General features: G+C 41.3%; 3 protein-coding genes across 11 annotated transcripts; 1 reads left to right on the forward strand and 2 right to left on the reverse strand.

The window, feature by feature from the left end:
* Positions 1–9,010: 9,010 nt before the first annotated feature.
* Positions 9,011–24,809, forward strand: si:dkey-74k8.3 (uncharacterized). Its single transcript, XM_060927356.1, has 3 exons — positions 9,011–9,389; positions 16,394–16,496; positions 23,545–24,809. The coding sequence occupies exons 1-3, from the start codon at positions 9,276–9,278 to the stop codon at positions 23,907–23,909; spliced, it is 582 nt and encodes a 193-aa protein (XP_060783339.1). The 5' UTR covers positions 9,011–9,275; the 3' UTR covers positions 23,910–24,809.
* Positions 24,810–27,290: 2,481 nt separating this feature from the next.
* zgc:66433 (uncharacterized protein LOC321250 homolog) lies at positions 27,291–118,094 on the reverse strand. Of its 8 annotated transcripts, none has more exons than XM_060927360.1 (14): positions 111,598–111,961; positions 99,725–99,781; positions 88,903–88,982; positions 77,113–77,287; positions 70,112–70,244; positions 64,746–64,904; positions 52,226–52,291; positions 43,533–43,688; positions 43,159–43,270; positions 42,652–43,037; positions 41,204–42,530; positions 38,770–38,897; positions 33,439–33,526; positions 27,291–27,621 (listed from the first exon to the last, which is right to left on the reverse strand). In XM_060927360.1, exons 2-14 carry the CDS (start codon positions 99,772–99,774, stop codon positions 27,458–27,460), a joined length of 3,024 nt encoding a protein of 1,007 aa, XP_060783343.1. In that variant the 5' UTR covers positions 99,775–99,781; positions 111,598–111,961; the 3' UTR covers positions 27,291–27,457. The 8 variants fall into 8 exon arrangements, with proteins under 8 accessions (XP_060783343.1, XP_060783341.1, XP_060783347.1 ...); XM_060927358.1 differs by having other exon boundaries at positions 88,903–88,985; XM_060927364.1 differs by lacking the exons at positions 99,725–99,781; positions 111,598–111,961 and adding an exon at positions 118,056–118,094 and having other exon boundaries at positions 88,903–88,985.
* Positions 118,095–129,035: 10,941 nt separating this feature from the next.
* LOC132890484 (lysozyme g-like) lies at positions 129,036–142,769 on the reverse strand. 2 transcript variants are annotated; one of them, XM_060927367.1, is made up of 6 exons: positions 142,723–142,769; positions 141,457–141,554; positions 141,181–141,264; positions 140,501–140,700; positions 132,253–132,391; positions 129,036–129,463 (listed from the first exon to the last, which is right to left on the reverse strand). In XM_060927367.1, the coding sequence occupies exons 2-6, from the start codon at positions 141,458–141,460 to the stop codon at positions 129,330–129,332; spliced, it is 561 nt and encodes a 186-aa protein (XP_060783350.1). In that variant the 5' UTR covers positions 141,461–141,554; positions 142,723–142,769; the 3' UTR covers positions 129,036–129,329. The 2 variants fall into 2 exon arrangements, with proteins under 2 accessions (XP_060783350.1, XP_060783349.1); XM_060927366.1 differs by lacking the exon at positions 142,723–142,769 and having other exon boundaries at positions 141,457–141,742.
* Between the last annotated feature and the right edge of the window lie 1,410 nt (positions 142,770–144,179).

The following is a 144,179-nucleotide window of genomic DNA, read 5'->3' on the forward strand; positions in this document are numbered from 1 at the left end:
CATGAATACTAAATGAACAGTTTGCTCTGATGGCGCAGTTCACGTTGTGCGCAGCTTTCCGATTTAAACTGTTTTTTTTTCTCATCCTTATACTACTTCCTGTTTCATGGACTGTAACGGATTTGCTTATTTAGTAATTTTAATACAGAATTTACTTTGAAATTATAATCACACTCCAACGCCCCCCCTAAAAAAAAAAATCGGCCGTGAAAAAGGCGGCATCCGCCAAAGGCGCGCTGTTTGCATCCCTGCATAGAACGCAAAGATATTGTTATTATCTACAATGTATCGATTTGCTGGGGACGTTCGTGAACATCAAAGCTGCCACTTCGGGTCATTTTGAAAGCGAGTGCAATGTAGACCATAGAAAACTGTGTCACAACATGCCTGTCATGTCAACTTTTTTTTTTGGTTTGTTTGTTTTATTGACGGGGTTGTCCCCGAGGATTTTTTTTCAGCAGAGATAAAAACCAGAAGGGGGGATGATCCCCACCATCCCCCCCAGCAAATCGCACCCAGCGAATAGGGCTTTAGTCATGTGTGTCTGTGAAGATTCTCAATCATCCAGGTCATAGTAAACTGTGGGTGGTAGAAAAGGGCAACTGGACTTGCTTGAAGATTCTTGAAAACGTTTCACCTCTCATCCGAAAGGCTTCCTCAGTTCTGTCTGACTGATAAGGAGTATCAGATATTTATCCTCTCATAGATCAGAATTCTGATGACAAGCTCATCTAAGGTGTCGTTGAGGCATCATGTTGGTGTGGGTCACTGGAGGCTGGGTGTGACCGGCGAGTCATTAGGGTGATCAAAGGATTGCCCGTTATGGTGATGATACACGGGGCAACTTTTTGGGCAATGTTGCCGAGCAATGTTGCTGGGCAATTGCGTTTTGACTCTTTTCTATTGAGATTGGGCAACATTGTTTCTTTCTGAATGGTTTTGATAATCTCTGGTAACTTTTAGAGATAAGCCAATCAGAACGTGAGTATCGAGTCATGTGACCTCCGGTGAAGTTCAGATCAGAAATTTCAAACAAATATGGCGGCCGCTCAGTGGAGTGAAGAGATGGAGAGACTCCTCATCTGTTTTTATGCCGGTAAGTTATTTTAATATTCTATATGGAGGAATTTACCTCACCAAAGCTCTAAAAAACAACAGACAGCTTGATTAAATGGTCACAGCAAAAATTAAGACATCGATATTTTTTTTTTTTTTTTTTTAGCTAACTGTAAACTGCCGTTGCTAACTGTTGTTGCCCATTGTTAGTTGCCCTGAAAAGTTGCCCTGTGTCTCACCTAGTTGCCCGTTGCCAGCAACATTGCCCAAAAAGTTGCCCCGTGTATCATCACCATTAGGGTGATCAATGCAGAGATGCCTACTAGTATGGATTGGCCGTATTTTGTACGGAAAAGTTGCGTAAATACAATGTTACGGCAAACAGTGTTATTCTGTACGGAATTATTCTAAAGTCTTAAATTCCAGTGAGTTGTTTTTAAATGTCCAAGCGACTTTTTCAATCCATGCGCGATTCACGGCTAGGCTATTTATTTTTACGACAACCGCACATGCTGTGTGTGTGACATGCGCAGATTCCGCACATTTGTTCGCGCTATTTTCGATACGGTAGAATGGCCGTGCATTACACCCAGTCAAAAGGGCAATGGATACACGCACTGCAAACTGTGTAGAACTGACATTAACATCACTCATGGTGGTCGCGATGACTGCACGTGGCATGTCAACTCCAAAAAAAAAAACCATACGGAGTATGCTGAAATGGCGAGTCAGGCGGAAAGTAAATCTGGGGGTATCCAGCAGTTTTTTACGAAATCTGTGGATGAAAAGACACGGAACGTGACACGTGCTGAAGCGGTGATGGTTGACCTGTGCTTGGAGTTGAACTTGCCAGTTAGTGCCATGAAATGTGAGTTAAACTTATTCAGTTTCTTTTTACATGTCTGATTTTTATTCACTGAAATATCAAACACTGGCTGGACTTCGTTAATTCAAAGTCTTTTCAGTGTTGCAAGTGCAAATGTACATGTAGTATGATCAAAAACAGAATTTTATGATTAGTGTTGTCGGGATTGTAGCAAAAAATTGATCATTCCACTGTTTTAAATACAATTATAAATGTCATTTTATTCAATGTCTCTTCTGAAGCATTATGCTGAAGTATTTATAGATTGGGACATTAAGATAACAATGTCGGACTCTCTTTGGCATGAAATAAGACATATTTTTTTTTTATTTTTATTTTATTAGAATCCGTTAACAGGTAGAACATTTTGCCAGGCAATATAATATAATACTTTTGAGGAGTTACATTCAATACCAGTGATTGGTAGTCAACCGTAATCAGGGGTTAAATTGGGATTGGTTATGTGGGGGGGCTCTGCCTCGTACCTGCCCCCGCCGCCCTGCCCCAATATACTTTTTGGAAAATAACCCTCTAATTTGATAACCATATCATATTGCACAGAGATATACACCTTATCTGTATATTGTAGGCCTATGTGTGTCTTGTAGTGCCCCCCTACACATTATGGCAGTTTGAATGTAGATTGGTTGGCCAATGTAACAGATTGTACAGGTTGTTGTACATTGGTTTGAAGGAAATGATTAGTGGGGGGTCTGGGGGTCCTCCCCCAGAAGTTTTTTATCATCATACATGTTATTTGCTGAATTCTGGTGCATTTTAATAAGTTGTTAGCTGACTTTACAGAGGTAGGTTGAGCAATATCATGTTAAATCTTGTCACATGCCTACAGGTGAAAAATGTGAAGGAGAAATGTTCAGTGAGAAAATTTGAAGGCTTGCACAATCTTAAACCAAAACAGTTGATTTATTTTGGAGGATAAATGTTAAATATGCCAAAACACTGTCAGTCAAATTGTCAATCAGATATATTCATGCAGTGAATGCAACCAAATGCAAACAACACTATAACATTGGAAGCATTTATTATTATTGTTGTTATTATTATGTATTCAATTATTTATTTGGCATGTGGTGCTTTTTGTATTGTCTAGAACATACATAAGATGAGCATATTATAGCAGCAAAATAGAAGCACAATCATTTGAATGCAGCAAAAGTTTTGCTGCATTCAAATGATTGTGCTTCTATTTTGCTGCTATAATATGCTCATCTTATGTATGTTCTAGACAATACAAAAAGCACCACATGCCAAATAAATAATTGAATACATAACAATAATTACACATACACTAATATTAACAATAAATAATAATAAATTAACATTAAATTAAATATTAACAATACAGTGAACATAATCATTATCATATTTTTTATTATTAAAAACAAAATATCAAATAATACTGAAGAGGGGAAAAAATAATACTGATCTAAATATGTTGTGTTTTTATTTTTAGACAGTATGTGTGTTGCTAAACACATACTGTCTAAAAATAAAAACATATTTAGATCAGTATTATTTTTTCCCCTCTTCAGTATTATTTGATATTTTGTTTTTAATAATAAAAAATATGATAATGACTAAAGCACAAGACGAGTGTTTTGTTTATGTTTGCCAAAGGTAGCTAACTTGAGGCAACGTTAGGCTCAACTTTTGGTCAATCTCAGTAGCTAACTTTAACTGACATCTCCCCCTTCCCCCTGGCTAATTTCTGTCGATAACTGGGGACTATGGAAATTGAACTCGCCAAATGCACAGACAGTTCGTTCAAGCACCTCTGATGGATTAGGATCGTATGCAGGTAAAAGGGGAGACGGTGTACGGAGAAAATTATAAACAAGTCACAACGCTGAAACACAAGCCCAAAAACCCGCAAACCACGACTTCTGATTTTTTTTTAAAGCGAGCTCACAAAAAAAGAAACCCTAAAGTCGCTTATAAAAAGCGGAATTGGCAACCCACGCAGTGTTCCAGAAACCAGAATCTCTGATTGCAAGTTCTGTTCTAAATAGCTTTGACAGGTCGTCTTGTTATCAGGAAAACTATGATCTATCTCATAAAAGTCATGGGTTTATTGATTAATAAAACGATATTTAATTATTCAGAACTGAAAATCGTGAAAAGGGTTTGTTGCTTTTGATGTGTGCGTGATCATATGCCATCCGCTCCGAGCTTATGTGCCGGGGCTCAGCCCCGGACAGCCCCGGCCCAATTTAACCCCTGACCGTAATGTCTGCAAACAGGGAACACTATTGTATTTATAAAAATGTGATATATTGTATGCTCGAGAAATTTGTTGAGTGGAAATTCAGTTGAGATGGCTGCTCGCGTTTTGTTTATTCAATTCACACAAAACAGTTCTTTTTAATAATTTAAATGTTAAACATATTGGTATATACACCTCTTATAATGGAAATGTGCATAAATTAATGTTACTGAAAGTCATTCCAAAATACTGAAAAATGTTTTCAAGAATACTGAAATTCAAAATTTGGGGTAGGCATCTCTGATCAATGGAAAGCTGACTCTCTCTGTCCTCCTGTGAGTCCCTGAAAACAGCTGGGTCCTGGCGTGCACCCAGCCGTCTGGGAAGAGTGTCCAAGACCCGCATTGTAGATGGTTGATAAATGATGTCTTAGACCCCCCACCTCTGTTCAGTGATGGCCGTTCCAGGTTGACAAAAATGGCTTCTTTAACTCCTCGCTCATACCAACGATCCTCTCTGGCTAAAATGTGTACGTTGCAATCCTGAAATGAGTGTCCTTCGTTGTTAAGATGAATGTAGACAGCCGAGTCCTGGCCTGAGGAGCTGGCTCTCCTGTCCCGAAACTGGAAGTAAACAGACCCTGCGCCATTTTGGAAGACCAACAAACTCGTGATTAGGGGGAAATAACGGCAGCGGTATGTGAACCCACGAGAATAAAGTGGAGTGGCAAACGACTTAAACAAATCTGAGCTGTTTTATTTATGATTTATTGGCCCAACAGTAGACTTGAAAGAAACCTGTGTGAGACTTGGCAAAAAACTGTGGATATAATGGATAAGTCTGTGCATGATCTGCGGACACTTTGAGGTAAGCAAACGCAAGAAATTCAGATTTAAAACATGCTAAATTGGCCCCAAGTTGATAACTGGATGAGGAGCAAGCCTCCCAGACTTCTACAATTTAATAATAATAATTTAGGATGGTTTGGGGCTTGCTCTCCCTCCTATTATATAAATAAAGCATAGTTGTTGTGTAGGCATAGATCATAAATACATATGTATAATTTGGATAAATTAACCTAAATTATGGATACCTTAATAGTAACAAAGTATTAATTTTTCAACTGAAAAGATATATTATTAAAAGATAAATATCAACAAGATTACCTTGGCCATAACTATGTGTAGGTTATTCTTAACAACAGCTGTAATATCACGAACCAAGCCACTAACAACATAATTGTAAGCCTGTAGCCCTTTGTAGGCTTTCAAGTCATCAGCAGTGTAGGCACTGGGTGTAAACAACAAATAGTTTACAATGTCTGGGTAGCAAACAGATGGCAGAATTGGTGTCCGGTCCTCCTTATGTTTCCATTCTCCCTTGCCCCGAGTCTTATCATATGGGTCAAACCCATCAATCACAGCCAGTTTCTCCACATACCGTGCCCTTTCTGCAGCTGGTAATGTACTCACATAACCCGAATTATCATCCATCGTGTCACTTTACTCTCGCTCGTACTTTGTTTTATATTGTGAGTGCATGTACTTGGTCTTCCAATATGGCGCCTAACAAAATCTCGCAGCGCGGTGACGTCATGCGGTAGCCCTCTATAGCACGTGTGTGCTGAAGTGGTTGCTGGGTGTCCCGGGTATTTTGTCTTTCAGTTGTGGACTGTGGTACTGCTGTCACAGAGGCTTCTCCACTGGTGTGTCTCTCTGGAACCACATCCACTGACGCACCTTATATGGCCATCACATCCATTTGTGCTTTTCGAACAACGCATTCCAGATTTACTGGAAGACGTTCTACTAGATTTTGAGGCATAGCTGCATGGCCAACGCCCTACAGCTGCAAGAGCATTAGTGAAGGCAGGCACATGGCTCCTGACTTAATTATAGCATGACAACACTTCTTAAACATGAGCAGTTGGTTTGATTGTCTGTGTCTATGTGTCAGCCCTGTGATGACCTGGCGACTTGTCCAGGGTGTACCCCGCCTTTCGCCCGTAGTTAGCTGGGATGGGTGATTCTCATGAAGACTTTCACATTAACAAAGTTTTTCACCTCATTTCAGTATTTTTTTCAAGTTGAGAGCCTAAAATAGAGTGTGAACTTTACTATGTTGATCTTTTTTTAATGGAAAAATATTTTAATAGAATTTTATTCTTATTTGAGGCTTACATGATCCAGAATAATTCTCATCACCGTTACAGTAAATGATGAAGCTAGATCATGAGTTAAAAACATTTTTTGACAATTTATTTCATATTTCCACAAAACATCCCATTAAATGAACAGCACAGTCCATGACAATTACTTTATATTTTCTGACATTTATTTATTGCCCTCACAGTGTATGGTAATGAGAATATTGAGTAACGGTAATGAGATACTATTGGCTAATTTCGCAGATAACCTGAAATGCTAGCAACTATAAATTTGCCACATGTTAAAGCCTTATATTGTGGTAATAATCATAAAATAATATATTTTTTTTATTTTTAAAAGTAATGAGTATTAAACCATAACGGTAATGATAATAGACAGTGTAACTGAGGACAGATTTAGCAACATTAACATAAATATCACAAAGTAAGAGAAGAGTGAGCAACTGACCTTGTCTTCATTTTGAATCTTGTATCTGAAGTGATGCATCATGGGATAGCTGATCAATTTAAAGGCACGGTGTACTTTTTATAGGGGGGGTGAGATCATGAAACGGTAATGAGAAACATTTGGTGCGGACACAGTTATTTTGTTTAAAATCAAGTACCTTTTTTTGTTCAACACAAAAAATATTAATATTATGCATAAATATAGATGTTTTAAAATAACTTTACACTATTATTTTTTTATATAATTAGGAATTTTTATATGATTTAAAGTAAACATTAAAAAAAGGGATGCGGACACATAACAGTAATGAGAATTTCCATAGATTTTTTGTTTAATTGATATAAAAATTAGTTTATATGATGATGAAAACCATTTGTCCATACAGTGCTCCCTATTTTCTTTACACAAAATATCAGCGTTTATGTGAATCAAGTATTGATTTTGGAAAATGCGTCCTGGACATGTTCACTGCAGCTTCATGAGAATCACCCGGATAGACTCCAGCTTGCCTGCGACCCTGTAGGACAGGATAAAGCGGCTAGAGATAATGAGATGAGACAATTGTCTTTTGTATGTTGGAACCAAGAGGTCCAAACCTGTTCCAGTATTACGATGATGACGATGCCCCTGTGCACAAAGTGAGATGCATGGTTTGCTATGTTTAGAGTAGAGAAACTTGAGTGTCCTGCACAGAACAATGACTTCAATCCTACTGAGCACCTTTGGGATGAACTAGAACTCTGCACCCCAGGCCTCCTCACCCAACATCACTGCCTGACCGCACTAATACTCTCGTGGTTGAACGAGCCATGCTCCAAAATCTAGTGAAAAGCCTTCTCGGAAGAGTGGAGGTTATTCTAACGGCTAAAGAAGACCAACTTTGGAATGGGATGTTCAACAAGTACATATGAGCGTCAGGGCCGTGCAAAGACCTTTGGAGGGGCAGGGGCTCAACGTTCAAAAAAGGGCACTTGGAACAAATTTTTCATACAAGTTAACTTTATTCAAAACTATTCAGCCTTAAGTTTTCGAAGCTGCTAGAATATGTTATTAACGCCGTCGTTCAAACTAAATTTCCGAATCTGCGACGTTAATGAAATGGATGGAGCAAACGGTTTAAATATAGCCTAGGCAGCTTCATTAAATGATAAACAACCCTACGCATTTACTGTTGTGTTCTAAGCTGCACAATATTGCATGTTCAGATAAGAAATGAAAGGAGACTTTCAGTGTGACCTTACCATGCCGTTCCTCGCACTGTCTCCCACTGTCAACCGCCTGCATGCGCTTTCTGCACGGAGGTTCACTGAATGCATGACGTCACGGATTGATGCCCGCATTTACATAGAAAAACGTTATTTTATAAATCTATAATTTCATATATTATTGTCAAATTGTAGAGAATATTAATGTTGGAGCTAACTTATCTTTTACAAATATTAAAAAAAAAAAAAAAAAAAAAAAAACAGTCCCTATGAAAAGGGCACTTTGGACAGCAAACAGAAAAGGGGCAGGGGCTAGAGCACCTGTAGCACCGGTTCATTGCACGTGGGTGATGAGCGTGATGGACCGGTGTCCAGTAGTTCTTGATCAGTAGTTGTTATTTTACCCTTTATTAAACTCATCCAGCATAATCCAAGATCCCATTCGCATCTCGGATGGCATCCCAAGGTTGTTTTGTGAACCTTGTGGGTGCCTGTAAATGAGGACCTCAAGATCCATCTGAGATAGGGCGATGTAAATTATTCTCACAGGCTGTGACAAGCAGCAGTTCAGTACGTTTTCCTCCCTGCACTCTCGTCCTCCTCTCTCCCTCCCACTGGTAGTTAAACGAGTTTTAACTGTATCACATGTTTACTTGCCAAAAGGGGACAACAGGAAGCGCAGCTAGGAATCAGGTATAAAGACGTTTTTTTTTTTTTTTTTTTTCCTTTTGACAGGACAATCGAGCTGATAACAAAAAGCCTTGATGACTTCTGTGAATTGTTGGCTAGAATTTGCTGTGAAGTTTTCTTTTTCTCATCCCTAGGGATCTTTGATATTAATGCTCATTTCTTCAGTACCTAATATAGCCATTGAAAGGATTATGCTGAAGTTTTTTTTTTCCAATGCCAAGCACTTTGAGATGCATCTAGTCTATAAAAAATTAATGCAAACCAAACTGGCCCATGTGGACGAATTGACTATGACGTGATTTCCTGCTTGGTTGGTTTTTTTAAAAGTGAAACTTGAACATGCTCAAACACGAACCCTGCATCACTGAAATAGACTGTCACACTTGTCATCGGGATTTATTTTGGAAGTGCTGATCTGTGACTCACGAAGGCTGACGGTCGGGTTTGTGGTTAGATGAAGTTACCTGGCTGTGCTAGTGTGGAAATCAAGTTTTAGTCGCTTTTATTTCTTGGTTACATTTGCAAAACGCACTTTGTTTAAAGGTGATTTGGTGTGGCAGTCATACTGAGTATTCTTGTAGACGTTGCTTGTGCTGACAGTGAGGTGTGAAGAGGGGAAGATGCTACTCGAGAGCGCATTCAGACTTGGCTACAGACTGACGGACGTGGTGGAGAGTCTACGCCTCCATGTGGACTCGGTAGTTGGAGCTCACACAACAAAGAATTGTTTGACAGTAAGTAAATACACTTTGGGAGTTTTTGAGACGGGTAAGTTTTTCATGAGTACACTTTGGCTGGAAGAGAAGAACAACTTGTAAAAGCCAAGTTCCCTCCAGCTGGTATCTTGCCAACTCCCACCCATGAGTTACAGTGGTGCTTGAAAGTTTGTGAACCTTGTAGGATTTTCGAGACATTTCTGCATAAATATGACCAAAAACAACATCAGATTTTCACACAAGTCCTAAAAGTAGATAAAGAGAACCCAGTTAAACAAATGAGACAAAAATATTATACTTGGTCATTTATTTATTGAGGGAAATGAGCCAATGTTACATATCTGCGAGTGGCAAAAGTATGTGAACCTTTGCCTTCGGTATCTGGTGTGACCGGCTTGTGCAGCAATAACTGCAACTAAACGTTTGCGGTAACTGTTGATCAGTCCTGCACACCGGCTTGGAGGAATTTTAGCCCGTTCCTCCGTACAGAACAGCTTCAACTCTGGGATGTTGGTGGGTTTCCTCACATGAACTGCTCGCTTCAGGTCCTTCCACAACATTTCGATTGGATTAAGGTCAGGACTTTGACTTGGCCATTCCAGAACATTAACTTTATTCTTCTTTAACCATTCTTTGGTAGAACGGCTTGTGTGCTTTGGGTTGTTGTCTTGCTGCATGATCCACCTTCTCTTGAGATTCAGTTCATGGACAGATGTCCTGTATTTTCCCATAGAATTCTCTGGTATAATTCAGAATTCGTTGTTCCATCAATGATGGCAAGCCGTCCTGGCCCAGATGCAGCAAAACAGGCCCAAACCATGATACTACCACCACCATGTTTCACAGATGGGATAAAGTTCTTATGCTGGAATGCAGTGTTTTCCTTTCTCCAAACATTTAAACCAAAAAGTTCTATTTTGGTTTCATCCGTCCACAAAACATTTTTCCAATAGCCTTCTGGCTTGTCCATGTGATCTTCAGCAAACTGCAGACGAGCAGCGATGTTCTTTTTGGAGAGCAGTGGCTTTCTCCTTGCAATCCTGCCATGCACACCATTGCTGTTCAGTGTTCTCCTGATGGTGGACTCATGAACATTAACATTAGCCAATGTGAGAGAGGCCTTCAGTTGCTTCGAAGTTACCCTGGGGTCCTTTGTGACCTCGCTGACTATTACACGCCTTGCTCTTGGAGTGATTTTTGTTGGTCGACCACTCCTGGGGAGGGGAACAATGGTCTTGAATTTCCTCCATTTGTACACAATCTGTCTGTCTGTGGATTGATGGAGTCCAAACTCTTTAGAGATGGTTTTGTAACCTTTTCCAGCCTGATGAGCATCAACAACACTTTTTCTGAGGTCCTCAGAAATCTCCTTTATTCGTGCCATGATACACTTCCACAAACGTGTTGTGAAGATCAGACTTTGGCCAAGTTTACATTAGACCGTATCTGTCTCGTTTTCTTCGCGGATGCACTGTCCGTTTACATTAAAACGCCGGGAAACGGGAATCCGCCAGCATCCACGTATTCACTCCAGGTTGTGTCTGGTCCGGTGCTGTGTAAACATTGAGAATACGCGGATACGCTGTGCTGAGCTCTAGCTGGCGTCGTCATTGGACAACGTCACTGTGACATCCACCTTCCTGATTCGCTGGCGTTGGTCATGTGACGCGACTGCTGAAAAACGGCGCGGACTTCCGCCTTGTATCACCTTTCATTAAAGAGTATAAAAGTATGAAAATACTGCAAATACTGATGCAAATACTGCCCATTGTGTAGTTATGATTGTCTTTAGGCTTGCCATCCTTCCACTTGCAAGTGGTAAGTGACGCGCATACCCGATATGCACTGAGAGCACACACGCACAGCGGCTCAGTCCCGAATTACTGCTCGTGCACTTCACTCGCGCGCTCTGTGAGCTGCGCAGGGCCGGAGTGCGCACCCTCCAGAGGGCACTCGCTGTTCAGGGCGGAGTGATTTGGAGCGCAGGATGCCTGAGCCGAGCGTATCCGTGTATTGGCGTTGCTGTGTGCAGGCGAATCGTGTATTGGCGTTGCTGTGTGCATGTTAATCGTTTTAAAAACGTTAATCTGATGATCCGCTGATACGGTCTAATGTAAACCCCACCTTTGATAGATCCCTGTTCTTTAAATAAAACAGGGTGCCCACTCACACCTGATTGTCACCCAATTGATTGAAAACACCTGACTCTAATTTCACCTTCAAATTAACTGCTAAACCTAGAGGTTCACATACTTTTGCCACTCACAGATATGTAATATTGGATCATTTTCCTCAATGACCAAGTATAATATTTTTGTCTCGTTTGTTTAACTGGGTTCTCTTTATCTACTTTTAGGACTCGTGTGAAAATCTGATGTTGTTTTGGGTCATATTTATACAGAAATATAGAAAATTCTAAAGGGTTCACAAACTTTCAAGCACCACTGTATATTTTCCAGACAGTTTACCATGTTGTCGCTGACTTGAAGTAAATTTGAATGCAGTGACTGTGTGCTGCCAGTTTATCAGGTTGACCTTCATTGTATCTATAGGTACAGCAGCATTACTGGAGTTTTTAAATACTGTGTCTTGCCCTTGGCCTTTTTATGAGACACTTCTTTTCTGTAAGTGTACGGTTACAAGGTGTAGCTCATTTACGTCCCTATACAGAAAGTGTCCATCACTGTCACATTCCAGCTGTATATCCAGTTGTGTAGTGACAACGGGGTGTCTATAACTCTTTTACACTCATACATACCAGAACATATGATACGCCCTATCATACTGTCTGTGTCAACATCAGTGCACTGCTGTGATTCATCCATCGTTGATAAATGGGTTAGAGCAAGCCTGGTATATATTTTTTGAAGCAACAGATAAAATGCATGATAAAATAGCAAACAGGGGCGGCACAGTGGTGTAGTGGTTAGCACTGTCGCCTCACAACAAGAAGGTCCGGGTTCGAGCCCCGTGGCCGGCGAGGGCCTTTCTGTGCGGAGTTTGCATGTTCTCCCCGTGTCCGCGTGGGTTTCCTCCGGGTGCTCCGGTTTCCCCCACAGTCCAAAGACATGCAGGTTAGGTTAACTGGTGACTCTAAATTGACTGTAGGTGTGAATGTGAGTGTGAATGGTTGTCTGTGTCTATGTGTCAGCCCTGTGATGACCTGGCGACTTGTCCAGGGTGTACCCCGCCTTTCGCCCGTAGTCAGCTGGGATAGGCTCCAGCTTGCCTGCGACCCTGTAGAACAGGATAAAGCGGCTAGAGATAATGAGATGAGATGAGAAAATAGCAAACAAATATAAGCATGTATGGTTGGGTTTGTTTGGAACTTGGGTTAAATGACATTGCTAAGCTATGTAATCTCTTCATTTATTCACTTATTTGTCTTCAGTAAGCACTTTATCCTGGTTATAGTGGTTGATCTGGAGCATATCACAGGAAAACTAGGAGAATACACTCTGAATGGGAGGCTAAGGCATAGTCCATGAACGCAGAGAATGTCCATACAGGAGACAAGGAGAACTTGAGTTCATGATTGAACCAGGCACTGTGACATGGCAATGCTACCTGCTATCACCTTGATGGCCTGTCATCCATCCATCCATCCATCCATCCACCCACCCACCCACCCACCCACCACTTATCTGTCAGGATCATGGAAAAAGCTGGAGACGATCCCAGCTGACTTCAGATGAGAGGAGGGGTACACCCTAGGCAGGTTGCCAATCTATCGCAGGGCTTGTGGCTTTGCTGGTAGCTCATCATTGGTGCGTTGCTGCTGCCCAGACGTATGACGCGGGTTGGTAGTGTTTTGCTTTTCAGGGTTAGTAGCGGGTATAAAAGATCCACAATCAAGGGATACTAATCCCCGACTGCAGGTAAATAGGCTGTCCTCTTCCGTACTTGCGTCCCCCAATGGCAATGGCGCATAGTGGACTCTTGAGAGATGCATATCTGCTACGTCGTATGCCAGTGGGGTGGTCAAAATTGTCAGTGGGCTGACCCAAGCTGGGACTTTTTTTTTTTAAAACAGGGATGGGTCATTAGCCCATCACCCAACCTGGAGGGCCAGGTACTGCAATTTGTCTGGCTTTTCACCTGGAACCTGCCCAGCAAGGTTGAACCTACCAGGGACCGAGGTCCCAACTGATATAGCTACCAGGATCGTAAAGCGCACAAACCTCCCCACCACTTTAAGGTGCAGCACTCAGGGCTACTCCCCCCCAATGAAATGTTTTGTAAAAAAGCAGTTCTACTTCTAAATAAGTACTATGACTATGTTTTGATCCAGCTTTACAGTACAATTCTACTGTAAAAATTTGGGAAGCAGGGCCTAAGGGCTGGAATGAATTTGTCCTGCACTCAAGACGAGAAGTGATTCTGGTTGTACAAGATGGTTGTTCCAATAACACTGCAGTATTCAGCTACACAATGCAGTTTTGTTCATTACCTCCATTAATTTTGTTGGAGGTTGTTTTTGCCTCTGTTTGTTTTTCTGTTCCCAACGTAACTCAAAAAGTAGTGGACAGATTTTGATGAAATTTTGAGGAAAGGTGGACCATGGGCCAAGGAACATATCTCATTATCTCTAGCCGCTTTATCCTTCTACAGGGTCGCAGGCAAGCTGGAGCCTATCCCAGCTGACTATGGGCGAAAGGCGGGGTACACCCTGGACAAGTCGCCAGGTCATCACAGGGCTGACACATAGACACAGACAACCATTCACACTCACATTCACACCTACGGTCAATTTAGAGTCACCAGTTAACCTAACCTGCATGTCTTTGGACTGTGGGGGAAACCGGAGCACCCGGAGGAAACCCACGTGGACATGGGGAGAACATGCAAACTCCACACAGAAAGGCCCTCGCCAGCCCCGGGGCTCGAACCCAGGACCTTCTTGCTGTGAGGCGACAGCGCGAACCACTACACCACCGTGCCGCCGGCCAAGGAACAATTGAATAGATTTTGATGCGACTCTAGTTTGGATGTGGATCCAGGATATTCTAATATGTGGCTTGGCAGAGGTACCTTTCTAGTTACTTAGTTAGCTCGGCCACAGGCCAGGCTAGATGAGCTTATGTGATCACGCATCATCTGTCCACAATTTACAAAAATCACTTCTCCTCCTCCAGGATTGATCGGATTTCGATCAAACTCGCATACAATGTTCTTCAGGTAGGTGTGGATAAAAGTTGTCAAGATGGTGGTGCCACCTGTCATATTTAAGATTTTATGGGCGTCTTGGCTGATATGAGCTGCATCCTCATTGAGGCTTTTTTAAATTTCTTGCTGTGTCCAAAACCTCATCAGCATGTCTGCGTAAAATTACTCAGGAATAACTTTGGTCTTGGTTAAGATGGTCTTGGCTACAACACTAAATACAAGACAAAATTGCCCAAAGTGTATCAAGACCAAGATTTTGAGGGGTTGAGATCAAGTCAAGACCAAGGCAGGGCAACACTGAGTCATGACCAGATCAGTGTGTGTAAAGGGGCGGATTTTACATCCAATCACAGCAACGATGTCAACAAATAAATCATAGTGCCCGGGCAATTTAGTGAAATCCCCACAGTTGTGGTCTTGACCGGTCTTGAAATTAAAATCCTGAATCCACTGTGACTGAGGCCCTGTCCACACGGCAACGGATTCAGGTGAATCCGATACAATTGTTTATCGTTTCGGCCTGGCGTCCACACGGCACCGGCGTTTTGGGTTCCCCAAAACGCAATCTTTTGAGAACGGGTTCCAGAGTGGAAAGATCTGGCAACGTTGCCGTTGCGAAGTCGTCTGGATGAGTAGAACAGATTTGTTTACGATGACGTCACAACCACATGACTGTGAGTGCTTCACGCCGGGTAGAAGTGTAACGAACTCGATGCGAGTTGTCAACAAATCCTATAACTTGGTTCATGAAACGCGCTTACAAAATATTTTCACTGTGAATATTTATTGTGTAATGGTGCAAAGTGTGAGAGAGAGAGAATAGCCCTTAGGGCAGAGTCAATCCCACCAGCAAAAATAGGGAAAAAAAGGAGCGATCTCACCTCTTCAGATGTTGGTTTAAGTCCTACAATACATTCCTCAAAAAGGGCGTAGAAGAACAAATTAATCCATCAACGTGTAGCATTCAATTTATTCCGGACCATTAAAGACGCCGCCTTCCGCGTAGAATCATACGTCATCCTCGCCGCCATATTGGATAGGTCAAAGCGGAGAATAAAGATGCCTCATTCATGTGCTGCGTTTAACTGTACCAACAGGTTTACCGTCCAAACGAGATCACATGGGATTACCTTTCACAAGTGAGACTGGAAAAATACTTTTCATTGTATTTGGTCATTATAATGTAATTTTACGAACAGATTTTCCTGACTTTGTGGCTAATATGAAGTCTCGCGCATAATAGTTTATGCGCATGCGTCCTTACTTCTTCTATTGTTCTGGTGTCTCCGAAGGGACCGTCTTACAGCGCCCCTAGAGGTGTGGCATGTGTATTGCATCGTTTTCAGCAAGCGTTGCGTTGCCATATGGACCTGATATTTTACTGATCGTTGCCCATTTGGACGCGATGTTTTTTTAAATAACATCTCGTTGCCGTTGTCGTGTGGATGTAGCCTGAGAAGACCAAGTAGAAATGCAGTCGATTCCAAGACCTTCAGAAAGTGGTCTTGAAAGCTTTCTCAAGTACCACGACGCTGCTTGTATTACTTGGTTAATGGAGCTAACGTGTAGTTTCAGTCCAAACCTAAAGAATCAAACGTCCAGATTGATTGTGGTGGATTTTGATGATCTACACAACACATTCAAACCCTAATGCTTTCATCATATCCTCTGAATGCTCATTAAATGGAAAGCAGTTTGTCTGGTTAATGATCACTGAAGTGTTGCAGCTCTGCTTCTGTTATCTGTGTGTGGATAAAGACCATCACATTCACACTAGTCCATTCCTCTATGCTGTTAAATCTGATCTGAAGCCTCTCATACACACACACTTCCTCTTTCTTTCCTGTTCCTGGTAGTTCTTGGACATGGCGCTGCAGTTTGTAGCAGAAGGTGCTGCCGGCGGCCTCAACGTCATCGCCGTTTACATAGCTGAGATTCTGCACGCCACCGGAGTAGGCGGTGAGTGGCTTCACTTGTTTAACAAGATAAGAACACATGGTTGAAGATAAGGACTCAAAGGTTTATTGGTTCATGCATATATGTGTGTGTGTATATACTGTATATATATAATACATTTGGATGCCTGGATGGATATTGCTCGTTTCCAGACTGAATGTGCATAGCATGTAGTCCACACACTCAGGAAGGTTCAGAGTTCAGGCTTGTGTAAGAGTAAAAGTATGTTTGAGAAGTGACTGATGTAATCTCTGAGTGTGTTTGACAGGAATGCTGTGCAAGTACAGCTATTCTGAAATATTCTTTTACTGCAGGAATACACAATAACACGTTTTATCATTTCCTATTGGCAAGTACTGTTTTAAATGTAATTTTGTATAGAATTAATTGATTCTAAGAATTTTTAAAAAGGGTTAACTGGATGAATAGCAAGTTGTCTTACTTCACACATTCTTCCAATGCCTTTCCTTTACTCATCTTCATAGAGTACCTGAGCACTGCTTTATTGAAATACATGAACACAACAATCAACACGGTGGTAGGTACAGTGGTGCTTGAAAGTTTGTGAGCCCTTTAGAATTTTCTATATTTCTGCATATATGACCTAAAACATCATCAGATTTTCACACAAGTCCTAAAAGTAGATGAAGAGAACCCAGTTAAACAACCGAGACAAAAATATTATACTTGGTCATTTATTTATTGAGGAAAATGATCCACTATTACATATCTGTGAGCGACAAAAGTATGTGAACCTTTTGCTTTCAGTATCTGGTGTGACCCCATTGTGCAGCAAAAACTGCACTGCACTGCCCTGCACACCGGCTTGGAGGAATTTTAGCCCGTTCCTCCGTACAGAACAGCTTCAACTCTGGGATGTTGGTGGGTTTCCTCACATGAACTGCTCGCTTAAGGTCCTTCCACAGCATTTCCATTGGATTAAGGTCAGGACTTTGACTTGGCCATTCCAAAACATTAACTTGTATTCTTCTTTAACCATTCTTTGGTAGAATGACTTGTGTGCCTAGGGTCGTTGTCTTGCTGCATGACCCACCTTCTCTTGAGATTCAATTCATGGACAGATGTCCTGACATTTTCCTTTAGAGTTCACTGGTCTAATTCAGAATTCGTTGTTCCATCAATGATGGCAAGCCATCCTGGCCCAGATGCAGCAAAACGGGCCCAAACCATGATACTACCACCACCATGTTTCACAGATGGCATAAGGTTCTTTTGCTGGAATGCAGCGTTTTCCTTTCTCCAAACATAACGCTTCTCATTTAAACCAAAAAGTTCTATTTTGGTTTCATCTGTCCACAAAACATTTTTCCAATAGCCTTCTGGCTTGTCCACGTGATCTTCAGAAAACTGCACACGAGCAGCAATGTTCTTTTTGGAGAGCAGTGGCTTTCTCCTTGCAACCCTGCCATGCACACCATTGTTGTTCAGTGTTCTCCTGATGGTGGACTTATGAACATTAACATTAGCCAATGTGAGAGAGGCCTTCAGTTTCTTAGGTGGGGTTTACATTAGACCGTATCAGCGGATCATCAGATTAACGTTTTTAAAACTATTAGTGTGCACACAGCAACACCAATACACGATTCGCATGCACACAGCAACACCAATACACGGATACGCTCGGCTCCACAGGCATCCTGCGCTCCAAATCACTCCGCCCTGAACAGCGAGTGCCCTCTGGAGGGTGCGCACTCCAGCCCTGCGCAGCTCACAGAGCGCGCGAGTGAAGTGCACAAGCAGTGATTCGGGACTGAGCCGCTGTGTGTGAGATCCCAGCGCATATCACTTACCACTTGCAAGTGGAAGGATGGCAAGCCTAAAGACAATCATAACTACACAGTGGGCAGTATTTGCATCAGTATTTGCAGTATTTTCATACTTTTATACTCTTTAATGAAAGGTGATACAAGGCGGAAGTCCGTGTCGTTTTTCAGCAGTCGCGTCATATGACCAACGCCAGCGAATCAGGAAGGTGGATGTCACAGTGACGTTGTCCAGTGACGACGCCAGCTAGAGCTCAGCACAGCGCATCCGCGTATCCTCAATGTTTACACAGCACCGGACCTGACACGATCTGGATTGAAGACGTGGACCCTGGCAGATTCCCGTTTCCCGGCGTTTTAATGTAAACGGACAGTGCATCCGCGAAGAAAACGAGACAGATACGGGCTAATGTAAACTTGGCCTTAGAAGTTACCCTGGGGTCCTTTGTGACCTCGCCGACTATTACACGCCTTGCTCTTGGAGTGATCTTCGTTGGTTGACCACTCCTGTGGAGGGTAACAATGGTCTTGAATTTCCTCCATTTGTACACAATCTGTCTGACTGTGGATTGGTAGAGTCCAAACTCTTTAGAGATGGTTTTATAACCTTTTCCAGCCTGATGAGCATCAACAACGCTTTTTCTGAGGTCCTCAGAAATCTCCTTTATTTGTGCCATGATACACTTCCACAAATGTGTTGTGAAGATCAGACTTTGATAGATCCATGTTCTTGAAATAATACAGGGTGCCCACTCACACCTGACTCAAATTTCACCTTCAAATTAACTGCTAGTCCTAGAGGTTCACATACTTTTGCCACTAAGAGATATGTAATATTGGATCATTTTCCTCAATAAATAAATGACCAAGTATAATATTTTTGTCTCATTTGTTTAACTGGGTTCTCTTTATCTACTTTTAGGACTCGTGTGAAAATCTGATTGCGTTAGGTCATATTTACGCAGAAACGTACAGAAAATTCTAAAGGGTTCACAAACTTTCAAGCACCACTGTGTTCCATTCAGCTAGCAGGATACTGAATGAGTCGAAGACGAGTAGCTGAATGGAATGCATCTGGTAGACCAGGAAAAAAACAAGCCAATATTATTATTCATACACATTCCTTTCAAGTGTTCAATGTGTGTTTCTCTTTCAAAATTCTCTCAAAATCGTCCGTATTTAACGACGCAAACCTGGCGGCCATGGTTGTTTACAAATTGTCCCAGTCGCTTGCTAGCGCGGAAGTTCTACGTCTCTGATGTGTGACATCATGTTGCCTTGACAACCATGCAATATTGCAAACCATATTCAACACTAATTCTCCATTGGGTAGAGTGATCTAGGATAAGCGATATGCTATCAAGCCAAATGAATGAAACCTGCTAGAAGGGAATAGAACACACGTTTTTATTCCGTGGGAAAAGTGTCCTGTATGTATAATCACCGATATTTCTCTCTGATGAAGTCACTCGCGGTGTTTTCCCGCTGATTAGGTGTGTGTTGTCAAAAATGGTGAACCGGTTCAAAATTAAAATTCTTTTAACTTTTTTTTTTTTTTTATGTGGATGTCCCTATAATAATATAAAGAACATTACATGGTGGTGCGAAGACATGAAGTTTATCTTCTTGTGTTGGGAAAATGTTCACTCCTTCGCTTCCCTTACTTGTGAATATGTTCACCGCCCAGTGATAAACTTCATATGTTCGTGCAACCGTGTAATATCCTCTACGTTATTGATTATATCAGTGTTTCCCAACCACTGTGCCGTGAGAGATCAGGTGTACCGTGGGACATTATCCAATTTCACTTAATTGTTCCGAAAATTATTTATTTACTGCAAATAATTTGTCTTCGTTCGTCTATGCCAGCGATGTATAGTGACCGGCGGAACAATTAAATACTCTTCCAATAGATGGCAGCAGGTAGCTAATTAACCTGTGTATCTACCTGTTGCCATTCAAACAATAGAATTAGTAATGCTTCGGGGGTGATAGCAGGGATGAGAGTTTTCCACTTTTCGGCGGATTTCCGCTTTTTCTGAGTAAAAATCGACCTTTTTATATTATGCCAAATCCATTGAGGGTTTTTTTTTTTTATTTATTGAGGGGGGTTGGGGTATGTTCCTTCATGATACTCAAGCAGGCCTCTGCATGCTCTTGCGACAAGGCTTTCGCAGACAGCTTTTCGCAGACAGTTGTAATTTATCGTTGAGCGGGGAGTAATAGGCGTGCGCGATGTTATTCACCGCCACAACGCAAGGGGGCGCGAAGTTGCGAAATCGCTAGGAGTAGTTGGTGGGTGTGGTTAGTGGAGTGTTTATCCTCCGGTTACTTATAATGACTAGAACTGGAGTCGTATAGATGTACGTACTTCCTCGATCAACCGCTCTTCGTGCTGCTCCATCTTCGCTCGTGTTTTTAAAAATGGTGGTCGTGAAAACAAACCAAACCGGGAAAGTAGGGAAGCGGAAGTGCGTGTACAGCGGATGTAGAGTGGCCCAATCAGAGCCCTCTTGTCTGCGACGCTGTCTGCAAGGCTTCCGCGGTGGTCACAATTTTTGGGAGGTGCTATGCAGACGCCATCTGCGACGCCATCTGCGAGGACTGGGTTGTCAGCATTAAATTGGCCTTAATTCATTCCTACGATGATGTTACATGTTTACATTTTCGCCATCTTTAGTCTCGCGGTAGAATACGTGTTATCTACAATGTAATTGGCCAAAACATCAATAGCGAGAGCATGATAGCCAATCATAACAGTTCTTACAAAAGAGAGGACTGACAAGCTCTTGTCTTTGGCCAAAAGGCTGAAGAAGTCGTCAAAATGATTAAATGAAAATGAGAAGTGACTGTGAACTACTGTATAAATAATTGTATAAAGTGTACATAGACATGCTTAAATAATCATATGCCAACACTGTTCTCTGAGTTGGCCATTAGGTGCCAGAGTTACGAGAGCTGTCACTAGTGGTGATTGTTTAGTTCCAAGATGCAGGACTTCTTTCTGTCAGTCTGCCCTCTCTGTAAAGGGGGCAAAACTCTGGAATTCTCTACCCACAGAGTTGAAGCTGGAAACAAATAGAAATGTTTTTTACAAAGGACTAAAACAATGGCTAAAATGTACACAACAGTGTACACATTAAGTCTTGTAGTTGGCTGACTGGTTTGTTCAAAATGTCTTTGCTTCGAAATTTGTCTCTCTTTTTCTCTTTTATCTTTTTCCTGGTTGTTTTTTTTTTTTTATTTTCATATTTGAATGTTTTTATTTTTATAAAAGCCTCCTGTGGACTGGTGTTGTAAATTAGCACTTGTGCTAAAACACTCAAACAATGCATCTGGTTTGTCCAATGTTATTGCTATGTCCATATCAAATAAACATTTAATAATAATTATCCCATAAACTTAGCATTCGTTTGATTTAATACATTGAACATGTATATGATAGTCAGTAAATCTGAATTAATGCTGACAGTTTTGAAAACTTAAATATTTCAAAAGACTTCTTGAAGAAATCATATGCAACTAATGAGGACATAGGGAGAAAAGGTCAGTCACCCTAAGAAATTTTATTTAATATATGAACATTTTGATAATTAATAGAACTTGCGTTTAATGTGAATTTAGTTTGTCGTTTTTGTTGATCATGAATTATAACCATATCCCTTGAATGTAGAATGTGATTTTATTTTGAATTCAAACAATACTCCTATTGATTTGAAACATATTTTCATGTAAACGTATAAAAAAGACAACAGATTTTTTTTTATGTACTACAGCTCAGATTGCAGGAAAAGTGGTTTGTAAAGCCTTATTTTTCAAAATTTTCCTGGGGGGGGGTATCCCCCCTGTTGACTTTGGCTTTTATACACATTTTTGTGATATTTTTGTTTGGTGGTGGGCTGTGGGATTTTTCAAATGTAAAATATGTGCCGTGGCTCAAGAAAGGTTGGGAAACACTGGATTATATGAACGTATGATGATATCAAACGTTACCATTTCTCCTTTGGTTATTTTCTTTTCAGTGCTATTTAGTGTAGAGGGAAATGTTGAGCCACGTTTGTCAATATTATAGTAAAGTTGCGTGTAAAGATCTGCGTCAGCCAAACTGACTTAAAATTTTTCGTTGGATTTACAAACGTTTCAGGAATGTCGATTTTCATCACCGGTAAAATGTGAAGTGTGTTTCTGACATGGCTCGCTCACCCACACAACTCCCGTATAAGGAAAAGTGCACAGACAGCTGGGAGCACGAAATGAATGAACAGGGTGAATTTCAGAAGTGGAAGTTATTTTGACTCACTTCTATGGGTTTGTGTTGGCTCACTTACTCAACTTTTCATATTCTTTCATGAATTACAATCATATAAAATTACTAGTTTTCTTTTTCCTCCTCTCTCAATGCTACTCCTGGTCCTTGACCTTGTGACCTAACGTGAGTTTTTGATTCGGTAAATGTTGAAAACGTAACAAGAGTAAGCATTTTATCCTAGGCAGTATATAAAAGTACAATAATCCACGGAAATTGAGATGTAAATCAAGTTGAGGTTTACATTACACAAATTTGTACGGTATACACACTCAGGAGCACGAGTAGGACACGGACGTCTTTCCAAATTTATCAGCTACTTATGAATACCAAAATGTATTTAATCATTTAATTCTTAAAGCACATTACATAAAATCTCAATGTTCTTACAGTAATGTGCTTTAAGGATAAATTAGGTATTTATGAGCATCTCGTAAATTCTACTCGTCCTCCGGAGTGTGTGCAAATTTACGTGCAATATAAACCTCAACTTGATTGACCTCGTCTTCTTGCACGATCTTAGATAATGTCTTGTGTAAGTACTCATACAAATGATTTACAGTTAAATCCCTTCATATCCAGTTTGAAAAATGAGGCCTAGTATAAAGTGTAAGCATTTTATCAGTGATGACTTAATGGTGAAGACTCTGGGTTACTGAGCAGAAGGTTCAGGGTTCAAACCCCAGCACTGCCAAGCTGCCCGTGTGGCCCTTGAGCATGGCTCTTAACCCTTTCTGCTTCCTAACAAGCTGAGAGATGTGAAGAAAAGAATTTCTTGGGATGAACATTTCCTACTTGAGGCTTTCAGTCGGCCATCCTTCTTGGTATCCATCAAATGCTGTATATTGTTAAATTTAATATGTAGCAGTTATCCTTGTTTTACCAACCCCCCAGCTTCATATTTGGATCCCCATAGTAATACCTTTCTGGTGCTAGAGTTGTTTTTTCTCTGATTTTCCAGATCCTGTGTCTATCCCTCGCTTCACCCCTGAGGGCATGGCCTCTGCAGCGAAGTGGATGCTACTGGCGGTGATCAGTTACTTTCTGCTGTGCGCCGTGTTGCATTTAGCTGTAGCATTGTTACGGAGGGGATTCTGGATGCTGAAGATCATCATGGTCATGTGGCTCTTCATTTGGATCATCAGTGATCCAAAAGCCTCCTCCGACATCACGATTGCACGTTTGTTCCTGCTGGTGGTGTTCTCCGCTGTGTGGAGCGTAGCTGCTCGAGAGAAGAACAGGATGGACCTGAGCAGCCTGGAGAATCGACTGAAGAGTTTGGAGGGTAGAGTGGCCATGATGGAGAAGAGTAAAATGAAGGGATGAGATGGAGAGAGATCAAAAGAAAGATTTTTTTTTTTTTTAAACTTGATGTTAAATCAAATTCTTCACAGGTTTGCATGTATGTTATGTAAAATGAGCTACTCCTGAATGTGGTGTGTAATCACTGAACGCTAAATTACTGAACGCTAAATTACTCAACTCAATGGAAAGACACGATTTCTACACGGATCCAAGAGATGCCATCATGAAGTACATTGTGATTATAGTGGAATGGAAAAACCATACTTGTATTACAGGCATTTAGCAGATGCTCTTATCCGGAGTGATATACAACATCCCCCAGAGCAGTCTGGGAAGTAGGGCACTTCAGCCATTCCTGCTAGTCCAGGGAATCGAACCAGCAACCGTTTGGTCCCAAAACTGCTTTTCTAACCAGAAACCATGGCTTCCCCTCTAATAAACCACTTTAGTACATGCTGTTATAGCAATCAATCAACGACAGGGTGCTGTGATACAAAGTGGAGGCCAGTTACATTTGATATTGAGAAACAACTCCCAAAAAAAGCTAGTTCCTTTCATCACCTTTCGACTATTGCTGTAGCGGCGATAAATGGTTGTCCCCTTACCCACCTCTTTCTTTTGAAACTAGAAGGGTGTTTGGTAGAGTACCCTCCACTTAGTACCTCCACCAAGCCATGTTTTTGGATTTGTATCAAAATTTGTTCACTACTTTGAGTTATGCTGGGAAAAACAAAATCTCTAACAAAACTGGTGTACGTAATTCACAATACAAGAAGGCAGCTTGTTATCAAGAACCAAAGATCTCGGTCCTAACGACCTTCCCATGTCCAAAAAAAAGTAAAGCTTTTTTTTATTATACACTCGTGATGCTGGAGACTCCTATCAAAAATAAACTGTTCCTTAGAGAACGCTTCATATCAACTCACGTTGTCTTTTGTAGCACTTTCGTCATGAGTTCCTGTGTTGGTTTGTACTATAGAAATGATAATGTAATGTACAACCCCCATTCCAAAAAAGTTGGGACAAAGTACAAATTGTAAATAAAAATCTCAAACTGATATTGTATTCACAATAGAACATAGACAACATATCAAATGTCGAAAGTGAGACATTTTGAAATTTCATGACAGCAACACATCTCAAAAAAGTTGGGACAGGGGCAATAAGAGGCTGGAAAAGTTAAAGGTACAAAAAAGGAACAGCTGGAGGACCAAACTGCAACTCATTAGGTCAATTGGCAATAGGTCATTAACATGACTGGGTATAAAAAGAGCATCTTGGAGTGGCAGCAGCTCTCAGAAGTAAAGATGGGAAGAGGATCACCAATCCCCCTAATTCTGCGCCGACAAATAGTGGAGCAATATCAGAAAGGAGTTCGACAGTGTAAAATTGCAAAGAGTTTGAACATATCATCTACAGTGCATAATATCATCAAAAGATTCAGAGAATCTGGAAGAATCTCTGTGCGTAAGGGTCAAGGCCGGAAAACCATACTGGGTGCCCGTGATCTTCGGGCCCTTAGACGGCACTGCATCACATACAGGCATGCTTCTGTATTGGAAATCACAAAATGGGCTCAGGAATATTTCCAGAGAACATTATCTGTGAACACAATTCACCGTGCCATCCGCCGTTGCCAGCTAAAACTCTATAGTTCAAAGAAGAAGCCGTATCTAAACATGATCCAGAAGCGCAGACGTCTTCTCTGGGCCAAGGCTCATTTAAAATGGACTGTGGCAAAGTGGAAAACTGTTCTGTGGTCAGACGAATCAAAATTTGAAGTTCTTTATGGAAATCAGGGACGCCGTGTCATTCGGACTAAAGAGGAGAAGGACGACCCAAGTTGTTATCAGCGCTCAGTTCAGAAGCCTGCATCTCTGATGGTATGGGGTTGCATTAGTGCGTGTGGCATGGGCAGCTTACACATCTGGAAAGACACCATCAGTGCTGAAAGGTATATCCAGGTTCTAGAGCAACATATGCTCCCATCCAGACGACGTCTCTTTCAGGGAAGACCTTGCATTTTCCAACATGACAATGCCAAACCACATACTGCATCAATTACAGCATCATGGCTGCGTAGAAGAAGGGTCCGGGTACTGAACTGGCCAGCCTGCAGTCCAGATCTTTCACCCATAGAAAACATTTGGCGCATCATAAAATGGAAGATACGACAAAAAAGACAGACAGTTGAGCAACTAGAATCCTACATTAGACAAGAATGGGTTAACATTCCTATCCTTAAACTTGAGCAGCTTGTCTCCTCAGTCCCCAGACGTTTACAGACTGTTGTAAAGAGAAAAGGGGATGTCTCACAGTGGGAAACATGGCCTTGTCCCAACTTTGAGATGTGTTGTCATGAAATTTAAAATCACCCAATTTTTCTCTTTAAATGATACATTTTCTCAGTTTAAACATTTGATATGTCATCCATGTTCTATTCTGAATAAAATATGGAATTTTGAAACTTCCACATCATTGCATTCCGTTTTTATTTACAATTTATACTTTGTCCCAACTTTTTTGGAATCGGGGTTGTACAGTATTACAACAAGTGGGTTAATATCAAGCTCTTCTGACCAATCAGAGTAGAGAATTCAAAAGCGTTATGATATAAGGGGCATTATCGGGGAACAAAAGAAATATTAATAATACATGAATAGACAACTTGGCTAAAAACTTTCACTGACCCCAATTTTCTTTTCATTTCTTTGTTCAAAGTTCATTCATGGACTAATTTTGGAACATCGATAGCTCAGATTAATTAAAAAAAAAAAATGATCGCTTGTTTTCAATAAATGAGCCACAGGACGCAAGGACCTGAACTATATTAAAGACAGAGCTGAAGAACCTCACGCCCTAAAACCCTAGATATGATTTTTGGATGAAAACGTTACAGTATCGACTCTGATTGCTCCACGCTATAAAATACAGCTTTCCTTAGATTCAAGTGTGTTACGTTTTTCCTGTTTGTGTGAAAAGTAATAAATAACTTCAACCCAAGCCCATGTGAAGATCTTTTAAACTGGATAAAATCAAAACAACCTGGACATTTTTTCTTTAAATTTTTATGTACAAGACACACAACTGTAAAGGTAATAATACAAAAATACCGCATAAAACATTACATGAAATGAGATAAATAAATACAAAGGTGTCTTTTTTTTTTCTTCCCCGTAGACTTCAAGAAACTGATCTTTGAGGGAGCAAAGGCAAAAGAAATTTATACATGTATTATTGTTTCAAAAAAAAAAAGCCTCTGGAAGAATGTTTAATTTAAGCTTTAAGACGACTTTATCTGTATTAACAATTAAAACTCGTCTTTTTTTTTTTTAGCTTTAGGGTCCAGGGAGGTTAAAATGGGGAATCAAATTCCGATTATGTTGCTTACATCGATTAGAAGTCTGTGTGTGTGTGTGTGTGTGTGTGTGTGTGTGTGTGTGTGTGTGTGTGTGTGCAAAAGGAAAAGTGAGAAAGACGGCAACATCCTGGGTACTGGACAAGTTCATTTGTGTGTGTGCGCGCGCAAAATGTCCTGGTAAGAAGCTCTAAGCCTGGTGTTATGGTTTTTACTGCACAATCTGTGGCATTTCACTCCAGGCTTTGGCTTTCTTCTTGGCCAGAGCCAGCCATGGAGGCTCATCCTGGGTTAGAGGGGCTGGAACTGGGTGGCTGATGGTCCTCTTCTCCTTTTCCACCAGCGCTGGTTTGGATATCTCCAAAGAACACGACACTGAGCATTGGGGGGGGGATTTAAAAATAAATAATATACACACAATACTGTATGTGTGACATTTCATACAGGAAATTGCATCTATACAAACAAAAGGAAGATTATGAATAAAAAAAAAAAAAGTACTATTGATTAAGATATACATGTGCGGAGGCACGGTGGTGTAGTGGTTAGCGCTGTCGCCTCACAGCAAGAAGGTCCAGGTTCGAGCCCCGTGGCTGGTGAGGGCCTTTCTGTGCGGAGTTTGCATGTTCTCCCCGTGTCCGCGTGGGTTTCCTCCAGGTGCTCCGGTTTCCCCCACAGTCCAAAGACATGCAGGTTAGGTTAACTGGTGACTCTAAATTGACCGTAGGTGTGAATGTGAGTGTGAATGGTTGTCTGTGTCTATGTGTCAGCCCTGTGATGACCTGGCGACTTGTCCAGGGTGTACCCCGCCTTTCGCCCGTAGTCAGCTGGGATAGGCTCCAGCTTGCCCGTGACCCTGTAGAACAGGATAAAGCGGCTTGAGATAATGAGATGAGATGAGAATGAGATGTGCGGAGGTGGTGGCAGGAAGTTTTGGATTGGGGGGGGGCGTCAGCGGCGTCATGCACCCAAGTCACGCCAAATCTAGGGGGGTCCAGGGGCATAACCCCCCTCCCAAGAAATTTTGGAATTTCTAACCCTCTAAAACTCTATTTCCCGCATTTTGAGAGGCAAATTTTGGTGGCGTAAAGCTAAGTTTAATGTCTCTACTTGAGTACATTTTGTCCATGTATTTTTTTCCTATATAAAACAGAACCAAATGATACTATAACGTAATTATGTCGATTTAGTATTGTTGAGAGGATAACATCCTCTTACCCTGGGTTTGGTCAGGGCAGCAAGCGAATTCATGTAGCTCTAGAGCAGCATCAAGTTTTTGGGCACCCAAAATTCCTTGTATGCCTCGTGAATGCTATCCAGCCATCCGGACAGGACACTATCATAACCTTGCTGTCACAGGGTCCCCGCTTTGGCGTGAGTACCCAAGGAGACCAGACATGTCTAGACAGTTGCCAGAGTGATGGGTTAATTAATCCACAGAATATTCATAAATCAGCTTGTCTACTAAAAGTGATGGGTTTTGCAGTTTTGCGTAAGGAAAATCCCGGATCTGTGATGTCAGGGCCAGGCTAATTTGGATTGGTTTTGGTGCGAATGGGTACTACCGACCTACAGTACAAAGGGATGCAGCGGGATTTAATAAGGGAAAACAAAGGCACGCAGCAGGTTGTTTATTCACACTACTCTCTGCTTTTCTTCCTTGTAAATAGTCAAAGGACTCCCATCATAACTTTGGGGGGGGGGGGGTCGCCACCCCTGCCGCCGCAATGTACAGTGGTGCTTGAAAGTTTGTGAACCCTTTAGAATTTTCTATATTTCTGCATAAATATGACCTAAAACACCATCAGATTTTCACACAAGTCCGAAAAGTAGATAAAGAGAACCCAGTTAAACAAATGTGACAAATTATACTTGGTCATTTATTTATTGAGGAAAATGGTCTAATATTACATATATGTGAGTGGCAAAAGTATGTGAACCTTTGCTTTCAGTATCTGGTGTGACCCCCTTGTGCAGCAATAACTGCACTGCACTGCCCTGCACACCGGCTTGGAGGAATTTTAGCCCATTCCTCCGTACAGAACAGTTTCAACTCTGGGATGTTGGTGGGTTTCCTCACATGAACTGCTCGCTTCAGGTCCTTCCACAACATTTCCATTGGATTAAGGTCAGGACTTTGACTTGGCCATTCCAAAACATTCACTTTATTCTTCTTTAACCATTCTTTGGTAGAACGACTTGTGTGCTTAGGGTTGTTGTCTTGCTGCATGACCCACCTTCTCTTGAGATTCAGTTCATGGACAGATGTCCTGACATTTTCCTTTAGAATTCGCTGGTATAATTCAGAATTCATTGTTCCATCAATGATGGCAAGCCGTCCTGGCCCAGATGCAGCAAAACAGGCCCAAACCATGATACTACCACCACCATGTTTCACAGATGGGATAAGGTTCTTATGCTGGAATGCAGTGTTTTCCTTTCTCCAAACATAATGCTTCTCATTTAAACCAAAAATTCTATTTTGGTCTCATCCGTCCACAAAACATTTTTCCAATAGCCTTCTGGCTTGTCCACATGATCTTTAGCAAACTGCAGACGAGCAGCAATGTTCTTTTTGGAGAGCAGTGGCTTTCTCCTTGCAACCCTGCCATGCACACCATTGTTGTTCAGTGTTCTCCTGATGGTGGACTCATGAACATTAACATTAGCCAATGTGAGAGAGGCCTTCAGTCGCTTAGAAGTTACCCTGGGGTCCTTTGTGACCTCACCGACTCTTACACGCCTTGCTCTTGGAGTGATCTTTGTTGGTCGACCACTCCTGGAGAGGGTAACAATGGTCTTGAATTTCCTCCATTTGTACACAATCTGTCTGACTGTGGATTGATGGAGTCCAAACGCTTTAGAGATGGTTTTGTAGCCTTTTCCAGCCTGATGAGCATCAACAACGCTTTTTCTGTGGTCCTCAGAAATCTCCTTTGTTCATGCCATGATACACTTCCACAAACACGTGTTGTGAAGATCAGACTTTGATAGATCCCTGTTCTTTAAATAAAACAGGGTGCCCACTCACACCTGATTGTCATCCCATTGATTGAAAACACCTGACTCTAATTTCACCTTCAAATTAACTGCTAAACCTAGAGGTTCACATACTTTTGCCACTCACAGATATGTAATATTGGATCATTTTCCTTAATAAATAAATGACCAAGTATAATCTTTTTGTCTCATTTGTTTAACTGGGTTCTCTTTATCTACTTTTAGGACTTGTGTGAAAATCTGATGATGTTTTAGGTCATATTTATTCAGAAATATAGAAAATTCTAAAGGGTTCACAAACTTTCAAGCACCACTGTAGATGAGGAATAAAACCTGTATTACCCAACACAGAGACATACTTTTGCTACCAATAAACCAGAACATCAAGGATGTAGCAGCTCATCTGGCCTGCCATCAAAACGACCACGACGACCAAAACATCAAACAGATCTGAAATGTGAAAAAGGACCAACCTCCACGGCAAATTGCTTACAACAGGAAAATCAACAAAGGATTAAATTTTGTTCCCTGACTGAAGATCGACCCAAAACATCGCTCGGAACTGAATTCGCATGATAAGTGAGAGAGGCGAAGAAAATATGTTAAGTTGACCTAAAATCGACAAGTTTTGTGCAGAATGACTAGCTCTTTCACATAAAACAACCAGAACTTGAAAATCCATCGAGACTAGAGGGAGGAGACACGGTTTAACTGAAAATAAACAAAGTTGTTTACAACAGGAAAATCAAGAAACAAACAGCCAAGTTTTGTTCCTCATGGGAAGATCCACCCAAAACATCGATCAGAACTGAAATCGGAGGAGAAATGAGAGACAGCAGATAAAAATCTAATGAGAAGCCTGGAAATTTCGTTAAAGTCTGGGTCACAACCGGACGTACGATTTTTTGGCCGTGCGATTTTTGGCGTTTCCCCAAATCGCTGCGTTTTTTTTTGTTCGTGGAGAAAGACGCACGTTGATCCTAAGTTTGTCTTGCAACCTGAAAAAACCGTAAGCGCCCGTACAGTTTGTTTGACATGACAAAGAACCTCTGCGGCCGGTCTACGGCTCGAAAATCAGCATATCACACGCGCGCCCTCCGTACATTTCTTGCGTTTTTTGCACGTAGACCGGCCGTAGGAGCACGTACGGCCGGTTGTTACCGAGGCTTAATTTGGCCTAATTACTAAGTCGTTAGCAAAAAATTAAAAAAAAAGTGTTTGTAACGCCTCTAAACCCTGCTTTCTTTTCCTTGTACACCACAACAATCATGTTGATTGACCGTGTGTTTTCGAACCATAGCTGATCCAAAAGGCCATAAATTGATGGGAAATCAATAAGATTAGCTGATTTTCACGGAATCCACCGAGACTCATCTGGAAGATCCCGAAGCGGTCCGTGACGTCACACGTGTAACAATCCAGGTATCAATTTTGTTCATGTGGTTAGAGCAAGTCTCGATACGGAATCACGTTTTGGAGAGAATTCTGAAAGCGTTTGGGATTCTTATATGTCGGATGAAGGGGCAGATGATTATCAAGGGTATTCCGGAGTAAATGGTTATCATCTTTTCATGACCCCAAGATGAGAAACTGCCAGTTCACGACAGTCTTCCTCTGTAGCACAGGTGAGATGGAGAGATAGATAGACGTGCAGAACGTGGTGGTTACGTTTCATCATGTTTTCCTGAGCAAAGCTAAAAACAAATCGAGTCTTGCAATATTGCGATCTGAGAGCATTTAACACGTTTCAGTTAATAATTAACGACGATTGCGTGCATGCGTGCTTTTCTTCCTGTTAAAGTGCAGCAGATATGATAAGCTCGGATGCCGCGAGCGTGTAAATGTTGCTCATAATCCTGCATCTGGTGCACTGTCTCATCTCATCTCATTATCTCTAGCCGCTTTATCCTTCTACAGGGTCGCAGGCAAGCTGGAGCCTATCCCAGCTGACTACGGGCGAAAGGCGGGGTACACCCTGGACAAGTCGCCAGGTCATCACAGGGCTGACACATAGACACAGACAACCATTCACACTCACATTCACACCTACGGTCAATTTAGAGTCACCAGTTAACCTAACCTGCATGTCTTTGGACTGTGGGGGAAACCGGAGCACCCGGAGGAAACCCACGCGGACACGGGGAGAACATGCAAACTCTGCACAGAAAGGCCCTCGCCGGCCACGGGGCTCGAACCCGGACCTTCTTGCTGTGAGGCTACAGCGCTAACCACTACACCACCATGCCGCCCCCCTGGTGCACTGTGTGTATAATAATAGGGGGAAATCGATGAACTGTCCAAATGTCAGATCAAATGTCATTTATTAAATAAACTGGTTTCTTTTTTGCTCCAATAATTCCCATGTGGTCGTTCTGGTGACGATGAATCGGATTTATCATTCGGCGACGACATGAAATCTGCTTGCTTCGTTTGCACAAACTTCACCCGCTGTCATTTCTCCGAAATTCGTGAACCGAATGTCCTGTTGGACATGGATTTGAACATCCAAACACAACGCAGCGCTTTGTGTCGCATTGTTATTTTTATAAGATTCTTACAACAATCTCCAATTTCAGCGAGTAAACAAGGACGGAGTCAGATGAACCGAAACGGCCCAGGCAACCGGCGTTCCATGTGTGACGTCGTGCGAGATTAACCCTGCGGCAAGGCTGCTTTCTTCTGGGATCCAAAAGCCACGATTGATTGATAGTTTTATGCTTGATGATAAAATAAATAATTTATATTATTTCCCCCCCTGCCCCGCTTTATTATTTCATTTTGGTCATGACTAATGATTATCCATTTTAAAGCATTACAAACAGGCATTACATACGCTTTAACAAAACAACGAGTCCTTTCAAACAAAATATCAGAACGGAAATCCGTAGAGAACTGACGGAGGAGATACGATTTAACCAAATTGTGGACGGATGGACCGACCTATGTCATGGCCAGACGAGCTAACACAATGTACTGTAAGGACTTTCCACTAGAGGACAGCAACGCATTAACTTCACTCTCGATCATTTTATACGTCCTCCAAGTTCCCTCAAAGCAGTCCCATATCTCAAGTAGGATCATCAGCTGTTGTTTGGTGGTGCACTTATCCATCCAAACACAACAACCATGAACTCATGCAAGTGGATCTCGTTAAGGTTTATACCTTTGTGCGTGAAGCAAAGATATTATTACCTTTAACTGGTGAAGCGACAGGTTTTAGCTGGTCCTTGGTAACTGGACCTGATGGATCATCCAACAAACCCTTCTTGCTGAATTCATCCTAGAAAAGAAAGCAAGATTTATTCAAACCAAACTAACTTTTTTTTTTATGCAAGGATCCAAGTGCATTGCATATTTCCCGGGTTACGACATGGAAAAAATGACTCCTTGGGATTGTGACTGTTGTCTTAAGACGACTAACAAACAGTTGGTTTGTATCGCCTGGTTTCATGGGAGTAAACCTGCTTTTAAACTGACGAGAGAGAACGTAACATGATTTTGTTTATTTACAGACATCCTTACAGAATTCATAACCGAGTTTGGTGAAGCAGTGACAGAAAAAAGAAAAACATGCACACACACATTGCTTGTAAGGTCAGGCCAAGGTTATACTTGATGCAAGCGATGCTGCCCACGTACACGCCTGCATACCTTTTGTACATCTGGAAGGATAAAAGCGCTCCGTTTACGGGGAGATCAGAACCCTAATACAGCTCAACACTGAAGTTGGTCTATTACGACGTTTAGATTTTGCACAATAAGGTCAATAATGAATGGAACGGGCCATGATTTAAAAAAAAAAAAAAAGGGGGGGGGGGGGGGGGTTATCCTAGCCTGGGCCCGCCCATCCTAAGCGTGACGCAACACGAGGGCCTGTTGCGAGCTTAGTCTGGCCAGGCAAGCTATCTACAGCTCTTCCAAGCTCCCGAAAAATCGGGAACCAATCAACTTTGAGCATCTCCAACGGCCCTGGGTAGAGGCGTGTTCAAGGCACTGACGTAGTAGAACTGCGACCGGAAGCCATAGATTGTTTACAGAATCTATGCTGGAAGCGCTTCATTCACTAGAAACATTACGAACATGGAGCAAATTCTCATTGAAAACGGAGCAAAGAGCAGCCCTGGAGGTATTTATTGAAAGGAAGGACGTTTTCGCCTTGCTCCCGACCGGCTTCGGTAAGAGCTTAATCTACCAGTTAGCCCCGTCGCGTCGCATACGTCAGAGGAAAGAGTGATGTGATTGGTTTAAGCTTCGTCGCAGCCTTTTCTGGCTTCGACCAGTAGCAAACTGAGGCATTTCAGGGAGGCGGGTCAACCACGGGCTCTGGGAAACGGTTGGGCTTAATATCTTGGCCAGACCAATAGCTCGGAGAGCTTTGAAGTCGCGTTAGCCAGGCTAGGGTTATCCTATCCACATTCACTGGATATGAGCAATCGCACGCTCTGATTGGCTACTCTACTACTAGGCTATCAGCTCATATACCGTGAGTAGAGAAAAACAAAACAACAACAGCAGCGCATGTTGTTGAACCAACCGTGGACGAAATAAAAACTCGACTCCAAAACAAAATCCCCTCCAAAAAATACAAAAGCAATAAAATACGGAATAAAAGTATTTGCTGATAAGAGCATTCACATATCTTTATTTTTTATTTTTCAAGAATTATTATAGCAGCATTTTTCACAAATTGCTACTTTCATTTTGCCGGTTTATTTACATTCTTCAAGCATTAAAATTTGTTTAGCTTGGTTCAAAAGCTCAAAGTAGTTTGCAAATAAAAATTACATAACTGAAATGTCCAAGGAAGAATTAAATGCCCAAAGCTATTCCATTACCTCGGCACGACAGCATGACGGAACACCACTAAAGTCAATTTGTGTAGCCATCGATAGGATTTTAAGAAGTCCACCAGAGCGGAATTTAATTTTGTGGGACAAGTTTCTATTTACGGAATTTGCAAAAAATAAAAATGCTCCGTTTCTCAAAATCCAGTGAATGTGGATAGAATAAAACAGCTATTCCACTCGATCCCGTCGTACATGGTTTATACTGTAGCCGACTCGGCTATCAGCTCGTGTACACTACCGTTCAAAAGTTTGGGGTCACTTTTGTCCCTTTTCCACCAAAGCAGTTCCAGGGCTGGTTCGGGGCCAGTGCTTAGTTTGGAACCGGGTTTTCTGTTTCCACTGACAAAGAACTGGCTCTGGGGCCAGAAAAAACCGGTTCCAGGCTAGCACCAACTCTCTGCTGGGCCAGAGGAAAGAACCGCTTATGTCGGGGGGAGTTGTTAAGAACAACAACAATAACAAGACCACGAAAGATAGCCATTTTTAAGCGACGAGAAGCAGCAGCTGTACAAACGCGAAGTCATCCATTATTATTGTTGTTGTTGCTGCTGCTTCCGTGTTGTTTTTGCTTCGATATTCGCGCCAAGGTTTATGCAAACGTAGCGATGTAACTGACGTATACAGCGACGTAATGACGTAGATCCGCGAGCTATGGAAAAGCAAACTGGTTCTCAGCTGGCTCGCAAGTTGAACAAGTTGTGAACTAGCACCAGCACCGAACCAGCCCTGGAACTGATTTGGTGGAAAAGGGGTATTTGGAATGTCCTTATTTTTGAAAGAAAAGCACTGTTCTTTTCAATGAAGATCACTTTAAACTAATCAGAAATCCACTCTATACATTGCTAATGTGGTAAATGACTATTCTAGCTGGTTTTTGGTGCAATATCTCCATAGGTGTATAGAGGCCCATTTCCAGCAACTCTCACTCCAGTGTTCTAATGGTACAATGTGTTTGCTCATTGCCTCAGAAGGCTAATGGATGATTAGAAAACCCTTGTACAATCATGTTAGCACAGCTGAAAACAGTTGAGCTCTTTAGAGAAGCTATAAAACTGACCTTCCTTTGAGCAGATTGAGTTTCTGGAGCATCACATTTGTGGGGTCGATTAAATGCTCAAAATGGCCAGAAAAATGTCTTGACTATATTTTCTATTCATTTTACAACTTATGGTGGTAAATAAAAAAAAGTGTGACTTTTCATGGAAAACACAAAATTGTCTGGGTGACCCCAAACTTTTGAACGGTAGTGTACGACTCGATTTCGTGAAAGAATAGTTTATTATTATCTTGAACAAGGAAACCATGCAATCCCAGTTTTGCTGGACCACCATCAGCCGCATAGTATTTGTCACACAAGTGTCAGATGCACGTAGATCACAGAAATGTCCCTGATATCACTCACTGCTTGCTAGCTAAGGGTACCAAGATTGAAATCCAGCTAGCTTGACTCCTCGTGCATGTGCGTTTCAACAACAGGACTGTGTCTCTTCTTCTTCTGCTGGACCGCACGTGGTCAAGTCATTGAATTTACCTTCTATGTTCAAGTCGGGACACTGGTTCCATGTGAATGAATTGCATTACATTAACAGTTTGTTAAATGTCTGCAGCATCCTCACAAGATTTTATAGTAAGTCGGTCAGTAAAAAATAAAAAAAGAAGTCAATGACCAGTGTAGATGGCATATCGGGTCATTAAACCTGATAAATCTTGTTGAAACAAATGGTGATAAATATATTTCTCTCATCCTACGGTGGAGAAACAGTGAAGATGAAGCACAGAAAAGAAATAGCCCCCATCACTGAAGTCCCTATGGCACCACACGGATCTTTTGGATGCGCTCAAATCAACAGACTGGACGTACGCAGAATATATGTTGCCGCTTTCTTAGATAAAACCAAGTATAAACCCAGCCTAAAATGGTTTAACCGTCTGAACAGCCTGCCCAAACACTTCACTACAGCCTTTAACTTATCAGAAGTCTTACATTTGAATTGCTGGGTTTCAGTCACGTGGCTTTTCTTAGCGGTTTTACCGGAAGTGAAATAGCTGGCGGTCTAAACGGCCAACAACTAGCGATAACGTATCAGAGTACGCTCGTAATCTAGAAGCCACTGCTGGCTTTAGATATATTCAGAAGATTGCTATGTGCAATGGAATCGACCCCTACAGTCTGGGAAAGAAGGATTTGTCATACGATCTCGAAAACTACCCTTCAGTCGAGTTCCCCGACATCTCGAACTATCTGGTGTTGCAGACGTCCTTCTACACCGCAAAACAGATGAAAGCGTGGAAGAGTACGGAGGATTACAACTTTTTTGTATGTGGCTGGGTAAAGGACCTCGCTATCAAGTCGCTGCCGAACGAACCCTGTATTGTTTTTGCCCGTGTATGTTTGTTTTTTAAGCCTTTTGTTCGCATCTTTACAACGAAGCGCTGCAAGTTGAAGTGTAAACAAACAGTTGGCTTGATTCTCACTTGTGTTGGCTCTTATCTCTGAGGTAAATCCTTCGCAAAGATCATCAGAAACCCCTTTAAAGACCTGGATCTTAGTTAAACAAGACGGAGAAGAAGTGATCACGGCGCATTGTAACTGTACGGCTGGGGAAGAATTTTGTCACGACCTTCATGCATACGGACTTTGTGAGGCGTAAACAAAGAAACAGCTGGGGACTTTAGCGCTTCGTGACTAAAAAAGTACCGTAAAATAATGACGCGTAACAAGAAAAGTACTTGGAAAACACTAAGGACAGAGCTGAGAGGGAAATACAAACTTTTCACCAAGTGATCACTGCATGCTTCGACTCGGCTCCTTTCGATTTCAGTGAGAGGTTCAAAAGCCACCTTTCTCGACGTCTTTTTGTGAAATCCTGTGTTCGTTCACCCTTTATTAGTTCACGGGGAACCCTGAAGAAACTTTTATCAGTTTCATGGTTTGATCGATTCGAACCACCTAAAACAACGCAAGCGTGAGGCATTTTTCACGCGAGCAATGCACCTTCTCCGTACAAACACTGTCAGCTGAGCTTTGGTAGACCACTAGCTAAAGTTTTGAATAACTAATGAGGCGGATGTGACGTCACGTGAAACCCAGGAATAGATGAAACTGGATTGTCCTGCTGTACTTAATCATTCCACGAAATCGAGTCGTACATGAGCTGATAGCCGATGAGGCACGTAGCACCGAATTGGCTATAAGCCATGTATGACGAGGTTGAGTGGAATAACTCTTTTATTCTATCCACATTCACTGGATTTTTAGAAACAATGCATTTTTATTTTTAGCAAATTTGATAACTTTATACAAAACGTCATAAAAAAAAACATTTCCGCTTAGAATGTAAACAAACTGGTGAAATTTGTGAAAAATGCTGCTATAATAATTCTTGAAAAAAAATGTTTTACCATCAAATACTTTCATTCCATATTTTGTTGCTTTTTTGTATTTTCTGGGGGTTTTTGAGCTTTTATTTCATCCTCGGTTGGTTCGGCAACACGCTCCGCCATTTTGTTTTTCTCTACTCACGGTATAAGAGTGGATATCCTAGTAGTAGAGTAGCCAATCAATCAGCGCGAGCGATTGTTCATATCCGGTGAATGTGGATAGAATAAAAGGAGTTCTACAAAAATACCATTGGTAAGATTTAGGCTGATTAAGGATAAGGATAAAAATGCTCACCTGGGTAGGGAACTTGCTCTCGGGTGATTCATCCAAGGAGTTCTCTTTGAAGACTTTCTGCTTGTGCCTGGCCAAAGAGATCCAGCTTGGAGACTCCGAACTTTCCACTGATGATTTACCAGCCAGATCTGGAAATATCAAAGCATTACATTTATTATGGTTGTGTTATGTCTTTACATGGGCAGAACAAGTTAGTCATAATTACCTCGCCTGGGACGGAGTCCACCAGGGGGCGAGGTATTGTTTTCGGTTGGGTTTCTTTGTAAACGATATTAGGGGAAAACGGCTGGATCAATCTTCATGAAACTTTCAGGATAGATGGGTATTGGTCTCAGATAGAATCTCCAGCATTTTCATGGATGCAAACGGCGCGCCTTTTGGCGGATGCCGCCTTTTTCACGGCTGTCTGGGGGACTTGTGTGAATCGCGCAGATCCGATGAGGTTTTTTTTGGGGGGGGGGGGGTTGGAGTGTCTGATTATAATTTCATCAAAGTAAATTCTGTATTAAAATTACTAAATAAGCAAATGCCGTTACAGTCCATGAAACACGGGAAGTATGAGAAGAAAACAGTAAATCAGAAAGCTGTGCACGTAAAGCCAATTGGCTGCGCGCCATTATCTGCTGCTGGCTGCACTTCACTGCACGCGCAAGGATTTCCATCAGTCCAACGCAAGTTACGTAATTGGCTTTACGTGCGCAGCTTTCTGATTCAATTACGTAACTTACGTAGGACTGATGGAAATCCTTGCGCGTGCAGTGAAGTGCAGCCAGCAGCAGATAATGGCGCACAGCCAATTGGCTTTACGTGCGCAGTTTTCTGATTTACTGTTTTCTTCTCATACTTCCTAGGTTTCATTGAGGGTCATCCGGTCAAGGTCAACATAAAGGTCCAAATCGTTTTTGTTGTGGCTACTGCCTCATGTAGAGGCGCTAGCCACTATATCATCATGCTGTAAGAATGTAAGAGTGTAAGGATCGTGCACTGCGCATACACGTGCTCTGATTAAAATGGCCAGTGAGCGTATGCAATTCGGTTCACCATTCGAAATAAATGGACTAAAGAAATCGCTTTCAGACATGCTTATGCTTATTACAGAGGAAAAGTGAGTTCCATTGAGCTCTAGCACCGGGCCATTTCCGGGAAATAAGTTTGGGTCATGGCGACAGCGTGTGTATGTCAGCCTCGGTTCGGAGGTTTCAGTTTCGAAAACTCTAAGAGGTAAGAGTAGAATAATATAAAGTACATACACTTGGCATATTTTACTTGTGATTTTTAAAATGTTAGTTTTTGGATTATGCTTTGAGTGAGTACACTATTGCCGCTTTTCCACTACAAACGCAGCTGAGCCGTGCCGTGCTGAGTCGAGCTGAGTGGGGCTGTTGGAGTTGCATTTCGACTACAACCGCGCTGAACCGTGCTGGCTGGAAGTGGGTGGACACATTGGGTGGAGTTAGCGAAAGTGGGTGGACGTCACGTGATGTCGTTAAGCAGCGCAAACAGTGACATCAGTGAGCTTTTAAGCGGTAGTCTCACAACCCGAATAGTAAACAATAAACATGGAGGACATGGAGTCGTTAGTGTTGCTGGTCTTGGTGCTGTGGCTTGTTGTCACCGACAACGCCAACAGATACTGGCAAGAGCGTATAGATGAGGCGAGGCGCATAAGGCTTCAGAAATTCTCGTAATTCTTCTTCTTCCGGGTTTGCGGTGTTTACAGATCCCAGCGTGCTCGCGGGGCGTGTGTGGGCATGTGAGGACACTCCTCCTCACCAATCAGTGCACAGGGGAGTGTCTGCTCACGCCCCCAGCCTCACTCGGCTCGGTTTGGCTCGCTTCAGCCCCACTCCAAAACGGTGCAAGTTTTAGGGGCTAAGCAGGGCTGAAGCGAGCTGAGTCGTGCTGTTTTTTGGTAGTCGAAACGCGAGCTGTGTCGGGCTGAAGTGAGCTGAAAAAGGGTAGTGGAAAAGGGCCAAATATTTACTGGATGGACATGGTATCAGTAAATTTTATTGATTAGCAGTAGCCACATGTACCCATAGGGTACCTATTTTTTTTTTTCGCAATATCTTCTTTCATATTCATCATAAATGCTACTGGGCGAGGTTTGTATTGCTTGGCAACACTTGTTTATTCATTATGTTGATTTGCTTCCTTTAATACTGAAGCACAAGAGGAGTGAGATGAGCCAATTAGATAAATTTAACTAAGGAGAAATGTTTTTAAGATAATGGTGCTGATTAACCGGTACTGGCTATTCAGTTACTCAGTCACAGTATGCACCACTAACCATTTCACTACACTTTCTACCCTGTTCTATGTATGTGACAAAGAAAACCTTTGAATCCTTGACTCCGAGCCATAAGAAATACATTATTTCTTGATAGCCAGTTAGGTCACAGAGTGCAGATAATACTGAATAAACAGTTGGTACCTGAGGTTCTTTTGGGCTTCACAACACCATCTGCCACCTGATCAGGCTTCTTGGGAAAAGCAGGTTTCCTGGAAAGTTGCTCGAAGAATGGTGACTTCTGAGTGTCCACAGGCTCCGTGTTGGGAGTTGGACTTTCGCCTTCAGAAGTATAGCGGTGCAGAACTGGAGTCTTCCTCAGCCGTACTCCAAAGGGGTTCTCTGGGGTTGTGTCCTCATCAGACTGGCATACCTCTCTCTGGAGAGGGGATGATGGCAGACTCCGAGTCTCCACTTGGCTGACAGATAGCTCAGCTCTCATGGAATCAGAAGACTGATCTCCGCTTGGGGATTTGTTAAATACAGGTTTATCATCTGTTGCAGAGCATGAGACCTCCTGACTTGACTCTTTAGCAGTCTCACTTTCAGATGTGCTTGACTGGTGGCTCTCAGGCAGCACATCCTCTTGATAGAACACGTCCTCTGAACATTCTTCATCAATCTGCAGTGTTTCTGTGGCCTGATCTTCACATTCTTCCAGAAGGTCATACTGCTCATCGGTGTCCTCCTGTAGAATTTCGGGAACATCCTCCGTCTCCTTAGGATGGTTCGAGGTTTTCTTGGAAAAGCTGAGCTCAAGTGAGGTCATCACCACAAAGGAAGGTTGCTCAGTACACTCCTGTGCTAAAAGATCTTCAGGTTGGTTCACAACCTCTGTGGACACTGAGGCACTATGTTCAACTGATTGGTTGGTCTCATGGAAACTTTCTATTGGAATGCTCGTGTCTAATTTGGTCTCTTGTTCTTCATCTTTCAATGGACATGATTGATCCTTGGTCTCATTTTCTTCCTCTTCTACATTTAGTTCATTTTTGACCTCTCTGTTGTCTTCAACCAGCATCTCTTCCTCTTGATCTGAAGCCTCCTCACTCTCTTGCTTCTCTTCATCATCAATATTTTCCTTCATTTTTGTGCCCTCATGTTCTTGTTCCATGAATACTTCCTCTTCAACACAGTCCATTTTCTCACCGTCTTCAGCTACTTCCTCCTTCAAGTCCTGCTTGCCATCCTGGTCTTCCTCAACCCCATACTCCTCTTTCTCAATATCGCCCTCATTCAACTGCAAATCCTCTTCAAATGGGACTTCTTCAGCAAATCCTTGCCCCTCTGGCACCTCTTCTTCCTGTAAAATATTCTCCACCTCCTGTAGAAGTGTAATTGATTCAGAACGAGTGTTTTCAACAGGCAATTGGTCGTCCAGGAATGAGGATAGATCTGTAGAGTCACGGTGTTCTATAGCGTTGTCCACATGCAGGTCATCTCCCACATCTTCCCCAGTTGTGCCTTCAACCTGAGGTAGAGCATAAGATTTAAACATGGTTAGATTAGAGTACTGTAATGTTTTGCTTGGGGATCACCAAAGCCTATTTTAAATGACTCAGAGTTTATTCCCTTCAAATAAAAATTCCAACCTCCATCTGTTCAACTGTAGCCTCGGACTCCAGCACCAGGCCTGACACAAGGGGTCCCTTCAGGGAACTCAGCACTTCCTCCAGCAGTGAACCCTGCTCTTCAGAAACCACCTCACATCCTCCATCCAGCAGGAAGTCATCAGTCTGGAGCTCCAGTGTTACTGTGTTCTCCCAGGAGGATTCCAGGATCCCAGAGCTGGTGACATGATCCTCGTCAGGGATACATTCGTCATCCTCAAAAGCCTCAGCAGAGGCAGAAGTTGTAGATGATCTTTGACTCCGAGAAGATGCTGGCAGCTCCTCCTCTTTCTGTGCTAATACTGATGGGCTTATTGGAGAGTCTTTCTGGACTTCGTTAATCTCCTCTTCATCTTTTGAAACATTATCTGACGAGGAATGAAACTTTACTGTTAGTTTAAGATCTTGAGTGTGTTTATGGATGTAAATTAATACCCTGTTTTCAGAGTTAAGGTCTTTTTTTTAAGCAAAGAAATGAATGTGTCATACCTTTATTCTCCTCCTCTTCTGTGCTTGTTCTTGTAGCTTTCAGTTTGTCCTCCGTGTCTCTAAGTAGTACTCTTTCTCTCAGATCTCTTCTCTTGGTTTGTAACATCTCCCTCTAAATACAATTAAAGTGGCTGCTTGTTTAAAGTGTCCCAGTAAAGGCTGTCACATAGTAACGTCCAAATATCTACCTCTGTACACATTATCCAAACTACTTGGCTAATTTCAAATATGTAAATACAAATCTCTGTGGTGGGTTTGGACACGGTCCAAAAATGCTTTCTGGCAACTCTACAAACTGAGGAGGGTCTAAAACCATATAAACAACAAGCTCTCAGTATGACTTTTAGCTCCCAGAAAAGTTAGGGATTTCTCACACTGGCAGGCTTCCTTTTAGCACAGGCTCTGGATTTGACAGCAATGCGATGGTGGGCAGCAGAACTGTCCAGGCAGGAGAGGGAGCTGGCTGGCTCGCTGAAGTCCACAGGAATGGATGTCTGTGGGGTACCTGGTCTCGATGAAGCCCCAGATATCTTCATACAGAGATAACAGAAAGGAACAGTTACAATTTATATCGACGTCCATCACCATACATGACCAGCTATAGAGCAGAGCATGGTTTTAATGAAATGCATCATTTCAGATGCAGAGATGCATATTTGTCTTACTATCCTTGTACGGTGCTTCCATTGAAATTACAAAACAGAAAAATCGACACGTGAATAGAGCAAAAGATGGACAAGGGGAGATGGAGGTTGGAAATTAGAACAAGTTAGAACTACAGTGGTGCTTGAAAGTTTGTGAACTGTTTAGAATTTATATATATATGTTTCTGCATAAATATGACCTAAAACAACATCAGATTTTCACACAAGTCCTAAAAGTAGATAAAGAGAACCCAGTTAAAGAAATGAGACAAAAATATTATACTTGGTCATTTACTTATTGAGGAAAATGATCCAATATTACATATCTGTGAGTGGCAAAAGTATGCGAATCTCTAGGATTAGCAGTTAATTTGAAGGTGAAATTACAGTCAGGTGTTTTTAATCAACGGGATGACAAATCAGGTGTGAGTGGACACCCTGTTTTATTTAAAGAACAGGGATCTATCAAAGTCTGATCTTCACAACGCATGTTTAGGGAAGTGCATCATGGCACGAACAAAGGAGATTTCTGAGGACCTCAGAAAAAGCGTTGTTGATACTCATCAGGCTGGAAAAGGTTACAAAACCATCTCTAAAGAGTTTGGACTCCACCAATCCACAGTCAGACAGATTGTGTACAAATGGAGGAAATTCAAGACCATTGTTACCCTCCCCAGGAGTGGTTGACCAACAAAGATCACTCCAAGAGCAAGGCGTGTAATAGTCGGCGAGGTCACAAAGGACCTAAGGGTAACTTCTAAGCAACTGAAGGCCTCTCTCACATTGGCTAATGTTAATGTTCATGAGTCCACCATCAGGAGAACACTGAACAACAAATGGTGTGCATGGCAGGGTTGCAAGGAGAAAGCCACTGCTCTCCAAAAAGAACATTGCTGCTCATCTGCAGTTTGCTAAAGATCATGTGGACAAGCCAGAAGGCTATTGGAAGCAAGCAGTTCATGTGAGGAAACCCACCAACACCCCAGAGTTTAAACTGTTCTGTATGGAGGAATGGGCTAAAATTCCTCCAAGCCGGTGTGCAGGACTGATCAACAGTTACCGGAAACATTTAGTTGCAGTTATTGCTGCACAAGGGGGTCACACCAGATACTGAAAGCAAGGGTTCACATACTTTTGCCACTCACAGATATGTAATATTGGATCATTTTCCTTAATAAATAAATGACCAAGTATAATATTTTTGTCTCATTTGTTTAAATGGTTCTCTTTATCTACTTTTAAAGACTTGTGTGAAAATCTGATGATGTTTTAGGTCATATTTATGCAGAAATACAGAAAATTCTAAAGGGTTCACAAACTTTTAAGCACCACTGTAGCTTGTTCCCAGAAACCTTTAGATCATGTTCGAATATTAAAACACATTGGGCTCTTTAGCAGGCATATCCTTTATGCTTCAATAACTGGCCTTTCACTCATTTCCTTCCTGCATTTAACTGCTGGAGAAACAGATTAGCAATGTGTTTTAAAGTCTGTACTCCTTTAAGGTCACATTTACCCGAGAATAATCTTCCGGTCCTGTTCGAAAGATCAGAATATTGTTTGAAGGATGTAAACGTACTACAGATATTTTGAAACCCAAACCCAACTTGTCTCTTTCCTCTCAGCTTAGTCAACTCTGACTGGTGTCTCAAGTTATTTCCTTTCTTGAAAACAAAAGGGGGAGGGGGGGGGGGGGGGGGGACGACAACAACCCAAAAAGGTCTTTCCAGTTGGCTCAACAGTGGGAACAAGGGTGAGGGGCAACATTTTTGTGCTCTGACATCACCGATGTGTTGAAACTGGAGATGTTTTTTCACACTTGGGTTTTTTCACTTGACTGCAGAACAAACAAGTTTCTTTAATATATTACTTGAGCAGTGGCGAGGTCCTCAAAAAGGCTACAACCAAGCATTTTTACACAAAAAAATAAGTAAATAGCATTTTAATAAAAAGGATGTAATGTGACCGGTCCCATTTAAAAAAAAGTGCAATATCCTGACAAAAAGGTTATGTATTCCTTACAGATAATACATAAGGTGATTTGCACTCAAGGGGCTAGTTTGTCAGGTGCACCCCATACAGACTATACAATTCCTGTCAGCCCCCTCCATTCTATCTACAAATGGAAATATTATTCAGGTGGTGGATGTTTCCCAACGCAGGTGAGACACCCTCATGGTAGTGGCTTATTTGTAGGTGTTGCACTGGTATACATGTTTTCAAATGCCTCTACGTCACTGCTGGACTGTCAAACAAAAATATCCAACCAACAGCGGAGTTGTGGTCAGAAGCTGTGCGATTTCATCTCGGCCTTCGAATCTCCAGCGCTCCAGTAACGCAGATAGCACTAGTAAAAATTTCATGACGATTTCTTGCTGCTATGGTGTTGCAGGTGTTCCTGAAAGTTTGTTCACAAATGACGGAACATGGGGATAAGGTGCCATACCATAAATCCGGGGACCCGGGTTCGATTCCGGCCCGAGGTCATTTCCCGATCCCTCCCCGTCTCTCTCCCGCTCATTTCCTCTCTCTGCACCGTCCTATCCAATGAAGGTGCAAAAAGCCCCAAAAAATATTAAAAAAACCCAAATGACGGAACATGAGGAAAAGGAAGAATACTTATTGTGTTCCACATTTACAAAGAGAAAAGAGAAAGAAGATGCAGGTGGTACTCCATCTACATTAGGCCACAAGGATGGTGAGTTTAGTAGGATATTAAAACCTGTGTGATACTTTGACCCACATTATCATCATTGTGCGGCCTTGGCCAAGAGACTAGGCACAACGTCCCGCCAGTAGTCGGGGTCTCCTGTTGCAGTGCCCGGTTTAATGGGGTTGATCTGTGTGTCCCTCGCAATGACCTGGGGATAGCTAAGGTGACGCATACCAGCTAATTTCCAGAGGAGGAGCTTGGAAATTAGTTCCTCCTTGGCACGTGTGTGTCACTGGCTCAGGTAGGTGTTTAGCCTCGGCTGGGTACCATAGATTTGGTCCAAGGTGGGGTGGGACCTCCAGGACAAACCTTGAACCCTGTGGAGCAAGTTGGTGTAGCAACCGTTGAGGTGTTTATGGAGGTGTGGACTGAGGGTCCAGGTCTGAGCTGTACATTAGGATTGGTTTGATGGTGGACTTGAAGAGGTTCAATTTGAAGGAGTTTGGCAGGTTGGAGCACCAAATGCGGTCCATTTTATTACAGGCTTGACCCACTTTTCGTACTTCAGGGTGTCTCAAAGTCTTCATCTTGGAACGACTGAATCAACTGGCTTGGACACTCATCTTCTGTAGTGATGCTTTTGCAGTAGATACTCATACCAGAGCTACAAACATGACCGTGCCTATGGTCCTGGTCCTTTTCCACTGATGGACAGGGTAGAGGAAAACTGATGAATGTTTTAGTTATTGATTTACGATGTGCACAAATATGACCGACATACCTGATAAAATGCCACCGAGACCATCTGTGATCTCATTAATACTAGCAGTGACCACTGTGAGGGTGATGGCTCAGCGGTTAGGGCTTTGGACCACTCTTTGGAAGGTTGAGTTTTTGAATCCTTGTGGCACCAAGCTGCCACTATTGGGTCCTTGAGCAAGGCCCTTAACCCTCATCTACTCAGCTCAATATTAAGCCACTTTGGATAAAAGCATCTGCCAAATGAATGTGTAAATGAACTGTGCTCCTTAGATCCAACTTTGTAGTATTTAAATTCATGACAAAAGAGGAAAACTGGATTGGACAATCTCCCTTACTGTAAAAACTGAACAGAAATTCCCATGAAGTGGTTAGATGGCCGTCAAAAAACTGTGCAGATCTTTAACACTGTTCATCAGATTCATTTTAAGAAGCAGTTATAACTAGGGAAATCCTAAGAGAAAGAAAAAAAATATCAGTGTGCTCTTTATTCTTTGTATGTACGGAGATCACGAGTGCCATGTGGCTACAGGCTATAAGAGAAATGTGTGTTTGTGCTGCGGCCGGGTTCAGCCTGGCAGCTTCGGTATTCTGTAATAACCCGTTTCTAGCAGACAGAAAGACTGCCAAGCCGAGCCACTGGAATGCGAGTTCAGACCGCACCACAACTTTGATGAGAACCTCTGGAGTGAAGCAGCAGATGATGAATCCTACAGAAATGACCCGAGGCAAAGAAAGGCTCGTCATTACAGTCAGATCAAGAATTCATAAGCCTGGTTAACTGTGGTAGTGGACAATGAGGACACAGTAGGTCATGAAAATAGATTTGAAGAAATGTGAGTGGTTAAAAGAGTGCGAGACTTTCTTTCGGAGTCAGATATAGCGGAGGTTAAGCTTTATGACATCTCTACAAAAAGCTGCAAGTGTGTTACCACCCTGAAGTTGATTAGTTCCCTTTAACAGCATGTCCTGAAGTGTTTTATTCCTCTTGTACTAAAAGTAAATGCCCCAAAAGTTACAGGTTTTAATCATTAAATCACGTTATGCTTTAAAAAAAAAAAAAAAACTGAACGTGGTTGAAAGTCTACGAGACAAGTTAGTTCTTATCGCTCACATCAGTGTTTCCAAAAGCGTAGGCAATGGTCCCCTGGTGTTTTGTGAAGGTACTCCAGGTGGACTGCGAGGTCTCATATCATCTCTAGCCGCTTTATCCTATTCTACAGGGTCGCGGGCAAGCTGGAGCCTATCCCAGCTGACTACGGGCGAAAGGCGGGGTACACCCTGGACAAGTCGCCAGGTCATCACAGGGCTGACACATAGACAACCATTCACACCTACGGTCAATTTAGAGTCACCAGTTAACCTAACCTGCATGACTTTGGACTGTGGGGGAAACCGGAGCACCCGGAGGAAACCCACGCGGACACGGGGAGAACATGCAAACTCCGCACAGAAAGGCCCTCGCCGGCCACCGGGCTCGAACCCGGACCTTCTTGCTGTGAGGTGACAGCGCTAACCACTACACCACTGTGCCACCCCGACTGCAAGGTCATTTATAATAAATAATTTTCATTTTTCAAATTTTGCTATCAAGTTTGAAATCACAATAAAATTATTACTTTTTGATGTAAATATTTGATCAAAACAAAGCCATGGGATTTAAATTGCGTGTTATTCTTTACTTACCTGATCCTTTTTTGACCCAGAACGCATCTCATATCTCATCATTGGTGAGAAATCATAGTTAACGGAAGACGGTGGTGAAAGAGTTAAAACGGATTATTAATTTGTACTGAACTGCCATGGGCCCAGTCACATAGAGGTGGTCGGTTTATGAACTAAAAATTTATATAATGAAATAATTAATTATTCCACGAAATCAAATCGTACATGAGCTGAAAGCTGATGAGGTGCGTAGCACTGAGTTGGCTATAAGCTATGTATGATGAGATTGAGTGGAATAACTGGTTTATTATATCCACATTCACGGGATTTTGAGAAAACAGCATTTTAATTTTTTGCAAATTTGATAAATAAAAAAAATATACATATACAAAATGCCGACAAAATCATTTCCGCTTAGAATGTAAACAAACCGGCAAAATGACAGGAGCAATTTGTGAAAAATGCTACAATACTGCAATTCTTGAAAAATTCAAAAGGTTCGTTCTTACCATCAAATACTTTCATTCCATGTTTTGCTGCTTTGTTTTGTATTTTTTGGGGTTTTTGTTTCTGAGTAGAGTTTTTATTTCATCCTCGGTTAGTTCAGCAACATGCTCCGCCATTTTGTTTTTCTCTACTCACGGTATATGAGCTGATAGCCTAGTAGTACATTAGCCAATCAGAGGTGTGATTGCTCATATCCAGCGAATGTGGATAGAATAATTCATTTTAGTCTCGTGTGCTGATCCGAGTTGTGATTAAAGCTTTGATTGGGTCACAAAAGATTTTCAGATTTCAAACTGGGCCACAACAATCGCAAGTTTTGGAACGGCTGGTTTACATGCTAGCAGCTATAAACAAAGTTATAGCTCCCAAAGTTAATAAGACAAAAGAAAATACAGCCTCTTGAGAGTGCCAATTTTGATTGCTCTAGATAAAAAAAAAAAAAAATCTACACATCACGACTATAAAATAACATTAAATGTGATTCCAAAATCTCAAAAGGAACACGAGATGCACACAAAACCCTGAGCCAGAAACTTTCTGCAGCTGCTTTAAACCGCTCCACTTTATCTGATCCATCTATGATGCTCGACTTTCTCCTCCTGCACGTCCCTACCGCATTTTTACTGCCTTGTTATTTCCCCACATTCAGCTGCAGCCATTAACCACATAATCTTGAAACTCTTGGATTCTTTGCTCACAGTCAGTAGAGTACGTGTCGGCGCGCTTTGTGTACACAAGGCAGTCGAGCCGATTAAATAGTGTTTAGTCGGCTCTTTGAGAGTCTGAGAATAATCTACTCTGTCGTTAGTGTGTACCGTAGAACACATTTCGTCCAGATATGACTTTATAGAAATGTCTTGACAATGTAAATAATAAATACTCCTTTGGCTCCAAAATAAGACGATGACGACGACGACGACTGGTATTTCTGAAAGACGTGTCCCAATGTCTACTTGGCACTGTGTAATGAGGCTCAATCTGCTCCGTTAGTCTGCGAAATCCAATGTCCATGACAACGTCAAGGCGACGAATGCCAATTTTAAAACTTATACTTTGCGTTTTGACATCATTTGGGAACTGTTTTTGGCTTCGACACATCCAGCTGGCAGAGCATCTACTAAAATCTCATCTCCTTGTACAACCCCGATTCCAAAAAAGTTGGGACAGAGTACAAATTGTAAATAAAAACGGAATGCAATGATGTGGAAGTTTCAAAATTCCATATTTTATTCAGAATAGAACATAGATGACATATCAAATGTTTAAACTGAGAAAATGTATCGTTTAAAGAGAAAAATTAGGCGATTTTAAATTTCATGACAACAACACATCTCAAAAAAGTTGGGACAAGGCCATGTTTACCACTGTGAGACATCCCCTTTTCTCTTTACAACAGTCTGTAAACGTCTGGGGACTGAGGAGACAAGTTGCTCAAGTTTAGGGATAGGAATGTTAACCCATTCTTGTCTAATGTAGGATTCTAGTTGCTCAACTGTCTTAGGTCTTTTTTGTCGTATCTTCCGTATTATGATGCGCCAAATGTTTTCTATGGGTGAAAGATCTGGACTGCAGGCTGGCCAGTTCAGTACCCGGACCCTTCTTCTACGCAGCCATGATGCTGTAATTGATGCAGTATGTGGTTTGGCATTGTCATGTTGGAAAATGCAAGGTCTTCCCTGAAAGAGACGTCGTCTGGATGGGAGCATATGTTGCTCTAGAACCTGGATATACCTTTCAGCATTGATGGTGTCTTTCCAGATGTGTAAGCTGCCCATGCCACACGCACTAATGCAACCCCATACCATCAGAGATGCAGGCTTCTGAACTGAGCGCTGATAACAACTTGGGTCGTCCTTCTCCTCTTTAGTCCGAATGACACGGCGTCCCTGATTTCCATAAAGAACTTCAAATTCTGATTCGTCTGACCACAGAACAGTTTTCCACTTTGCCACAGTCCATTTTAAATGAGTCTTGGCCCAGAGAAGACGTCTGCGCTTCTGGATCATGTTTAGATACGGCTTCTTCTTTGAACTATAGAGTTTTAGCTGGCAGCGGCGGATGGCACGGTGAATTGTGTTCACAGATAATGTTCTCTGGAAATCTTCCTGAGCCCATTTTGAGATTTCCAATACAGAAGCATGCCTGTATGTGATGCAGTGCCGTCTAAGGGCCCGAAGATCACGGGCACCCAGTATGGTTTTCCGGCCTTGACCCTTACGCACAGAGATTCTTCCAGATTCTCTGAATCTTTTGATGATATTATGCACTGTAGATGATGATATGTTCAAACTCTTTGCAATTTTACACTGTCGAACTCCTTTCTGATATTGCTCCACTATTTGTCGGCGCAGAATTAGGGGGATTGGTGATCCTCTTCCCATCTTTACTTCTGAGAGCCGCTGCCACTCCAAGATGCTCTTTTTATACCCAGTCATGTTAATGACCTATTGCCAATTGACCTAACGAGTTGCAATTTGGTCCTCCAGCTGTTCCTTTTTTGTATCTTTAACTTTTCCAGCCTCTTATTGCCCCTGTCCCAACTTTTTTGAGATGTGTTGCTGTCATGAAATTTCAAATGAGCCAATATTTGGCATGAAATTTCAAAATGTCTCACTTTCGACATTTGATATGTTGTCTATGTACTATTGTGAATACAATATCAGTTTTTGAGATTTGTAAATTATTGCATTCCGTTTTTATTTACAATTTGTATTTTGTCCCAACTTTTTTGGAATCGGGGTTGTACTTGTACAAGGACAATCCAGGTATCCATATTCATAATAAATACATTTTTTACCATTACATTTGTATAGAGAACATGAGGAGTGGAGTGTGTTACCTGATCATCATCGCTGTCCGACCCCTCCAGGCTCAGGGAGCCACTCCTCTGGACCACCCCTGATGACTGGAAAAAGAAACATGCAAGTTTAATAATAAATATTGCTGTTGAGATCAACTAAATTCTGATTTACAGTCTTTAGTCTAAATACAGAGTGTTTACAAATGGATGATGGTTGTCCAATTCGTCCCCCCTCTCTCAATCCTTCAACCAGATCATTTTTGAAGTGGACCATTTAAAGTTGTCCAGATCATACTTTTCTCAGCATGCAGCGTGTCATTAAGAATTTCCACATATTTTCTAGCTCCTCTGCAAGAACAAGACATCTGGATGAGATCGTTGCCCGTGTCGACACTGCAAAAATTATGATCAGTCAACGACTACTGACATTTCAGATATATTTTAACGCAGATTATACCACAGCGCTCTTGAACTCTCAAATCTGATTCATCAGGGGTTGATTAATTTTCCAGAACGCCACATACCAATAAATAAATAAATAAAGCAATGAAGCTCCGTAGCATTTTCTATGAGATGCTTATTGAGCATTTTGGCAAGGAATGTGCAGGGCCAGCATGCTGCAACAGTGAAGCTGTTAATTTAAATTTTCTGACACAGGAAAGTCTTCAGGACAGAAGGGCCTGCATTCTGGGTCCTTGCTTTTTCGCTGTACCATAATAAGCTGCATTTTTTTGGTCTTATTAACTTAACAAGAGAGGGGGAGAAGAAAAAAAAAAAAAAAAGAGAAACTGGTAAGGGAATGACTGTTTATAGACATTATAACAGAAGTAACAAGAACCAAGATGTTTTATGACATGCATCAGTCGCCCCCTAAAAATGAAAAATTCCTCCGATCAGTTCCTTTTGTTAAGAAAACACACTGGGTGAAATATTTTGACAAAATTCAAAAGTTTAATGGTGGCACCAGGAGCTCAAAGTTATGGAAAAAGCTGCTATTTTATGACAATTTCGATCACTTTTCATGAAACATTATGGCACCTTATAGAGTATACCAAATATCTTAGATACACATTTTTAGTACATATTCTAAATATATTATCATCAAGCACAGTTTGAGTTTTAGCTGTTCATTGAATCATTGTTCAACTACTTTTAAACAATACAAATGTATTATGAATCACATTACTGCTTCTCAATCCCTCGCAAAGGTTCTTAACATGATCTCTGGCTCACAAGAAATCAATAAACGGCGTTTTTTGGCAAAAAATGAACCTCATGGTGCCACCATTAGACTTTTGAATACGGTCAAAAAAATTTTACAGGATGTCTTTATTGGTGAAAAGGAACACCCAAACAAAAATGCATCAGATTTTATGAAAGTGAGGGCGACTGATGCACTATATAATCTCCACATTCACTGGAGGGCGGCACAGCGTGGCCGGCGAGGGCTTTTCTGTGTGGAGTTTGCATGTTCTCCCCGTGTCCGCGTGGGTTTCCTCCGGGTGCTCCGGTTTCCCCCACAGTCCAAAGACATGCAGGTTAGGTTAACTGGTGACTCTAAATTGACCGTAGGTGTGAATGGTTGTCTGTGTCTATGTGTCAGCCCTGTGATGACCTGGCGACTTGTCCAGGGTGTACCCCGCCTTTCGCCCGTAGTCAGCTGGGATAGGCTCCAGCTTGCCTGCGACCCTGTAGAACAGGATAAAGCGGCTAGAGATAATGAGATGAGACATTCACTGGAGATGAGCAATAGTGTGCTCTGATTGGCTACACTACTACTAGGCTATCAGCTCATAGACCATTTAGTAGAAAAAAACAAAATGGCAGTGCGTGTTGCTGAACCAACTGAGGGCAAAATAAAAACATTACTCGAAAACAAAACCCCAAAAATAGCAACAAATTTATTTGACGGTAAGAACGTCTCTTTTTTTTTTTTCAAGAATTATTGTTAACATTTTTCACAAACTGCTCCCGTCATTTCGCCAGGTTGTTTACATTCTAAGCGGAAATTATTTTGTCAGACGTTTTGTATAAAGTTTTTATCAAATTTGCAAAAAATGACAATGCTCCGTTTCTCAAAATCCAGTGAATGCGGATATAATAAAAAACAATTATTCCCCTCAATCTCATCATTCATGGCTTACAGCAACTCCGAGCATGTACGACTTGATTTTGTGGAATAACGTGTGCGTGTATATATACACAACCCCGATTCCAAAAAAGTTGGGACAAAGTACAAACTGTAAATAAAAACGGAATGCAATAATTTACAAATCTCAAAAACTGATGTTGTATTCACAATAGAACATAGACAACATATCAAATGTCGAAAGTGAGACATTTTGAAATTTCATGACAGCAACACATCTCAAAAAAGTTGGGACGGGGCAATAAGAGGCTGGAAAAGTTAAAGGTACAAAAAAGGAACAGCTGGAGGACCAAATTGCAACTCATTAGGTCAATTGGCAATAGGTCATTAACATGACTGGGTATAAAAAGAGCATCTTGGAGTGGCAGTGGCTCTCAGAAGTAAAGATGGGAAGAGGATCACCAATCCCCCTAATTCTGCGCCGACAAATAGTGCCACAATATCAGAAAGGAGTTCGACAGTGTAAAATTGCAAAGAGTTTGAACATATCATCATCTACAGTGCATAATATCATCAAAAGATTCAGAGAATCTGGAAGAATCTCTGTGCGTAAGGGTCAAGGCCGGAAAACCATACTGGGTGCCCGTGATCTTCGGGCCCTTAGACGGCACTGCGTTACATACAGGCATGCTTCTGTATTGGAAATCTCAAAATGGGCTCAGGAATATTTCCAGAGAACATTATCTGTGAACACAATTCACCGTGCCATCCGCCGTTGCCAGCTAAAACTCGATAGTTCAAAGAAGAAGCCGTATCTAAACATGATCCAGAAGCGCAGACGTCTTCTCTGGGCCAAGGTTCATTTAAAATGGACTGTGGCAAAGTGGAAAACTGTTCTGTGGTCAGACGAATCAAAATTTGAAGTTCTTTATGGAAATCAGGGACGCCGTGTCATTCGGACTAAAGAGGAGAAGGACGACCCAAGTTGTTATCAGCGCTCAGTTCAGAAGCCTGCATCTCTGATGGTACGGGGTTGCATTAGTGCGTGTGGCATGGGCAGCTTACACATCTGGAAAGACACCGTCAATGCTGAAAGGTATATCCAGGTTCTAGAGCAACATATGCTCCCATCCAGACGACGTCTCTTTCAGGGAAGACCTTGCATTTTCCAACATGACAATGCCAAACCACATACTGCATCAATTACAGCATCATGGCTGCGTAGAAGAAGGGTCCGGGTACTGAACTGGCCAGCCTGCAGTCCAGATCTTTCACCCATAGAAAACATTTGGCGCATCATAAAACGGAAGATACGACAAAAAAGACCTAAGACAGTTGAGCAACTAGAATCCTACATTAGACAAGAATGGGTTAACATTCCTATCCCTAAACTTGAGCAACTTGTCTCCTCAGTCCCCAGACGTTTACAGACTGTTGTAAAGAGAAAAGGGGATGTCTCACAGTGGTAAACATGGCCTTGTCCCAACTTTGAGATGTGTTGTTGTCATGAAATTTAAAATCACCTAATTTTTCTCTTTAAATGATACATTTTCTCAGTTTAAACATTTGATATCATCTATGTTCTATTCTGAATAAAATATGGAATTTTGAAACTTCCACATCATTGCATTCCGTTTTTATTTACAATTTGTACTTTGTCCCAACTTTTTTGGAATCGGGGTAGCGGGGAGACAGTAATATCTTTTATCCATTTCTTGATTTGAACAGCGCAAAAATAAACCGTACTGACAACAGATCAAGCCTTGCTTACGGGAAAGACGGTGTCTGTTTGACCCCCAGGTGTAATTATCACACGATGCGTGACGTCATGTGTGAGGGGTCTATAGAATGTTTTATTAAATGCGTTTAGAGACAATAGGAAGAAAAAAGCTTGGAAGTAAGTAGCAGAGACGTTGATGCCTCTGCTGAGTGTGTGTAGCTAGTACAGTTAGCTTTTTTTTTTTGGCTAATCCGTCAGTGAAGAGTGTGAAGCCTAGCATGTAGTGTCAATCGGTCAGTTTTTACACTGATTAGTGTAACAGCCAGCCTATAAGCGATGCAAGCACTTGTCATTTGCTCATATGAACGTAAGGGTAATATTAAATGAGGGCTCTTTCACATATAATACAATTAGATTTCATGAAAGCCTTGTTTTGTACTGTATTTATTTATTTTTGTCGACTTCAGCCCCAGCATTCTTGACTGATTCTTGCGAGTTAGCCATGTGATAGGGATGGCTACGAATTTGGATAAAGAGATCATGTAGTTAATGAAGCAGAACCGTGTGTGTTTGTACACCGATCGGCTCTAACATTATGACCACTGACGGGTGAAGTGAATTACACTGATTATTCTATCCACGTTCACTGGATATGAGCAATCGCATGCTCCGATTGGCTACTCTACTACTAGGCTATCAGCTCATATACCATGAGTAGAGAAAAACAAAATGGCGGAACGTGCTGCTGAACCAACTGAGGACGAAATAAAAACCTCTACTCGAAAACAAAACCCCAAAAAATACAAAAATAGCAACGAAGGTATTTGATAGTAAGGGCCAGGGCTTTACATTAGCCCTGAATGATACGGTAACCTGCGGTTAATGAACGAAGCAACAAAGTTGCCGACGACTGACAAGCGCACTATGTGGCGGCGTATAGCTGGAGTTTCAAACCCTGCTGCTCAGGGAAAAAGGGGCAGAGATGGTCAGGGCCGGAGCAGCATTTTAAAATCACAGAGGTTCGTGATGTGCAAAGCACGCGCCGAAATATTTTCGCTATATTTAAATGAGAGGGGTGAATTACACACCACACAAGAGATCTATTCCTGAAATTACTTTTAATGGTGTTTGAACTGAATATCGTCAGTTTTGAAAAAAAAAAAAAATCATGTATGTGGCAAGAGTAAGAATAATTTAAGCTTGTTTAATGGTTTGATCTGGCCCAAGCAACAAGGACAAAAGATACCCTAACCATGTAGCCTATGGAACTAAGATACACTAACTAGAGCCCTGCACTCCCGCGGGAGTCCCGTGGGACCCGACGCAAAGCAGTGCGGCGCGGGACAAATTTTGAAAGCTCATTGCGGGCGCGGGCGGGAGAGGTGATAAGCTGCAGTCCCGCTAACTAAAAACATGTTTAAAATAAAATTTATAAATTATTAATTTATGTCTATCATATATAATTTGTGCTGGATATTTTATTTGGCATTAATAAAAACATTTTAAGATGCCTAAATTTGTGGATGTGGTCTAATCTCGCGTACGTTTCCGATTCCTTTCCGCTCTTCCATGTTTGAGATCTCCGATCATGGCAGAAGAGCAGAGCTCCTCTAGTGAAGCTCACAATGGGTATCTCTGTAAAGCCTCAGCTGCGCATGCCGCCTGGCAACGCACACCCTCACTACGTGCGCTAGGTGAAGGATCGGTCAGTGGAGAGCTCAGCTAAGCTCAGCATGTTTAATTCCCCAAGCCAATGACAAGAACTTTCGTGAGAAATAACGCGAACATCTGCATCATGCGGGATTTGCGGGCGGGAGCGGGACTGAAAATTCTGTCCTGCGCAAACCTCTAACATTAACAACCTGGCATCCGTTACACCTACACACACAAAAAAAAAAAATTCTGGGGGAAAAAAAAAAATAAAAAAATCAGTATACACCACCACGTTTTAGGCAAAGTTATCCAAGGCAAACATAAGTTGAAACTTTCCACTCTATTGCTTTGGCTTATCGAATGATTTATTTTTAAAATCTCAAACAAGGCAGGCTACAACTGCGCTGCTGCACATGTAGTACGGAGTAAACCTGAAAAGTAAACCCGATCTGCTCAGAGAGTCATACGAGCTCCTCTTTAGCCTTTTTCAAAATATTAAATATAGGGTTTTGATGGCGCATCCTATATGGAAAGCCACTAGAGGCAAAACATGGCCACGTTCACATTACACCACAGGTTCCTGAATGTGGTCCTGGAATGCACCATTTTCCCCTGGTTCAGCTATAATCAGCTAATTAACTAATTAAAAACAGTTCAGTAATATACAGACTCACTAATTTGATTGGCTGAGTAGCGTTCCATTAGTGCCTATGTTTAGTATAACCGAACTGGGACGTTACCCCTTTTCGACAGATATCTGAGCTCCGTATCAATGCGCTGTCGAAGTGCGCAGAAGGTGTTAGTACGCCTGTCATTATAGTGCGGACTTTCCATAGCATAGAAAATCGCTACGTTTCAATTTGTGTAACTGAACTTGTTTCATATCACTGGTCATATAAACCTATGTAAACAGGAAAAACGTGGAAGAGTTTGGTCGCATCTAACTACAGCCCCAAAAAATACCATTGGCCATGCTGAGCCTAGCTACATTGCTAACAGGAGTGACAGCGCGTCTGACTGACTGGGAGGTCGCGCAAAGCTCGGACAGGTACGGAGCAGCTCGTCTCAATTCAGATAAGAGCATATTTCATTATGGAAGTACGGTGGACTGTTCCTTTAACGTATCATGGTGAAGAAAAAAAAAAACTGCGATTTCCTGGCAACAAAATTGTGGCTAGTGAAAAGGCTGAACGGCTAGTGACTCGGGAAAACCACTAGCCACAGTGGCTGGTGAGCAAAAAAGTTAATGTAAAGCCCTGGTAAGGGCGTATTTTTTTTTCCCCCCAAGAATTATCGCATTTTGCACAAATTGCGACTGCCATGTCACTGGTTTGTTTACATTCTAAGCGAAAATGATTTTGTCAGACATTTTTTATAATGCCTCGGTCACAACCGGCCGTACGTGCTCCTACGGCCGGTCTACGTGCAAAAAACGCAAGAAACGCACGGAGGGCGTGCGTGTGACGTGCTGATTTTCGAGCCGTAGACTGGCCGCAGAGGTTCTTTGTCATGTCAAACAAACTCTACTGGCGCTTACGTTTTTTTCAGGTTGCAAGACAAACTTACGGCCAATGTGCGTCTTTCTCCACGAACAAAAAAAAAAAAAAAATGCAGCGATTTGGGAAACGCCAAAAATCGCACGGCCAAAAAAATCGTACGTCCGGTTGTGACCTAGGCTTAACTCGGAGCTACGCGCCTCATCGGCTATCAGCTCATGTACGACTTGATTTTGTGGAATAACTTTACATACATCATGATGGAAGAGGATTCTATAGCAGCACATCAAGTACAGTATAAATTTTGAGCTGGCTTTTAGATCTTAGCCGAATAGTGATTTTAATAACGTACAAAATAATTAATTTTTTTTTGACTGAACAATTCAATCAGTATATTTATGAAACACCTTTTAACCTTCATCTCTACAAGTATTCATGGTGGTAGTTTTTAAATCGCTTGGAGCTACGTAGCTGTGAAAATGGTTACAACGTTTCAATTTTTTTTTCCTTTCATACAGAAATATACATCTCTCAGTCCATCGTTTTGTATCATTCTTGTTTGCTGGAAACAAAAGCAACCCTCAAACGTTACCGACGCCTAACAAGTCTATTCTCAGGATACGTATTCATTTTAGAGTTTTAAATGACTGCAAATTGCACAAAATGCTGTCCTCCTTCGTGCCATCAAGCTTTCTCTTTCCGGTTGTCGATGCATGAGAAGGAAAAAAAGCAAAAAACACTCCCAGCAATGGGAACAAGGAAGAAACCTTGACTTGAAAAAGGGAGCTCTTTCACCTATAAGTGACTCGAAGGAAAAGGAACAGTACTGATCGTGCTGAAAATAGACAGGGCCTCTGCATGCTCTTGCGACAAGGCTTTCGCAGATAGCTTTTCACAGACAGTTGTAATTTATCGTTGAGCGGGGAGTAATAGGCGTGCGCGATGTTATTCACTGCCACAACGCAAGGGGGCGCGAAGTCGCGAAATCGCTAGGAGTAGTTGGTGGGTGTGGTTAGTGGAGTGTTTATCCTCCGGTTACTTATAATGACTAGAACTGGAGTCGTATAGATGTCCGTACTTCCTCACTTCCTCGATCAACCGCTCTTCGTGCTGCTCCATCTTCGCTTGTATTTTTAAAAATGGCGGTCGTGAAAACAAACCAAACCGGGAAAGTAGGGAAGCGGAAGTGCGTGTACAGCGGATGTAGAGTGGACCAATCAGAGCCCTCTTGTCTGTGACACTGTCTGCGAGGCTTCTGTGGTGGTCACAATTTTTGGGAGGTGCGCGCAGAGCGTCTGCGAAGGTGGGGGGGCTACGCAGACGCCATCTGCGACGCTATCTGCGAGGACTGGGTTGTCAGCATAAATTGGCCTTTAAGACTAGTATAAATGCAGCAATAGCGCTGTGATGCTCTGGACTAATACCGAGCTCTCTCCTGTTGTGTTTGGTGATGGACGGGGACAGATGCCCCTTTTCCACCAAAGCAGGTCCAGGGCTGGTTCGGGGCCAGTGCTTAGTTTGGAACCGGGTTTTCTGTTTCCACTGACAAAGAACTGGCTCTGGGGCCAGAAAAACCAGTTCCAAGCTAGCACCAACTCTCTGCTGGGCCAGAGGAAAGAAGCGCTTACGTCAGCGGGGGGGGGCGGAGTTGTTAAGACCAACAACAATAAGACCGCGAAAGATCGCCATTTTTAAGCGACGAGAAGCAGCAGCTGTACAAATGTGAAGTCATCCATTATTATTGTTGTTGCTGCTTCCGTGTTGTTTTTGCTTCGATGTTTGCGTCAAGGTTTATGCAAACGTAGCGACGTAACTGACGTATACAGCGACGTAATGACGTGGCTCCCCTTAGCACCGCGAGCTATGGAAAAGCAAACTGGTTCTCAGCTGGCTCGCAAGTTGAACGAGTTGTGAACCAGCACCGGCCCCGAACCAGCCCTGGAACTGATTTGGTGGAAAAGGGGTAACAGAGTCCCGTGCAGGGAGGCACAGAAAGCGTTAATTAAACCCAACTGAGGACAAGCAGCAGGATTAATCCATTTGGACAACTCAGCAGGGAGCTTCCAGTCTCCGCAGTCAGGCCTTGTGATATCTGAAGTCATCATGCTAACCGTTCAGTGATGTCTGATTAAGGGGTGTGCCTAATGGTACGAATCCTACAAATAAACTGAAAAAGATGACTGTGTACATATTAATATTGTAAATCTATGGAAGCGTATTGCTGCCACACCAGAAAAAGGGGAAAAATATATTATATATCAGTATCACGTTATAACAATATACAGTATTTTCACATTATAACGTGAATTTATGGTTTGAATGAGGCCTGTGGAGAATAAACTGGGTACCATGGCTCATTTACACGATTTCATCAAGTTCTGTTTCATGCTTGGGTCGAGGCATGGCGAGATTCTGCTGTTACTCAACATGGTGGACTAAGTATGCGCACTCTAAGAAGGATTTTAAAACACATGGGGCTGTACAGACGGAAGAATGAATGAGTCCGACCCGCTGGAGGTAGCTCGTAACCATGGAGCTGTCCGTGACCCTCCAGCTGATCAATGAGAAACGATCCTACCTCCGACAGATCGGACTCGCTCTTCCTTGTGTACAGCGCTACGCATTTTAAAATCTTTAGGAGTACGCGTACTTATTACGACGTCATCCACCGTGTTCAATCTCGTCATGTCGCAACCCAAGCATGGAACAGAAGTTGATTAAATCATGCAAATGAGCCAGTTTATTCTCCGCACACCTTATTCAAACAGGAGTTTATCACCTTATAATGTGAGAAGTGTCACATTTTGACAATACAATATAAATGATCACATTATAACGTGAAACCAAATTATCATGTAATAACAAACTTTATTTTCACGTTCAATTGTGTTATTACGTGTTACCAGAAAAAAAGGGGTGGGGGGAAATCAGCGTGACAGCAATATGCTTCCGTATAAATCAGACAAATACTCCAAATAACATTTACACAAGCTCGTACTTTCGCTACTGCCACATACTATGATGATGATGATGATGATTAAGGATGAAGTATTTAACTCACATCTCTATTTAAAAAGAAAAAGATGTTTGGGCTAACCTGGGGATCCTTAGTCTCTCTCTCTCACTAAGTACTATGGACCCTTTTCACGTGACGTCACGACAAACGCAGCCGCCATTTTGGACATGTACTACCAGTAGTTTACCACAGCCAACATTGAGGAACGGCAGCAAAAAAAGTGTTTATTTTCAGCAAGACTTCCATCATGCCACTATATTGTTGTGCACCTGGATGTAGTAACCATCAACAAACAAGGCAAGGGTTATCATTTTATCGGATCCCGACGGAGAAGATGGATAGCGGCCATTAAAAAAAATTAACAGATTGGCAGCCCTCGGCATACCAGCGCTTGTGTAGTGACCACTTTGTTGGAGGTAAGACGAATAAAATTAGCCAGAAAAGGCATTACATTGCTGTTAACATTCTGTGGCGGCGAGTGTGTAACCAAATAGGCTAAAATAACCCATTGTAACCTCTTTGTTCTTCTGTAGTAGCTATTAGCTAACGACATTAGCTAGCATTGTGTTCCTTTGCTGTTGTAGGACAGATCAGAGGCAGTGTCCTACAAACAGCGCTTAATTTGAGGGGGAGCAAGCCGGAGCGCGCTCCGGAACCTCGGGCGTTGGCTCCGGCAGCTATTTACACTGGATCCGGTGATCCGACACCTCTTTTGACTATGTAACAAAAAAAAAAAAAAAAAAAACCAAATAATTAAATAAAAAAATGCAAGTTTATTTAGTGTTAATGTCTGATTTTGATATCTGCCTTGTTGGTGATTTCTCTCATGAAACGACATCCACAAAATATCTGCAGATGAACTTAATTTGCAGTGTGATTACAAAACATGCCCAGAAGCGCAGCGCCCCGCCCCCTTTTTTTCCGCTCCGGAGCCGCTCATCCTCTGCGCTCCGGGACCTCCCACTTTACAAATTAAAGCACTGCCTACAAATAAGTGTTCAAAACAAGAGGAACATGTATTTGTCTCTTAAATCCAGGCTGTTACCTGTAATCTGTAACAACGGTTGGAGAAAGTAATGGCAAATAGTGAGTGCACAAGCCATAGACGGTAAACTGTACACAGCGCCAGGGCAGTGTGATGGTATGTCTACTTTTAGATTGTGTTAGCTTATCAATGAACACACTCGTCACTCGACGAGTTTCACGTCTTTACGACGGATATTAAATGTGTGTTAGGTATTATTGTTGCAGTCTAAGCAGTCATTGTAGCAGCTAGATGAGCGAGAACCGAAAGGGTCTGTGCCATAAACCGTTATTTCTGTACGGCGTTGCTAATGTGTCGTTACTGTTATTTCTCCCTCTGCTCGCCCTGTAAATGCCCTACGTCACTGGATAGCGAAGGTGTTTTCTGCATCTCGCTCCTTTTTCTTGTATGTTCTCCGTTTGTCGCCTTCCTCGCATTCAAACCAATTCGAGCCGAAGTCCGCTACATGTCCAAAATGGTGGTCGCGTTTACGAAGGTCACGTGACTGAAAAGGGTCTATATACAGGGTGTCCAAAAACTTAAAGGGGAACAGAGGGCAATATATAGAGTAAATATAACAATAAAACACACATTAACGAACCTTATTCAAGACTTACAAAAAAGTTTTTTGTTCTAAGGTTGGAAAGTTATAGTGTTTTGAAAGTAGCTCGAGCAAACTATTTCCGCAGTTTGAACAGCCCGCCATGATATTAATTTTATCCAATCAGAATGCACGTTCATTTTCTCTGCGTAACACTCATGACGTATGTATGTGCCCAGTTGTGTTGGCTCATTGAGGTTGGGACTAGCACGTGTGAATCGGAAAGTAGGATGAATTGTAAGTGATCGGCTACACAGTGCCACAGTGTGTTGCTTTCGGGTGTAATAACAGGACCGATGGAAAGCATAACGATCCTCCAGACGTGTCTTTTCACTCGTTTCTGCTGAAAAACACCAAGCGAGTTCGAGCTTTCTTCTCTTCTTTCATCATCACCGGAGTCGAGAGTACCTCTCCTAGGTTCAAACTGGTACCCTTCTAAGCCATAGCTTGCTTGCAGTGTGTCTTGCGGGATCTCTTCGTATGATTCGACAGAGCTGTCGCTTTCACTTGATGTGCCCGATGCCATGATTACACGCTTCTCTCCTAGTGCAGTGGGTAGGGCTGACGTCATGGTCTTTTAAAAATGGCGACTCTTGTGCCGTTTAGCGTACCGACTATTATATTTACAATTACCAAGATATTTCGTTGTTTTCTAGTATATAAATTTGATAGAATACGTTACTTTGTCACATCAGCAACTGTATACATTATATTTGGTACCCCTTTAAGAACCAATAAGGAGTAACTACCTATAGTTAATTTTGTATTTATTATTAAACTACGTACATTATGTTCTCAGCTGTGGTATAATTTTTATGTTGCAACACACTCTCGTTGGTTCCTGACTTTTTCGGACACTGTATACAGTACATTTTTTTGAAAGCTCTTTTCAAAATCGTTTCCAGCACTTGCTGGAAATTCCAGAATTTCGGAAATCAAACAGGAAGCAGGAAGTCATACCCTCTGAGAGGAAGTTGTGAGAATGGTGTGGCCTATGGAGTACTCCGGGGGACTGCAGGGCAGACCGTCATCCTCCGAAACCACCCCTCCATCCTCACTCTTCTTCACGGAGATCACCGCTGGAGGAGAGCCAAGTCGGATCGCCTGCTTCAGCTGCATCTGTACAGCAAACAATAATGTTAACATTAAAATGTTGGGTTGGGGCGGGTTGGGACAAAAACAACAAGGTCAACTGGGAGCTACTGCTCACTTGCGTATCCCCTCCCCTCTCTCGCTTATTGAAGGAATAGGACACTTATTATGAATGCTGACTTCAACAAATAATTAACCCTGAAAGAAGAGCAGTGTTCTCCCCAGGGGTTTCAAATAGCATCCTGGTAAACTGTCATTTTGAAATAGCAGCAAAATCCATGATGTGTGTTTCGTAAATACGTTCAGTCAGTAAACAGGAAGTCGATGTAGGACAGACCTGAAAATGGTATACACGGTATAGAACCCCAAGCTGAAGCTCGGTACCAAATATCAAGCAGTTGTGATTTGTAGTTGCTGAGATAAGTGTGATGAAAATTTTGTAAATCCACCCTAAATCTTTCGCAAATATGTTCCATCGGTAAACAGGAAGTCGATGTGCGACAGACCTGAAAACGGTATACACGGTATAGCACCCCAAGCTAAAGCTCAGTACCAAATACCTAGCAGTTGTGTTTTGTAGCTGCTGAGAAAAGTGTTATGAAAATTTTGTAAATCCACGCTGTGTGTGTTTCGTAAAGACATTCAGTCGGTAAACAGGAAGTCGATGTGGGACAGACCTGAAAATGGTATACATGGTATAGAACCCCAAGCTGAAGTTTGCTACCAAGTAGCTATGATTTGTGGTTGCTGAGCAAAAGGGTGTTTCGGATGGATGGATGGATGGCGATACGGAGGTAAACCAGTATACACCCCCTCCTTTGGAGCAGGGGTATTATTATTATCATCATCATCATCATCATCATCATCATGTACAAAATCAGATCTGTAAAAATGACGTATCAGTTTTTGGTAACACGTTCTATGAACATATTCTTAAAGTGGTATAATGCATTCATAAAAGTATTGTGTACATTATTATAAATGCTTAGGACAAAAAAAAAAAAAAAAGGTGTGTTTCCGGTAACATGAAATACTAAAATAAGGTCGGTAGGTAGGAAAAAGGTTCTCTCTTAATTTTTTTTTTTTTATTTTGTTCGAAAAAATTAACACAAGTAAACATCTTACAAAATAGTATTTTGGCAAAGAATCCTTTATACCACACATCATAATAAAATAAAAAAAAGTGTTTTAAATCTTTAAACGAATTTAAAAAAAAAAAAAAAAATCGCGAGAGTTCGAGTTATGATCTACGGAAGCGTATTGCTGCCACACTCAAAAAAATTGGCTTAGAATCAAGTAATTACGTGAAAAGATATTGTTAACAAAGTTATCACGTTTTTACAATATATTTATGTAATAACATAACATCACGTAATTTCATGATACGAACTTATCACGTTATTTCATGATATTTTCATGTAATAACGTGAAAACACCTTATCAAGAAATAACGTGAAAATAACGTCCTAGGCTAGGCTACTTCCATTAAAAGCAGACGGCCTCGCCTACTGTAGAACTTGGGTCGAGCAAAATCACCGAGCAAAAACATGGCTGAATCCTGAATGACTCCTATTTGTATAAATAGGGGACTACATAGGCGGCAAAACGTAGTGTTTTTCCCTGCCATGGAAGTGCACTTGTATACTGAAGAGGAAGCAATTTGCATTACAGCCTTGAATGAGGATTCAAAATGGCGGCTCGGCTCAGTTTTCCCTTCCTCCTTCAGTATACAAGTGCGCTTCCATGTTTATGCAGGAGGGCTGATAGAAGTGGCGAAACATTTTACTTTTTATCGTTTCTTTCACAACTTGAATGCGTTGAAACAAAATTATGACAAACTAACACCGCTTACACTAAAATGGAGGGAAATTTGTAATAAAAACTTTACGGTCGGCAATTTCGATGCGGAAATTCTCGATCGGTCGGGTTACCGGAAACACACTTTTTTTTTTGGCCTTATCCAATCCATTACACTTTATGCATTACAAATTATAAAGCATCATGCTTACAAGTATTGATAAATTATGTTATATATATTTAAATATTTCCTCTCAGAGGGTATGACTCTGCTTATAAATATAAAAATATAATATAAATATATTTAACAGTTATTCCATGAAAACGGAGCATTTTTATTTTTTGCAAAGTCTCATCTGATTATCTCTAGCCGCTTTATCCTGTTCTACAGGGTCGCAGGCAAGCTGGAGCCTATCCCAGCTGACTACGGGCGAAAGGCGGGGTACACCCTGGACAAGTCGCCAGGTCATCACAGGGCTGACACATAGACACAGACAACCATTCACACTCACATTCACACCTACGGTCAATTTAGAGTCACCAGTTAACCTAACCTGCATGTCTTTGGACTGTGGGGGAAACCGGAGCACCCGGAGGAAACCCACGCGGACACGGGGAGAACATGCAAACTCCACACAGAAAGGCCCTCGCCGGCCCCGGGGCTCGAACCCGGACCTTCTTGCTGTGAGGCGACAGCGCTAACCACTACACCACCGTGCCGCCCACCATTAATAATAATAATAATGTTTATATAAACATGCTACAATTCAGTATAATACCTTAATAGTCTATAATTTAACGTCATACAATATGGAAGTTGAGTTTCTTGAGTGGTAATGAGTTACGTTCACAACTTATAACTGTTTTAACGGTTCATTGCTATAGAGTGCAACATTTCACAAATAATTACAATGTGTTATGAACGTATTTCTCATCAAAACGTATTTCTCGAGTCAGAATAAATATTCTTAGATGAACACCATCGACATTTATGGCTGAGTGATAATGCTGTGGCATAAATTTCAGGCAGAACCTAGCCACAATAAGAATAGTACAGTTACGTTAATCCCGGTGCCAGCAGACATGGCGGAGACTGAGGCATTAGTTTTGCAGGCAGAAAATAATTGTGTTATTACTTTCAGGACAAACCCCCCCCCCAAAACTAAAACGCCATTGCCCACAGTACTGATACAGGTCACGAAACACGTGTGGCGGCCTGGGAAAACACTTCACATGGTAACGTCTTGTCATTTTCTGACATGTTTGGCAAGTGAAAAGGAGGAAAACTTTCATTCTGAGTGTAGTGCAGGAGCACGGAGGACATTTTCAGAGCCGGTACTGGATTACAAACTGAACTGATAAGGATTCTGTCCATTCTGCTAGGGCATGTAATGATCCAACAACTTGATCAATTCATGACTTTTACTGCTTGAGGAAAATCATACTTAACTAGAAAGGTTTTAGTCATCTTTAAAGGAGAACTGAAGGCAATTTAAAAAAAAAAAATCTAAACTCTCATTTTAATAAATATAGGAATGCATTTTTGATCGCTATTTTGTTGCTGCTATAGCAAGTTATGAGTGTTTGAAATATGCTCTGTAATATATCAGTCCGTATGTCAAAGCAACGGCCGTAAACAAGATTCGTCAAGACCTGTGCGAGACATTGTAGGACGGAAGTAAAACGTACAGCGGAAATCAAAGTGACCAACATCTGCCAACGTTGTCAAAAGACGTGCGCGCCCTCCTTCGAACGCTGATGTAATCAAGCCGGAAGTTGTGTTTGTTTTGATAGCAATCAGGAACGTTTGGAAAAAGTAGGTCGTCATTTAAACTCGTTTTTGTGCAATATTTCGTTTGGAAAACAGTTTTCAAAATGGCAGCACTGACACCTGGCTGACACTTCACGTTTCGAAGTCTCGCACCAGTCTTGTGAAGATCGCGCAGATAAGCGACGCCAGCTGTGGACCAAACGAACTACATTCAACATGGCTAAACACCGAATCGTTTTTGCAATTAGTTGCCAATACGAGTCACGATATAAGGTTACTAAAGCCGAAAACGTAACTGAATAACACTAAGAAATAAAGCAAGTTTAAAAATGACTTCCGTTCTCCTTTAAGCGGACTGTGCCTTGAAAAGCGTTCTGAAGGAACGAAAGATGTCAAAACTGAAAGTCACCTTTGTCGACAGGTTTATCTTCAGATTTGCTAATTTCAGACCAATACGCTAAGGTGCCAACTTGAATATTAAAAGGTGCTGACTACAACGTCATCTGATTTAAAAAAAAAAAAATAAAAATTGCGCATGGCATTTTTTCCTATGTTCCGCAAGAACAATATCATGTGGACGAGATGTGACCATTTTGATGTCCTGAGGGTCGCTTTTCTCCGTTTTGGGACCGTTTTCCTCCCTCTTGAGGTAAACAGTATGGCTCTACGGAAACAGCCGAACGCGAGGAGCTTTAACGAACTGGAACTGCGTCACACCAAGATGACGACGTGCGGAAAACATCGTAACTCTGCATCGAACTCGGAGAGTTGAGTCGCAGGGATGTAATTTGTGGCTGACATTCGCGAACAGATGTGTGAAACAAAAGATGAATACATATTTTCCCTGTTACTGCTTTTGGGTCATCAATTGTGTTCTTTCTCTGTAAGATCAAAACATTACCGTGGAGTCGAGCCCATGCGGTCTAAGGCTAAGATAGCTAAGCGCTAGCTAGAATGATTTCGTTATCTGTCCAGAAAAATTACACGTCATGTAACCTTGCTCGATATTGCAGTTGCACTCACTAGGCAGGCTTTCCTTTTCTTTTCCGCTGGCGGGAGAGCCGAGTCCGCCATGTTTGCCCATGCCCCACGGTGGTCACATGATCCTGTTGCTCACTTGCTTTCGGCAATCTCCGGAATCGTAAAATACGGGACGCTTTTTATCTCGGCAAAACGTTTACACATCGGCTACACTGTGTGTGCAGCAGCGAAACATCTCATAACTCCAACAGCGATAGAATATTTTGCCCAGAATTCAACTTTGTTCATTAAAGTGAACAGGATGATAGAGCTACACTAAAGCCTAGGTCACAACCGGACATACGATTTTTTGGCCGTGCGATTTTTGGCATTTCCCAAATCGCTGCGTTTTTTTTGTTCGTGGAGAAAGACGCACGTTGGCCGCAAGTTTGTCTTGCAACCTGAAAAAACGTAAGCGCCCGTAGAGTTTGTTTGACATGACACAGAACCTCTGCGGCCAGTCTACGGCTCGAAAACCAGCACGTCACATGCGCGCCCTCCGTGCATTTCTTGCGTTTTTTGCACGTAGACCGGCCGTAGGAGCACGTACGGCCGGTTGTGACCGAGGCTTAACTGCTATATACAAGCTTCCAAATAGGAATATCTGATGAAGAAGGAACACCAAATATAAATGTTTCTATAATACCTGCAGGGATTTCACTTTGCCATGAATGCTGTCATGTGAGGATTGAAGAGCTTCGTTCGTCTCCGGAGAGGGTGGATCGGAGGTGAAGACGCTGTCCTGTGACAAGGCCTTGCTTCCCACGTTGATACTGGAACTATGAAAAAGGAGGAGACGGATGAGAGAATACAGTGGCTTTATTGAATTTTTATAAAACTTCTCAAAAAAAAAAAAAATGCTAACTCAAACTCCTTTAAATTGCTTGGGGGTTAGTTCCCAGATGCTTTGTCATATCAAACCCACACAACTACTTTGGTTAAACAAACAATCCACAAATTCTTCCCACTGAAATCTACTTTCTGGAATAGATTTTGTTCACTGAAGTAGAAATAACGTTCAATGAAAGGGTTCTGCACAATACGTGTCGTTAAAAACGTGTATTGCGTAAGAATTAAAGCACGTCGGATACGCCGTTACAGGAAAACGATCCACGATGGGGTGGTGTGATGCAGCCTGGAATTAACGTTATCACCCAGAGGTGATGATTGTGCAACAAGTCCCGAAGGTCTTAACTCCAACCAATCAAAATGGAGAATTCAACAGCTCTACAAAGTATTCAAGAAGGGAATTTCAAGTAAACTGGTTTTATAGACATCTATATTTTCTTACTGCATGCATCGGAAAGTGTACGCTCCAGACACTTGTTTGAAAATTGCTGGGAGTCTTCGTAGAAGCAGCTGCTGCACATGGATTTCATTTTATATGACTGAAAGTTTAAAATGTGCTTAATAAGCATGGTTTATTTTGTTTGTAAAATCTAGATCTCTTTGGCCTCGCTCATATTTATAGCGTGCGATGTGCTGTACGTTCTCCCCAGTTCCTCTGCTGGCTTCTCTGGATTTCAAAACCGTGTGTTTATTATACAGCTGATCATGCCAGGGGGGAAATCTTGGCTAATTTCCTGCAACATGTCTGAACTTGGTACACAAATAAAGCTGGAGGCGTCTTGACAGCAGCCGCCGCCGCCAATTCCAGTTGGAACAACAGTATGAAGCTCTCAGCTAATCTAGAGAAAAGTCAAGATCACATTACTTATCTAATATAAGACGACCACGCACTACAGGAAGCCTCAGCTCTAGCTGTGTTTAGCCACGTGCAAGCGTGCAAATTAAAAACACACTCTGCATCTTGCCTAAAATTCTGCTAAATACAGCAATCTAAATCGCTAGAACCAATTTTGTATTTTTAATAACGCTAATCTGTTTGTAAATGGGTGAAAATAGCATGAACCAAAGAAAATAAATAGCCACATTCTTACTTATTTTTGCAAGAGTAGCTAAACTAGGAAGCTGCGCTAACAAAGAAGGTTGTCTGTTAAGTAGTTTGGTTTAGCTAATGTTACCTCACCACCAGTAGCTAATTCACTTTAGGGGCACGGTGGTGTAGTGGTTAGCGCTGTCGCCTCACAGCAAGAAGGTCCTGGGGTTCGAGCCCAGACAAGGGCCTTTCTGTGTGGAGTCTGCAGGTTCTCCCCGCGTCTCTGTGGGTTTCCTCCGGGTGCTCCGGTTTCCCCCCCACAGTCCAAAGGCATGCAGGTTAGGTTAATTGGTGGCTCTAAATTGACCGTAGGTGTGAATCAGTACGTTTACATGCACGTCCAAATCGAGCTGCTGTTGGTAATCGAGCAAAGGGTCCCAGCAGGGGTGCCAGAGAAATCCAATCCTACATGCACAAGTGAAATCGGGCTATTGTGCAAGGTGCATTGTGCACCCGAGCCACATGTGGCGCTACACGCCCCATCGTGTTGGTACACTTCCGGTTGTCGTCATGAAGAAGAGCTATAGTGTTGCCAGATACTGCTGATGTTTTCCAGCCCAAAACATGTTCAAATCCTCTAAAATGCACTTAAAACCCCCAATCTGGCAACACCGGCAGTTCCGTGTTCAAGCTGTTAGGCTTGCTCTAACAGACTGTATGGCTACAAACTGTCCGGCGCAGACCACTGTTTTGTAAGACAACTTATTTTGCACAATAATATTTTTCTAAAGTCCATTTTTTGCTTACAAAAAATTTTTTTTTTGCTTACAATTTAACTTATGTCTTAATAAACACACAAAAAGTTCAATTGTTTTGTTTTTATTGACATTCTTCAGATGTTGGACATATATTATATACACACACACACATATATATATATATATATATATATATATATATATATATACACACACACACACACACACACACACACACATATATACATACACACATACATATACACATTATATATATATATTCATTACATGTAAAGTGAAATATTTAAAGCCTTTTTTGTTTTAATTTTTATGATTATGGCTTATAGCTCATGAAAATCAGAAATCCAGTATCTCAAATTATTAGAATATTCCCTAAGATCAATCAAAAAAAGGATTTACAATACAGAAATGTCCAACTTCTGAAAAGTATATTCATTTATACACTCAATACTTGGTTGGGCTCCTTTACCATGAATTACTGTATCAATGCGGTGTGGCATGGAGGTGCTCAGCAGTATTTCTGGCACTGCTGAGGTGTTAGTGAAGCCCAGGTTGCTTTGATAGTGGCCTTCAGCGTATCTGTATTTTTGGGTCAGGTGTTTCTCATCTTCCTCTTGACAATACCCCATAGATTCTCTATGGGGTTCAGGTCAGGCAAGTTGGCTGGCCAATCAAACACAGTAATATCATGGTCAGCAAACCATTTGGTAGTAGTTTTGGCACTGTGGGTAGGTGCAAAGTCCTGCTGGAAAAGGAAATCAGCATCTCCAAAAAGCTCGTCAGCAGATGGAAGCATGAAGTGCTCTAAAATCTCCTGGTAGATGGCTGTGTTGACTTTGGACTTGATAAAATACAGTGAGTGGACCAACACCAGCAGATGACATGGCACCCCAAATCATCACAGACTGTGGAAACTTCACACTGGGCTTCAAACACCTTGGATTCTGTGCCTCTCCACTCTTCCTCCAGACTCTAGAACCGTGATTTCCAAATTAAATGCAAAATGTACTTTCATCTGAAAAGAGGACTTTGGGCCACTGAGCAACAGTCCATTTCTTTTCTCTCCTTAGCCCAGATAAGACACTTCTGACATTGTCTCTGGCTCAGGAGTAGCTTGATATTAGGAATGCGAAAGTTGTATCCCCTTTCTTGAAGATGTCTGTTCGTGATGGGTCTTGATACACTGACACCAGCCTCAGTCCACTCCTTGTGAAGCTCTTTTCCAAGTTTTTGAATCAACTTTTCTTGATAATCCTCTCAAGACTGCAGCCATCCCTGTTGCTTGTGCACCTTTCCAGCCACCCTTTTCAGCAATGACCTTTTGTGGCTTACCCCTCCTTGTGGAGGGCATCAGTGATCATCTTCTGGACAACAGTCAAGTCAGCAGTCTTCCCCATGATTGTGGTTGTGTGTACTGAACTAGACCGAGAGATACACTGTGTTCATACTGTTTTACTCAAACTTGAAATGAAATATTCTAATATTTTGAGAAGGTTTTTTTTTTATGTTTTTGTACTGTATGCCATACTGATTAAAATTAAGATAGAAAAATGCTTGAAACATTTTAGTTTATGTGTAATGAGTCTATAATATATAACATTTTTCACTTTCTTAAATAACTGATGGAAAATATTGAACTTTTTTCACAATATTCTAAATTGAGATGCACTAGAAAAATCTGAATATTTCAAGCATGTCATTTTTTTTTTTTTATACGTTAGGAATTTCATTCTGGTCTAATTCTATTTATTGAAATCCGATTCCAAATACTCTATAAACATTCCATTCTGTTATGAATCAGAAAAATAATCATCATAAATCACAGCACTTTTAATTTTTTTTAAAAGTACTTCATCTACTTCAACAATGTTGCCCAAAGATCAATCCATAACAGTTGTAAATGCCACTTAATTCCACAGGGTGTCGATAATGGTGGACACTGGGGAAAAGTGATCATTATCGACACCTCACGTGACTTCTCAAACGCGCGTTTCGATACAAAATGGCGGCTGTCAAATGAAAGAGTAAGAAGCGAAGTAGGTTTCGACAAGGCGATCATGAAATATGGGTGAATTTGAGAAGTAAAAACATGTCCATGATCTTTCCACCATGCTTACCTGCGATGATGATATCCGGGTTTTCCTCAACTTGCTGATCGTGCTAAAAAAATTCCATCTCGGGTAATGAGCTGCGTCATCAGACGACAAGATCAAGGAGTGAGGCGGTCTTCCGGTTGATTAATTAACCAACAATAAATGTTGTAACTGAAACTCACTTTTGGTAAAATTGTTTTTGTTATTGGTCAATCTGAAAAGGTGTCGATAATTGTAGCCGCCGCTCTAGTTTGCGAGCAAATTTTTAAAATGTAGTCCATATCGGGGTACTAAAACCAAACTAAACAAAAACTATTGTGCAGCCCAGTTTGCTTACAAGCTAGCTCACATTAGGCTAGCAAAATTTAGCAGAAAACGTCATTAGCAAGCTACCAAACATTAGTGACGTTATAATGTAATTTAATAATAATATTATACTAACTAATTACACCACTAGCCAAAGGTTACTAGCAAGCTAGCCAACTTAAAGCTAACAATTTTAGCGTGTAAACCATAGATACCACACTGGGCTACAATTTGCATGTTTGAATTTAAGTATTTTACTGACTACAGCACCAAAGAACGAGGTGTGATTAAAAAAAAAAAGTTCAGAGACTGTTCCTGTGTTCCTTGTGTGTGTGTAGCGGAAGCAAGCAGTAACTCTTGTTGCTCAATGTGCCATGTAATGTCGTGCTGTCAACATTGGGACCTGCGTTACATGTGTTTTTGTGACACCGTGCATGTATGTCTTTGTAATTTGAATATGGACCAAAAAACCAAGCATGAACTTGTGTGTCAGACTCAGAATGAGCAATGGAGGCCCTGGCAATGCTTCGGCAAGCTGCACAAGGTGTTTTGAGCAGCATTCACGTGTCAAGAAGGACAGTACGTCATCCTCCAAGGACATCCTGCTCCGCTTGAAGCATGACTGCCACTCAAAACATCTCACCCGGACCATTGCCTCATTGGCAGAGGTTTGCGGAAACATTTCAAGGGTCTCCGTTGCCGATCGCAAATGTGAATGCAGACACCGTGACAACAAGACAGTGTCCTCTATATCCCCCGCCCTATATACCAACTATATACCAAGTTTCAAGATATTATTTGTCACATTTTTCAAGTTCTGCTGTAGGAAACCAACCCTACCTCTTTACACTGAGCTCAGCAGCTCATGGTATAAACCTACCAGACCGTTGGTCCAGGTGAGCTAAAAATTTAAATTTCTCATATTTCTTGGCACATATACGTTACTTAATCAACACGTATACCAACTTTCAAGTTGGACGGACAGACGGAACCCGTTTTCGTTTCCGGGCCACATCTTTAAAACTACTGAAGATATCTTCATGAAACTTGATATACACATCCAAGCAACATGTGAACTGGTACCGTTTGCCATTTTGGATTTTTGGAAAAGTATTTTCAAATTTTTACATAAAAACTAGATACTTCGTTTCTTAGGGCAATGTTCGTTTCCGGAGCGTATATCCAAAACTATTCATGATACAGATTTGAAACTTGGTATACATGCTAACAAGGTGATGTAGATGTGCCTTTTCACACTAGGAAATTTGAGAAATTTTAATTTTTCATGTTTCCATGGAAACAATTTCACTCACCCTGTGTCCAAAAATTGCTTCCTACTCACTATCATGTGGACGCCATTTTACACCCTATATAGTGCACTCAAAGTATCCCACAATGCATCACAAAAAGTAGTGTACAACCGATGATCACTAACTAAGCAATATATCCCATCATGCATTGTGGTCGTGCTGAAAAATCAAATTAAGTGTCTCAATTTTGATTTAATAAAAGGAAGCGGCAAAGAAGAAAGTATTCAGCCTTGATTTAAAAAACTGAAAGATGCAGGTACTTGGCGGCACGGTGGTGTAGTGGTTAGCGCTGTCGCCTCACAGCAAGAAGGTCTGGGTTCGAGCCCCGTGGCCGGCGAGGGCCTTTCTGTGTGGAGTTTGCATGTTCTCCCCGTGTCCGCGTGGGTTTCCTCCGGGTGCTCCGGTTTCCCCCACAGTCCAAAGACATGCAGGTTAGGTTAACTGGTGACTCTAAATTGACCGTAGGTGTGAATGTGAGTGTGAATGGTTGTCTGTGTCTATGTGTCAGCCCTGTGATGACCTGGCGACTTGTCCAGGGTGTACCCCGCCTTTTGCCCGTAGTCAGCTGGGATAGGCTCCAGCTTGCCTGCGACCCTGTAGAAGGATAAAGCAGCTAGAGATAATGAGATGAGATGAGATGCAGGTACTTTGTATTTATTAAATGTGGGAAAGACGCTCAGTATAATACGGATTTACCACAAAAATACATGCATGTATTTACTATTTTGAAAACCCACCAGCCGACTGATCTGGCACGTTTTAATTGTGCGACAGTAATGACGTAAATACCAGCACGACGTACTAGTGTCCGAAAGCGGGGTTTTTTTTTTTTTCCATTTTACCAATGAGCTCACTATATAGTCCTCTATATAGTAATTCCCTATATAGGGAGTAGTGAACGAGTGAGCGATTTCGGACACAGGGTTAGTCTCTCAGTTTAGTCTTGGGGTAGGTTTTGTTTCCGGAGCACAACTTGAAAACTATGAGTGGTACGGTCTTGAAAGTTGGTATATATGTGTTAAGTAATGTATATGTGCCTTTTGATACTAAGAAATATGAGAAATTTAAAATTTTTAGCTCACCTGGACCAAAGGTCCGGTGGGTTTATGCCATGGGCTGCTGAGGTCAGTGTAAAGAAGTAGGGTTGGTTTCCTACAGCAGAACTTGAAAAATGTGACAAACATCTTGAAACTTGGTATATAGTTGGTATATAGGGCGGGGGATATAGAGGACTTTTTTTTTTTAAATTAAATACTTCCTTTTATGAATCCTGCCCCTACCTGGAGTCGCTGTCTTTGTCGGTGTGGATAGAAGTCGGCTCAGGAGTGTTAACATCTTCAATGGACTGACCGGACTTCAACTGGACTTCACTCTCCGCCACTGGCCCTACGGCCTCCTTCCTCTTCTTCTTCGCAAAAAAGTTCTTAAACGTCTGGAACCTCGATTTCTTTTTTCCTGCCATGACAAAGTACATAAAGATTTATGGCATTGGGATGATAAATTTGCAGGAATGCAGTGTCTATCGACTGGCATGTTTTATGAAATGTCAAAATGTACGCGTTCTTGAATTTGAAGACGTTTTGTAGATCAAGGTCAATAATGTGAAATTCTACTGGAATTTGTTTGTGACGGTTCGAGAGTACACCGAGAAAGTCAAATTAAGGAAAGCAGCCCTTTATTGCATGCATGCTGCTTGGAAGAGGACCCCATTGCTACAAAAACTATTATTTCTCTGTTTACGTTGTACACAATATTCAGATTTTAGTTTTAATTAATAACCTGTGAAACTTGGATTTATTCCCTCCAGGGTGCTTAGAAAGCGAGCCATGCTTACTTTGCCAGTAAAGCAGAGCGAGGCTGAAGTATCCTTTCAGCAGCTGCAAAAATCATTTGGCTAATATTAGCACAAATAGTTCGACTAACATGAATACAAGATCTCATGGTTGCATAACCTTGTATTTTCACCTTGTTATAAAAACCCAGTTGATGTTTTCATAACTGATGGTACACCACTTCTGATAAAATGCCCTTTGCCCACTATGATAAGAAATTTTTTTATATTAAAAACAACCATGACGTTAAATGTCGTCAATTCCTTTGTCTCTGTAATCCAAAATCATGTCAGAGGTACAGTGGTGCTTAGAAGTTTGTGAACCCTTTAGAATTTTCTATATTTCTGCATAAATATGACCTAAAGCATCATCAGATTTTCACACAAGTCCCAAAAGTATATAAAGAGAACCCAGTTAAACAAATGAGACAAAATTATCATCCTTGGTCATTTATTTATTGAGGAAAATGATCTAATATTGCATACCTGTGAGTGGCAAAAGTATGTGAACCTCTAGGATTAGCAGTTAATTTGAACGTGAAATTAGAGTCAGGTGTTTTCAATCAATGGGATGGCAATCAGGTGCGAGTGGGCACCCTGTTTTATTTAAAGAACAGGGATCTATCAAAGTCTGATCTTCACAACATGTGTTTGTGGAAGTGCATCATGGCACGAACAAAGGAGATTTCTGAGGACCTCAGAAAAAGCGTTGTTGATGCTCATCAGGATGGAAAAGGTTACAAAACCATCTCTAAAGAGTTTGGACTCCACCAATCCACAGTCAGACAGATTGTGTACAAATGAAGGAAATTCAAGAGCATCGTTACCCTCCCCAGGAGTGGTCGACCGACAAAGATCACTCCAAGAGCAACGCGTGTAATAGTTGGCAAGGTCACAAAGGACCCCAGGGTAATTTCTAAGCAACTGAAGGCCTCTCTTACATTGGCGAATGTTAATGTTCATGAGTCCACCATCAGGAGAAGACTGAACAACAATGGTGTGCATGGCAGGGTTGCAAGGAGAAAGCCACTGATCTCCAAAAAGAACATTGCTGCTCATCTGGAGTTTGTTAAAGATCACATGGACAAACCAGAAGGCTATTGGAAAAATGATTTGTGGACAAATGAGACCAAAATAGAACTTTTTGGTTTAAATGAGAAGCGTTATGTTTGGAGAAAGGAAAACACTGCATTCAAGCATGAGAACATGTGAAACATGTTTCTGTGAAACATGGTGGTGGTAGTATCACGGTTTGGGCCCATTTTGCTGCATCTGGGCCAGGATGGCTTGCCATCATTGATGGAACAATTAATTCTGAATTATACCAGCAAATTCTAAAGGAAAATGTCAGGACATCTGTCCATGAACTGAATCTCAAGAGAAGGTGGGTCATGCAGCAAGACAACAACCCTAAGCACACAAGTCGTTCTACCAAAGAATGGTTAAAGAAGAATAAAAGTTAAATGTTTTGGAACGGCCAAGTCCAAGTCCTGACCTTAATCCAATCAAAATGTTGTGGAAGGACCTGAAGCGAGCAGTTCATGTGAGGAAACCCTCCAGCATCCCAGAGTTGAAGATGTTCTCTACAGGAATGGGCTAAAATTAGTTGCAGTTATTGCTGCACAGGGGTGGGGTGTCACACCAGATACTGAAAGCAAAAGGTTCACATACTTTTGCCACTCACAGATATGTAATATTGGATCATTTTCCTCAATAAATGACCAAGTATAATATTATTGTCTCATTTGTTTAACTGGGTTCTCTTTATCTACTTTTAGGACTTGTGTGAAAATCTGATGTTTTAGGTCATATTTATGCAGAAATATAGAAAATTCTCAAGGGTTCACAAACTTTCAAGCACCACTGTACCATGAAAATGGCAAAAGGCTGAAAAACCTTTACCAGGTGAACACTTACTTGAAACGTTAAAATTGAATGTTAACCAATCGCCTGGCTTGAGCATTGCTTCATATACTCTCTCAAGTCTCCATTCTGAAGCGAACAAGTTACTTAATCAGATACTTTTACCCTTGCACCAAAACAATGTGTTATTCATCAGAAAGGTTATGCTTCCAAGTCCTTAAATGTCAAAACCTTCCCAAAACATTGAACAGGACCAATTAACACAGTACAGTATTAAAATACACTGTAGACAATCGTACTCGGACACACAGGGACCTTTAATAGTGGGTGGGTCTCTCCTGTACATGATGTGTAGACACATTGCCTGAATACACCCAGATCCTGGTGACGGGGGCCGTAATTAAATGCTAGATACATAGGATTAAAGCCGCAAGCGGCCTCGACGGGCCCTCGCGCCAGTGGCCAAGGGGGGCGGGGGCATGCGTCCCCGCGAAATACCTTCCACAGCTTCTTCGGCAAGAGACATTACTCCCACAATGGCGACAAAGCACAGAATCGGACACAGAGTACACGGTGCGCTGAGATGTTGTCATGGACAGAAAATTTTATGCCATGGTTTCCCAACCAAATTAATGTATTTACCGCATCAGTCACCAAGCTATAGCTACCTAGGATTGTCTTCTGTTAGACATCTATTAGTCTGTATGTAACGCTACAACACTTGCTCCCGACTGCCTACCCATTCCCCACAAGTCATGTGTGTTTAAGGCAACCAAAACAACATACACCTGGTGCCTCATGATTGTAAACACCTCTCCTGCAACTGATACAGCGCAATGAGCGCCCCCAGTGGTGAAAGTTCACCAAAGTTGGTATACATGTCAAGGGACCTATGAAGAGTTGTTGTGTCAAGTTTGATCAAGTTTGACCAATCAGAAGCCGAGATATAAAATGTTGCCTGAAAACAGCGCCCCCAGTGGCAAAAGTTTACAAAATTTGGGAGATATGTCAGGTGACCTGTTAAGAGTGTGCGTATCAAGTTTGATCAAGATTGAGTAAATAGAAGATGAGATATTGATTTTTGAAGAAAAAATGTTTTGGTTTTTCCCATGTCAGTAGGTGGCGCTATGCTGTACATGAGCGATTATGAGTTGGAAAAATAAGTGTCTACAACAGCAACGTACGATCACAAGGTAGTGGTGTGAAGGAAAAGCATTAAGGAATTATTTACCAAAAACCCGTTTTGGAGCAATTGCGTCGGCCAAAAACAGCGCCCCCCATGGACGAAAATTCCCAAAATGGGGTATGCATGACATGGGAGGTAGAAAGAGGGAGGCCGTGAAGTTTGACCAAATTTGAGGAAAGATTGGATTTTTTGCCAAAAAATAGCGCCCCCAGTGGCGAAATATCACAGAATTTGGGTAGCATGTCAGAAGCCCAATGAGTGATTTGCGTGTGAAGTATGAGCAGTTTTGAGCAATTAGAAGATTTGTTATGAATTTTTAAGCATGTAAAATTTTGCATTGAAAATTGATTGACGTATAACTTCTGAACGGCTTAGCCTACGTGAAACATATTTAGGAACTTTTGTCAGCCATGGCTGTAGATGATTATCAATTTTGGTGACATTCCTATGAACGGCCTAGGAGGAGTTGCGCCGTCTTCGTGGCCATGCATTTCGCACAAAAGTGAAATTACCTCACCTCCTGTTGGGCGTGGCTAATGCATTGGCATTACATTTTTGTCCGGCTTAGTGAGATACATATGCGTACCAAATGGCATGCCACTACTACAAACTACATGGCAACCAGGCACCTTTATGCGGGAGGCCAAAATCACAACGACTTAGGGGGCGCTAAAGAGGCCCTGAGGCCCGCCTGGATCTGGGCTTCTGGTTCTCAGTAGCGGTGGCAGTCTAAGAAAAAGGAGCCAAATTTCGTGCGTTGTCGACCATGGCAAGCGCCCCAAAAAGGGTCTTGTAAAGAGTTTGCTTGCCAAGTTTGACAAATCAGAAGCTGCAATATCATTTTTGCCATAACCAGCACCCCCAGGGGCGAAAGTGCACAAAATTTGGCGTATGTGTCAGGCGAGCTATGAAGAGTTTGCGTATGAAGTGTGATGAAAATTGAGTCAATAGAAGATGAGATATAGATTTTTGAAGAATAAATTTTTTGGTTTTTCCCATGTCAGTAGGTGGCGCTATGCTGTACAGGAGCGATAATGAGTTGGAAAAATAAGTGTCTACAACAGCAACGTACTATCACAAGGTAGTGGTGTGAAGGAATAGCATTATGGAATTATTAACCAAAAACCCATTTTGGAGAAATTGCGTCGGCAAAAAACAGCGCCCCCCATGGACGAAAATTCCCAAAATGTGGTATACATGACATGGGAGGTAGAAAGAGGGTGGCCGTGAAGTTTGACCAAATTTGAGGAAAGATTGGATTTTTTGCCCAAAAATAGCGCCCCCAGTGGCGAAATATCACAGAAATTGGGTAACATGTCAGAAGCCCAATGACTGATTAGCGTGTGAAGTATGAGCAGTTTTGAGCAATTAGAAGATTTGTTATGAATTTTTTAGCATGTAAAATTTTGAAGTGAAAATTGATTGACGTATAACTTCTGAACGGTTTATCCAACGTGAAACGTATTTAGTAACTTTTGTCAGCCATGTCTGTAGATGATGTGTATCAATTTTGGTGACATTCCTATGAACGGTCTAGGAGGAGTTGCGCCGTCTTCGTGGCCATGCATTTCGCACAAAAGTGAAATTACCTCACTTCCTGTTGGGCGTGGCTAATGCAATGGCATTACATTTTTGTCCGGCTTAGTGAGATACATAGGCGTACCAAATGGCATGCCACTACTACGAACTACACGGCACCCAGGCACCTTAATGCGGGAGGCCAAAATCACAACGACTTAGGGGGCGCTATAGAGGCCCTGAGCCCCGGCCAAGTTTGGGCTTTTGGTTCTGAGTAGCGGTGGCAATTCTCGGAAGTGGTGCCAAATTTCGTGCGTTTTCGCCCATGGCAAGCGCCCCGAAAATGGCCCAACAGCGGAGAAAAATAAAGAAGAAGAAGAAGAAGACGGAAGAATAATAATAGTGAACTCTTACAAGAACAATAGGGCCTTCGCCCATAATAATAGTGAACTCTTACAAGAACAATAGGGCCTTCGCCCATAGGGCTCGGGCCCTAATAAATGCTAGATTAGGGGTCACCAAGACGCTAATCAACAACTAACATTTAATTAGACCAAGTCTTGGTTGTGGTTTAGAAACCAGGGCAGTCACTCAAGTATTTGATCAGATTGCCATAGCTGTTTACGAATTAAAGGGATTCCATTCGTTATGATTAAGACTTAAGACTAAAAGGCACTGGATACAGATAATGGACCCTCTGGGGATTTCATTAAGAGAGGTGTGTCTGCCATCTGTTAACCAGATTCCAGCCCAGTGGCATAAAACAATAAGATACCACGCATCCATTACAGAGCATTCAGCTGAGATTTAATCATGAAACAATTGTCAAAGGTGTTTTTTTTTTTTTTTAAAGAAGACTGTACTCATATGTACAGTACCAGTCAAAAGTTTGGACACACTTGCTCATTACTATGAATGGGTTACTTTGTCCAAACCTTTGACTGGTACTGGATGTTGACATGGTGGTGCTTTACCACACCTTCAGGGTCCCCACATTCATACGGGTTTCCTCCGGGTTCTTCATTTTCCACCCACCTCCCAATAACTAAGCATATCAGACGCTCGCTGGCCGCGCTCTGAAAATTGTCCATGCAGACGCTCATCTAAGTTTCCAAATCTGTCATTGCTTAACTCTTGAATATTTTCTATCATGAATATGATCATTAAAAAGCTTATAATTTCTGCTTTCCAAAGAAATACATCTCGTTAAGATCTGCTCAGTACTTTGGGAGTAACGGCAGGTTGAAGTTGGTACAACGGAGTAAAACCTCTTTTAGACTCTCTTAGAGTCATGGGAAAGCGATCATGCTCTATCTGTTCTGATCGGTTTCCGACTGGATTACTCGTGAATATCAATCAGAACTTTTATAGGGATGTTCTCTCGCTCTCACGGTTTCTGATGAAGTATTCAGCAAAATTTTCCGTCTGCTAGTTTTGAGGTTATGATTCACAGGAGACTATGAAGTGAGTTTTCATAGATTTACCTACTTATTTTTTCAAATCAACCTGATTCACATAAATAAATAGCTATTTTAGAATATAACTGTAGTTTTGATGAAAAATACTGACATCTTAGTGATTGGAATGATATTAAAAAACAAAACAAACGGAAGTCAGAAACGCGAGTGTCCAATTCAATTCAGTTAACTGGAATTGTTTCTTGGATGTGGGTCTCTCAGTTTTTTTCGAGGTTCGCTTTGAAAGCTGTGAATATTAATCGAAATAATCGTTTTTATTTTTTTTGCGGTCCGGTTTCCATCAAATTGCGCGCTCTGATTGGCTTGCGAGTGATCCGGAATCCTACGATCCGGACCCCGGTTACGGACCTTTGGCGACTCGGTCGTTCACAACAAACATGGTAGCAATTTTTTGTCAACATTTATTTTCGCATTTCTCAGTATAATAGCATTAATTTTACAGCACGGATCGCGATAACGACAGTGTTCACATCGAAAGCGAGTTTTATTTTTGGAAAATTCCGAGCTGACGTAGCTTGTCAAACAGTTTTTGACGAGCTTGTAGCAGGTTTGTTCTAAATATGGTTTCCCTTTCAGGCACTCTCATTTTTTGTTAGAATTTGGTAAAGAAAAAATAAATATATTATTTACCAGCTTAAGGTCGGTCCGTATCGTGAAATACCGTGAGCTCGGCCTTGAAAATACTGACCGAGGTCCAGAGGCCTCAGTCAGTATTTTCAAGGCCGAGGTCACGGTATTTCACTATATGGACCGACCTTAAGCTGGTAAATAATTTATATATAAATAAAATTTCATATAAAACATTAGTAGGCCCTACTTTTGAGAAATACAAAGGCCTACAGAGCACAAAGAGGGTATTAGAAATAATATTTTATTACTTTTTAAAGTTTGATACAGAATGGTAGATGTGAATGATATTCAATCTTTATTTATGCATATTTTATAATTAACACTGATTTCTCCTTCTTTGTGATGTATAAATGAGAGTTAGGATCAGCTTTATATTGAACAAATAAAGCCATTTGGTGAAACTTTGAAAAAGTGTACCCATTTAACATTTCTACCCAATTAGAAGAACAACAACGTTATTCATCACATGTACACTTGTGAAATTCCTCTCTGCATTTAACCCATCTGAAGCAGTGAACACACACACACACAAGTGGGCAGCCATGCTACAGCGCCCGGGGAGCAGTCAGGGGGGTAGGTTCCTCACTCAAGGGCACCTCAGCCTAAGGACGTCCCATGTTAACTTAACCTGCATGTCTTTGGACTGTGGGGAAAAACCGGAGCACCCGGAGGAAACCCATGCAGACACGGGGAGAACATGCAAACTCCGCACAGAAAGGCCCCCGTCGACCATTGGGCTGGAACCCAGAACCTTCTTGCTGTGAGGCGACAGTGCTAACCATAGAAAAATAGAAACGTTAAGAAAAAAAAACAAACCATTTGATCTCATTCATTAACAAGGCCCATTTTGGACCATGTGATCCTCATACAGCATATTATGGCGGTTTTCCAAAATTTAAGCCATTTTTTTTTTCAGTCTTTGATTTGTAATATCTCAAGAACGAAGAAACATATTTTAATTCTGTAAAAAGTAAGCTGTTTAGCTTTCAATTCTGAATTCAATGAGACCAGTTTCAAGCAATTTGGATTGAGTTTCCACCTGATATGCCTACTATAATCTGCTGGAAGTTGGACTGGTTATATGAAATTTCCCCTTGATGTGAATGTGTGTGTGCATGGTGCCTTTCAATAGACTGGTGTACCACTCGGTGTATTCCCAGTATTCCTGGGACAGTCTCTGGATCCATGGCAAGCCTGACCAGGATAAAGTGTTTGCCAAAGACGACTGAACGAAATGTCAAGACTTTCCCATATTCTTAACGCTGTGAGGTTTGGGGGGTGGGAACAACCAGAACAAAAAACACTGACCATTAATCTCATAGGAACGCTTCAGTGGTTTCACGGTCACTTTGGCACATGTGCAAGAATATAAACAATAATTTTCATGAATTTCCCTTGTACTAGGGATCATCAGACAACATTTTTCACTTGACCAGTGAATGCATTAAAACACACAAGTCGCCTTTGGTTACTTGGGCATAACTAGATCGAAAGTCGTACATTATTTTCTTTCTTAAAAAAAAAAAAAAATTTAAAAAGTTGAGTCGACGTTTTTTTTTGTTTGTTTGTTTGTTTAATATAGGTAAACATGTTGAAATTTTTGTCTGTCCTAATCACACATACCAGACAGAATCTTAAGGAAAATACAGTAAACAGAGTTAAGGTTTACAAAAAAAAAAAGTATTCCTTTATCACCATTTCAGAATATTTGGTTGAGACATCTACATTTTTATAAGAGTGTTCCCTTTTTCTGTTTTCTCTCTCATCACATGCTGCAGTCATCTTGGCAGAGTCTACAGCATCCAGCTGTGGCCTGTCTCACTGCAGTAAACAACAGACAAAGAACGAGCGCTCTATCTATCCTTCTCCCACCCTCAATGATCAATCATCTATTTGTTCTACAATGAACGCTATACATGGCCTTATAAGAACAGACTTTATAAACATAATCTAAGAGGGATGCTGAGTTGTACAAGTGTGTATGCACTCAGGAATGTGCGATAGCGTTTAGTCTTTTATCGTAAACGTCGGTAATTTTTTCAGGTCTGCCTGACACCACTAAATTACTTTACAATGTCCAACTGGTATTAGTGCGCTTTTGAAATCAATCCAGTCCAAGCAAAATGATTGACTTTGACAGTTTTACTCCCTAATTTGGGCCCACTTTACACGGGGACGGTCTGAAACAAAAACGCAAAAGTCCGTTTTCGTTCTCACTTTTTTCCGCGTCTACACGACCGTTTTCAAGGAGGAAATCTGCGTCTATACGGTGACGCATAAATGTGTGGAATTCAATTGGATGTGCATGCCAGGCGGCTAGGTGGTGCTGTGAAAGACCTCCGCTATGTCTGCACGCATGCGCAACGTCTTCGGTGTATCCAAAAATTCATAAAGGTAATTGCATACCCGCCTCTGTTCATTAACGGTATATGTGCAGATTCGGTATAGATGTTCGAAGGACTCCTGGACGTTTATTAAAGCTGCCAGAGCAGCTTGAAGGTCCGTTGGATCGATGTAATCAGACATGCTCTTACTTTACTTACTTTCTTACTTCCCGGGCTGGCATGTACAGTATATGACATATGTATGACGTAAACGCGTACCCGACGTGAGCAGATCCGAGCAGAGTTTCGCGTATTGGGTAGTTTAGACGGATATGCAACGGGGGCTGTTTTTAACTTATCCACTCTGGAAGGCGTTTTCAATTTTTTCCGTTTTTCAGCCTCGGAAACGCCATCCCCGTGTAGATGAAAGGCACTTCCGATAAAATATTTAGTCGTTTTTACCCGACAGCGTCCTCGTGTAAATGGGCCCTTGGTCACTTGCCAATTAGTGTACCAACTGGGGAAGGTGAAGGCATCATCTTGAATTGCTGCACATGCTACATCGCAGGCCAGTAGAACACAATCGGAGGAATGTGCTATCTACCATCTTGCGCATTCATGAGCTCCCAGACAGTGGCGATTGGCTAGTATCGTTGTGACTGACGGGGAAACAGAGAGAGTATGCCGTCCCTCCGTCCCAGATAGCACAGCCAATTTCGTTCACTTGGATCCCAGCCACAGATGGCCGATACATTCTTGGTATTTATCCCACACCCAAACGAAGTTTGGCAGGGGATATAGAAACGGGTTCCGTCCGTCCGTCCAGTCATGTTTTTGTTTCTGGGCCATATCTTTAAAACTACTGAAGATATCTTCATGAAAATTTGTATACACGTCAAGCAACATGTGAACTGGTGCCTTTTCCTATTTTGGATTTTTTTTTTTGGAAGAAAATTTTTTTTTCAAAATGTTGACATAAAAAATAGATTTTGACTTTGTTTCGAAGAGCAATGTTAGTTTCCGGAGTGTATATCCAAAACTATTCATGATACGGATTTGAAACTTGGTATACATGTTAAGGTGATGTAGATGTGCCTTTTCATACTAAGAAATTTGAGAAATTTAAATTTTTCCATGTTTCCATGGAAACAATTTCAGACTTAGTCTCTCAGGTTAGTTTTAGGGGTAGGTTTTGTTTCTGGAGCAGAACTTGAAAACTATGAGTGGTGTGGTGTTGAAAGTTGGTATATATATATATATATATATATATATATATATATATATATATATATATATATATGCCATTTGATACTAAGAAATATGAGAAACTTTAATTTTTAGTTATGCCATGGGTTGCTGAGGTCAATGTAAGGGTTGATTTCCTGCAGCTGAACTTGAAAAACCTTGACAAATAATACCTTGAAACTCGGTATATAGTTGGTATATAGGGCGGGGGATATAGATGACTGTCTTCTTGTTGACCTTGTGGTCTCCCAATAATAGGACAAATTCTTTTCAAGTAAGGAAGACTAACAAGAAAAAGTCTTTGTGCCAAACTACAGCTTCATTGTAAATATTCCCTCGTGTTTTTTTTTTTTCAGATAATAGATCACATCAGGGTACCCTATGGACATGGACAATGCTACAACTTCTCTGAAGCATCTATCTGGGAGTCCCCGATTAATGATTTGTCGATTCTGAACTATTCTGTTACATGCACAAGGGATTAGTTGCCTGACCTGCTTCCAAACCACCCAGGCACTGATTTGATGTCAAATTTATTCCAATGCTTTAGACATGCGATTGCTTGTCCATTCTGTTAGGAACCGCCTAACACATGCTTGCACACGGACTTTAGTGGATCTGACGCTTGTAGTCCGAGATTTCTGCTTTCCCACACTACCCTGGAGGGAAGGGTCAAGTGTGGGGCTGCAGAAAGTTTATTCTTGTTGGAGGTGGGAAAAAAAAAAAAACAAAGAAGGAAGGAAAACTCTGCCTTTGTTTCTAAGCAACTTGACTTCCGACCAGTGAGAACAAGCACCTTGTGCGTATTCTCAAAGGTCAGCTCAATGTAATCCTCCATTTATGAATGATTCATCAGCCAAGTGTTTCTCAGGAGTAGGATAATAAAGTTAAGAATGTAAGAGCGTACAACTTTTCCAATGACCAATGTTAGCATTTTTGAATGAAGTTATTTTAAATTAAAGAAAAAAAAAGGGACACATGTTGAACGAAATTACCTGGACACTCCTCCGATGCCTCTGATGACTCAGGGGTTCCGGTGGCATCTGCAGATCCTGAGGCCATGATGCCGCAATCACTGCTGGAGGGGGGTGGGGAGAAGGCATTAATTTTTGGACTTGCTTTATAAAAACCCTGCTTACTAACTATTACAAGAGCAAAGAATGCGTGTTGGAAAAGAACAGAAAGTTAAATCTACATATTTGGCCACACATTAACAAAAAAAGTCCTTTGTGCTCTTTGTCCTTGTCTTTATTACCTCAGTGGTAATGCAAAAAGACTCAAATGGGAGACATAAATCCAGACACAATCTACCCATGTAAATTGGGGGCAGATCTACTTGGGTAGATTTTGTCTGGATTTATGTCTCCTATTTGAGTCTTCTTGCATTACCATTGAGGTAGTAAAGACACAAGACAACAAGCAGGACAACAGCCCTTCTCAGAAAGACAGAGAAACTAAGCCTGTCCTTATGTCGTGTTCGGACTGTGCGTTACAACAGTATGACTAAACTGATGGCAGAGGCTTAACACCACCCAGACCTTGGCACGACTCATGGCCCTGATAAGCAGATGCTGCCTCTTACAGATTACAGACTGTGAAACCTGGCCTCACCAAACAATGACATGTTCAGCAGCCTAGTGTTGCCCTGATCAGCTGAGCTCATCACGTACATCCTGAACTTAATAAGGAAGCCTGGGGGAGGTTCATGGACCGATCCTAATTAAGCTCACAGTGGAGATCCTCCAGTCCTCCATGAGGAAGCTGTCAGCAGAGCCTATGACAGGAAAAGCTAAACAGGATGTGGAGACAATTTACAACCCTGCCTGACATGTCTACACACGGCCCATGGCTTCTTATAGCAGGGATGCACCCATGCAGATGATTTCCTGACTATTGCATTCGGAATAGGAGAAGTGGCATCACTTCCATTCTATCCCTAGAAGAATAATAACGAGACTGTCAATGACAGCATAGCTCACTCCAGCCCCGTCTAGCCCAGAAGGAACGATCTAAAGTGGGTCACCTTGCGCAATAAATGTTGTAAGCTATATACTAGTGCATCTCAAAAAATTAGAATACCATGGAAAAAAAAAAGTTCCTTTTTTTCATAATTTAATTCAAAAAGGTAAAACTTTCATATATTCTATATTCATTACATGTAAAGTGAAATATTTAAAGCCTTTTTTGTTTTAAATTTTGATGATTATGGCTTATAGCTCATGAAAATCAGAAATCCAGTATCTCAAATTATTAGAATATTCCCTAAGATCAATCAAAAAAAGGATTTACAATACAGAAATGTCCAACTTCTGAAAAGTATATTCATTTATACACTCAATACTTGGTTGGGGCTCCGTTACCATGAATTACTGCATCAATGCGGTGTGGCATGGAGGTGATCAGTCTGTGGCACTGCTGAGGTTGCTTTGGTAGTGGCCTTCAGCGTATCTGTATTTTTGGGTCGGGTGTTTCTCATCTTCCTCTTGACAATACCCCATAGATTCTCTATGGGGTTCAGGTCAGGCAAGTTGGCTGGCCAATAAAACACTGTAATATCATGGTCAGCAAACCATTTGGTAGTAGTTTTGGCACTGTGGGTAGTTGCCAAGTCCTGCTGGAAAAGGAAATCAGCATCTCCAAAAAGCTCGTCAGCAGATGGAAGCATGACGTGCTCTAAAATCTCCTGGTAGATGGCTGTGTTGACTTTGGACTTGATAAAATACAGTGAGTGGACCAACACCAGCAGATGACATGGCACCCCAAATCATCACAGACTGTGGAAACTTCACACTGGGCTTCAAACAACTTGGATTCTGTGCCTCTCCACTCTTCCTCCAGACTCTAGAACCGTGATTTCCAAATTAAATGCAAAAAGTACTTTCCTCTGAAAAGAGGACTTTGGGCCACTGAGCAACAGTCCATTTCTTTCTCTCCTTAGCCCAGATAAGACACTTCTGACATTGTCTCTGGCTCAGGAGTAGCTTGATATTAGGAATGCGAAAGTTGTATCCCCTTTCTTGAAGATGTCTGTTCGTGATGGGTCTTGATACACCGACACCAGCCTCAGTCCACTCCTTGTGAAGCTCTCCCAAGTTCTTGAATCAACTTTTCTTGACCGTCCTCTCAAGACTGCGGCCATCCCTGTTGCTTGTGCACTTTTTCCAGCCACCCTTTTCAGCAATGACCTTTTGTGGCTTACCCTCCTTGTGGAGGGCATCAGTGATCATCTTCTGGACAACAGTCAAGTCAGCAGTCTTCCCCATGATTGTGGTTGTGTGTACTGAACTAGACCGAGATACACACTGTGTTCATACTGTTTTACTCAAACTCGAAATGAAACATTCTAATATTTTGAGATTTTTTTTTTTAAAAGTTTTTGTACTGTATGCCATACTGATTAAAATTAAAATAGAAAATGCTTGAAACATTTTAGTTTTTGTGTAATGAATCTATAATATATAACATTTTCACTTTCTTAAATAACTGATGGAAAATATTGAACTTTTTCACAATATTCAAATTTTTTGAGATGCACTAGTACACTAGGAATAGCTACCTATTTGCTGGAAAGAATCCAAAACGGTGAGGAACTGACTGAGAAGTGATTTTTGTTGAGCTGCTCATTAAAGCTTAATTAGTCCATAACTTCATTAATAAATGTCATTAAGCAAATCTGGGTAGAAGTTATATGCATCCTAGGTACCCCTACCTTCATGCCAGAAAAAATCAAAATCAGTGAAGAATTGAGGGAGAAGCAGCAATGTGTGTGGAAACTGCTCGTTAGGGCTTAATTACTCCATATCTTCATTATTAATTGCAATTATGCAAATTTATGTAGAAGCCATATGCACCCCAGGAAGACCTACCTTCCTGACAAAAAGAATAAAAATCAGTGAAGAATTGAGAAGCAGCGATTTTTGTGAAACATGGATGACGCCAGATGGACGGACAACGCATGATGGCATAAGCTCATCGCATGTCAGCTGGATGAGCTAACAAGCACTCTTAATTCTCTCTCATTATTCCCCCCATTTCCTTCCAATTTTGTGATTTCTCAAGGCTAAATCTATCCGTAAGTCCATGAATTTAGCCCAAAGGCTCTGCATGCCATCTCACGTCAGACCTATTCATACATCCATCATTCATCAGTAATACAAATTACCTCAGCAAGCGTCATCTTCACTCCTCCCTAATCCTTCTCAATCATCTCGTAACAGGAAATCTAATGGTTGCTTCCAACAACTCGCATCCTATACAGGATGACACGCCGTCGCACTTACCCAAAAGGTCCTACTATTTCAGCTATATTTGCTGTACCTTCTATTACATTTCCCATTTATGGCGCTTGTTGGGTCCAAAATAGGGCTGCGTACCTAAACGTAACATCAGGTACAGAGGTTTAAGTACAGGTCCGGATCTGTACCTGAACAATTTGACAAATTCTTCTGAACTTTTTCAATCATGACAGAAACATTAATAAACTGTTGACAACTTGTCAGTATCTTTATTCAAAGAAAACCGAACATGACTAGGTTTCCTACCTCACTTCTCAGTCTCACACTTAGTTAACTTGGGACAAAAAGTCATAAGTTGTCTCACAGCGAGAAGTGACTACACTAGAGTACTACAGACTACGCGCAGTCCGCGGCCTTTAACTTACGCGGCAAAATTACACAAAGCAACAAAGGCCGCCAATGCCAGCAAAGGAAAAATGGCTGACCTGCTTTTGAGTTTTTTTAACCAATCAGAACGCTGGATCAGCCAAGCTCTCGCAATGTCTCATGAGACTGTGGCAAGAGGATCTCAAATCAAAGATGGCTCCGATTTCAAGTTTCAGCGCGGCATTTTACGTCTTTTCCAGTGCTAAATTTTCGTCTTTGTGGTAGGATTTACGCATCTTCAGTCACAAAATAAGCAGATACTTGGTGTAAATTTATATCGGTACAGTACCGGTACTTCATGATCCGGTATTTTGGACCTGTACCGAATCGATTTTCACGGTACAGTACCAGTACGCAGCCCTAGTCCAAAATACTGCAAACTAGTTGAACTATTGTCCAGAGGCAACCATTTTTTCCATTTCCAAAATTTTGCCGCAACACCAATATCAGAGCCTTGAATATTGGCCGATTTCCAGATACTGATCCGATACTCATACTGTGACCTTCTATTGCGCAAAATGTTGTGTGATGGTGCCATGCATTACTTCAGTTTATCAATCAATGCTGCAGAAATTCAACTCAATATTGATCAAGGGTTCAAGACCAGTATCAGCTCCAATATCGATACTTGGTACCAGATCAGCACATTGCTAACCAGAGACAGAATCGTTTAAAAGGCAAGAGCAACGGAAAACAAAGTTATGGCTTTAAACCAACAAAAACACGTCTGCTGAGTTGAGATAGCTCTGCTATAAAGCTGGCACATCTCAAGTGTTTATCTAGTAAATATACCAGGCTGAGTCAGCAACAGCAGCAAGTTTCACCCCTCAAGCAAACACTATTATCAGATCTGACATGTTTATAACCACGCAAATTGAACCAGAGCATTCGCATGAACCTTGTGAAAATATTTAAACCTTTCTGGCTGGCCATGATGGTCATCAGGTTACTACATTCAGTTTCATTGACGTGTATCCCAAAATTTAAGACAATGTTTAGCTTAGAAGCCATTCATCAAATCTCAGACAAAATTTTCTGATGTGCCTGCCAAATATATCAAGCCTACTTGGCTTCGTAATCCTGCAACGGCAAAGCAAAAATGGCAATTTATCCACGGAGTACAATTACAGTTTGTGCAACGAGACATTTTAAGTGAGTGAGAAAATTCCTCTCTGGCCCCTCTAGACACTATTTACTTGGTCACCAGATAAAAAGCGACGAATGATTGCCCTTTATCACTGGTCACGGATATAGTTTTGCATTTTATACTTAAAGGTTTGGGATAAATGAAACCGAATCCTGAACAAAAGGGCAAATTATACCCCCAGATATCAGATGGCAACCATTAACTTTGTGCCTGTGCCAGAGGAAATACCTGAAGTCTGCGTCACACATGGGCATCAGGGAGCAAATAAACGGCAATGACCCACATATCAATGCACCACATAATGACTGCCTAAGCTTGTCCTCAAACACTGTTGGGTGGTGTTCTGTAGCTTACATTTGCTCATGGTCAAAATAAGGAGACGACAGGATATAAAACCACCTCGATATTAAATCTTTAGTACAAATAGTACCATTATATCCACAATCACTGGTTATGAGCAATCGTGTGCTCTGATTGGCTACTCTACTACTAGGCTATCAGCTTATATAGATAATTTTCACATGACGTCACAGAGTCGGGGATTCCCTAGTGGCGGCCATCTTGCGGGTCAAGCTTACCGTACGGGTCACTGAGCACACATTGTAATGCGCGAGTACAAAGTCTTCAAAAGAACCCAAGCAGGCTATTTAAAGCTAGCAATGGTGCACACCTGTTGTATTCACGGCTGTCGTAATAGGTCAGATGATGAGGTCAAGCGGAGCTTTTATGGAATTCCCACTGTACGGGAGCACGAAGGCGAGCAAACAAAGAAACTCGGCATACAAAGGAGAAATCTATGGCTTGCAAGAATCAACCGCAAGGATCATCAGCCTTCCAAACACAGCAAAGTCTGCTCCGATCATTTTTATAAGTGGTAAGTTGTTTAAATAAATAATCAATTGTGTTTAAGTTTGTTTTTGGAAACCAAAACATCGTGTAAACAATCTCTGGAGAATGCCTAACTGTAATACCACTAATGGATGTAAAATTTGTCTTAAATCAACTCGATATTATACACATTTATATGCAGTGTTGAGAGCTCTAAAATTCCAATGTTTACATACCTTGGCTGTAATTAGGACACGACTGTCACTTGGTTTTATATGGTGGACTTCACGGACCCAGCCACAGACAAAATAATTGTATGACTCCAGCGACTTGTATGCTTTGAGGTCGTCAAGTGTGTAGGCACTTTTACTATTCACGAAATAGTTCACAATATCAGGGTATGATATGGATGGCAGCCCTGCATAGTCACTTGAAAATGCATCTTTGTCCACTTCATAGGGGTCAATTTCCCCAATCAAGGCCAGTTTGGCTGCATACCGTTGTCGTGAGATGTCGTCCAATGTATCCACATACTTCCGTTTGCTTGATTTTGCCGACATTGATCTTTATTTTAGAAAACTGACTATATAACTTTATAAATTCGTCAGAGATAACATAGCCGGTAATAGACCAGTTCACAGATACGGCAAACCGCAAGGAGTTGTGGGAAAGGTCAAAGGTTAAGGCCTCATAAACGAGCGGAAGTAGAGCATGTCAACAATGGCAGAGGCTACAGGCTCGCTGTGGGGACACTGTTGTGTTGTCGATTGCTACAAAGGACGTCGACTGCTTGAACAGTGGATGCGAGAAGACTGTAGTGTACATTTAAGTGAGTGTATACAGAAAAAATTATGTGAATCCAAGCACACAGTTTAACGCAAAAGTTCGTTTATATCCCGACCTTGTCAGCTGTCAGATTTATGTTAATGGACCCGGTAAGCTGGTAAATAATATTTATTTTTTTTCTTTACCAAATTCTAACAGAAAACGAGCGCGCCCGAAAGGGAAAACCGAGCCGAGCCACCTCACGGCTGTAATGCAAATTGCTTTCCTCCTCCGTATACAAGTGCGCTTCCATGGCAGGGAAAAAGAAACTACATTTTGGCACCTATGTAGCTAGTCCCTTATTTAAACAAATAGGAGTCATTCAGGATTCAGCCATGTTTTTGCTCCGTGTTTTTACTCAAAGTTATACAGTATTATGAGCTTTAAATTGCATAAATAAAACCATTTGGTGAAACTTTGAAGAAGAGATTGTACTGGTTTAAAAGTTTTTACCTAACATTTTCATGTCGACTCCAATTAATACACTAGTAGAATCGATGACTAGTTTAGGAGGCCAAAACTTTTTTTTTCAATTTTTGACTGTACCAGCCTGAAAAAACTTGCGACAGTCAAATGGAAAAAAAGCAAGCTGGTCATGTTGTACTGGACTAATCCATGACTGAGTATAGTAAGTGATACTAGTACTGATACAATAAAACAGACGACTGTAATCTGGTAGGCAGCACGATTTATATTATTTCTCCGTGTCAGATGTTGACCTGTCAAAAACTGCAGTGGGCGTGGCAGTATCACCGGGTACATACCTCGATTTTTCTTCGTCTTCCTTGGACGGTACAGGCTGGATTTTCAAAATATCTGTGGCATATGCAAGCGCCCTTAACTCTTCTACCCCCATGGTAGTTGGCAATCCCCGTTCTCTCATATCCATAAGGCGTATTTACTAAGGTTTGGCTTGTTTGCCGCTATGTTTTCATCTCCGATGAGGCCTCGACCTTTGACCCTGCGCGGTGATATCTGTGAACTGGTCTATAGAGATCTTGCAGTCACGTGACCGGAAAGTACACAGCCTCCATCTTGTCGGTAAAAAACACCGCTGACTTTGAAGAAGATATTGCACTGGACTTTAAGACTTTGTACCTTGGATACGTTCCCGAAAACTGGCTGAAAGTGGACAAATATCTTATTAACATTCTATTGGTGGCCAGTAAAAAAGCCATCACCAGGAACTGGCTACAACCACACAGCCCAACAATTATTACGTGGAGAGATATTGTGGTGGAAATTTACAAGATGGAAGGAATAACAGCACATGTTAACCAAAAAACTGAGTTTTTTTTGGACAGATGGTTGAAATGGTTTTATTTTGTCCCTGTCAAATGGCCAAATGAATCCTTACTACAAGTGTATATATTACGTATCCTTTTGTAAGTACATGTATGTGAAAGACTACTCCCTGTTTGTAAATAGTTGTTGTTACTGTTGTCGTTTTTTTGTCCCCCCCATTTCCTGTCTCTCTTTTTTTTTTCTTTCTTGTTTTCATGTACCCACCACCCTTTACCTTGAAAATTAATAAAATATAAATTAAAAAACAAACAAAAAAAAAAACCGCTGAATACTGCTGCACTCGTGTACAGAATGGATCAGTTTCAACCGACGGACTACACGGCTCATTTTTCTAATGAACAGATAACTAGATATATGTCTAAAATAAACGATCTACAGATTAGTGACCCTTATGGCTTACCGGACGTAGTTTTCACGACCGGATTTTGAACTGCCAGCGGAATACCCAGACGTGTATAATTACCTCATTAACTTTCCCTCGCTGTTCAGTGGTGAAGTACTGCGTGCTTATAAATCCCTGGACAGTTATCTTTACAGGAATTCAGGATTTGTCAGCGACTCAGATGTGGCATCTTGTAAACAAGAATCCTCATTGGACGGGTAAGTCACTTAAGTATTGAGTATAGCACTGACCAGCCGATTATAGAATAGAATAAGGTAATTCCAGCTGTAATTCCAAATCGTCCGTGTTGTTTACCATGGATCTGGCGTTGGAGAGGTAGAGGCTTAGCAGTGGAGGTTTGAGTGGCTGTTTTCTGAGCTTAGTCAACAGGCCGGCTCTGCAGCCTCACTTTTGCTTCCGCTCCCGACGCCGCCTCCTTCGCTTTGCTTCAGATAACAATCCACGGAGACCCCGCTGGTCTCGCTATCTCGTCCGGAATGTTGTGCATGCGATGGAAATCGCTACAAACCATCATTTTCTGCTGGAAACCCATATCCAGTAAGTCCATACAGTTGTAGTGGATATTGAAGTCCGGTACAGACGAACACCACGCAAAAATACACACAAAAAACATAAAAACGCGCACAGGTAGGGAGAGCTTGTAGCCGCAGCCGTTGTAGTAGAATGTAGGGTTTTCCAGAAGAAAAGGTAGAAGTAGAACCAGAAGTAGAACCAGAAGTAGAAGGCGGAAATATGGCGTTTGACCGACAAGATGGGGTCTGTCACAATCTGGATCGGCTGTGATGTCACATGCAAGTGCTCCATAGCGATGGTCCGTTTTGTTAGGCCCACAAGATGGCGGCTGGAGGGCGTTCCCCGGAATGCCGTGACGTCAGTGAAAACTATCTATACCATGAGTAGAGGAAAAACAAAATGGTGGCGCGTTTGTGGCTGAACCAATGGAGGACGAAATAAAAACTCTACTCGAAAACAAAACCCCCAAAATTGTTAAAGTATTTTAAAAGAAACAGCTAAAAGAATAGAACCCCCCCTCCCCCCAATATCTCCTGTTCCACACTCCAGCCCAGTTGGTGGTGGTAATGCACCTTTAAGTTGGTTTGCCAACCACCAAAAAACCCTAAAGAAGAAAACCCCAAATAATACACACAAAAAAAAGCAGCAAAATATGGAATAAACATATTTGATGGTAACACGTTTTATTTTTCAAAAATCACATTTTTCACAAATTGCTACTGTCATTTCGCTGGTTTGTTAACATTGAGTGGAAATTATTTTGTCAGATGTTTTATACAAAGTTTTTATTTATTGAATTTGAAAAAACAAACAAAAAAAACCCCAATAAAAATGCTCAGTTTCTCAAAATCCAGTGAACGTGGATCGAATAAAACAGTTATTCCACTCAATCTTGTCATACATAGCTTATAGCCAACTCGGCGCTACGCAACTCATCGGCTAATCAGCTCATGTACGAGTCAATTTCATGGAATACACGGCACTTGACTTTCACTTGCACAAAAAAAACAAAAAACAAACATCGATATCATAAATTGAACAATGCAGAGTACTTTCCGCACCTAAATATCTCCTATTCCCCTCTGAAAATGAGTAATAACGATAGAAATAGGAAGATATTGTAATATACAGGTCTAGACTATCCTGGAACTCAACCCAGAAGTGAAAAAGGGTTTCGCTGTGTGCACCGACTGCCAATCACAACCATACATAAAACCATGTTCTAGGCACTGGTTGCTAGATGGCGCTGTTGCGTGATTTGACCTCAATTCTGTTCCTGGCATCCTGGAACTGGAAAATGAAGCGTGCTACGAACTGAACTGTTTCCATTTCAAATCTAATTTTGCCCCTTGCATATTTGACAAGGTAAACAAATGGCAAATTGAATAAAAATGTTGAATTGTACCCAAATCAGCCCTAGATGCCACTGGAATACATCATTTAAAAGTCTCTAATTTAAGAATTTACCATGGAAGCAGGCCAGGTCAGCCCTTACAGGCTGGGTTCTGCATCAGTAGCACCGCTCTGATATTATTTTCCTGGGGAAAGCCCTGGAATAACTGTTAAATATCACAACAGGCTGTGTTCCAGAATCTTATAATCAATCTTGAGAACATGGTGAATAATCTGCGAGTACAAGCGAAGTTCTTTGGTACAAACCTAGAAACAAAAACATTCAGTCCTAAAATAGTCAGCATCAAATCAAGCAAGAACCTTCGTATAATCAGGAATGTTGGTGATGGATTGAGATACTTATGCCTAAGCTAAAGATCACCAAGTGATCACACAGAGGGCCTTGTTTCCTCACATCTCCTCCACAGATACCACACATTGTTGTCACTATCAAACCATTAAGTGAAGTGAATGTTCGCAAGAACATGACTCCATCCTGTATTTTTAAGACTGTTATATTTGAGAACACTTTGCAGCTTCCAACCAAACCAGCAGATAAACTAGCAGATGTTCCTTTTATAGTAATATCATTTCTTCGTAAGCTTGTCAGTCAGGGTTTGGTTTTTTTTTGCACTTCAGACACTTCAAGTATCTGTATGTGCATGTTCCCATGACTGAACGAAAGACGTTGTCCCTGAGAATCACGTTATAGCTTGTTTCTCTGCAGCAGCTAGTGCACTGACCTTGGAGAGCCTCCAGTGCTAGACCTGGGTGATGGCGTCCGCCGTTTCATCTCTTATCTCATGGAGTCAGAGGAAGGAAAGGAGAAAAGAAAAGAAATATTGAGGAAGGAAAAAGATCATGTAGTTGTTAATTGTGTTAGTGAATAGGAAGGTTGTAGCAGAATGTTAAAAGGAAAAATGAGTCCATGGTAAATCTGAAGTTATCAAATATTCTGTTACACTGTAGAACTATTACATTATCTTAGTTCAAAACCATCAGGGTGGACAAATCACTAGCCTGGGCACCTTGGACAAGAACTCAGCATCAACTTTTTCAGCAGTTTGTGCTACAGGAGCTTTTCTGTAGGCGTGGACCATATGTTCAAGCCTTCAATACCAAATCACCCTGTCACCGGTTGTCCTTCTTTGGACCACTTTTGGGAGGTACTAACCACTACATACCAAAACACCCCACAAGATGTGCCATTTTGGAGATGCTCAGACCCAGTCATCTAGCCATCACAATTTGGCTCTTGTCAAATGCCCCTTTTCCACCAAATCAGTTCCAGGGCTGGTTCGGGGCCAGTGCTGGTGCTGGTTCACAACTCGTTCTACTTGCGAGCCAGCTGGGAACCAGTTTGCTTTTCCATAGCTCGCGGTGCTAAGGGAAGACACGTCATTACATCGCTGTATACGTCAGTTACGTCGCTACGTTTGCATAAACCTTGGCGCGAATATCGAAGCAAAAACAACACGGAAGAAGCAGCAGCAGCAACAAGAACAATAATAATAATGGCTGACTTTGCGTTTGTACAGCTGCTGCTTCTCGTCGCTTAAAAATGGCGATCTTTCACGGTCATTATTGTTGTTGGTCTTAACAACTCCCCCCTGCTGACATAAGCGGTTCTTTCCTCTGGCCCAGCAAAGAGTTGGTGCTAGCCTGGAACCGGTTTTTCTGGCCCCAGAGCCAGTTCTTTGTCAGTGGAAACAGAAAACCCGGTTCCAAACTAAGCACTGGCCCCAAACCAGCCCTGGAACTGCTTTGGTGGAAAAGGGGCAAAAGTCACCCAGATCCTTACACTTGACCATTATTCCTGCTTCCACAATATCAACTTCAAGAACCGACTGTTTTATCGCTGCCTAATATATCCCACCCCTTGACAGGTGCCACTGTAATGAGATAATTAACAGTTATTCAACAAAATCGAGTTGTACATGAGCTGATAGCTGACGAGGAGCATAGCGCCGAGTTGGCTATAAGCCATGTACGACGAGATTGAGTGGAATAACTGCTTTATTCTATCCACATTCACTGGATTTTGAGAAACAGCGTTTTTATTTTTTTGTAAATTTGATGAATAAAAACTTTATACAAAACGTCTGACAAAATCACTTCCGCTTAAAATGTAAACAAACCGGCGAAATGACAGTAGCAATTTGCGAAAAATGCTATAATAATCATAATTCTTGAAAACTAAGATATAGTCTTACCATCAAATAATTTTTTTCCAAATTTTGTTGCTTTTTTGTGGTTTTGCTTTCGAATAGAGATTTTATTTCGTCCTTGGTTGGTTCAGCAACAAACACGTGCTGCCATTTTGTTTTTCTCTACTCATGGTATATGAGCTGATATTGTAGTAGCCGAGTAGCCAATCAGAGCACGCGATTGCTCACATCCAGTGAACGTGGATAGAATAATCAGTGTAATTCACTTCACCCGTCAGTGGTCATAATGTTAGAGCTGATTGGTGTACAAACACACAAGGTTCTGCTTCATTAACTACATGATCTCTTTATCCAAATTCGTAGCCATCCTTATCACATGGCTAACTCGCAAGAATCAGTCAAGAATGCTGGGGCTGAAGTCGACAAAAATAAATAAATACAGTACAAAACAAGGCTTTCATGAAATCTAATTGTATTATCTGTGAAAGAGCCCTCATTTAATATTACCCTTACGTTCATATGAGCAAATGACAAGTGCTTGCATCGCTTATAGGCTGGCTGTTACACTAATCAGTGTAAAAATTAATTGACACTACATGCTAGGCTTCACACTCTTCACTGACAGATTAGCAAAAAAAAAAAGCAAGCCAACTGTACTAGCTACACACACTCCGCAGAGGAATCAACGTCTCTGCTACTCCCTTCCAAGCTTTATTTTAATTCCTGTTGTCTCTAAACGCATTTAATAAAACATTCTATAGACCCCTTGCGCATGACATCACGCATCGTGCGATAATTAGACCTGGGGGTCAAACAGACACCGTCTTTCCCGTAAGCAAGGCTTGATCTGTCGTCAGTATGGTTTATTTTTGCGCTGCTCAAATCAAGAAATGGATAAAAGATATTACCGTCTCCCCGCCATCAAGAAAAATGTTAAAGAAAAGCAAATGCTTCAAGCACAACAAAGAAATGAGAGGTTAAAAAGAATACGACGAGAGGAGCCAAGATTGAAAACTCCAGAGAAATTCATGATTTTATTTAAAACGTATTTAAAAAAAAATAGAGAAGACGAAAGTGAGTATGGAAGAGTTTGCTCAAGAATCTCGTTTTATTTTTTTCTGCTCGCATTCGAGTTAGCTTCTTCATGAAAGTGTTTGATTCTCTTCCAGGTGAAGCAGCTTCCTTATTTAACACGGGAAACCCAGAGTGGTTTCAAACAACTTGGACATAACTCAAAAAAACCCTCTAATTTCCACATATGGATCAATATTATCCAAGTACAACCGCGATTCCAAAAAAGTTGGGACAAAAGTACAAATTATAAATAAAAACGGAATGCAATGATGTGGAAGTTTCAAAATTCCATCTTTTATTCAGAATAGAACATAGATGACATATCAAATGTTTAAACTGAGAAAATGTATCATTTAAAGAGAAAAATTAGGTGATTTTAAATTTCATGACAACAACACATCTCAAAAAAGTTGGGACAAGGCCATGTTTACCACTGTGAGACATCCCCTTTTCTCTTTACAACAGTCTGTAAACGTCTGGGGACTGAGGAGACAAGTTGCTCAAGTTTAGGGATAGGAATGTTAACCCATTCTTGTCTAATGTAGGATTCTAGTTGCTCAACTGTCTTAGGTCTTTTTTGTCGTATCTTCCGTTTTATGATGCGCCAAATGTTTTCTATGGGTGAAAGATCTGGACTGCAGGCTGGCCAGTTCAGTACCCGGACCCTTCTTCTACGCAGCCATGATGCTGTAATTGATGCAGTATGTGGTTTGGCATTGGCATGTTGGAAAATGCAAGGCCTTCCTTGAATGAGACATTGTCTGGATGGGAGCATATGTTGCTCTAGAACCTGGATATACCTTTCAGCATTGATGGTGTCTTTCCAGATGTGTAAGCTGCCCATGCCACACACACTAATGCAACCCCACACCATCAGAGATGCAGGCTTCTGAACTGAGCGCTGATAACTCCTCGGGTCATCCTTCTCCTCTTTAGTCCGAATGACACGGCATCCCTGATTTCCATAAAGAACTTCAAATTTTGATTTGTCTGACCACAGAACAGTTTTTCACTTTGCCACAGTCCATTTTAAATGAGCCTTGGCCCAGAGAAGACGTCTGCGCTTCTGGATCATGTTTAGATACGGCTTCTTCTTTGAACTATAGAGTTTTAGCTGGCAACGGCGGATGGCACGGTGAATTGTGTTCACAGATAATGTTCTCTGGAAATATTCCTGAGCCCATTTTGTGATTTCCAATACAGAAGCATGCCTGTATGTGATGCAGTGCCCAGGGCTCGAAATTAACTTTTTTTCTTTGTGTCCCCCAGTGGTCCCGAATTCTGTGTTGTATTGTCCCGAATGGAAGCAATAGTGTCCCCATTTTTTTCCTCTCTGAAATAACCAGTGGTTAATATTATCATATGAAGTCTCATCTCATCTCATTATCTCTAGCCGCTTTATCCTGCCCTACAGGGTCGCAGGCAAGCTGGAGCCCATCCCAGCTGACCACGGGCGAAAGGCGGGGTACACCCTGGACAAGTCGCCAGGTCATCACAGGGCTGACACATAGACACAGACAACCATTCACACTCACATTCACACCTACGGTCAATTTAGAGTCACCAGTTAACCTAACCTGCATGTCTTTGGACTGTGGGGGAAACCGGAGCACCCGGAGGAAACCCACGCGGACACGGGGAGAACATGCAAACTCCACACAGAAAGGCCCTCGCCGGCCCCGGGGCTCGAACCCAGGACCTTCTTGCTGTGAGGCGACAGCGCTAACCACTACACCACCGTGCCGCCCATCATATGAAGTTACTATTATATTTGTAACTATGCGATTTTGAACCCCTTATATCATTTTTACAATAAGTCACAAGACACAAGCGACACATGTCCTATACATCATCTACTTCAAAATTACAGTTATTGCATTTTCAGTTTATTAAACTTTGGCGATCTCACTGTATGAATAGATACCCGTTTATTTAAAGGGGCCAACTAGCTCATTCAGAAAATGTTTCAACTCCCTACATCTGCAGTACACTTTAGTTGAAAATAAGACCCCTTTTATGTTCATTTCATCTACTTATACCTTGAATATCTGTTGGTACTTATAAGGCCAACTTATAATTTTCACCATTACCGTTATCCATTTTTATGAACTTTCCGTTATCCATTTTTATGAACTTTCCGTTATCCATTTTTATGAACTTTCCGTTATCCATTTTTATGAACTTTCCGTTATCCATTTTTATGAACTTTCCGTTATCCATTTTATGAACTTTCGCTGCCGAAGCGTGGGTGCAAATGTTAGCAACATCAACATAGTGCCAGGTCCGAGCCTAGTTGTGCTGCTGACTGACTAAACTTTCTGAACTAGAAAGACACCAAGAAAACTCACTTATTCTGTTGAACGCTATCTTCCGTCAATATCATCCACATCATTCCTGTTGTATTTTATAACGTGTCTAACAGTGTTAGACACGTTATATAGCGTTGCCTGCAGACCAGGCGATGACACTTTGGATCCTGAAGGTCCCGGAGACGTTATGTCTGGGCTTTCAGTTTCTTCCCCGCGGTCGGTCCGCTTCAACCACTTCAGCATTTTTGTTCTGGCAAGAGTCGGCGCAGCGTGTGCGGTAGCAATTCCATTCCAAGTCCATATAATGCGGACTCCGGCCGAAGATTCTAGAACAGAATGCGCTGCTCTGTAGCCTACGGATGCAGGTGCATCGAAAGTGTAGCTACTATGTATTTTTCGCTGTTAACGTTTTAAAATTAAAATTGACAAATTAGGTGAATGTCTACGTATGTGTTACGGCTTTGTAAATAATATTAATGTAGAACTTTTTTCTAGATCTGTTTTTTTTCCATTGTCCCGGGATTGTCCCAGATATGATAATTTTGTGTCCCGATGACATTTTTTATGGTCCCCGGGACATCGGGACACCGTTAGTTTCGAGCGCTGGCAGTGCCGTCTAAGGGCCCGAAGATCACGGGCACCCAGTATGGTTTTCCGGCCTTGACCCTTACGCACAGAGATTCTTCCAGATTCTCTGAATCTTTTGATGATATTATGCACTGTAGATGATGATATGTTCAAACTCTTTGCAATTTTACACTGTCGAACTCCTTTCTGATATTGCTCCACTATTTGTCGGTGCAGAATTAGGGGGATTGGTGATCCTCTTCCCATCTTTACTTCTGAGAGCCGCTGCCACTCCAAGATGCTCTTTTTATACCCAGTCATGTTTATGACCTATTGCCAATTGACCTAATGAGTTGCAGTTTGGTTCTCCAGCTGTTCCTTTTTTGTACCTTTAACTTTTCCAGCCTCTTATTGCTCCTGTCCCAACTTTTTTGAAATGTGTTCCTGTCATGAAATTTCAAATGAGCCAATATTTGGCATGAAATTTCAAAATGTCTCACTTTCGACATTTGATATGTTGTCTATGTTCTATTGTGAATACAATATCAGTTTTTGAGATTTGTAAATTATTGCATTCCGTTTTTATTTACAATTTGTACTTTGTCCCAACTTTTTTGGAATTGGGGTTGTAATCCGGTAGTAGAGCTTTTTTTTTTTTATCTGTAGTTTTCTTCAGACAACAGCAACAGACGTTGGACATCTTCACTTGGCTTCAGTATGTTAACAGTATATAAACAAAGTTTGCTTGTCCCCCAGCTCTAGGGTAGCGACGATTGCTAACGTAAACCTGACGCAAGTGCAAGGGGTCTACAGTCGTGGCCAAAAGTTGAGACTAACAAATTTTGGTTTTCACGAAGTTTGCTGCTTTAGTGTTTTTAAGATCTTTTTGTCAGATGTTTCTATGGTATACTGAAGTACAGTTCTAAGTTTTTCATAAGTTTCAAAGGCTTTTATTGACAAATACATCAAGTTTATGCAAAGAGTCAATATTTACAAGTGTCGACCCATCTTTTTCAAGACTCCCGCAATTCGCCTTGGTATGCTGGATATCAGCTTCTGGGCCAAATCCTGACTGATGGCAACCCATTCTTGCATAATCAGTGCTTGGAGTTTATCGCAAGTTTTCGGTTTTTGTTTGTCCACCCGCTTTTTGAGGATTGACCACAGGTTCTCGATGGGATTAAGATCTGTGGAGTTTCCTGGCCATGGACCCAAAATTTAAATGTTTTGTTCCCCGAGCCACTTGGTTATCAGGTTTTGCATCTAAATCAACCAATGTATCGGATCATCAAGAACTTCAAGGAGAGAGGTTCAACTGCTGTGAAGAAGGCTCCAGGGCACCCGAGAAAGTCCAGCAAATGCCAGGACCGTCTCCTAAAGAGGATTCAGCTACGGGATCAAGTCACCACCAGTGCAGAGCTCGCTCAGGAATGGCAGCAGGGAGGTGCGAGTGCATCTGTACGCATCGTGAGGCGAAGATGTTTGGAGGATGGCCTGGTGTCAAGAAGGGCAACAAAGAAGCCACTTCTCTCCAAGAAAAACATCAAGGACAGACTGCAGGAACTACAGGGATTGGACTGCAGAGGACTGGGGTGAAGTTATTTTCTCTGACCAAGCCCCCTTCAGACTGTTTGGGACATCTGAAAAAATGATTGTCTGGCGAAGAAAACGTGAGCACTACCATGAGTCCTGCATCATGCCAACATTAAAGCATCCGGAGACTATTTATGTGTGGTGTTGCTTCTCATCCAAGGGAGTGGGCCCACTCACAATTTTGCCTCGGAACACTGCCATAAATAAAGAATGCTATCAAAACATCTTCCAAGAGTAACTTCTCCCAATGATCCAGGAGCAATTTGGTGATGAACAATACTTTTTCTAGCATGATGGGGCACCATGTCACAAGGCAAAAGTGATAACTAAGTGGCTCAGGGAACAAAACATTGATATTTTGGATCCATGGCCAGGAAACTGCCCAGATTATAATCCCATTGAGAACCTGTGGTCAATCCTCAAAAAGCAGGTGGACAAACAAAAACCCCAAAATCGTGAAACTCCAAGCACTGGTTACGCAAGAATGGGTTGCCATCAGTCCGGATTTGGCCCAGAAGCTGATATCTAGCATGCCGGGTGAATTGCAGGAGTCTTTTGGGGGGGGGAGTCAACGTTGTAAATATTGACTCTTTGCATAAACTCGATGCATTTGTCAAGAAATGCCTTTGAAACTTATGAAATGCTTAGAATTGTACTTCAGTATACCACAGAAACATCTGACAAAAAGATCTAAACGCACTGAAGCAGCAAATTTTGTGAAAACCAAAAGGTCAGTCTCAAAACTTTTGGCCACGACTGTATATTACATTAAACAATGGTCATATTTTTTCTTCCATTTTTACTTGTCAAATTGTAAATGCAGGTAGGGACTAAAGTTCGGAGTGGAGAATTTAAGTAGTGTTAGACCACACATGGCACAGAATTGATCTGAGGAATTATCCGATCTAATTGTTTGGATTTGTTGCTTTACCACGTCAAACCTACTTTGCATAGAACTGAAAAAAGTACTTGACCTGTGTCTGTCTGTCTTCCATTTTACACTTTGCTTCACTGGCATTTCTGTTCAACCCTCCTGTTAAACGTCAAGAACTCATGTGACCTTTCGGCTTGCCAAGTCAAACGAGGTCATTTTTGCTCATGAGCCACCTCCAGGCTTGAAGTTACTGCTGTTACTCTATAATTTAGGAGGTTTTACACAGCGTTTTGCCATTTCAAATTGCATGTCTTGCATCACGTGCAAGGCATGGATCACGTGCGACAAATCAGATGGGGTTTTTGAATGGTCAGGTTTACTTGCCTGCATTGAAACCTGAGAGAAACTCTGTACGAGTTGTGGTGTGTGCGGTTGTCAGGAAATTGTTGGCCACTGATGTTGGATTTAGACAAAATGCAACCTCAACTGGAATACCACATCAAGAGAGCAGCTAGGCTTTTTCTTTTTTATAAAAAGAAAAAGAAATAAAAACAAATCTTGTGGGATGAACAGCTTCGCCAGGGCACGAGTTGGTTTTGAAAATTGAAGTCTCTGAATTATGTGTGTTTTAAAAGCGTTGCAAAACCAAGTGTTACCATGTTGGACTTGAAACCGTTGACCACAGCGGGGGGGACCTTTTCAAAGTCATATGTGGTCTTAATAAACCATCCTCGGTTTCTCCTTGCCTTCTTGATTGAAAAGTGCCTTTTTAAAGGTTACATTCATTTGCTAGAAACACCAGAACCTGGTGTTTCATTTGGATGAGGTTTTGGACCTGCCATCAAGTTCATACTCCTGATGAAAAGCATCAACATCAGCAAACCCAGCACTGATACAGTGCAGATGCTAAAGCTAAGAAGGTATCTGGTGGTTTAGCCACCAGTGTACTCAACCCATCTTCATGTGGTTTAGCCCCATGTTTAAATGTGAATCAAGTTGATCAAAGGTGTCTGTGACTGAGGATTCAAGACTGACCTTGAAATTTCTCACTGGATTTTTCATTTGACTTCTGTAAACTAGCTTAAAAGTAGTTGAAGAAAAACTGACTAGCTAGCTGAATCAAATCAAGGGTTTGCATGTTTAAATCTCTGCTCGCTCAACAGAGCAGTTTCAAAGGACAGTCTAAAGATGAAACCGTCGTTCTAATAATTCTAATAATAATGGCCGCGAATAATTTGAAGCGATTTTGAATTCCTCATCTTTCGTATGTTCAATTGTATCACACATTGGATGGTAAACAAACACAAGCAATAATCCTTCCTCCCAGGCTTGTAGTCTGACTTGTGCCCTCATTTTAAGGACTCGTGACTTGACTTGAGCACTGATGACTTGGACTTGTGCATCAACTGCATTCGGACTCGTAAATTGGAGATGAGGGCTTGGATTTTTTTTTCTTTTTTTTGTAACATGCCATACTAATTTGGCATAAGATATTTAGATCTACATTAATTTGTATACCAATTTCGTGCAAGAGAATGCAGTGTCACCTGTTCATGTGTCATGTTCAGGAACAAATTAACATTAATGGTGCTAAAACGCCTGGAGAGAATGCCTCTAGGATGTATAAGCAAAGCGGACAAGACTTCTCATGCAGCGGGAGGGGGGAAAAAAAAAAAAGCACCGCTACATGTTCCATATGTAGAAGAACTATTGAGGAGACGATGGGGACAACCTTGAACTTCAATTGTCATTTAGTAAGACTCCACCCAGAGAAGGAAGTGACATTATGTTTGTTGCCCTGTTGATAGCAGGGCTTGCTTGCGGGCCGATGAACTAGCTAGTGTCAACCCTCTCTCATGTTATTTAGCCTGTTGATAGTGGGCGGGGCTTGCTGAGCGGTGAACAAGCTTCTTATCTATAGAGATCTTGCAGTCACGTGACCGGAAAGTACACAGCCGCCATCTTGTCGGTAAAAAACACCGCTGAATACTGCTGCACTCGTGTACAGAATGGATCAATTTCAACCGACGGACTACACGGCTCATTTTTCTAATGAACAGATAACTAGATACAGGTCTAAAATAAACGATCTACAGATTAGTGACCCTTATGGCTTACCGGACGGAGTTTTCACGACCGGATTTTGAACTGCCAGCGGAATACCCGGACGTGTATAATTACCTCATTAACTTTCCCTCGCTGTTCAGTGGTGAAGCACTGCGTGCTTATAAATCTCTGGACAGTTATCTTTACAGAAATTCAGGATTTGTCAGCGACTCAGATGTGGCATCTTGTAAACAAGAATCCTCATTGGATGGGTAAGTCACTTAAGTATTGAGTATAGCACTGACCAGCTGATTATAGAATAGAATAAGGTAATTCCAGCTGTAATTCCAAATCGTCCGTGTTGTTTACCATGGATCTGGCGTTGGAGAGGTAGAGGCTTAGCAGTGGAGATTTGAGTGGCTGTTTTCTGAGCTTAGTCAACAGGCCGGCTCTGCAGCCTCGCTTTTGCTTCCGATAACAATCCACGGAGACCCCGCTGGTCTCGCTATCTCGTCCGGAATGTTGTGCATGCGATGGAAATCGCTACAAACCGTCATTTTCTGCTGGAAACCCATGTCCAGTAAGTCCATACGGTTGTAGTGGATATTGAAGTCCGGTACAGACGAACAACACGCAAAAATACACACAAAAAACAAACGTGCACAGGTAGGGAGAGCTTGCAGCCGTTGTAGTAGAATTGTAGTAGGGTTTTCCAGAAGAAAAGGTAGAAGTAGAAGCAGAAGTAGAACTAGAAGTAGAAGGCGAAAATATGGCATTTGACCGACAAGATGGCGTCTGTCACAATCTGGATCGGCTGTGACGTCACATGCAAGTGCTCCATAGCCTGTTAACGAAAATGGGGCAGTCAAGCAGTAACGTTAGTCCAACGCAGTAGCAGAGACGGTTTCACATTAAAGCAGCAACAGCCACCGTCAAATGGTGCGGATGGAGTCTTGTTCTTGGACTCGACTGGAAATGAACACTGGGGACTCAAGATTGGACTCGGACTCGATGTTTAGTGACTCGACTACAACACTACTCCCTCCAAAAGACGATGAAAAGCCGACCTGAAGTGCTTCATGTTAAGATTTTGTTGCTGATGGTATTAACTTCGACATACACGTAAACAACAGAATCGAACAGAACTGCTTGTATTTCGTAGCGAATCACAAAAACAGAAGTTTCACTTCTCCTACTTGTTACATTTTGGCTTTTAGTGATCTTTTGATCAAAACTGCGATCAAACTTAGTTCAAGTCAGTGATGGGGCTAAAACACCTGAAGATGGGGCTAAACCAGCATAACTCACCAAGAACCTTCACAGTGTCCCAGATGTTGTTTCCAACAGCTCTGTGCCAAACTGGGCATGATGTAGGACAGTCAAAGTGAACTTTGCGAGGACCATAAAAGGCAGGAGCAAGGCAGAGGGTGAGAAGCAAAGAGTCATTTCACACCTAAGCCACTGAACACTCAAAGGAATTGGCAACAGAAGGTCAAACTTTTCATCGTGTGTTCTTTCAGGCACTGAAACAAAAACAAATGATAAGCACTGACATGCTTTCAGTCTGATAAACAAGACTTTCTCTCAGCATGGTTTGGCTACTGAGCATGACCGAAGAACAGTGTTGTTTCTGTTTGTCGTGCCACAAGACCGTTCGATAAAGTCTGAAAGAGTCCCTTATTGAACTGATTAATCCGCGGCTCTGTTATAGCACACAGCGGTGCTCTCTTCATACACAAATGCATGTTTGGGGGGGGCTCATCTTCGAATAGGGCTTTTTATTCTTCCTGCTGAAAGAATCGTTACTCAGTGTCCCACTTGTAAATAACTTTAATACACAGAATATTCATATACGGCTAGGTTTGAAAACAGACGCAAGCATGTTCAGTCAAGATGATCAAAACTTCCTGGATAACCACTATACCAAAGAAAATAAGTAAACAAAACACACTTTCTGCATAGTCCCTTTAATTTGAACAACTTACTTCTTTCCTCGCAGGCAGCTGTAAAATGTAGCCATGATGTCGAAATATGCCAAACCACAAGATACAGGAATTGTCCTTATTGCATCCTTTGTTTAAAAAAAAAAAAACCCTTTTAGCTGTGGAAATAAAAACGGGACTCAATCCTCAAATCTGCCTCGTCAGATTATTAATCCTGTTTACATGCGTAATCTAGAACAACAGGAATGAGAGATCACTTTGAATGTGATCACAAAGAATGCGATATCCTTGTAGGGGAAGGAAGAAGGTAGAAGTGTGCTCCAGTAAGCTGCCTCCCAGACATGCTCTTGCTCCCTCTCTCTAGCTCTCGCTCTCTCTCTCTCTCTCTTTCCCTTCCTCTCCACCCCCTAGCGCCGTCACCTAATCCCCACAGCCCGCTGCTATTGTTTTAACCGAGCAGTTTAAAGCAGAGTCGGCGAGCCAGCTCTGTGTTAATTAGGTGTGGGAGACACACCAGCGACCTGGCTATAAAAATCATACAATCTTGCCAAAACTGCAAGAACACAGCCAGCGCACGAGTCCCTGGTGCATCACACTATTATAATAATTACTTCATTCGTCAGGAGTGAAAAAGTTCAAATCAACCAAGACCGTAAATTGAAGTTTCCTTCCGACACTAACTGCGCAAACCTGACGAGCTGGGCTTTACATCTTTGCTTTCGTTGTCCGTTTAAAAGTCTTGCTCTATTTTCCAGAGAGGGATTTCTGGCACCAACAGGGACTGAAGTGACCAGATCTTCTAGGCAGTCATCCAACTGTCCTCATTTACTAGGAAAAATAATGATGTAGGGCACAAAACCACAAAATACAAGTCTCTACTCTTGACAAACATGAGCGTGGATCTTTTTCAGCCTCCTCAGGCAACTCTTTATGACTTGAGAGGCGAAAAGTCTCCTTGTATCCTACATACGCTCGCCAGTTACATCGAGAGAGAATGTAAAACAGAAAAGTGATCCGGGATGGCTGACACTTCTCCTCGTTCTTCCCTAAGACGTCTGACCAACATGGATTGAGCACCTGAATTTCAATGAATCTTAAGTATATATCTCCTACAACCAGTTTTTTTTTCAGCTTGTTGGAATGTTGGTCAGCTCTGGCTTTGAGAAGAAGAAAAAAAAAAGGTTGGTATTTCCTGAAAGGTCCCCCCCCCCCCCCCCCACCTCCAAAAAAAAAAAGAAGAAAAATCCATATGTGCTTTTATTCAGATGTGCATTTCGCTGGGAGTGCGTCCAAGTAACGCAATAAACTAAGACACCCTCTGAGGTCCGGATCAGATTTTGTCTTTGGGTTACATCATCCACTCAAAATAATAAAAGTAGGACAAACAACATAAATAGGTACACAATAAACAGGTTGGGTTTTCCGGGACAATATTCACACCTATTCAGACATGAGTTTCTATGAAATTCTATACAAACAAAGCCGTTTCCATTTGAAATCTTGGGGTGATTGTGTCCCATTGGACTCAGCATGAGGCCTCTCTCCATTTAGTTCTGTCAAATCCCCCCATCCTTTCGACAGCTTTCACTGACTCAAGTTTCTCCAGTACACCCCGTGGAGTGCTCGTTCCCCCCCCTTCGTAAACCTCTCAGCATTCCAGCTCACATCTGGAACACATCTTCGAAGGCCGTGCTCGAGCCTGCGCTCTAATTAAGGCCGTGTATGTTGAACTGTAAATAACCGACAGGAAAAAAAAAAAAAGAGCACAGGAAAGATGAGGCGAGGAATAGTGCACGACTGTCCACCAAGTATGATAAAGCGAGTCATCCTAGTTCACAAACCACGAAGAAGTGAAGAGTAAAGAATTATGTTCTGCGTCTCTTCTCATATGGCTTAGAACATCCTGTTGAAACGACCCTGGAACCCTAAAAGCAGTGTGTGTTTCTGGGTTAAGTCCTTCTTCTGCATAAAAAAAGGGACCCTGCTGGGTTTGCACAGCTTGATCAATCATCCCAGCCCCCTTCTGCCCTGCGTGTGAGCATTTAACTTTACCTCCCCCTATTCTGCAAACCCTTTAACACTGTGTGTGGCACTTTCCGAAGGTACTCTCCTCAACTTTAACACGACGACAATGCTACGATAATGGTGCCTTCAGTTTTATGATGCAGTACTCTCTTTTGCAAGGTTCACAAAGGGTTATTAAAGAATAGTGATCAAATAAAATTAGGTTTACGCAACAACACAAGGACTAAACACAAGCTTATGTATTTCATAAGCTTTAATCTACCCTGGTGAAAATCTTTCAAAGATCTTCAAGGATCTGTAAAGCTCTTTGTGAGGGTCTTTGAGGATTCTGTTGAGGATCTCAACAAAGATCCTCAAAAGATCTTCAAGGATCTTTAAAATTCTTGGCAAGATCTTCAATGATCTACAAAGATCTTTTAACTACTCGCCAAGATCTTCAAGGATCTTCAATTTTCTTGCCAAGTTCTTTTCAAGGTCTTCAAGGATCTTTGAAATTCTTGAAAAGGTCTTCAAGGATCTCGTCTCGTCTTCTTCCGCTTATCCAGGACCGGGTCGCGGAGGCAGCAGTCTAAGCATGGAAGCCCAAACTTCCCTTTCCCCAGACACCTCGGCCAGCTCCTCGGGAAGAACACCGAGGCGTTCCCAGGCCAGCCGAGAGACATAGTCCCTCCAGCGTGTCCTGGGTCTTCCCCGGGGCCTCCTCCAGGATCTCCTTCAAGGATCTTAAAAAAAAAAAAAAAACCCACATGCAATTCCAAACAAAACAATTCTTTACTGATGCCATCATAACATAAGAACACAAAGTTATGTTGAACATTCAGGCAAAAAGCAAACAGATTGATGAGGATATTATGTTGCCATCTGTTTGCTTTTTCCTGAATGTTCAACATAACTGTTCTTGATATGTTATGATAGCATCAATAAAGAATTGTTTTGTTTGGAATTGAATGTGTTTTTTTGTTTTCTTAAGATTCTTGTAGAACTTGTCAAGAATATTAAAAGATCCTTGAAGATCTTGGCAAGAACTTTGAAACTCTTGACAAGAATTCTAAAGATCGTTGAAGACCTTGAAAAGAACTTTGAAGATTCTTGTAGATCCTTGAAGATCTTGACAGGAAAACTGAAGATCCTTGACGATCTTGGCAAGATGTAAAAGATCTTTGTAGATCCTTGAAGATCTTGGCAAGAAAATTGAAGCCCCTTGAAGATCTCGGCAAGAAGTTAAAAGAGCTTTGTAGATCCTTGAAGATCTTGGCAAAAATATTAAAAGATCCTTGAAGATCTTTGTCGAGATCCTCAACAGGATCCTCAAAGACCTTCACAAAGAACTTTAGGGATGCTTGAAAGATTTTCACCAGGGAAGTGGCATGAATATTTTGTGGAACCAAATAAACAGGATAGCTCAAGTATACCACACAGCAAGTCATTTATTAATAATTGTTGCATACAATATGCAACTTTCTACTGACTAGCATTTCACTTGCTATATGACAAAACACAAACTCATGTTTTCTAGTCCAGACGGGTTATAACCAGTTTGGCAGCATAGTATGATTAACCCCTTCGGACACAAGGAAAAATGCTATGGAACGTCATGCTATGGAACTTCACATGTGCAATTGTACACATTATCTCCGAAGGGGTTAAAAAAAAAAAAAAAGGACTATGTTACAATATATAAAATCTTGATAATTTACTAAAGCCACTGCTCACAAAGTGAGGTCCAGGTACCACCAAGGGTCTACGATTTATATCCAGGGAGTCCCTGACTGTATTCCTTTTTTTTTTAAAATAAATTCACATGACAGTGGTGGAGATTAATACTAATTAGTAGCATTACTAATCATGACTTGCTATCTCATAATAATGAAAGTTTTTCATAATAGTATCTCATAATTATGACTTGCTAAGTAACTCTCATTATAATGAAACGAGTTTATCCTAATAAACACTTAGTATCTCATAATTGACTTACTATCTCAATATTGAAATGAGGTTAAGTCATTATGATGAGAATGTTTCTAATTTCATTACTGAGATAGCAAGGCATAATGAGAAATGCATTTCATTGAGATACTAAGTCATTATGAAAAACTCATTTAGCAAGTCATAGCAACTCTCAAATAGCAAGTCAGAATTATGAAAGACTCATTTCATTATTATGAGATAGCAAATAATCATGAGATAGTAAGGCATTATTAGGATAAATATTCTGATTTTATTATTGAGATAGCAAATCAATTATGAGATAGTATCTCAATTATGACTTGCTAAGTGATTATTAGGAGAAACTCATTTCTTATTAGAAGATAGGATCTTAATTATGACTTCAGTTATTATTTTGAAAAACTCATTTCGATATGAAATAGCAAGTCATAATTATGAAAGACTTTCTCATTTCATTATTGAAATACCAAGTAATTATTTTGGGGAAAAAAACCAAACCAAAACAAAACCCTTGTTTCAATATTATGAGATACTAAGTCATTATTATGAGAAACACATTTTATTATTGAGATCGTGTCTCATAATTGACTTGCTATCTCAATAATAAAAATGTGTTTCTCATAGTGAACACTTAGTATCTCATAATTGACTTGCTAAGTGTTTATTAGGAGAAACTCATTTCATTATAATGAGATAATATCCCATAATTATGACTTACAAAGTAATTCATATGAAAAACCTCATTTCATTATGAGATAGCAAGTCATAATTATGAGATACTAAGTGATTATTAGGAGAAACTCATTTCATTATTATGAGATAGTATCTCATGATTATAACTTGCTGAGATACTCTCTCATAATAATAAAATGAAAGTTTTTCATAATAATGACTTAGCAAGTCAATCATGAGATACTAAGTCATTATTATGAAAAACTTTCATTTCATTATTATGAGATAGCAAGTCATAAGATACAGCATTATTATGAGAAAAATTATTGGAGATAGTATCTCATAATTGACTTGCTAAGTGTTTACTAGGAGAAACTCATTTCACTATAAATGAGATAGTATCCCATAATTATGACTTAAAGTAATTATGAAGAACCTCTCATTATGAGATAGTAAGGTATTATTATGAGAAACATATTATTGAGATAGCAAGTCAATTATGAGATACTAAGTTTATGAGGAGAAACTCATGCCATAATGAGATAGTATCTCATACTTAGGACTTGCTAATTATTATGAAAAACTCATTTCATTATTATGAGATAGCAAGTCATGAGACACTATCTCATAATGAAATGAGTTTCTCAATAATGCCTTACTATCTCAATAATGAAATGAGTTTTTCATAATAATTACTTAGCAAGTCCTAATTATGAGACACTAAGTAATTATTATGAAAAACTCATTTCATTATTACGAGATAGCAAGTCGTAATTATGAGATCGTAAGGTATTATTGAGAAACTCATTCCATTATTATGAGATAGCAAGTCGTAATTATGAGATAGTAAGGCATTATTGAGAAACTAATTTCATTATTATGAGATAGCAAGTCCTAATTATGAGACACTCATAATAATGAAATGAGTTTCTCAATAATGCCTTACTATCTCATAATAAAGAAATGAGTTTTTCATAATAATTACTTAGCAAGTCCTAATTATGAGACACTAAGTAATTATTATGAAAAACTCCTTTAATTATTACGAGATAGCAAATCGTAATTATGAGACAGTAAGGCATTATTGAGAAACATTTCATTATTATGAGATAGCGAGTCCTAATTATGAAACACTCATCTCATAATAATGAAATGAGTTTTTCATAATAATTACTTAGCAAGTCCTAATTATGACACTAAGTAATTATTACGAAAAACTCATTTCATTATTATGAGATAGCAAGTCGTAATTATGAGACAGTAAGGCATTATTGAGAAACTCATTTCATTATTATGAGATAAATCATGAGCAAATTCTCTCAGAATTAAGAGAAGCCTCTGTTCTCATTATTACTGTGGCAGAAACTGGTTTATAGACGTGTTTGAAGGCACGTCACTGGACCTCATGTTGAAAATAGAACTATTTGTATATATAAACCGAGTTGCAGAGGTTTGTTTACATTGTGCTGTGGATCAGAGAACCATTTAAAGTCCAAATACTCAGGAAGTGTGTAACTCTTATCTGAAGTGCTGTGTATATACGATATGCGTATATAAACTATATTTACACTAAACTGGTCAGAAAACGGATTCCTATCAGTGTGAACACTTTAACGGTTGTTTACAGGATAATTCGAATCGCGTGCTGCTGGGCACAGATAGCGCGCGAGACACCAATTAATAAAACCTCCATAACAGAGTTGAGTGTTTTCATGGGAAACAGGAGAAACAAACATTTCCACATCTCATGTGTTTCATTCTGGCGTTGTTATACTTGTACAAAGTCTCCCAGTGAAACAAAAAAGCACCAAAACGTTAAAGAGGTCAAATATATACACAAAAAACAAGCTACTTACAAGATCAGAGTCGACTGTTATCCATCAAATCCCTGAAACACGACTGATTTCCCCTAATTAAACAGCACTGACTCACTTAACTGGGCTTTAGGAATGAAATTGATGACCAACAGCGCTCCCTGCCGGCTGGAACCGGTATAACACTTTTCTAAATTCATAAATTGTACATCCATGATTTATTAATTTATTTATTTATTTATTTATTTATTTGCACATGATAAAATAAATTTACAAGAAAACATAAATGGAACAAAAACAGAAAACGTGCTGGGGGAAGAAAAAAAGCACAATGGCTTGTTCTAAGTCTTCCCCCATTTAAATTAACAAGTAATTAATACAAATTTAACAAATTAGAGAATAACTATATTAACAATAGTAAATAATAACAAATAATAATAAAGATAATAATAATATAATAATTGGTAACATAATTATACATTAAACTGTAACAGATATCATAACTGAAATAAATATAAACAATGTCAATTGCAGATAACAACATATAAGTTAACGAGTGAAAATAAGAAACGAATAAAATGTAACTTAGGATCTATACATAAAGTAAAAAAAAGTATAATTGATTGATTTTGAATGGTGAATAAATATTGTACTAATAACAGAAGCCTGGTGCATGATGTAGTGTAATATTTTACAATTTGATCCAAGACTGAACTATATTTAAAGATAAAGGTCAAGTGTGGCTGGGGAATGAGAGTAGGTGTTTTTTGAGATTACGTTTAAAACTAATCATGGATGTAAAACTTTTAAGGTGGAGGGGGAGGTTATTCCATCCAATTGCACATTTGTATTGAACACTCTTTTGGCCTAGGGATGTTCGCACTAGGGGGATATGTAGTTGGTCGCTTTGTCGAGTTTGGTAAGCATGAAATTGGGAATTAAGATTTAAAAAACTATCAAACGTGTCTGGAAGAGAATTTCTAAGAAATTGGAAAGTGAAGATATTTAGCTGAAGTCTATTGATATCAATAATATTTAAAATCTTAAGCTTTGTAAATAGAGGTAAAGAATGGGCATAAAAACTGGATCCGGTGGCCATACGAACAAATCTTTTTTGGAGTAGTATTAGGGGCTGTAGTGTAGTTTTGTAGGCACATCCCCATACAATATTTCCGTAGGTCAGATATGGGTATATTAAGCTATTATATATGGTGATAATGGTTTGTTGAGTGAGAAGATGTTTGATTTTTCCCATAAGTCCAATAGTTTTAGATATTTTATGACATAACATGGCTATATGTGGTTTCCAGGTCAGTTTGTCATCTATTATTACGCCTAAGAATTTAGCTCATCCATGATTTAGTCCAGTGCTTCCCATTAAACATATCTAGCAGAGCATTTTTTAACGTAGTTACTGGGAGACCAAATGGTCTCCCAGTGGCCAGATTTGGTCTCCTAGTCAATGCCAAACCAGCTTCACTAAATCGGCATTTTATCACCTAAAAAACATTTCCAAACTAAGAGGACTTACTGTATGTCAAAAAATGATCTGGAAAAACTTATACATGCCTTCATCTCTAGTAGGGTTGATTACTGCAATGGCCTTTTCACAGACGTGCCAAAAAATACCATCAAACGACTTCAGCTGGTTCAAAATGCAGCGGCTAGGGTTCTCACACGAACAAAAAGAACAGAGCACATTACTCCAATTCTAAGGTCCCTTCACTGGCTTCCACTAAGCTACAGAACTGACTTTAAAGCATTGCTACTGGTGTACAAATCTCTAAATGGTACAGGGCCCAATTACCTCTCTGATATGTTGCAGCGGCCTAACCCAATCAGATCTACCAGATCACAGCAGCAAAATTTACTGGTAAAACCTGTTGTTAAAACAAAGTGTGGTGAAGCAGCTTTTAGCTACTATGCAGTACAGCTATGGAACCAACTGCCAGAGGACATCAAAAATGCTCCTGCTGTCGGCAGCTTTAAATCTAGATTAAAGACCAGGCTGTTTTCAGATGCTTTCTGCTAACTGATAAATATCATCATCTTTAGATGTTTTAAACTTTACTTAACTTTTACAGTCTCTGCATGTTTTAAACTTTACTTAACTTTTATTCTATTTTATTCTGCTGTTTTTTTTACTGAACTTTTACTTCATTTGATTATTGTATTTCTCATCTCATTATCTCATCTCATCATCTCTAGCCGCTTTATCCTTCTACAGGGTCGCAGGCGAGCTGGAGCCTATCCCAGCTGACTACGGGCGAAAGGCGGGGTACACCCTGGACAAGTCGCCAGGTCATCACAGGGCTGACACATAGACACAGACAACCATTCACACTCACATTCACACCTACGGTCAATTTAGAGTCACCAGTTAACCTAACCTGCATGTCTTTGGACTGTGGGGGAAACCGGAGCACCCGGAGGAAACCCACGCGGACACGGGGAGAACATGCAAACTCCGCACAGAAAGGCCCTCGCCGGCCACGGGGCTCGAACCCGGACCTTCTTGCTGTGAGGCGACGGCGCTAACCACTACACCACCGTGCCGCCCTATTGTATTTCTACTATTGTTTAATTCTTCTTATTTTTTTCTCTCATCTTCCCCCTTTATTTTATGTAATTTTATTTTCTATTGTTTACTGTTTTGCTTTTACCTCTGTAAAGCACATTGAACTGCCACTGTGTATGAAATGTGCTATATAAATAAACTTGCCTTGCCTTGCCTTGCCTTCACTGGGAGACCAAATTTTAAACCAAGTTATGTTAGATTGATGCTGAAAGGTAAAACTGAAATGGGATTATGGGAGATGCTTGAATTGCTGGTCCAAATTCACAAGACTGTTTTCTTTGGATTGGAATGTTTAAGAAATATTGAAGTTGGGTTGTCAAGACTGTTCCAATTTCCAAATTATAGACTAAATATACAGTTATTTGATACTATGTTTCACATTGAGCAATAAAATTGAAGATTTTCTTATTTCTTATTTTTCACTGTTTCTTAAAATACATAATATTATGAAAGTTGATAAAACAATAATTTAAACTCATAGTGTAATTTTAGTATTTTACCATACTTATGATGAAGTTATGGTAACTTGGCACTGCATTAATTATGTTGATATTATGCTGGCTGAAACGAGGATTCGTAATGCGGCAATTTGCATCACAGAATATGCTGCAGCGGTGCAGCCGCATGGACTCTGGGGCCTGTGATTGTATTGCCCAGACCAGTTGGTCTCCTAGTGGAAAATCCTTAAAAAATGCTCTGATATCTACCAGTCTGTAATTTAACAAGAAAAAAACTGTTATAGGTTTATTAACGTCATTATTCCCCCCCCCCCCCCCCCCCCCAAAAAAAAATATCCAAAGTATTACTGTACACATTTAAATACCCAGTACAAATGTCCACATTGTCTCTTTATGGGTAATTTGTAGGTAGTGTGGGCGAAGGCCAAAACATACAAACCCCAAAATGGCTGAACATTGGATTTCTGTGAGCAGCACACACTTTGGGAGGTCCACATGAATCCCATGTAGGACCACTATGATCGAATATGCATTGAGCCAGAACTTATTTTACCCACATTGGCCCAATGCAGGGTTTCTGTGCCCACACTGGGCCATTGCTGTGGGGTCAGTGTCACTCACCAATCCCCAATGGCATGACCAGCCCACACTTTGGGAGGTCCACATGAATGAACACTAGACCATAGTGGTCTTACATGGGATTCATGCAGACCTCCCAAAGTGTGACTGTCCGCATGGGTTGGGTTGGGTAATGAGCATAAAATCTGAATAGTTTGATTATGTTCTTAAATAAATCAGTATTGAAGTAATCTGTGGAATTTATTTAATGGAATGGGGCGGCATGTTGGTACAGTGGTTAGCACTGTTGCCTTACAGCAAGAAAGTTCTGCGTTTGAACCTCGCATATTCTCTCAGTAGCTATCTGCATGAATTTCCTTCCACAGTCTAAAAACACATGGATTAGGTCAATTGGCTGCTCTAAATTGCCTATAGATGTGAGTGGTTGTTCATCTCTGTGTTAACCCTGTAACCCCACCTCTTGTCTGAAGTCAGATGGGATTGGCTCCAGCGTGCCCTGTGACCCTGACGGATAATCGGTATACACTTGCCGGCCACTTTAATAGGAATTTGGTCTTGATTCTAAGATTCCTGCTCTTGGCTGCAGGAGTGGAACCCAATGTGGTCTTCTGCTGTTGCATGCTGAGATGCTTTTCTACTCACCGTGGTTGTAAAGAGTTGCTTTGAGTTGCTGTATCCTTCCTGGCAGCTCGAACCAATCTGGCCATTTTCCTCTGACCTCTCTTATCAACAAGGCTTTTGTTTCCACCCACAGAACTGACCCTCACTCAACTAGTGTTTTTTGTTTTTCACACCATTCTGTGTAAACTCTAGAGACTGTTGTGTGTGAAAACCCCAGGAGATCAGCAGTTTCTGAAAGACTCAAACCAGTCCATCAGGCTCAAACCAATACCCATGCCACAGTGAAAGTCACACTTTGAGATCACAGTTTTTCCCATTCTGATGTTTGAAGTGAACATTAACGGAAGCTCTTGATTTGTATCTGGGTAATTCCAAGCCAAAAAGACCCAATATATAGAAAATTGGTTGCAGCAATATTTTTATTTTAATGGTGGAAGTTACTGATGAAAATATATGTAAATCTAAATTAGTTTTCAAAATTTCAGCTTTCTAGACCCAGAAGTTTTTTTATTTATGCCATTTTGAAAAATTACTGAAATTAGCCCAGAATGTACCCCCTAAATCCTCGCCAGCTATTTTTGGGGTTTTAAATGCATTTTTCTCAGCTTCTAGGCTACACAGAGGTTTGAAATTTGGTAAATTAACTCTCTGGATGTTGCTAATCTGGAAGGAAAACATAGAGCCATCTATCTAGAAAATCCTGGCCATAGGTACTTCCTAAACATGCTAAAAATTAAGAAAAACGCACTCGTAAGGTGGTTTAGGCCCCTAAAAATACTAGAAAACAAATGTATTCATCTCCTATCACTACCTGGTCTTATTATAAACCAGATTGCCTGGTCACTTCTATAATGGGAGCTCTCTAGATAGAATATTTACAGAAATATGGTAGATTCAATTACATACCCCACAAAAAGTATCATATCTTTAAGACCCTGAATGGAAATGAAGCACAGGTAGCACAGGTCTGCAACTTGGTAAATAGTTTCATTAATTCAATCAGTACAACCATGTGAAGTGTCATGTTGTTGTTATTTGTGCACCGTTCTCTTTTTTCAATCCCAAATCATCCATTTTTAATCCCCTCGAATTTGTTGTTTGTGTATTTAGATGAGTCATTTTTAATATAGATTCTAATTAGTGATCAATCAAGGATTTAGTACTTTCTGTATGAGGAAGTCTTAGACGTTATTAAAGGTTATTAGCATTGAATTCTGCAAATCCTTTCACAACTTTTGTTTTACTTTGAGAGCTAAGCTTATACTGTCATGCCCTTCTATTTGTGCCTAGTGCAGGGGCCAAACACATTTTGGTCTATATTATTAAGGAGCTAGCCATTAGTTCTATTTATAGAGCTCCAGCACCAAAAGTTTGTTACAAGTACCATCTACACTCTAGACTACAAGTTTGGATCTTTGAACAGGAACAATGTTAAAGATCACTCAGATCTGAAAACAGAAAGGAAATATCATCAAATAAAAAGTGATAGATGTTGTGACAGTGGGGGCGTGGTCAAGCGTCGGTCTGTGACCAGAGGGCGGAGTCAGGGAAGGTAAGTGGCAGAATCACTGCACCTGATGTCTGTTAACCTGTGTTTGTGTGTCTTCCCCAGTGACCGCGCCCTATATAAGGAGAGAGAGAGCAGAGGAAGGGAGCTCTCTCCCCAACCAGAACGCTTGAGTGTATGTGCTCGTGTGTGACTGAATATACCTCGTATAGTGAAGGCTACTTCAGGGGGCAGAGCCTTTTCTTACAAAGCCCCACAGTTATGGAACAGCCTTCCAAGTAATGTTCGGGAATCAGACTCAGTCTCAGCATTTAAGTCTAGGCTGAAAACATATCTGTTTAGTCAAGCCTTTTGTTAATGGTGTTTATGAGGTAAAGGTGTAGATCTCGAGGGTCCTCAGACATAGAGTGTTTTGGTAAACTGGGATGTATGGATGCTGTCAGTCCCCACTCGCTCACTCGAGTTTGTTGACGGTGTAGTGGCTGGCTGCTTTATGTCCCGGGGCTCCCTCATGCCTGTGTTACCTTCTGGCTCTCTCCTTTTAGTTATGCTGTCATAGTTAGTTGCCAGAGTCCCTGCTTGTACTCGGTGCAATATGTATACTGCTCCTACTTATTCAGGTGACACTGGGCATACCTAACAACCTGCGTTTTCTTTCCCCCCCACCCCAAATCTGTCCCTCTGAGTTACATGGAGTCAACAGGAAATCTTTTGGTGGAGAGGGTGGAGACCTCGACTGGCTATCGTAGCCTGCAGGGAATCGGCCATCAGACTTCTGTCGCATGTCCCAGACCCGGTGAAATGTAACTGAATTGTCTTGGCCAGCCCTAAGGGTCCCATCTGCATCTCATCATTGCTGAGGAGTGCGCTCCCATCACCCAATCAAGCATCCAGCCAGAGCAGGTCATGATATATTTTTTACCATATAAACATGCCATTGTTGTGTGTTATGCCTGATGTCAAGACTCTTGTCTCTGTGAGCCTACCACACAGACTTAATACTTGTCATTTTTAGGGCATACCTAACATGTGTTTTCTTTCTCTCTCTCCCCCCCCCCTCCAATCTGTCCCTCTGACTTACATGTTGGTCCTGGGATTGAGATGCTGGCCTCTTCTGCCCCTCGGGCCTGCTTGGTCCATCCTGGTGCCCTGTGTCTGGTCGGAGTTTTATCGCATTGCTCCTGTGAAGGACGGCCCCATGAGGATAGTTGAGGGTTATACCTGGAGGATGCTCTGGACTCTTACAGTAATGCATTTATGGCTGAGGACTACAGTTGTCTTGCTAACTTTAGGACTGCAGTTTTCATGAACAGTTTTGCACTCAAGTTTTCATCAATGAAGAGCTATAACATCAACGAAACTGTCCTCATGTTAAAACTGTTAATGTTATAGTCAGGCTGTCTGTTGTTGCCCAAATGAGGATGGGTTCCCTTTTGAGTCTGGTTCCTCTCGAGGTTTCTTCCTCATGTCGTCTGAGGGAGTTTTTCCTTGCCACCGTCACCACAGGCTTGCTCATTGGGCATAGATTAGGGATAAAATTAGCTCATGTTTTAAGTCATTAAAATTCTGTAACGCCGCTTTGCGACAATGTTTATTGTTAAAAGCGCTATACAAATAAACTTGACTTGACTTGACTTGACTTGACTGGGAGAGTGTCAGTAAAAGCTGAAAAGCTAAATAAAAGAGTTTTTGAAAACTCAGTTCTGGCCTGCCGTGCTTCTGTGCTCCACCCACCTGCTCAACATCTCATCTCATTATCTCTAGCCGCTTTATCCTGTTCTACAGGGTCGCAGGCAAGCTGGAGCCTATCCCAGCTGACTACGGGCGAAAGGCGGGGTACACCCTGGACAAGTCGCCAGGTCATCACAGGGCTGACACATAGACACAGACAACCATTCACACTCACATTCACACCTACGGTCAATTTAGAGTCACCAGTTAACCTAACCTGCATGTCTTTGGACTGTGGGGGAAACCGGAGCACCCGGAGGAAACCCACGCGGACACGGGGAGAACATGCAAACTCCGCACAGAAAGGCCCTCGCAAGCCCCGGGGCTCGAACCCAGACCTTCTTGCTGTGAGGCGACAGCGCTAACCACTACACCACCGTGCCGCCCCCTGCTCAACATATGTATTTTAAAATACTGATGTATACATGATCTATGGAAAATTATAAATACTGATATAGTCTCGGTCAGAAATGCAACTGCAAACAGACAATACACCCAATATCAGTCATGACAAACATGAATAGGAGAGTGCTGCATCTGTGATCTTAAATTACTTTTTCATGGTCAAGTATATAGTTGGGCGGCACGGTGGTGTAGTGGTTAGCGCTGTCGCCTCACAGCAAGAAGGTCCTGGGTTCGAGCCCCGGGGCCGGCGAGGGCCTTTCTGTGCGGAGTTTGCATGTTCTCCCTGTGTCCGCGTGGGTTTCCTCCGGGTGCTCCGGTTTCCCCCACAGTCCAAAGACATGCAGGTTAGGTTAACTGGTGACTCTAAATTGACCGTAGGTGTGAATGTGAGTGTGAATGGTTGTCTGTGTCTATGTGTCAGCCCTGTGATGACCTGGCGACTTGTCCAGGGTGTACCCCGCCTTTCGCCCGTAGTCAGCTGGGATAGGCTCCAGCTTGCCTGCGACCCTGTAGAAGGATAAAGCGGCTAGAGATAATGAGATGAGATGAGAAGTATATAGTTATTTGTGAACCGTAGAGTACATGTAACAGCAAAAACAACAAATTTGAGGGCATTAAAAATGGATGATTTGGGATTGAAAAAAAGAGAATGATGCACAAATAACAAGATGACACTTCACATGGTTGTACTGATTGAATTAATGAAACTATTTACCAAGTTGCAGACCTGTGCTACCTGTGCTTCATTTTCATTCAGGGTCTTAAAGATATGATACTTTTTGTGGGGTATGTAATTGAATCTGCCATATTTCTGTAAATACTCTATCTAAAGAGCTCCCATTATATACTAGTGCATCTCAAAAAATTAGAATACCATGAAAAAGTTCCTTTTTTTTCATAATTTAATTCAAAAAGCTAAACTTTCATATATTCTATATTCATTACATGTAAAGTGAAATATTTAAAGCCTTTTTTGTTTTAATTTTGATGATTATGGCTTATAGCTCATGAAAATCAGAAATCCAGTATCTCAAATTATTAGAATGTTGCCTAAGATCAATAAAAAAAAGGATTTACAATACAGAAATGTCCAACTTCTGAAAAGTATATTCATTTATACACTCAATACTTGGTTGGGGCTCCTTTACCATGAATTACTGTATCAATGCGGTGTGGCATGGAGGTGATCAGTCTGTGGCACTGCTGAGGTGTTATTGAAGCCCAGGTTGCTTTGATAGTAGCCTTCAGCGTATCTGTATTTTTGGGTCGGGTGTTTCTCATCTTCCTCTTGACAATACCCCATAGATTCTCTATGGGGTTCAGGTCAGGCAAGTTGGCTGGCCAATCAAACACAGTAATATCATGGTCAGCAAACCATTTGGTAGTAGTTTTGGCACTGTGGGTAGGTGCTAAGTCCTGCTGGAAAAGGAACTCAGCATCTCCAAAAAGCTTGTCAGCAGATGGAAGCATGACGTGCTCTAAAATCTCCTGGTAGATGGCTGTATTGACTTTGGACTTGATAAAATACAGTGGACCAACACCAGCAGATGACATGGCACCCCAAATCATCACAGACTGTGGAAACTTCACACTGGGCTTCAAACACCTTGGATTCTGTGCCTCTCCACTCTTCCTCCAGACTCTAGAACCGTGATTTCCAAATTAAATGCAAAATGTACTTTCATCTGAAAAGAGGACTTTGGACCACTGAGCAACAGTCCATTTCTTTCTCTCCTTAGCCCAGATAAGACACTTCTGACATTGTCTCTGGCTCAGGAGTAGCTTGATATTAGGAATGCAAAAGTTGTATCCCCTTTCTTGAAGATGTCTGTTCGTGATGGGTCTTGATACACTGACACCAGCCTCAGTCCACTCCTTGTGAAGCTCTCCCAAGTTCTTGAATCAACTTTTCTTGACCGTCCTCTCAAGACTGCGGCCATCCCTGTTGCTTGTGCACCTTTTCCAGCCACCCTTTTCAGCAATGACCTTTTGTGGCTTACCCTCCTTGTGGAGGGCATCAGTGATCATCTTCTGGACAACAGTCAAGTCAGCAGTCTTCCCCAGGATTGTGGTTGTGTGTACTGAACTAGACCAAGATACACACTGTGTTCATACTGTTTTACTCAAACTCAAAATGAAACATTCTAATATTTTGAGATGTTTTTTTTAAATGTTTTTGTACTGTATGCCATACTGATTAAATTAAAATAGAAAATGCTTGAAACATTTTAGTTTATGTGTAATGAATCTATAATATATAACATTTTCACTTTCTTAAATAACTGATGGAAAATATTGAACTTTTTCACAATATTCTAATTTTTTGAGATGCACTAGTAAGTGACCAGGCAATCTGGTTTATAATAAGACCAGGTAGTGATAGGAGATGAATATATTTGTTTTCTCGTATTTTTAGGGCCTAAACCCCACTCGTGAGTGTGTTTTTCTTCATTTTTAGCAAGTACCTATGGCCAGGATTTTCTAGATAGAAGGCTCTATGTTTTCCTTCCAGATTAGCAACATATAGAGAGTTAATTTACCAAGTTTCAAACCTCTATGTAGCCTAGAAGCTGAGAAAAATGCATTTAAACCCCCCAAAATACCTGGCGAGGATTTAGGGGGTACGTTCTGGGCCAATTTCGGTAATTTTCAAAATGATCGAGTTCATTAAATAGACAGAATAGGGCCCTGAAATTTTTTTTATCAGTTCATATTTCACCAGTATTTATTACCATAAGCTCTCACAAAGAAAATGAATCTGGTGCTGCAACCACCATCTGGTCATTTGGCATGGACCTACTCATCTGCATGATTTTGTGCATTGTGCTGCTGTCAAGGGATTGGCTGATTATATAGCTGCATATGGATGGGTGTTCCTAATAAAGTCCCGGCAATTGAATGATGAGGGTGACATGGTGGTGCAGCAAGTAATACTGCTGCCAGTCGGTGGACTGGCACCTAAGGAAAATTGTCTCGAGGTGTGTGTGTGTGTGTGTGTGTGTGTGCGCGTGAGAGAGAGAGAGAGAGAGAGAGAGAACACAGAATTTATTTGTAATTTACAACTAGAATGGACTTGAAGTCATATGAAGTGCAGTGAATTTTGGCAAAAACTACTGATTTTTTTCACAAAATGACTTCAGAACTCAAAGCATAAGGTGTTATGTATTGCTATTTGTGAAAGTTCTTAGTTGAATTTCCATCAGAAATCATCTAAACATACACAAATACAGATTTTTGACACTATCCTAATACCAGTTGTTCCCAACTTATTGCCAAATCATCAGTTCACTCAGCACAAGTGTTTAAGTTGCAAAAGACGCAAAGGTTGCTGTGTAGCCCTGTTACTTTATAAGTATAGTTTAAAAAATACAGCACATAGACATATACAGTGAAAAAAGTGCCAGGTAGGCAGTGCTTGATGGGAATACAAATACTGCTTAGTAGCCATTGCGTTTAAACCACTGAGCCCGGGCCACCACATCATTGGCATAATCACCTCCTGAGGTGCCGACATCCATGCGCTCATAGGTACGGACGTTTCCTGGACCTCTATTGTAGGCTGAGATTCCTCCTGAAACAGGAGACAAACATGACAGAAGACAATGATAAAATAACTGAGATACTGTAGGAAGGGAAAATTTAAAAGTACAGTAATAGACACACTACATGTAAGGCAGCTGGTGGTTTGGGGTCTTGGCCATAGACCTAATAGCAGAGGGGAACCGTCAGGGCATTCTAGGCCTTCCGAGGAGGCCCAAACATATCAGCATTTCAAATATTATATTTAACTTCTTTCATTATAATTCTTCTCTTCTAATTCTAAATTGGACTAATTTTCTACAACCCCGATTCCAAAAAAGTTGGGACAAAGTCCAAATTGTAAATAAAAACGGAATGCAATGATGTGGAAGTTTCAAAATTCCATATTTTATTCAGAATAGAACATAGATGACATATCAAATGTTTAAACTGACAAAATGTATCATTTAAAGAGAGAAATTAGGTGATTTTAAATTTCATGACAACAACACATCTCAAAAAAGTTGGGACAAGGCCATGTTTACCACTGTGAGACATCCCCTTTTCTCTTTACAACAGTCTGTAAACGTCTGGGGACTGAGGAGACAAGTTGCTCAAGTTTAGGGATAGGAATGTTAACCCATTCTTGTCTAATGTAGGATTCTAGTAGCTCAACTGTCTTAGGTCTTTTTTGTCGTATCGTCCGTTTTATGATGCGCCAAATCTTTTCTACGGGTGAAAGATCTGGACTGCAGGCTGGCCAGTTCAGTACCCGGACTCTTCTTCTACGCAGCCATGATGCTGTAATTGATGCAGTATGTGGTTTGGCATTGTCATGTTGGAAAATGCAAGGTCTTCCCTGAAAGAGACGTCGTCTGGATGGGAGCATATGTTGCTCTAGAACCTGGATGTACCTTTCAGCATTGATGGTGTCTTTCCAGATGTGTAAGCTGCCCATGCCACACGCACTAATGCAACCCCATACCATCAGAGATGCAGGCTTCTGAACTGAGCGCTGATAACAACTTGGGTCGTCCTTCTCCTCTTTAGTCCGAATGACACGGCGTCCCTGATTTCCATAAAGAACTTCAAATTTTGATTCGTCTGACCACAGAACAGTTTTCCACTTTGCCACAGTCCATTTTAAATGAGCCTTGGCCCAGAGAAGACGTCTGCGCTTCTGGATCATGTTTAGCTACGGCTTCTTCTTTGAACTATAGAGTTTTAGCTGGCAACGGCGGATGGCACGGTGAATTGTGTTCACAGATAATGTTCTCTGGAAATATTCCTGAGCCCATTTTGTGATTTCCAATACAGAAGCATGCCTGTATGTGATGCAGTGCCGTCTAAGGGCCCGAAGATCACGGGCACCCAGTATGGTTTTCCGGCCTTGACCCTTACGCACAGAGATTCTTCCAGATTCTCTGAATCTTTTGATGATATTATGCACTGTAGATGATGATATGTTCAAACTCTTTGCAATTTTACACTGTCAAACTCCTTTCTGATATCACTCCACTATTTGTTGGCGCAGAATTAGGGGGATTGGTGATCCTCTTCCCATCTTTACTTCTGAGGGCCGCTGCCACTCCAAGATGCTCTTTTTATACCCAGTCATGTTAATGACCTATTGCCAATTGACCTAATGAGTTGCAATTTGGTCCTCCAGCTGTTCCTTTCTTGTACCTTTAACTTTTCCAGGCTCTTATTGACCCTGTCCCAACTTTTTTGAGATGCATTGCTGTCATGAAATTTCAAATGAGCCAATATTTGTCATGAAATTTCAAAATGTCTCACTTTCGACATTTGATATGTTGTCTATGTTCTATTGTGAATACAATATCAGTTTTTGAGATTTGTAAATTATTGCATTCTGTTTTTATTTACAATTTGTACTTTGTCCAACCTTTTTTGGAATTGGAGTTGTATCAAATTTCCTTCAGAAATGAAAGGGTTACTGTTCTGAAAACATTACAATTGAGTTATCCAATGAGATTTTTTTTGTTTGCTGTCTCTAGGCTGAGAAGAGTTTCAAGCTGGCTCACTCATTGGTTAGGACTTCATTGCCTGGACAGAAGGCCATGGCAGTGTATGTTTATGTCGGAAGTGACAGATGAATTAACCAATCAGATTTTGATTTATAGTAGGCGGGACCAAAAATTTATCGCCCTAGGTCTTCTTGAAGGTCAATGTGAGCTTACCCACCAGTCAGCACAGCAGTGAAGTCACCTTCCAGCTGGTGCAGCGTTCATCAGGAGTGTTAGCAAATGCTAATGAAGCGGTCAAGCCAGTGCTATCGAGAGCAAGTAGCACAGGCCAACGACCGAGAAACTAAGTTTTCTGTCTCCAGACTCTTCCACGCTGCACGCTCGCTACAGTATTTTTCACTCAGACTTAAGTATTCACTTCCCTTTGTAATTTACTTATTTTTAAAATCAACATCAACAACTACACACAACGGAGCGACCTGGCAGCCTGTTGCTAATCCCTTGCAAAATCCTTTGCCCTGTTGCTTTTTTGGTGTGTCTGGATAACTTTTGGCTGAGCTCAAGTCCCAGCTCTAATAGTAACGGTTCGCCTCTGCCTAATATTAACTCGTACAGACTATTAAACATTAAACATGCTGCTTTGTATTAAGTTAATAAAGCAACATGCTACTGCCTGAATTTATGAACGAACAACAAAAAACATTCATTAATCATTTGTAAGCACAATGTCCTGATCCAGGTCAAGGCGGAATGTCTAGAGTGTCTATCCTAGGAACACCAGGCATCCCACAGCAAAAACAACAGAACGTCTTAAGTGTATGTGTGGTGGGGTGAGGGAGAGACAATGTTATACCTTTAAATTGGTGGTCCTTGGGCCAGGTAGGGAATTTTTCCTGAATTCTTTTAATGAAGCCGATTAGGATCTCTGTGCCTTGGGTGACGTGCTCTTCACTATCCCAGGCTCCCCTTTTAGTGTGGAAGCCCGTGTCAACCTGAAGAAAATGACACGAAAAAAAAGAATAGTCAGGTCCACAAATATTTGGACACCGACAACAGTTATTCTTGATTTAGGTGTCTATTATGATATATTGGAGTTGTAATGAAATAATGAATAATGACCCGACAGAGCAGACTTTCAGCTTATTTTAAGTATATTTACATTCAAATCAGGTGACTGGTGTATTAATTACAGCAGTTATTATATATAAAACCTCCCTGTCTTTTTTTTTCCTAAGGGACCAAAGTAAATACACAAACACCAATAAATGTACAGTGAATTGTCATTTTTATCCCCCCAGCATATAATGCAGGGGGATACAGCTATTGCTCTATCCCCCTGTTTCCGGAGCATAACTCAAAAACTATTAGGATTTTTTTTCATAAACCCTGACAGTTATGTTAAATGACTAGAGGAGTTGTGCTTTTTGACATTTTGGGATTTCTGTGATTTTTTTTTCTTTCCGTATTTCCATGGCGACTAATTCAACTTAGGAAAATTTGGAGTGGGATTTCATGTGGGGGTCAGGGGGGATAGGTCATCTCCTGATGACTCTTGTTATTAATATATACTGTTGTAGACAGTTAAAATACCAATAAATTTGTCCATGTTAAAATATGCTCAAACACTCCTTACCTTTTAAGGGACCAAAAGTAATCAGACAATTGGCTGCTCAGTTATTCCTTGGCCAGGTTCACGGACTTGTACTGTTGAGATAAGTGTGCAGTGAGGAGTTCTCATCTCATCTCATCATCTCTAGCCGCTTTATCCTGTTCTACAGGGTCACAGGCAAGCTGGAGCCTATCCCAGCTGACTACGGGCGAAAGGCGGGGTACACCCTGGACAAGTCGCCAGGTCATCACAGGGCTGACACATAGACACAGACAACCATTCACACTCACATTCACACCTACGGTCAATTTAGAGTCACCAGTTAACCTAACCTGCATGTCTTTGGACTGTGGGGGAAACCGGAACACCCGGAGGAAACCCACGCGGACACGGGGAGAACATGCAAACTCCGCACAGAAAGGCCCTCGCCGGCCACGGGGCTCGAACCCGGACCTTCTTGCTGTGAGGCAACAGCGCTAACCACTACACCACCATGCCGCCCCAGTGAGGAGTTAATACAGAAATTGTACACAACATAATTGAGACCTCAGAGGTAATTCCAGAATTAAGTACTATTCAGAAGTTGCGCAAGGGTTTTGTACAAAGGGTGGAGTCTGATTAAAACATTAAAATAATAAAATAATGGGATTAATACTCTCAGAAAATAAAGTACAGTATTGTACCTTTAGGGGTACAACGGCTTGTCACTGGAGCAGTACCCACTAAGGCACCCTCTATCTGTACTCTTTATATCCTGCTTGGGAACGTATATGTAACTTTTTGACCCTAGAAAGGTACACATAGTTACCTTGAGGTCCAAAACTGAGCCCTAGCGGGTACATCATTTTAGACTGTACCTTGGGGGGACAGAAATGGACTCCAACTGAACCCCTGTTTCTGACAGTGTATGAAACCAACTGATTGATGAGGGTGAAACCCATGTTGTTAAATTAAACCAAAGGTTGCAGTCATTAATGTCATAAGCACAACTAGGATTATTCACACAGCAGTATATTCCCAGTATACAGTACTCCTACTGAGATTTATTTCAATGCTTGCCAACTTTTCATTCATACAGGATATCATCGTATTAGTCATTTTTCATTAAAAATGTACAACCCTGATTCTAAAAAAGTTGGGACAAAGTACAAATTGTAAATAAAAATGGAATGCAATAATGTACAAATCTCAAAAACTGATATTGTATTCGCAATAGAACATAGACAACATATCAAATGTCGAAAGTGAGACATTTTGAAATTTCATGACAAATATTGGCTCATTTGAAATTTCATGACAGCAACACATCTCAAAAAAGTTGGGACAGGGGCAATAAGAGGCTGGAAAAGTTAAAGGTACAAAAAAGGAACAGCTGGAGGACCAAGTTGCAACTCATTAGGTCAATTGGCAATAGGTCATTAACATGACTGGGTATAAAAAGAGCAACTTGGAGTGGCAGCGGCTCTCAGAAGTAAAGATGGGAAGAGGATCACCAATCCCCCTAATTCTGCACCGACAAATAGTGGAGCAATATCAGAAAGGAGTTCGACAGTGTAAAATTGCAAAGAGTTTGAACATATCATCATCTACAGTGCATAATATCATCAAAAGATTCAGAGAATCTGGAAGAATCTCTGTGCGTAAGGGTCAAGGCCGGAAAACCATACTGGGTGCCCGTGATCTTCAGGCCCTTAGACGGCACTGCATCACATACAGGCATGCTTCTGTATTGGAAATCACAAAATGGGCTCAGGAATATTTCCAGAGAACATTATCTGTGAACACAATTCACCGTGCCATCCGCCGTTGCCAGCTAAAACTCTATAGTTCAAAGAAGAAGCCGTATCTAAACATGATCCAGAAGCGCAGACGTCTTCTCTGGGCCAAGGCTCATTTAAAATGGACTGTGGCAAAGTGGAAACCTGTTCTGTGGTCAGACGAATCAAAATTTGAAGTTCTTTCTGGAAATCAGGGATGCCGTGTCATTCGGACAAAAGAGGAGAAGGACGACCCAAGTTGTTATCAGCGCTCAGTTCAGAAGCCTGCATCTCTGATGGTATGGGATTGCATTAGTGCGTGTGGCATGGGCAGTTTACACATCTGGAAAGACACCATCAATGCTGAAAGGTATATCCAGGTTCTAGAGCAACATATGCTCCCATCCAGACGACGTCTCTTTCAGGGAAGACCTTGCATTTTCCAACATGACAATGCCAAACCACATACTGCATCAATTACAGCATCATGGCTGCGTAGAAGAAGGGTCCGGGTACTGAACTGGCCAGCCTGCAGTCCAGATCTTTCACCCATAGAAAACATTTGGCGCATCATAAAATGGAAGATACGACAAAAAAGACCTAAGACAGTTGAGCAACTAGAATCCTACATTAGACAAGAATGGGTTAACATTCCTATCCCTAAACTTGAGCAACTTGTCTCCTCAGTCCCCAGACGTTTACAGACTGTTGTAAAGAGAAAAGGGGATGTCTCACAGTGGGAAACATGGCCTTGTCCCAACTTTTTTGAGATGTGTTGTTGTCATGAAATTTAAAATCACCTAATTTTTCTCTTTAAATGATATATTTTCTCAGTTTAAACATTTGATATGTCATCTATGTTCTATTCTGAATAAAATATGGAATTTTGAACTTCCACATCATTGTATTCCGTTTTTATTTACAATTTGGACTTTGTCCCAACTTTTTTGGAATCGGGGTTGTATCTTTCTTTCACGTTACATTATATTACTTTTGACAACAAACAAAAACATGACATCCTTCTTCTGGGTGGCATGGTGGGTTGCCTCACAGCAAGAAGGTTCTAGGTTCGAACCCAGCGGCTAGCAAGGGGCTTTCTGTGTGGAGTTTGCATGTTCTCCCCGTGTCTGCGTGGGTTTCCTCCGGGTGCTCTGGTTTCCCCCACAGTCCAAAGACATGCGGTTAGGTTAATATGGGACAGCCTTGGGCTGAGGTGCCCTTGAGCGAGGCACCTAACTCCCATCTGCTCCCCGGGCGCTGTTAGCATGGCTGCCCACTGCTCTGGGTATGTGTGTGTGCTCATTGCTCACATGTGTGTGTTCACTGCTTCAGATGGGTTAAATGCAGAGAGGAAATTTCACAAGTGTGTGATGAATAAAGTTGTGCTTTCTTTCTTTAATTTTATTTTCTATCCCGTTTTTGGGGGGGTTTACAGGGAGGTGCTTTTGTTTTAACACAGGCGTTTATTTAATAGAGTGGGGCGGCATGTTGGTGCAGTCGTTAGAAGAAAGTTCTGCGTTTGAACCTCGCATATTCTTCCAGTATCTGTATGAGTTTCCTTCCACAGTCTAAAATCACATGGATTAGGTCAATTGGCTGCTCTAAATTCTTATAGATGTGAGTGGTTGTTCATCTCTGTGTTAACCCTGTAACCCCACCTCTTGTCTGAAGTCAGATGGGATTGGCTCCAGCGTCCCCCACGACCCTGACGGATAATCAGTATACACTCGCTGGCCAATTTAATAGGAATTTGGTCTTGATTCTAAGATTCCTATTCTTGGTTGGCAGGAGTGGAACCCAATGTGGTCTTCTGCTGTTGCATGCTGAGATGCTTTTCTATTCACCACGGTTGTAAAGAGTTGCTTTGAGTTGCTATATCCTTCCTGGCAGCTTGAACCAATCTGGCCATTTTCCTCTGACCTGTCTTATCAACAAGGCTTTTGTTTCCACCCACAGAACTGACCCTCACTCAACTAGTGTTTTTTGTTTTTCACACCATCCTGTGTAAACTCTAGAGACTGTTGTGTGTGAAAACTCCAGGAGATCAGCAGTTTCTGAAAGACTCAAACCAGTCCATCAGGCTCAAACCAATACCCATGTCACAGTGAAAGTCACACTTTGACATCACAATTTTTCCCATTCTGATGTTTGAAGTGAACATTAACTGAATCTTGATTTGTATCTGCATGATTTTGTGCGTTGTGCTGCTGTCAAGGGATTGGCTGATTAGATAACCGCATCAAACAGTAGGTGGATGGGTGTTCCTAATAAAGTGGCCGGCAATTGTAAATAATGAATGGATGAACTGAAAATCCCTGTCACCAGTGATTCTACACATGAAAAATCTGGCAACCTGGGAGCAATATCCTGAACGTTGAGCCCAGAAAAACAACTCAAATAGCTGGTGTAGATATACAGTAGGGGAGAGCGGGGTAAGATGAGCCACTTTTTACATTTTTCATCATAACTACATGTTAAAGCCATTTTTGCTTCCAGTCTACACACCATACCAAATTTCAAAGTGTACTGTTACTATCTGAGCAAAAAATAATTGATAAGCTCTTATGGTTAGAGTGATATTACCTCTTGAAAAAAAAATGTCAAGTGGCTCAACTTACCCCATGCACGGGGTAAGATGAGCCACTGTGTGGGGTAAATTGAGCCAACACAAAACATGTTAGGTTAACAAAGTAAACAACTTTTATTATTAGAAATTCAATCAGTGAATCAAGTCAAGTCAATCAAGTGGGGGATAGGGCCGTTGCATAGAGAAGGGGAGATGAAGAGAGAGGTGATAGAACGAGATGGGATAGGGAGGGATAGATAGATGGATAGAGAGAGAGATATGCGTAGATAGATAGAAAGAGGGATGGTTAGAGAGGGAATGAGAGATGTACTATATTATAGAAATTACTAAAACAGTAGAACAGTGCCAAAAAATCTTATTTCTTTCAGTAGGTTAAAAGATGCAGCAATCATTCCATCCATAATAATTTCATCATTATTCAATGTTCCAAGCGTTCAAATTGCAAGGGAACACCATTTGCCTCTCCCTCCGTGCTGTCCCCCCAACAGTAAAGGGGCGGGGCAATTTTTTCACAATATCCTGTCTTGACAGGACAGCCTCATCTTTCTCTTTGAAGACAAAGGTTGGCTTTCTTGCAGAGCCATGGCATGACCGGCTTCTTTTGAGAAATCTTGCCTCTATTTCGAAGACATCCAATTTGATTATCTGGCCAATGAAGAAATGCACTTTCTTCTTCCCTGTGAATTTTGCCACAACGTAATCCCCCACATCTAACAACTGGTCTTCCTCATCTGATGTCATATATATATATATATATATATATATATATATATATATATATATATATGTTGTTGTCATATATGACCAGTAAATGTGAAAACTTAAGTGTCATCCATATTGGGTAAGCTCAGCCACCAATGGGGTAAGTTGAGCCAGTGGCTCAACTTGCCCCACATCTAATGGCTCATCTTACCCCGTGGCCACCATTTTGTAGAAAAATGCTAATAAAGGGGATTAGGCTAATCAAAATTATTTTTATTAGCATTCATATCATAGCTTAGAAAGCCACTAACTTAACCCTAATGTGTCTAAATATTATTCTACTTTTGTCTTCTCTAAATCATCTTCACTGTGGACAAACATGGAATTGACTTAGAAAGCACAAAAACACATTTTTATAAATATCTCCCTCACCTAGTTTGACATGTGGTGCTCCTCTCCACAAGTGTAAGTAAATGGTCCCGCCCCCCTTTGAATGTGGTCACATGGTCACATTTGTGTACTGTTTCTTAGAAACAGGGGGTGGCTCATCTTACCCCCTGGCTCATCTTACCCCGCTCTCCCCTACTGTGCAAAAGTCCTAGGCACCCTATTGTTTGTTCATACAAACTTTGTTATAGATTTCTATTTGATGACTTCTACATTATCGAGTCAGTACAAAATCATTTTAGAGTCCAAACGTTCGTTTAATTACAAAATTAAATGTTACCGAAAAAAAAATGTTTGTCTCTGAGCAGCATATTACATAAGGTCCCATGGCATGAAATGTTCACTTTCTGAGGTTTTTTAACGTTAAAATGAGTTCCTCTGACCTTCTTAAGTCACCCCAGTGGCTAGAAATTTCATAATGTGTAAACCAAACTATGCCCAACATTTGAGAATGGCGCGTCAAAACGGCGCGTTGATAAGCTCTTCCCTTTACTACGTCAGCAAGGGAGATGATCCCCACGCCCCCCCTCTGGATTCCCACCCACTGTATGGATTGCCCCGCCCAGCTCAAAAGTTGCCACCAAACATGGAAGTTGCGCTGTACATGGATGTGACAACACAGAAAGGAGTCTGTTTTTACTGCCGACGGGAGAGCCCCTGAAGACGCAGTGGCTTAATTTTATTTACTCCAATAATACGCCGTCGAGTCTACCTAAGACGGTGTATGTTTGTCGGAAGCATTTTCCTGATGAATGTTTCCACAACTTGGGACAGTACAGGGCAGGTTTTGCACATCAACCGTCACTGAAGCCTGGGTCCGTACCAAGCATCCCTGCCGCATCAGCCACAAACACCGAACAAGTAAGTGTATAACTGTTAAGTCGTTTTGCCGTGTTTTAAAATCGGTGCGTTCGCCTTGCAATGGCTACATTAGCTGTGCAGCTAACCGCTTCCTGCAGTTAGCCAGGTACTCTGCGCTACAAAACCAAAAAGCATGCAGCATGCTCTGTTATAATAGCCAATCAAAACAGTTTTTACAAAGACACCCACATTCTTTTTTTTAAGTCACTCGTTCATTTTATTTGTTTGTTTGTTCAGTAAAAACCCAAACATTTGTTGAATTTATTTTATTTCCTCGCGTCACACCTTAATGATGTCAGCGCACGGTATTTTTCCCTTCGCGGTTTGTTCCTTCTCTCTCGCCATAGTAAGACACCCACATCCGCTTGTTCTGACACAGCGTCACAGTGCTGTTAGCCAATCAGAGGTAACACGTTTACATGTCATGAATATTAATGATAAGACCCGCCCCCACCCTCTACCCTTCCCCGCCTCCTGCTTCTCATTAGCAAAACGACGCACTGGGAAAAGCGCTGAAATGGGGCTTTCTCCCAGGAGGCTATATCTACGTGCCGAGGGTTCATTTCGAGAAAGGCTGCGGATATAACATCCGGAAACCTCCACGAGCCCGTTTAAAGCATCAACAAACCACCATGCCATGGGACCTTTAAAAAAAGAAAACATAATGAAAGCTACTGGGTTTTGGTGCAAAATTAAGAAGCAAGTGTGCTATTCAAAGTGTCCAGAAGAGCTGTGGCTGGTTCTGTAAGATGCTCAGTAAAACCTACAGCTCATTTCCTTATAAAACTGCACTCATTATACCTGAGACCTTTTTTTTTTTAAGCAAAGGGTCGTCTCGTACCAAATATTGAATTTGTTTAATTTATTATGGCTTACTGTTTATAGTTTTTTTTTTTTAATGTTGAATCATTTAATTTCATTATTTTTTCAGCCATTTTTGTTCTACAGCATTTCTTTACATGTGCCTAAGACTTTTGCACAGTACTGTAGTCTGAATACAATTAACTTTCCCCATTAAAATAACTTTTGGCCTTAAGTCGCCAACTCTAAAAACGGCCCATGGTGTATAAAACATTACTAAGCAGCGTTCGGATAAGTTGAATGCAGCTGTATTATTGAAGTGTTGCTTTTAACCAACCTGCATTATTCCAAAGCCTTTGCCATTTTTCTGAAAGCCATCCTTGGTAAGATATAATCCACCCCTCGTCTCTCTGGATATGATGGCTGCGATCACAGCTGGGTCCATCTGCTTAGCTCTTCCGACATTCAGGATGATGGTCTTGTACTTGTCTACCCTCTTTAGATCAGTCTCAGCCATTTTGTATGATGCTTCCACACCTGTGGAAGAAAATTGAGACCAAGTTAACTTTCCAATATAGTGCGCAAAAAGATCATTATTATGGGCGGCACGGTGGTGTAGTGGTTAGCGCTGTCGCCTCACAGCAAGAAGGTCCTGGGTTCGAGCCCCGGAGCCGGCGAGGGCCTTTCTGTGTGGAGTTTGCATGTTCTCCCCGTGTCCGCGTGGGTTTCCCCCACAGTCCAAAGACATGCAGGTTAGGTTAACTGGTGACTCTAAATTGACCGTAGATGTGAGTGTGAGTGTGAATGGTTGTCTGTGTCTATGTGTCAGCCCTGTGATGACCTGGTGACTTGTCCAGGGTGTACCCCGCCTTTCGCCCGTAGTCAGCTGGGATAGGCTCCAGCTTGCCTGCGACCCTGTAGAAGGATAAAGCGGCTAGAGATAATGAGATGAGATGAGAGATCATTATTATTTTGGGTACCTAGTTATTCTTTCAAATATATTGTCGAAAAGTTTACCTTTTACACCGAGGCCATCGTAACTGGCTGTCTTTTCCGATGCCCCAGTCGTGTCGATCTTTGTAATGTCTCCAAAAATGCATGCTAGAATTGTCAGAGAGAGAAGATAAACTGAGCTCCAGAAGAAAGCCCAAACAACTTTTCCTTAGCAGTACATTTTGCTATACAGTAATAATCAATGGCAAATATTTCTGGAATGATACTTTTATGAAGAACAGCATGAACAATGAAAAATGAAAGAACAACATGAACAAAGAATTTAAAGAATAAACTGACCCATGATGGTTCTTGTGATAGTGTTGGATTGAGAAACGAGCTCTAAGTGGTCAGGATTACTGCGTCTATGTTCGAGTTTATATACTCATAATCACTTCCTGTAAACAAAGTAGGTGATGACACATTTTGGTCGATTCCCATAGCACACCCTTTTGTTATTTGGCATATAGCACATATAGCAAAGTTTTCCACCAATGTTCTGCTCTTTAACATTGAATTTCCTTCTTGCCGTTTGCCTGTAAGGAGTTATGGTTGGGTGTGTTGAGATATAGGGATGGGTTGTGACAGGATTTGCAGCTTATGCTGCATGCTAGAGACTCATCCTGGAAAATACCCACTTCTGTCCAGACAAGTAGCCAGGGGTGGAAAGTAACTACATTTCCTTGAGAACATTTTTCACTTTAATGATACTTTTTTGAATATTATTAAATTACAGTACTTTTAGATTTACTTTTAGGCATTTTTGTTCAAATTTTCTCCATTTATTTATTTATATCACCATGACAGAGGAAAGAAAGATCTTTAAGCAGTGATGATAGGGATTTTAAGCAATGATAGCTGCAAGGATGGCTACGGTGGCTGGAAGAAATACTGAGCTGTACTGTGCAGGCATGAATTTTTCTCATTTACTTCTGTTGCTTGAGCTGAAGCTTGCTTTTCTGCTATGGCAAAAACCTTGGTTTGATGTACTTGCCAAAACATAAGTTTCATGCAATTTTATTTCAAGTTTTTAATGTGTTGAATTATTTTTTCACTAGACACTAGTGTCATTGAAGCGGCACGGTGGTGTAGTGGTTAGCGCTGTCGCCTCACAGCAAGAAGGTCCGGGTTCGAGCCCCGTGGCCGGCGAGGGCCTTTCTGTGTGGAGTTTGCATGTTCTCCCCGTGTCCGCATGGGTTTCCTCCGGGTGCTCCGGTTTCCCACACAGTCCAAAGACATGCAGGTTAGGTTAACTGGTGACTCTAAATTGACCGTAGGTGTGAATGTGAGTGTGAATGGTTGTTTGTGTCTATGTGTCAGCCCTGTGATGGCCTGGCGACTTGTCCAGGGTGTACCCCGCCTTTCGCCCGTAGTCAGCTGGGATAGGCTCCAGCTTGCCTGCGACCCTGTAGAACAGGATAAAGCGGCTAGAGATAATGAGATGAGATGAGACTAGTGTCATTTGTTTAGCCCGTAATATCATTATGTTTTATGTAGCCTGAGTCTGACAAAATTGCCTACATACAATGCATAAACACAATGATATCGCAAGTTCAACAACTTTACCTCATTTATCACCCTGGCCACTGGTATTTCCAAGTCGTCCGCTTGTCCTTTTTAAGAAACAGATTAAATTATATTTTTATATGCCTCAAAACCATCAAATTACATGCACAACAACATTCAGTACATAGGCTGATATTCTAAAGCATCAGACTCAGAGTTAAGGTTTTTGATTTATAGCCAAGATAATTAATTGGTAAATTAAGAAGTCATTTTTTGTTTTCCCTTTTTTAAATAAAAAAATTATCAACAATTATCTTCCATCCATCCATCATCTGTAACCGCTTTATACTTTGCAGGGTCGTGGGCAAGCTGGAGCCTATCCCAGCTGACTGTGGGTGAGAGTCGGGGTACACCCTGGACAAGTTGCCAGATCATTGCAGGGCTGATACATAGAGACAAACAACCATTCAGACTCACATTCACACCTACGGTCAATTTAGAGCCACCAGTTAGCCTAACCTGCATGTCTTTGAACTGTGGGGGAAACTGGAGCACCCAGAGGAAACCCACGCAGACACGGGGAGAACATGCAAACTCCACACAGAAAGGATCCCCCCATCAGCCATTGGGCTCGAACCCATGACTTTCTTGCTGTGAGGTAACAGTGCTAACTGCTACACCACCGTGCCACCCAAATAATTATCTTGCTAACTGGAATTATCATGATTTAACAACAAGACAAGAAGCCTTTATTTATCACACGAACACTCAAGCACAGAGAAATTCCTTCTCTGCATTTAACCCATTTGAAGCAGTGAACACACACAAGTGAGCAATGAGCATGCACACATACCCAGAGCAGTGGGCAACTATGCTACAGCACCTGGTGGGTTAGGTGTCTTGCTCAAAGCCCAACCTTCAGGCCATGGCTGCCCATGTTAACCTAACTGCATGTCTTTGGACTGTGAGGGAAACCCATGCAGACAACATACAAATTCCATACAGAAAGGCCCCTGTGGCCCACTGGGCTTGAACCCAGAACCTTCTTGCTATGAGGTGACAGTGCTAACCACTACACCACCATGCCACCCATGTGTTGCTGTAGTCAGTATATGGTGTGATCACTGGGGAGTGGAATTTGTTATTGGTGTGTACCTTACAAAATTGAGTAGATATGAATTGCTAGATTGTCCCCCAGCACGTTGGCATTGGACCACTCCAAAGGTGGGTTGGGGTACAGCTGGGATTATCTGCGTAGCTGATATTGTAAGCCTATATTAAAGTTGTAGACAGTTTTTAATAGTTGTTAATGCTATTTCTTTTAAATGTTTTTGTGTACTTTTTTCTCCTTGCAATAAACGCAAACATATATTTTGTACTTACCGTATGAGAATCAGCACACACGCATCTCTGCTTGTCATTTACTTGAAAGACTTGTGATTGGGGAGCAGCATAACTATTAATTAGTGCTGTCAAGCGATTAAAATATTTAATCGCGATTAATGTCGCGACTGTTA

The sequence above is a fragment of the Neoarius graeffei genome, chromosome 8, assembly GCF_027579695.1.
Source record: "Neoarius graeffei isolate fNeoGra1 chromosome 8, fNeoGra1.pri, whole genome shotgun sequence".
Lineage (NCBI taxonomy): Eukaryota > Metazoa > Chordata > Actinopteri > Siluriformes > Ariidae > Neoarius > Neoarius graeffei.

Bases quoted from the DNA above. Each gene is read 5' to 3' on its own strand.
- si:dkey-74k8.3 (XM_060927356.1), top strand. From the start codon at position 9,276: ATGCTACTCGAGAGCGCATTCAGACTTGGCTACAGACTGACGGACGTG. The intron at 9,390-16,393 runs GTAAGTAAATAC...TGTTCCTGGTAG, and splicing joins CAACAAAGAATTGTTTGACA to TTCTTGGACATGGCGCTGCA. The intron at 16,497-23,544 runs GTGAGTGGCTTC...CTGATTTTCCAG, and splicing joins GCACGCCACCGGAGTAGGCG to ATCCTGTGTCTATCCCTCGC.
- zgc:66433 (XM_060927357.1), bottom strand. From the start codon at position 110,979: ATGCCCAGTTTGGCACAGAGCTGTTGGAAACAACATCTGGGACACTGT. The intron at 43,038-43,158 runs GTATGACACATT...ATTCCTCGTCAG, and splicing joins AGAAGAGGAGGAGAATAAAG to ATAATGTTTCAAAAGATGAA. The intron at 42,531-42,651 runs GTTGGAATTTTT...GCTCTACCTCAG, and splicing joins CTACAGTTGAACAGATGGAG to GTTGAAGGCACAACTGGGGA.
- LOC132890484 (XM_060927367.1), bottom strand. The intron at 140,701-141,180 runs GTAAACTTTTCG...TTTCTTCCACAG, and splicing joins CGATGGCCTCGGTGTAAAAG to GTGTGGAAGCATCATACAAA. The intron at 129,464-132,252 runs GTATAACATTGT...CTCCTGTTTCAG, and splicing joins CAAGGACCACCAATTTAAAG to GAGGAATCTCAGCCTACAAT.